Genomic DNA, 144,179 nt, shown 5'->3' on the forward strand with positions numbered 1-144,179 from the left:
ACTCCTGTCTGATCTCGTCTGTCAACCTGTCCATCACCATTGCAAATAAGAAAGGGCTCAGAGCTGATCCTTGATGTAATCCCACCTCCACCTTAAATGCATCCCACTGCAGACCTCACTGCTGTCATACTACCCTCGTACATATCCTGTATCACTCTTACATATTTCTCTGACACTCCCGACTTCCTCATATAATACCACAACTCCTCTCTAGCCACACTGTCATATGCTTTCTCTAAGTCCAAAAAGACACAGTGCAACTCCTTTTGACCTTATCTGTACTTCTCCATCAACATTCTCAGAGCAAACATCGCATCTGTAGTGCTCTTTCCTAGCATGAAACCATACTGCTGATCACTAATCATCACCTCCCTTCTTAATCTAGCTTCCACTACTATTTCCCATAACTTCATGCTGTGACTGATCAATTTAATCCCTCTGTAGTTACTACAGCTCTGCACATCACCCTTATTCTTAAAAATCGGTACCAAAACACTTTTTCTCCATTCCTCAGTCATCCTCTCACTTTACAAGATTTCATTAAACAATCTAGTTAAAAACTCCACTGCCATTTCACCTAAACACCTCCATGCTTCCACAGGTATGTCATCTGGACCAACAGCCTTTCCATTCTTCATCCTCTTCATAGCTGTCCTTACTTCCGCCTTGCTAATCCACTGCACTTCTTGATTCACTATATGCACATCATCCAACTTTCTCTCCCTCTCATTCTCTTCATTCATCAGTCCCTCATAGTACTCTTTCCATCTGCTCAACACACTCTCCTCATTTGTGAGTACATTTCCCTCATTATTCTTTATCACCCTTACCTGCTGCGCATCTTTACTAGCTCGGTCCCTCTGTCGTTCCTCTGTCTAGCCAACACAGTACAGGTACAAGGACGGTACTGGTCCTTCTCCTTAGTGTACAGCCTTTCATACAACTCTTCATATGTCTTATCCTTAGCCTTCACCACCTCTCTCTTTGCCATACAGCTCATCTCCTTATGCTCCTGTCTACTTTCTTCATCTCTCTGACAATCCCACTTCTTCGCCAATGTCTTTCTCTGTATACACTCCTGTACATCCTCTTTCCACCACCAGGTCTCCCTGTCCTCCTTCCTCTTTCCAGATGTCACACCAAGCACCTTTCTAGCCATCTTCCTTACTAGCTCTGCTGTAGTTACCAAACTATTCGGTAACTCTTCACTGCCACCCAGTGCCTGTCTTAACGCTTCCCTGAACTCCACCTCACGATTACCCTTTTTCAATTTCCACCATCTGATCCTTGGTGCTGACCTCGCACTCCTCCTCCTCTTCTTGATCACAAATGTCATCCTACACATCACCATCCTATGCTGTCTAACTATACTTTCCCCTGCCACCACTTTACAGTCTCCAATCTCCTTCGGAATGGCCCTCCTACATAAGATATAATCCACCTGTGTGCATCTTCCTCCACTCTTGTATGTCACCCTGTGCTCCTCCCTCTTGTTAAAGTACGTATTCACCACAGCCATGTCCATCCTTTTCACAAATACCACTACCATCTGACCTTCTGCATTCATCTCATTAACACCATCTCTACCCATCACTTCCTTATCCCCTGTGATCCCTTCACCAACATGCCCATTGAAATCTGCTCCAATCACCACTCTCTCACCCGTGGGTATACCCACCATCAGTTCATCCAACTCACTCCAAAATTTTTCTTTCTCATCCAGTTTTGCTATTGTTGTTAAATGATAAGATAACAATAAAAAATGCATAAATTATCCTTATATTTAGTCCCCAAAGAGTACTAAATAAGATAAATCATTGGCCAGAAACCTCCAAAGAATGGAAAAGCTGTCAGTTTATGACCCCCCCGATGACTTAGTGACTAAAGCTACTAGCTGAAACTTAGTCAAAGGGGAGGTTTTCACTTCCTTTCCTCCACAAAACCTACTGACTATGTCAGTATAATATCACAGAGTGCCCGAATCTTGGATTTTTTTTGGTCTGTGTGTGTGTGTGTGTGTGTGTGTGTGTGTGTGTGTGTGTGTGTGTGTGTGTGATTTTAAATCACTAGGTTTAAGAAACACTGTATTAGACTTCCTCATTATGAGACTGTGAACAAGTTTTTGTTTCTGCCATCATTTTCAGTCTTCTGTCTGAGCACTCTGCTGGATGACATCAGATGTTGTTTAATACTGGGCTTGTCAGGCTATCAGTTAATCCATCACCTGCTCAAAAAAATTCATTAAAAACTTTGTTGCCATTTAGATATGCTTTTCAGGTAACATATTGCTTGCAGATACAGAAGCTCAGTAAATACGTAAGGCTGTCTTAAGAGCTAAAGGCAGTACTCTGAGATTTGACCACAGTCAAAAGATACAATATATACTCAGATTTTGGCTTTCTCTTTAGTGCATACTGTGCAATGCAGTATGTAACTGTTATCTCTTTTCAGCTGGAACCTTCAGTCAAGTTTTCTGCCCAAGGAATGGAAGATGGTTACAGTTATTCCCCTTCACAAAGGAAGTCCAACCTCCAATATGGGATACTGCAGGCTGTTAAGTCTTACCAGTCTCTTATATAAGGCCAAGGCAAGAATCATTATGAACATGATAAATGAGGACATAGGTAATCTGCAAATGGTGGACCCATCATAGTTCAGCATTGTTAATAGAAGGAAGTAATACACACCCATGCAAGTACAGATAGGTGCAAGGCCCAAAAATATCTCAACAAAAAACACAAATTAGCCCACACACAAAGTCAGCTCTCCATCCTTTAATAATGCTTTTAAAAATTGGTATAAAATGTTATATAACTCCATATATCCTCATAATATTACAGCATTACAACAAATATCACAGCATCACAGCATACTGGTTTCGGCACCAAGCCTTCATCAGTACTATGAATTATCTCATTACATAGGTTCATAGGTAGGTACTAGGCTATCTGCCTGAAGACATTTATAAGTCTAGCCAGAATGTGTTGGCTTTCGCCGCCCCCCCCTTATACTAGTTCCCTGTGCCACTGTCCAGCAGAGCCACTGAAGTGATCCCCGGGGTAAACTTTCTGTTTCCCATCCACTTGTCAAGGTTTCTCTTGAAGAGTGTTAGTGAGGAGCTCTGCTTAATGTAGATTAGAATCTTGTTCCAAAGCATGGGAAGTCTCTGGGACAGGAATCTATCCCTCCAGCATACACCTTAAATAATGCTCCCTTAATTACTATTGGACATTACAAATGTTCATTAAGATCAGGTGCAAATAAAACACCCAATTTAATAATCCACAATTTTTCTTTATAATCTAACAATGAATGTCACCCCACCTTATTATTTCTATTATAATAAATTTTATCAATAATAATAAAAACAAAATTTGCAAAAGTTTGTTTTATTTTTGACAGGCATGCAACATTATTGTAAATGTGTTATCTGTGTAAAAGCCATTTGTGTTTGCATATGTATCATAACAATTAAAATTAATGTGATTAATTCTAATTAATGTGATTAGTTTCCCTGTTAACTTATAATTTAAGAATGATAGCAAAACATTTTTTTTACAAATCTACTCCCAAGAACAATATCTGACTTAATGTCAATTTTGTACATCGGAGTCTGCATGTCCTCTCTGTGGTCGCGTGGGTTTCCTCCGGGTGCTCCGGATTCCTCCCACATCCCAAAGACATGCTGCAGGTGGATGGGACACTCTAAATTGGCCCTAGGTGTGAGTGTGTGTGTATCTTCTGTGGAAGGCTGGGTGCCGGGCTGGCAACTCGACACTGTAAAACTCCACTGCCAATCATGAGCGGACAGGTGATCCGCTGTAGCGACTCCTAACCGGGAAAAAGCCGAAAGAAGAAGAAGAATTTACCCTACTATTTCATATATATAACACTACTCCCCTATGAGCTTAAAAATAGCACATTATTTATTTATTTGTTTGTTTGTTTGTTAAACAAATAACCCTTTTTAGGGACATCCAAGTAGAACTATCGGGATATGTTTCACGCTCAAAATCCCACAGTCTGTAAAAGGTAATTAAGAGAATCATCCCCAGCACTATAGAAGAAAGCATATTAATAGTTCATAGTTATAAACATATAAGCTAAACTGCTAGATTAAATGTAAATTACCTGCAAAGCCTGAATCACTAGAAAACATGTTATAATCAGTATTTGTGTACCATCAGTAAGACCACTTCCCATAACAGACATATATGAAGACAAAGAGTAGAGTAAAATCCCTCTTCTGATATGTTGCTTTCATATACAGCCATTTATTCACTGATGTACTCAGAATGTATGGACTCCTTCCATGCCTCTCAGATAAGAAAGCCAAGCTCAGTAAGTTCTGAGTCCATTAGTTTTGACCAGCACAAAGATTATGTGATCATTTATACTGTTTCTGCTTGTGTTATGCACTTCAGTCTAAATTGCTCTGCAGATGGCCATTAATGTAGCTAAATAATATGGTAAACAAGGCCAGTCTAGAGCATCATACTTTTATGTAAGCTCATATATTACCTTGATACTGATAATGTTATCAAGGTTAGATAAGGAATACCCTCTGTACTTTTTAATATAAAGATTATTTACTTGATGAGAATATTTACCTGTCATTACTGAGATCTGCCATTTGGCAGCTGTAGAATGTATACCAATCACTTTCTACAAACTTTACATCATAGGACAATTGTATTCCCCATGTGGAAATATTGATGCTGGTCTATTTTTATTTTTAATACATATACAGCTAAATCCACTGGCAGATAATCAAATAGCCGTTCAAAGAATAGACAGGTATTAATCCAATATTATTCTGACAAAGCATCCAACTGGACCCATATGAATTAGAATTCTATTGACGCCTAGGTTCGACCAATATAATTGGCTAGGGGGTACGTTTTTAACATCTTTATCAGTAGTTATATATTGTTTAATTGTTTAATTGTTTAATGAGCAATTTGTTTTTATTATAAAAGATGTACTTATTAATCCAATATTATTCTGGCACACAAACTACCCATTTTCTGTAGTGTATCTATCTTTATAATCAGTGTGTTTGGTACAATGAAGTATGCCCTCACTGGATAAAAATAATATTTCTTTAATCACAAGAAACCACCCTGCAGAAAAACTGTAGGGCATCAACACCAGTAGGTATAATAACCTGTGCTGCATGTTCTTTGTGATTTTGCCTGGTCTAGTAAAGACAGTAGTAACATGTTGTGAACCCTTAGCAAAATATATAGAGAGAAATATGTGGTAAAACAGTATTAATATGACTAGAGGGCAAGACCCAGAGATGTATCCCAGAGCTGTAGCAAAAATGTACGATATTCAGGATGACATGCACAATTTGCATACCCCAAAATGAAAGCATATCTAATTTTCACCAACTAACCCATCAGATTTCAAAGTAGTTTATAAGCAAAATAAATGTCAGAATGCCACATACTATTGTGGTACTCCATGTGTGAGATCTAAAGAAATGACCATCCTGATTCATAGATGCCCGAACTTCACAAGTACTTTCCAGGATAGGGATCCATAGTGTAAATGAGCACGGCACTTTTACCGAACACACCTATGCCTTTCAGTGGTGGGAATCTGTGCATGGTGAATTGAATCCACTTTGCAGTGCACAAATTGTAGATATATGCACATCATGCTTTTTGTGAACTGGAGTGTAAGAGTGTATGCAGGTGTATGTGCATAGAACTTTGTGTATAAGGGCATCGTGACAGTGTGTGAGTGGGTCCATAAGTGTATGTGCATGAATGGCTATTATGAGTATGAGTGTATGTGCATGTGTGTGTGTTTGTGTGCACCACTTCTCCGTTATTCAAATATGGTCAGAGCCAGTTAAAAATACTCACTTTGGTAAAGTGAAGATATCCATAAAAAACACATTTTAAGCTGTAAGTATATAAAATTGACTAAAACTAATTTTAAGATATGCGAATGGAACCACGAGTGTAAAGTCACAGTTACTGTTGGGTATTTTCATAACTGACAAGTGAGTGTGAGCCTGAGCAAGCCTGCAAATATTTATGGCAATCATTTACAGAAATCTGCACTTAGTGCAGCTATGTAAAAGTACATTTAAAAAAGATATAAGGTGTACAGGGTCAGTACCAGAAACCAGCAGTTTTACAGTATCAGAACAGAAGGCAGATGTTGACAGCAGAATGGCTATCATTGATGATGCCATAACTGTGATACTTTTGCCAAAACCTGAGGACAGTGGAACACAGTCAGAGTGTATTGGCAGGACCACGCTCCCTCAGCAGGTACATAATTCTGCAGCAGTGACATGGGCTTACACACTCCAGTGGATGAGGAAATAACTCTGCAACTGAGAGGGGAGGAATAAATGCCCCTTTCTTTCTGCTGAAGCAAGGAACACCTTCAGGAAGAAGCTATCATGTCAGAGGAAGCAGTGCCACTGTAGCACCTGTGCAAAAGGGCTGACAGCTGAAGGTATATCTCACATAAAGCTCCTAAGACAGGGACACCTTTTCTCGCAACAGCAGATGAGCTGAGACTTTGTTCAGGGTGCAGTCCACTGCCATTGATAGTTAGGTACAGATGGTATGTGTACTGCAGAGTATACATGAAGATTTTCACCAATACATGGGTATGGCAGCAGCAAGGGACAATGCCATGATCACAGTTATACACAGTATAAGGGCTCACACAGCATCCATATTTATCATCATGCACATACTAGTGACAACAAAAAATTAGGAAAAAAGAGGGGAAACTATTTGGTTATGCAGAATGCAATGTACAAAACCATTGTGAACTTTCTACACATGGTCATATAGCATTGTGATAATACAATAAACCCTGCCAGTGAAACTAGTACTGCTGTCACTTCACCCTCAGCACTGTAAAAATGTTGAGTGTCACTACTGTTGATGACACAAGGGCTGATGTTTTTTGACCAAAGGGATTAATCTGATGTGAAGTGACATTACTGAGTAATGAACTTCTTTGTTGTATATCTCAAAAACTGTCTAGAGGAGTAGAGGAAAAAAGCCCTTGACCTGGGTTTGATTAACAGTTCAGATGACTGATGGTGCAATAGAGAATGATAGGCATACCAATCCTGGATGGGAGGGCCTTTGTCACTGATGCTGTCTTGGGGACATATGGCTCAGAGACGGGAGTTGCCCTCAAATTTAAGCAGTGAGTATGGCAGATTTGTTAGGGAAGTGGGGTACAGCATTTAAAGGACCCTCCAGGACAGATGCAGAGACATCCTCCAGGATACCATTAGGATCCTTGTTCCAGTGATATCAGAGCAAGTTTGGGTGGTAGAAGACAAGCTGTTACAGCTGGCATGGATGTGTGGTACCAGTGACCAGGCCAGTAAAAAAAGGTATAGAAATTAGAAAACATACCCCAAAAATATAACACAATTTTCCATTCAGGTGGAAGTGAATGCAGCCTAATTTGGAAGTAGATATCAGGACAAGGGGGAAAAATACCATATTCTTTCCAGTTACTACCTGAAATCCTCCATGAGTAGTTGTTTAATACTGAATATTCTTACAACACCAAGGCTACTCCAAAACATGTAAGCAGAATATTTTACTGCATGCCCCTAAACTGAAAAAATAAAATAATGAAGTAAAATTTGTCATGTTCAACATTTTCCTTTATGATAACTCCATTTACTATGCAGGCATGACACTGTAAATATACTGCCACTAAACAAAACTCTTATATCAAGCCAATAATTATATGAAAAAAAAACTATTTCTTTAAAAATAAAAAAGAATGTCTGATGCATAGTGTCAGTAGGCCTTGCACCAACATAGCACAGGTCTGTGGTACTGCTGCATGTAACAGTCTTTATTTATGTGTTTTTTAAATAAAGGTAGCACTATTTGAATATCATAGCCAATAGTTATGGACTAGGCATTTAATCTTAGCCTGTGCAACCATTTACCATGCACAAGCCTGCCACAAGGATTTTGGGCCACTTGATCACCATCTAGTACATAATTCATGTTGTGCAGAATGCAATGCATGGAAAACATTCTCCATGCACTAACAAAGTCATATTGAATGGCATCTCAGACTCATAAAGAAAAGAGAAATGGGCTTTTAGCAGTCCAAACACTTCTCAATGACAGTCTATGTCTGGGACAAGATGGTGTTGGAGTGTTCCTCAGCAGTTCCTGTAGGGTTACAGAATGATGACATTAGCCAAGGTTCAAGTGGGTTCATCACCTGGAAAAGAAAACAAGTGGTAGACATAACATACAGAAAGTAACACATTTTAAAACTATGCATACAGAGATTACTAGGAATATAAATGAAAAGTTTTACAGTTACCAACAAGATGACAATGTTTTATCCTACCATGCAGGAATGGATAACAAAGTGAGCTTGAATGCCAGATGTAAGAATCATGGGCACTGCCAGGATGCTGGATTGACATGTTGGTGATGCATCCCCATTCATCACAATTTTCCAGTAATGCTCCTCCTATGGTCCAGATTGTGTCCCAACAGCAACATGGGTGCAATCTACAAAAGCAAGAACATATGCTATCCAGTAGATGGCATGCATAGTTCTGGATTTGTCCTGAGGTGATACTGGCAGATATAAATACTGACCCACACATGCTAAGAGTATGTAGAGGAACTGTTGAAGTCTCCTTGAGGCAAAAGCCTGAAAAATACCCAAGGTGTCCCCAGTTTGTCTCTGAAAGGTCCCTTTGTCAGGTATACTGAAGCCCTTCCAATATCCCTGCCCACTCTAAATCTATTAAAGATCTCTTAGTCAGCAAAGTTAAAATGAGTCAATCCTTTCCTATATATGCTCCTTCTTGGGTAGTGATTACCATTGGTTGCCTGTAATTTTGGTGCAGCTGAGGCAAACAGCTCACAACAAGATATATCTAGGCTGGCAGTTACAGCAAGACATATTCCATGATTGCAGAGTAGATAGGAAAGATTTGACTTCAACTTTTATAAGATACGTATGTTTGGCACAGAGGGGAATTATAGCAGGAAGAAAGCTAGTTGTCTAAGATCATCTCACAAATGTATGACTTTCCTCATATCTTATTACTTCATTTGCATATTTTTTTGTAAGCAGCTTAAACTGGCTACACATCAGCATAGCTAGCCTTTATGAATCACACCAAGCTATGCTTATGTGTAGCCAGCACCAATTCCCATTACACCTAAGCACAATGACTGTGAATACCACCCAAAATCATGCAGATTCCTAGGTAATAACGTTACCCTTTTGGAAATATGGATTTTTAGAAAAGATCTTTCATAAATACAATACATCTCTTAGAATAGGTTTGAAAATGTATGCATTTTAAAGTAGGCCTTATATGTTAGAGTTCATATTAGTTTTAGTTAATGCAGTTTTAGTGGAAAAATACAGCTGAGCAGTGTTTAGTGAGTAATCTTCAGTCCAAAACACTAATAAAGACAGAGATGCAGAACTCACAGAAACATTTTGTCAGAGTGACAGCTAGGAGACACTGACATGTTAGACACATGGAATAATAATGATGATGATGATGGTAACCACAATAATAGCAATAATAATAATGATAATACATCTTGTTATTGTGTTGGATGGTACAAGTCCTGAGAATCAAGGTTAAGAATGCATGTACAACTTAATGAAGGAAACTTACAGAGAAGAAAGTATAAAATGTCAGCTTCCAAGACAGAAGTGCCATCATATTTGCAACTCACAATACAGAGTACAGAGTAAAGAGTATGCAGTTTGGTTCAGCTTGTCAGTTCAGTGAGCACTATCAGTTGAGACAATCCATGATTTTATGTTGCTGTTTTGCCATTGTAATTACATTGCACTTGCTAAGATTCTTATAATGCCGTTTGTTATATTAAGAAATGTTGCTAATCGAATGTGAAAGGTTTTGCAATAATTTTTATGCAACATATAATAAAGTTTCAACAGTAAGATCTGGCACTTTTGCAAACTTTACAGATACATTTTTCATTGCTGACTATGACTAAGTAAATGGCAGGAGGTTTCTATTAAATGATTGAAGACGCATTCTTTAGACTGCATCTTGATTGAACTTGAAAGCGCGAAAAGGCAAAATAGTGAAATGGCATATAAGCGAATTCTTTCCACGGGAAAGAAATCGCTTGGTTGCTTCCATAACTTCTCCATTTTCATTACTATAGTGCGATCTTGGAGTTGATATATTTAAGTAGGGGGGGTGTGGTGGGCGAAGTGTGGAATAGTGATTTTTTTCCCTTGGAAAAAAATCACTGTTCTAAGCGTTCGAGATTGTAAGCTTTCACATAACTGGGTGAGATAAATCATCATTTGCTTTTATAAGCATTTTATGATTTAACATAGACCCAGTGGCAGCACACTGTAACTTAGCTTATTGACATATGGCGAGTTGTACTGCAGTGGCATTTTCTCTAGATACTGGCTAGAGTATTAACTTAGTTCTGATTTTTTTTATATTTTTGATAGACATATTCCTCACATGAGATTATGCAGAATTGTATGGCAAAAGAAGTCTGTTGAGAAAACTGATCCTCCTCAAGCCCCCTCCTCCCTCTAGATGATGCAAGAATAACATTCAAATGTTGCTTAATATAATGTATAACATATGATCAGAAAAAAGAGAGAAATCAATGGATTATCAATACAGAAGGAGAAAACTAATGCTAGGGATAGTGAAAAAAAAGATGAAATCAAAATACTCTCAGTACAAATCATTTTTTTTCTTTTTTGACTGATCACTTTCTAATACCATAAAATTGTAACGAAGAGGTAAAAATCTTAACTGTTAACAATGTCCATGTTTGAAGTATACTAACTTAGTAGGTAATAATAACTTAATAAGATACAGGGACAACAGTACTACAGAAAAGACAAGTTTTTATAAAGAAGTATTTTTGTGAACTTCTGAGTGCTGTTGTGCTTGAAACAATGTTTTACATTTGCAGTAAGAAGTTTATTTTCTATCAGTGATTTGATTTTTTTTAAACTGGCAGAACACAACTCTCAATAAAGCTTCTGAAAAAAGCAGTGCCATTTAAAAATAATAACACACATTTTAGTAAATAACACCTGCAGTCCTTTCTTCCATCAGTTAAAGACTAAAATCAGCTAAAATGTAAGTTGCTAGATACAGTGTATAAGGAAACATCATTATTTCAGTGTTTTCATAAACAGGGCAAACAGTGGCACATAATCCTTATGATCTCTGTTGGTGGTATACACCCTTCTCCTGACAAGACTGTGAGTTACAAAAGTTGAGTTGTACTAATGCTCAATTGTGTATTGATGAAGTATTATGAAATGTTCATTACGGAGGAATTCACAATGAACACTTTTCCAGCAACAGCTACAGGATGTTAACTGCTGGCTATACAGATTTTGGCAATGTTGAAAACAGCAGTTAGTGGGAAAACAGTAATCCCGTAACAGAGGCTACTCATGACATCCTGTAGAGGGCATGGGATACACCACTTTAACTACTAATGTAATGCTATGCACAGGTGAAGCCTGGCATAGTCTTTGTCCGCAGGTGAGTATATGTTTCCCAGCATGCGAATGTGAGTTTATTGCCTGAAGACCAGATGATGCCTGTTGCTGAACAAATTCCAGGCAGTTACTGTACTTAATTTGTGATCTGAAACAACCTCTGTTTGCCTCTGGTATTAACTGTGCAGTATTCAGATGGTGCACAGAGACATGTTACCATGCCTGGCCATTGAGCTTTTGGTCTTTAATTTTAGCAAATGTGATTATGACCCCTACAGGTCCACTGTTCTTGCATGCACACCTAAGGAATCCTGCATACTATTACTACCCTACAGTTCCACTGTTCTTGCATACAGACCTAAGGAATCCTGCATACTATTACTAGTCTATGATATACTGGCTGCTATGCTCTCATTAATATCTAATGTTTATGGTTACTGTAGTAAGAATATATTGGGTTATGTTGTATTTAAGTTTATATGTGCACGATTTGGATGAGTTTAGTAACAACATGTGAGGGATGCATTTGTCATTCTTTATGTAGTACTTACGGGACATTGTTATGTTGATGTTGTTAAGCAGCCAAGTTAAGCTGAGTAACATATTAACTCACTAAATCCAGATGCTGTTTGCAAAGTGATACCTCTAATAATAACATTTGAAAAAAAATGCATTATACAAGTTATTGAAATATTTAATCTTAAGGCTTACATACTGAGCAACACAGCTGTGTTAATAATTGATGGTTGTCTAGTGCAGTTAAATATATATTAAATGTTCATATGCAATTTATTTATATTGTCATAACTTTCATATTTCTCTAAAATCTAAATTCTGGAGCAACACAGACAGAGCATTGTAAGTTTTTATGAAAGCTCAGAGTTAGATGAACAAAATGTTGATGATAGCATTTATGTAGTTTGAGTGGCTACTGAGATAGAGTGCTTTTATGAGAAAAATGAAAAATTGTAAAAAAAAATGACTGTGTTTATTGTGGTTTACAAAATCCAGTTTAATATTTAAACTCTAAAACCTGTTGCCAAATTAAAGATTACCAAATACTGAACAGTTTGCATCTTACAGTTCTTTAGTAACACTTATGGTTCTGGAGGTATGGACATTGGCTTGAACTATAAGGGTATAATAAGATTTTGTCAAAAGGCTCAGGATGAAACTATTGAATGTTAAAGTACAAATTTTGAGAGCTCCCCTGCAGTGAATGAGTTCTGTGTGATCTGAAACTCTTTTGCCATTGTGTGGTCTGTCCACTGGTGGGCTAGAGTAGAGCACTGCCTCAGGCAGCCTCCCTCACTGGCCCAGTTTGTTGTTTGTGAATCAGAGGCTATAATCTTCCTGTCTGCTTCCATTGCATAAACACTCCGTCCTTGAATTGTTTTTTTTTAGTTGCAGTTTACCTCTTTCTTCTTTATTCAGGTGTGTTTTTGAATTAGACAGGGCTGTGGTACACAACTTCCTCTACAATGAAGCCGCATAAAATGCACTGAAAAATTACTGTCTTCAAATATTTTTTGTTTTTTTAAAGACTGTATAGGATGGACGATACATGTCTGCTTTACTTTTTGCCAATATGCCCCTTTTCTTCAAGCTTAGAAGCAAAGACTAGGTTAATACAAGACAATTATCAGTTACAAAACTTTCCCTAGGATTCATTAAGGCCTACACTAAATGCACACCATCTTGAGTGAACAGGCAATACAAGCATAACTCATTCTTCCTCCTAATTTTAGTTTTCCTACTGATTTTCTTGCAGCCTTAAATATCAAGGAGGATTCATAAAGGTTAACGTGTAGACACTTAGTATAATCTTTCTGTTTGACTGGAAAGCACAAAACATTTGGTAAGGATGTTCTTGAATACAGATTGCGTACACTTAGTGCACACTTAGTGTAGGCATTAATGAATCTGGAACACTAATAACACTACAAAGATAAAATAAGCAATCTTACCTCCTACAGACAAAAGGAATAGGCTCATAATGTACTGTTAAGTACAAACTGCAGACTAGGCTTTCATTTTTATGTCTGCGCTTCAGCAATTTGATCTAACTGCCCCTCAACTTTAAATTGGTAATTGTATTCCTAATAAGAGAATAATCAAAATTAGAGGTTGGAAAAGAAAGAAAAGAAAAATAAATGCATAAATAAATGCCATTTAATAAAAAAAAATAATAATTCAGAAAGAAAAGCTAATTTAAATCTGTCCTGTGGATACCAACTTAGATTTTTCATTTTTATTGTTTTTGGATTAAATTATTTACAACCATCATCAACACATGTGAGCTGATTACTGACCATAAGACAAACAAAGAGTGAATTTGCCTACCAAACTGTTTTCCCACAAAAGACAAATGAGTGGAAAGGCTTGACCTAGAAAGAACTCCATTAGTTTCTCTTAACCTCTAATTAATAACAATAGTGAGATTCACATACACCATATAACATGTTACAATCAGTATATTCCATGAGAAATGTATATGTAGCCATTGTACTTCATCGACTGAATGCTTGACAAGTTAAATATTTATTATTTGCTGGGCAGTCTTCCCTTTTTCTTACTGCCAAACTTGTCTTGAAATATATTAACAGCAGAGTCAATGATATTATGCAAGGCTATGGAAACAAATTGATTAGTTCCTTTATTTTGACAGTAATATAAATTGATTAGTTCCTTTATTTTGACAGTAATATAAATTGATTAGTTCCTTTATTTTGACAGTAATATAAATTGATTAGTTCCTTTATTTTGACAGTAATATAAATTGATTAGTTCCTTTATTTTGACAGTAATATAAATTGATTTGTTCCTTTATTTTTGCCATTAAGGTCATCTATGACCAGCGCATCAAAAAAAAAAAAAAAATCAAAAACAGAGAACAATCATTAAACAACCTGTTAATCAACATAGCAAGCCAATGAACATACATGGATGTACAACTAGAAATGCGCACTCATATTCACCCCACACATCTTTCAAAGACCACACAATGTAGCGCACAAAAGCATATACTAAACAAGCTTCTAACATGGGGGTAGGCAAATCTTTCTCCCCACAAAACTTAAATAGCCATCTCACTTCAATTTTGGTTGGGAGCAGAATTTAATGAATACCTGTCTTTCACAGAACCCACTTTTACATCTTTCATAAAGTCCATACTCACCACTCACACTGTTCACATAGTACTCTGCAAACACTATTAATACACAGGTTATATATTTTAATACATACATTCAAACACCCAACACACATCACATTCCCTATGTATGCACATATCAACTGCACGCATCTTACCTTCAACCATTTACTCCAAAAGACACTTCTAAATACATGCATTGTGATACTTAGTAACAAACATGCACTGCAAGCTTTTGATAACTTATTGCAATACACAAAACTCACACATACAATTATTATACACACTAACCACTTGCTTTTAATCATATGTTTTGCAACCTCTGTCTGCACTACTTTATTCACAACAACAAAACACATTTACATACCGCACATTTTCAACTACACATTTTGCAATCCCCTTCCTGATCACTCACAAATGACATGACAGAAACAAAACCACATTGTCAGCCACTTATGCTGAGCACTACCATTACACACTAGACCACACACTTTGAACAGCTTACACCAAACGCCACAACCTCAAGCAACCAAAACAACTCAAACAACAATCTGCTTTCAGCCATTCACTCCTAATATTCCTGCATAGTACTTATCTCATAAGCCCCAATCCACATACTGCAAAACTTCACTGACAAGCTACTAGAGAACTGAGTGAACACACACACACACACACACACACACACACACACACACACACACACACACACACACACACACACACACACACACACACACACACACACACACACACACACACACACACACACACACACACACACACACACACACACACACACACACACACACACACACACACACACACACGCACTCACACACTCACACACTCACACACACAAACATATACATATGTATTCCTTTGGTATTATAAAATTTCTACCATTTACTATACTGGAGTGAAACCACACTTACCACAGTGATACAAAGTGGGTGCACACAATTTCAATGGATATATATATATATATATATATATATATATATATGTGTGTGTGTGTGTGTGTGTGTATGTATGTATATATATATATATATATATATATATATATATATATATATATATATATATATATATATATATATATATATATATATACATACATATATATATATATATATATATATATATATATATATATATTCTATATATATATATATATATATATATATCAATCAACATATGTATTATATGTCCACACGCACGCACGCACGCACACACACACACACACACACACACACACACACACACACACACACTCACTATCACACACACACACACACACACACACTCATGTATGTATATATATAGTCTTTTGGGGATATAAAATGAATGAAGATAAAACAAAGTCTATAGCCTTAAACTGTATACCCACACATGAATTGGTTCAGCAATGCCCATATTTATGGATACACGATAAAATGATATATTTAGGAGCATGAATTATAAAGGGTTCTGTCATGGAAGCTAAGAATATGCAGGAAGAGACTAAATAAAAAATAAATAAGTAATGCAAAAATTGAGGAACTGGAAGCTCTTATTTATGGATATAGATAGCAAATTACAAGCAGTGAAAATATTTTAGTTCTGTAGTTTTATATACAAGTCAGGCATGTTTTTATCATGCAGAGGAGAAGTTATGGACAGTAATTAATAACAAGTTGAAGGAGTTTATATGGGAGGGTAAGTGGGAAGTGTTAAGGAGGATAAGTTGATCTTTCCAATAGAACAAGGTGGTTTAGGATTACCTGATATAAGTGGAAATTATATAGGTACACAATTAAGGCTCATGTACATAACATAAGCAGAAAGTTATAACTCAAATTGGAAAGGGATATAATGAAATGGGAGAGGAGGAATACAAGAAATAAGGATAGAGTGGTATTTTGAATGCAGACCAATAAGGAGATTAACAACAACCATTCTGACTATTATATTCATAAAGTAGAAGAATGTACTCTCAGAACTAAGCCAACAAGAGAATGGAGAAAGGAAATTTTGCTGGTAGGTATGGCTGTGAGTAGGGATACAGAGAATAAGCAAGATGAAGATAGAATTTACTGGAGACAACTGGCAAGGAACCAAGGTATTGGAAGCAAATAACTGGTGAGGGAAAGAGAATGGGATAAGGCCAATAAGACATTTGGACTGCTGGTTAGAGATTGCCTTCCTTACCAGGGATTGATGTCAGAGTATAGGCAAATAGAGGGGCAAAGGAGAATCCTAAGCAAAAGACCGGCTCTTGTAAAGTTTTTAGTTGAATGTAGAACAAAAGCTGCTGTTAAAAATGGATAATTAGTAGGGCATATGAAATGTTGTAAAATAACTATAAGAATCAATCAGGAGAGGTTAGAAAAAATTGGGAAGAGAGACTGAACAAGCAATTTACAAGGGAACAGTGGAAGAATATAAGTATGGCTGCCAAGCATACACAAAGTCTAGAAGGTTTAGTATTTTTGCTTGGAGGTGTTAGGTAAATGTATTTTTATACCCCAAGCAGACTCCAAAAAATTATTCTTCAGGTAGAAGGAAAATGTTGGATGTACAATAGAGAAGACATCCCTGACATCCACTCCTCTTTTCAAAAAACAGCTTAAAATCTTCCTAAAATCACAATGGCTATGTCCATGCTCAAATCCTGACTGGCACTGTCTGCTTTTGGCTTCTCATTTTTAAGTATATAGTACTGGATTCCTCTTGCTTTGTTTATTTACCTTTTTTAACTATTCCTAAAGAATTTTTGTTAGCCCATGCAACAACTCTCTACCTGTGTTATGTTATTCTCTATGACTGTACTTGTAAAGAATATGTATACTAAGTATTGTTTAAAGGTTAAGTTGAGTCTTAATAGTCAAAAATCCTTTATAAGTATTTTTACAAAATTTATTTATTGCATTTGGAGCTTTTCTCTCTGGGCCTCCGCTGAAAATGGACATATATCCAGTTGGACTTTCCTGGTCCACAAATGTAAAATAAAATAAATAAAGCCAGGGGGAACTAGGAACATATGTTTTGAGAATACAATGAGTTGGTAGATTTTAAAAATTCCCTAAGGAGTACTTTGTCAGAAATATTGGGTGAGCAACTAAGGAAATTATTATTTCGAACTGGCATACAGGATTGGAATTGTCTAAACATAGTTAGGCCTTGTTAAGTTTAATTATGGTGGCTGCCAAAAATGCAATTACTAGAAAAATGGATTAAACTGACTGTATCTGAAGTACTGAATATTGTAACAGAGATAAAAGAACTGGAAGTGGGATCTTTAAAAAGGAAAGAAGGAAATTATGTAGAAATAAATAGAAATTGTGGGAACAATACATGCAGAATAATGATCTGGAAGTGGAGGAGTTAAGGTTTAAGAGAAGGCAGGAATTGAGCAATTTATATAATGTTAGACTGATGATAGGTATATGAAAGAGCATATGCAATGTATAATGTAAGTAACTGGAAACATGTTACTATGGTTTGTTTTCTTCTAGATAAATGTATATTCACCTTTGTTTTAAGTGATCATTTAATAAAGGTGTTAAAAAATCAACTTACTCCCTGACTATATTCCACCCTACATTTCCTCATCCATTGTTAAATCTGACCACAAATCAGTAATTTTCTCTGCCAGGTCTAGAGATGCCCCCACCTTCAAATGTGTCTCTATATTTCATAGAATTCACCAGAGTAAAGTTAATTGTAGAAGATCTGCAAAATTCACAATAATCTCTTGCAAATACCTGAGAGCCTTCTTGCATTCACCTCCAGTTTTTACCAATATCTTAACTGCTGTATAGAAAAGTCTATGCCTGTCTGCACTAAATAGAATGGTAAATTAGGGAATACACCTATCTGGTGAAATTACAGTATTAATCATCTCTATAACAAAAGAAAATAAATAATGACAAGTTGTAAGAAATCCTTTTATTTCAACATTATACTGAAATGTACCATCAAGGAACTTTGGAACACCATTAGAAAATCTAAAGATGAGTACAAACATAATGACGTTATTAGTACCAAAGGAAGCTACATATTTTTTTCAGTTATGTGTTAAATTAAGGAATATTGTCCAACAAAGCAATGAGCTCATCAAAATGTTCTGATCCCAAGGATTTAGCCAATATATTAGCAAATTTAATGCTAACTTTACCCCACCTACTCACATTGTTGCTTCTGCTGTCCATGAGTATTTCATTCCCCTGAAATCACCTTGGAATAAGTATTCAAATCTCATTCAAAGGTGAAAAACTAGTACTCCTGTGGGACAAGATAACTCACTAGTCCACATTCTCTTCAATATCAATTATGCACCATCCCATCCTCCAATGAAACTGCTCGTCATCAGCCTGTTAACAGGGAATCTGCCTGATGCCTGGAGAATGACCGCTATGACTTCACTGCACAAGGCTATTCTCCTCTTCAGACTCAGATAATTATACACCCAACAAACTCAGCAGCCTTACATGCAAAACTATAAAATATATTATAGCAGAACTCATTTATGCAGACATAGGCAATGTAACTGAACTAGATCCTACTTAGGTTGGTTTTGCAAAGTGTGGATCTTGAATTTTGACCCTAGTAATCTTCTTTGAAAAGGTTGCAAGGGCTGCGGAGAGTGGTCAGTCTGTGCACATTGACTACCATGACTTGGCCAAGGCTTTTGGCACTCTCCCTTCTGCAACTATTACTGTAAAATTACACAAGCTTAAAGTAAACTCCTATGTTGTCCACTAGATTAGAAATTAGCCATCTAACATCCCAAGTTAAGAAAGTCGCAGGTACTCTCTCTGAACATAAGTGTATAACTATTTATAACTAGGTATAGGGATCAGTGTTGGGCCCTCTCCTGTTTGATATTTATTTTGCAGACATCCAAGTCAGTATCTCAGAAGTATGGTTGACCACATCTGCTGAGTACTTCAATCTGACTCTATTATTTGCTCATCCTCTATTACTAAACTGCTCCAATAAGGGTAAACATATGGATAATACTTGGTGTACTGAAAATGGTCTGAATCTAAATACAAACAAGTTCAGTACTGTATAGTTCAGTAAAAAAGCTGCCCCCACCTCATATGTTATGAGTGGTACTCCTTTTGACAGATATGGTCATAAGAGACCTGGGTACTTAAGTGGACATCTGTCCATCATTGAATTATAGTGTTTCCACCATAGTCATCAAATCCTTCTATCTCACCCAGTTCATTTTGAAAGAAGTCATTGTACTTCCAGTATCAAATAAATCATTAAATATAATGTCCCTTTAGTATGTACAAATCCAAGAATATCAGTCACCTGGAAAGTACCCAGCATTTAATATCCAAAAAAAAAATTAAAGGTTTAAAATCCTTCAACTATCCCACCAGATTAGTACAGCTTTACATATACTCAGTAGCCAGCCATCTTCTCTGAGGTTACTTATGTCTCAGTTTTTTTTACCCATAAAAGACTGAGTCTTGTTTGATAACCTATTTCTTCACAAAAACAGTAGTTCTATAAACATCTGTGCTAGACATATAACACCACACCATTAAATAAACAAGACCTGCTGAAGAGTAAATTTTAACTCAATATATTCTCAGCCTGTGGAGTATGTTATCACTACAAATTAAGTAAAATACTATTCTTTCTGGCTTTAAGGCTAGTCTTGATAATTTGGTTGTTTAGACACACATTTGTCATGTATGGCCCTGCTCGATTTGGGAAGTAAGTACAATTAAGTGCTTATAAAGAGTGACAAGAACTGTTAAGTGTGTCTTTTTGGTTTCTGTCACCATGTATCTAGTATTACTCCTGTGTTCCCATGATGCAATGACAGACAATGATATACATCAGTAACATCCAACACTATACTTTTCAGTGTGCAAACAGCTATCAGAACTGTCTTTAGCTAACTTCATCTATAATTTCTGCTACTAGTTGCATAAAAGAAGACTGCTCCATACTTTTACTCAAACATACTTCCATTACCAGTACATTTTAGCTAAGACAAAGGTAATATAATATATTTTGTCTAGGCTGCAGTTCATTCACATTTGTACCTACTAGACCACCCAGTAAAGGAGTCAACCCAATATAAAAACCTGGGAATAACCATGACCAGTAATCTTGCATTTAAATAGAGTTGCGAGTCAAATGGAATGCATGTTTAAAAATATTAGCACAAGAAATGAGATGTGTTTTATATTACTATATAAGACTGTAGTAGGCCATTCTTATAGTACAATAGCATGTTTTATATATACACTGCAGGTCAGTTGAATTAATTTGACAGAGTACAAAGAAAATTCATGAAAAGTATTTACGTCACAAATATTACAGCTACAATAATAAATATAAAAACCTCTGTTTATTTACTATTCATTATCATTACATCTTTAAAAAATTATTTGACTACAAAGTCTTTCATGATGCTAGTTTATAAGCTATCTTGGATGTAATAATTTACAGCTGTAGGTTAACAGCAAGACATTAGACTATGAAGTTGGAATTAGGTGCTATAAGGCCATAATTACATCACTCTTAATGAAGTCAAAGATTGGTGATATTATGAAATAAATTACTACTTTATATTAGAGACAATAAGAAATGACAATCCTTTTAGAGACATCTATATTGATGGGCTTGGGATGAATTGTAATCACACTGCTTAATTTGGAGACGTTTGTTCCAGAGAAGGGGTAGGCAAGGCATGACAAATAATCTTTTTTTGTTTATTTGTTTAAGCAGATTTAGATCTCTGATCTTAGTGTTTGTAGAATTATTGCACTTCTGAATCCATTATGTCCTGATAAGCAAGGCACACATCACCTCTAAGGAGTCTATAGGATAGTGAAAACTAGAATAGAGCTTCCATTCTCTCAGTATTTTTAGGCCATTTATCTTTTTAGTTAGGAACTTTGGTGGTCTTTCCAGTTGCATTGCGTATGTTTTAATACATTCCTTTTCTAGTTGAAATATTCTTTCTTACAAGAACTGAGACTGTTAAAAAATCTGCTTCATTGTTACAGATTGTACCAGTAGTTAAAATCTTTTACACTCCGATGTCAGAAAACGGATTAACAACATTATGAATTAGTTCACTAATGTCTATGCTTGCACCTGGTGCTGCAGCCATCTGTATCTCTTTCTTCATGATGTGGCAAACTGTTATTCATGTTCTTGCCATACAGCCTTGAAAATTAACTGTCTGTTTGCCAGTTTTCAAGTGCTCTAACAACCCACATACTTCCAACACCACAGATGTAAGTTATTGGTTTAGTAAAATCAATTCCTCCAGAACCATATCGGTAGACAGATCCAAGTTAGCATCTTATGATGATAAATCCTTGAGGAAACCTACCATTTCACAAATGAAAATGAACCAACTCCAAACTGCAACATAGAAACTTAAGAGTGATAAAACCACAAAACCAGTTCTACTGAAATAACCGCTAGCAGGAGACTGTAGTATAGATTTTTAGCACTTTCATACTTTCTTTATTAGAACTTCACCAGGCATATCTGGTAAAACACTTATAGTAAGTTCAAGACCCAAACTTAAGGTCATGTGACATTTTGAAGCACTCAATGTCAAGAATCAATGTATGAATGAATGATCACTTGAAATCATGTGATTCCCTAAACCAATAAGCATACAGAATCAATTTATGAATAAAAGATCTATTTAAGGAATTTATAAAGCCACAGATAAAATGTAATAAATAAGCAAATGAAAGAACTTTTTCATTAAAATCAAATAGATACTATTGAATTACAGCCTTTGTGCTAGCAAAAACCATTTTAAATGTATGCATTCATGTAACCCCGGTCTTTTATCAGCAGGCAGATATATTTGCCATTCATCCTCATGGCATTCTAATAGTGCATTCTGATTCCCTGTGAAGTTTTCAGATCTACTTTGTCCAACACAAAGAATTGAAACTTTCTGAAATTGTCACAGCAAACTGCATGTTTTGCTAATGCATTATTGACATCTTTATTTGTTATGGCTAAAACATGCTCATAGGTTCTACTAGCTAGCTTTCTGATAGTCTTCTCAATATAATAACAAGGGCTTGTTTCATCGAAAGCTAGGTAAACAATGCCATGGGAATTGCAATTAAATCTTTCTTTGGCAGCAATTGAGTTATCAACTGATTTTAAATATATACTAGAACTGTTGCTAATATACCTACAATACTTAACATTTCTCACACTTGAAAGTGCCGCATACACATCTGATAACTGACTTGAATTGTAACTGTGAAGAAGATTCTTTTAACAGCCCCGGTTCTTGTAAGAACGATATATTTCAACTAGAAAGGTCTATTTTTAAGCTTAAAACACTGCAATACAAAATTCATTACCTACAAGAATGTATTAAAACACAGCAAGTCCCCTTTGTTTTAAGAATTTACAAATTCTCAAATGGTGTGGAGCCAGGGCACAAGTTATTTGTGGTCTTGGTTAAATTATTTAATAGCAAGGGGGTAACTATGATGAAATGTTTGGTGGAAGACTACCAAAAAAAATCAAATTATTGGAAGAGAACATTTGTATGCTTAATTATGCTATTAAAAACTATGCTCATTTCCTGCAATTCAACAGTTTATATTATGGCATTATTGCCAAAACTAGTAGGTTGGTGTCAATAACTATTAATACAAAGCTTATTGATTAGGCACAGTGTATATTTTGAAAAAGAGAAAATCATTTCAGAATAATTTTAATCATGAACAGGTCAAGATCTCAATATATACTTTTCACATGAATAAAAACTTGACTACGCTGTCTACCAATATGAGAGAACAGCCTGAGACTTCAACACTGAACAACAGAGAACAACCCACTGTGTTGTCAACTTCCCCTTTTGTCATGAAACCCCCCCAAAACAACAAGAACTACACAGTGGCAACCCAAAGGAAAGGGTCATGGAAGAGGGGAAAGGAAGAGGGAAAAGAAGGAACGGACTGACACAAAGGTCATTGTCAATTTAAGCAAAGTAATTTAGAATGATGAGAAAGTTTTCTTTTTGTCTAAAGGTTTTTCTTTCATTCCCACACAAACAGCTAACATGACTAAGGTCCTTGTGGATTTAAAACCTTGTAGATTTAAAACTTTACATTTGTAAACTAAATTTGAAATAATACGAAAAAAAGCAGCAAACCAGGTAACAACAATCCAAGACCAGGAAGCAGAGCGAGAGCAAGTGATAAATAAAATCAACGTCCTTTATTTTAGAAAAAACAAAAACTCTTAACCACAAGCGCTTTCACTCAGACAATTCTGAGCTTTATCAAGTGATACCATTTTGTTACATAAAGTACCTTATATACCTTGTCAGTCATTTCATAAATTGAAAGAACCTGATGGCGATTAATCCCTTAAAGGGAAACTTAAACATTTTGTAAATATATTAAAACAAGTGTAATTTACCAATACTTCCTAAGCTGAGGAATGAACAATGAAAAATGTCATATGTTAGATGCACAAACTCATTAAAAACCAATAAATTAAAACATTATTTACCAGTAAGAAATGCTGATTGTTTAAAAATATATACAAAATATTACATCTTAGTTAGTGTTAACATATTAAAATATAATGAACATTAGCTTGATGTCAAAATCTGAACCATCATTAGAACCCCCCTTTTCTAAATGTTCATATCAATAAAATCTATAGATGGCAAAATTCAGCCACCTTAATTCTTGTAAATATCTATTTATTTGTTTAGAAACTCATCTTTAATAAATATATAAATAAAAAAAACAAAGGTTTATTGAATTGTTACTAATGTGCATCCCCCCAAAAAACAAAAACTGAACATATACCTATAACTTTGGTCTGGTAGAATCAGATGTTAAAAATTAAAGCCTAATAAATGAGTGTAGCTACAGTCTTGCCCTTCTTAATTTCAGCACTGGTTTAATGCTAATGGTGCCATTGAGCCCAGGAGATCTTCCTGCATCTAACCTTAACTGCCATAAGAGCTCACGATACTCAAGGGTCGATTCCCAATCGCCACCCCTAGCATCCAACTCCACTTATTCGAGCGAACAAGTTATAAGGTACTTTATGTAACAAAATGGTATCACTTGATAAAGCTCAGAATTGTCTAAATTTGAAATACTTATTAAATGATATTCCTCATTTTGATAACACTAATAAAGTGATTTCTCTAAAAATCTCTAACAACCCCACCCTTCATAGTACATTATACATAGGCTTTTCAGGATGTCTGAGAAAATGATTTAAGAGGTAGTTTAGGTTTCAAACCAACATTTTTTATAATTTATCTTACAATGAGAGGTAAGCTTTAAAACACTTGTCTATGAATAAGGATATTTGGGTTATGATAGCTGACAAGGGTTGGAGAGTATGGATACCAATGATTATGTCAAGGCTAAAATAAATCTTTTAGCAGATGACTCATGTTATGAAGAAGTTTCAGAAGAGAACAGTGGATCAATAGGTGCAGAAGAGAATAGTGTCAAACTGACTAGCAAATTTTTCAGAAAAGATACATTTTCAGTAATTATTTACACAAATGAAGTCCAACTGAAAAAAATGAGTTATTAAAGGACAATTTATTAGGCTGAGTAGGCTCACAAGTGAAGACAGTACTTTTTTCAAAGAAGCAGAACATCTTAAAACTCTTTTTCTTGGTAGGGGTTATGAAATTAGATTGTCAAACATAATACAAGAAGTAACTGCAGCTAGACAATATAAGGCAAGACCCATTTTAAATACTTTTCCCTTTAACATCACAATGAAAATAGTTCAGATGTCATTAACAATACAACAAGTGCAGAATATTGGGTGATAGGGCATTCCCACTGCCTATTGTTACTGAAATGACTATCATCAAAAACATTTTAAGTAATAACTAGAAAATAATCTTAGGAAATAAAGAAATGACTGAAGTTATAGGAAATAAGCCACAATTTACATTAAAAAATCCACAAATGTTAAGAATATGTTAGAAAGATCTATCAGTTGAAGTTCAATTATCATAAGCATATGTGGGGCTTTCAAGTGCTGGAAATGCAAGTATTGTAGGCATATTAGCAGCAGTTCTAGTATATTTTTAAAAGCAATCGATAAAATAATTGTTTGCCAATGAAAGATTTAATTGCAATTCCCATTGCATTGTTTACCTAGCTTTCGGTGAAACAAGCCCTTGTTATTATATTGGGAATGTTTTAGCCATAATGAGTAAAGATGTCAATAATGCATTAGCAAAACATACAGTTTGCTGTGAAGATTTCAGAAAGTTTCTGTTTTTTGTGTTGGACAAAGTAGATCTGACAAACTCCACAGGGAATCAGAATGTACTATTAGAATGCCATGAGGCTCGATGGCAACTACATCTGGCTGCTGATAAAAGACCGGGTTACATGAATGCATACATTTAAAATGTTTTTTGTTAGAACAAAATCAGTAGTATCTGTTTGATTTTAATGAAAAAGTTCTTTCATTTGCTTATTTGTTACATTTTAACTGATTCTTGACACTGATTTTTTTTCAAAAGGTCACATGACTTTAAGTTTGGGTTTTAAATTTACAATGAGAGTTTTAAGAGATACTTTTGATGATGGTCTAATACAGATAGGACAAAAGCGCTACAAATGTACACCACAGTCTCTTGCTAGCTGTCATTTCAGTAGAATTGGTTTTGTGGTTTTATCAATTTTAAGTTTCTACTTTGCAGTTTGGAGTTGGTTCAAAATACATTTCATTTCATGACAGGAGACTATCTGTGCTCCATCATTACCCATTTATTGCCAGTTATAGCAATAGAATCCAATATGCTTACAAAGGAAAGGCATTGACTTGGCTCCCCATGATTCATTTATCACAAGTACTGACATCATACAGGAGACTATATAACAACTACCTTATATACACTGAAAATAGCCAGTAGTAGTAGTAGTAGTAGTAGTAGTGTAAGCAGGTAATTTGTTATGCCATAAGCTTCCATAAACCCTGTAGTTGAGTATAGTATATTTAGATAGTATTCACTGTAGAGCTTTACAACATGCATTTTGTACCACAGTGATTTAATTGCACATACTAAAAATAATTGTAATTGAATGTGGAAACTAACAGAAATTAGTAGTTGTGTTAACATTGAACAAGCCTAAAACTCTAGGAGAGTGCCTATGGCCTAGTAGCAGTGTGCTTCTAGGACAATGTAATGTGTGTCAGATGGCTTGTTTCGCTGGTGCTGGCACTGCTTGTCATTCTGTAGAATGACAGAGTTTAGGACAGGTTATGGATCCAAAAGAAATCACCATGTAAGAGCAAGCGGACGGTGCCCTGTGAGACAGCCTTGTTCACCTTTAATGACATAAATCTACATCCTAGCTGACAGTTATTAAGGCTCATTTATAGTCAAAAAACAACTCTATATATATATATATATATATATATATATATATATATATATATATATACATATCCCATCAAAAAAGTTGCCTTATTGCTTCAAAAGAGCACTGCCCCAAATGTGTCTTTTATGTGTTGGCAGATTGACATGGATGTGGGATTTAAAGTACAAATGCTGATCTTGTGAATATCTCAATATTCTCTGGCAACTATATGTATCACATGCACAGATAACATTGCAAAAAATAAAGCAGAGGAGATTAGATTTATTACAGCTTCCCAATACTTTCAAGGTGCAAAACCTACTACCTCGAGAAAACAACTTATTTCAGAATGGCAGACACATAAGGATATCTCATGAATATGCATGGTGGTTTATGCACACTGGTTTACCAGTGGTGACCAGGATGTAAAGAGAGAGGGTAGAGTGCCATTTTATAAACTGATACCTACTGGACAGTTTGCATTTGAATCATAGAAGGGTGGGCTGAGATAGACCTACTGCGGGTTTACCTTTATATATGCGTACTGCACATGTGAGAATGCAAAATGTTCGAAAGGACTTTTTTAAAAGTTTTGAAATATCAAACAAAAATGCTTCAAATGTGCAATGAGTGAATGCACAGTGACATTCGCTCATTGCAGATTCTGCATTTTGGGTGCGGATTGCACTATAGTTGGGATCGAGAAATGGACCCTTTCCACACTGTAGTGCAATCTTATATTAAAGTAGGGGGGGTGCATTACATTGTGTGTTTGACATTGTAGTTTGAAACTCAGTGAATCTGCTGTTTGATTTTCTGAGTTTCGAACTTCAGTGACGTTCGACATGCAGAATTTGTCATTTCAGTTCACACAACTGGCTGATTGATAATATGATTTTCTACTATATAAAGGTAAACCCCTAGTGTGGACATTTGAAGTAGAAGTTTGCTATGACAAACTGTGTCAAAGACTTTAGACAAGTCTAGAAATAAGGAGGAGACTAGTTTGGCATTATCTCTAAAGCTTAGAAGTGCAGTGTTAGTGCAATGAGAATGACAGAAACCTTGTATGGAGGATAGGAATTCTTACTACAGGAGATGGTTTAGCAATTATTTTTGTATACATTCAGGTATTTTGGTAAAGGGGGATATGACTGCTATAGTGTTGAATTTCTTCTTTTGTGTAGATGGATGATGTATATTTTTTCCCCACAGATAAGGAATGTGAGTTGCTGGACTGACCTGTTTATAAGGATTGAGACAGGATAGGCAATGTTATCAGCTGCTATTTTAGAGTACTCATTTTCAAGGTCGTCAGCTGAAGTATGGCATGGTTTGAGTTTAAAAGTAGTTTTATACAGGATGTGGGCACAGGTTTGAAGGTGAAAGTGGGTTTTGTGATATGCGGATATGGGGTAGGCTTGAGATTGGATGCTGGGGAATCCTTGTTTAGAGATGCTATACTATCTACGAAATAAGACTCGAATTCTGTTGCAGTTTTGAGTGGTGAGTTATAAGGCCTGTACATTTGTAGAAATATCATTTTTACATTTTCTGGTTTGGCATCTGGGGATTGAAAAGCCCTTTTCATAACTGTACATAATATGAGTTGCAGAAATTCTACTGTAATAGTTCTAACACAGTGGTATCATTACAACAGATTTTGCCTTTTTGAGTTTCACAGAATAAAAGTAGTTCTTTTATTAGTAAATTAAAAAAAATTGTGTGTGTGTGTGTGTGTGTGTGTGTGTGTGTGTGTGTGCGCACGCACATAAACAACAGTCTGTCTATATTATTGACAGGAGCTCTGCTGTAATTTTTTTTCACAGCATAGCCCAGCAATTGCTATGGATCACACACATCATCATTACAAATGACAAGAGGATTATTATCAAATTTCCCATCATAGTCAGTGTGTTATATGTTTGAGAAATGTCAAGAAAAACACCTGGAGATCAGAGCAATGTAACCAGTGGATTATGCAGGGATTAATATTTGAAGAGGAGAGCTTGTCAATTATGCTATTTTGGTGGGGTATATTCAAAGGCCTTAGGTCCAGTCATGTAGTTTGTGCCATCTGGTCATTATTCAGTACTTCATTTACCTTCTCAAGGAAGACCACCAGATTTAATAGATAGAGTCTACCTTTAATAAAGCCATATATGTTTGCATTAAGAAATTGTAGGCTACCTATAACTTTATTTATTAATAACATGATGCATGTACCATTATTTTACAAACAGTACTGGTAAAGCTAATTGGTTGAGATTCCCAAGGTCAGTGGTAGGGTCACCTTTGGGTGCCTCAGTCATGTATCTAGTGGAGAGGCTAAGACTGAATACATTTGGAAATGCATTAGTGAGGTAGTATATGGTACAGACTGCCAACAGCCTGATGCATTATCAGCACCCATAGAACTAGTGTTTTGGATTTGGAGACAACATTTAAGACTGTTTTAGATGTAATTTCAGTGGGAGGCAGGACCTGAGTGGCAAGGGAAAGGAAACTCAGAGGTGGGAGTAGGGACAATTTTGAACTAAATTTAAAGGTAGGAGTATTGGTGATATTCTCAGGGTTGGAATAGGTAGTGCCATTTAAGGTCAGGTTCATGCATTTTGGGTACTATAGCTGAAATTACTTACATAGCTAAAGGATGCAGTATGTTCACGACAGTAACTATATCACCTTAGCTTTCGTGAAGTGTTCATAGGTTTCAGACAACCTAGTTTTTCACTGTTCATGAGCAGTCACAGACAACAATCTGCTGTTACACTTCAAGGCAGTCTAGCTTATGCAGCACCAAGCTAGCCAAAGCACGACGAGGAAGAAATAAAAGGCTGAGGAGTCAGCTCTTGCAAAAAACTACTAAGCAAACTGTATACATAGAGGGTGCCTGTACATGATCTAATGATACAGAATTTCAGATTTGTCATGGGTAGAACCACAACTGGATCATCTGTTCACTAAACTCAAAGTTGGTTGAGGAGCAAAAAAAAAAAGCTTCTCAAAATTAAAGACTGAAAAAAAAAACAATAGCACAGCAAGTTGCTTGATACAAATATGATAGACAAGATAGACAAACAGCTTGCAATGGTTAAATAGTTAAATCATAACACACTGTGTGAACAGCTGTGACTACAAATTCATTATTGGCATTCATTTTTGAAGTCATGACATCCTGTCAGCTTTACAAAACGTTAACATTACTGTACTTTAACATCAACAGTGTCCATGCCGTTAGGTAGAGTGTCCAATATTCTACTTCCTATGGTAGGTTAGGTGCAGAAGAATATCACAGTGGAACCTAAGCTTTGCCATGACAGTGAACATGTGGTTACATTTCACTTTTAAGTCTCGATCAGCTATTTGATTGTGACTGTTGTGCACATCAGTGCATTCCTATTGGAATGCCAGGTCCGTGTGTGTTTGTATACCTTTGATTAACTACCATGACTACTTATTTATCCTTCCTGAAGTATAACTCATATAGAACATTTCCTGCATACACTGCAGTCTCAGCTGACATGAGGGACACATTATGGAACATAATTTTACACTAAGCCTGGTAATAATCCATATATTCTAACATCCATTGTGCAGATGTAAGGTATGCATCCCTCTTCTGAATGACATGCATTTTCCCAGATACTTCCTGGATGCCACAAACCTGTCATGCAATGCTCACTGTGTAATATGTGTCATGGGTGGTACATCCACACTATCATCCTGGCTATCATTATCTTCACTGGTATAGGATGCTGGACATATAAGGTGCAACTATCACATAAACACTCATGTACTGCATCTGCAACCATTGATAATATGGTAAAAAACAAATCACCATTTCACTTTTAACATACCTTTGGGATGTAAAAGCAAACTACAGAGCCTAGCAAAAACCCACATAGATGCATGAAGGATATGCAAACTCCACACTGAAGACACATCAGCTGAGAACTGAACTGACAAACCAAAAGCCGTAAGACAGTAACAGTGAGCACTGCAGCACTGTGCACTGTTAAAACTGTGCACTGCATCACTGTGCAGCCCTATTGTTGGTAGAACATCAGTGCAGTGAACACCTAACTAGGGTGCTAGCTGTAGAAAAGACTGAGAAATATGTCAGCTTGGATAGTAGTAATATTTAAAGACCCCATTGAGACTAAGCACAGCAAATGCAGCTTTTAATTCCCCAAAACCTACACATCCCCCTACCTTCCTTTAAACCTCTGTCATTTTCTCTAGATATATTATCTATTACATTTTTTTGTTTTTTTTATTGGTGAAACATATTTTTCTCAAATAATATCACTTTGTGCATAAAGCCTCACTTAAAACATCTAGGTCATTTTACAGGCAATTGAATACTTTAATGGAATACGAAAGTCATATACAAGATCAAATAAGAAAACTGATTACTCCATTTATGCATAATAGTTTTGCAAAAATTGAGTTCACACATATTTTTAAAAATATAAATCGATTTTACTATTAAAAACAGTTACTGCCTGCCTAACAACCAATAATTGCATGGCATATTTTTATTAAGTCTACACATTTCATTTTTTTTTGGTTTTAGCAATATAATCATTTAATCATGCCCACAAATATTACTATTCCCTACCACATTTACATTAATGCAAGTAAATTAATTGCCATACCTATGTCTTTTCTGCAGTGTGTCTTATTATCCAGTAATATATCCTCACACTATCAAAGCAAGTATTATATTGACTGCTATTTAATATGTTGTGGGCATGCTATGGCTGGCTGCCAGCAGAAAAATCCTGTGAAAGATTCCCAGCAGGATTACAATACTGTTGTAATAAATTTAACTCACAATAAAGCTCATGCGTATGAGACGGTTCAGACACATTTATCTGTTCAGCGTGTAAAGTTACCTATTTATGGCCTGGATTTAGCACTGCCATTTCTCTTAAGTAAAATTCTTCATGATAATATTTCAGTATTATTCAAACAGCTGATGCTTCTATTCTGTTGTGATTGTTTATGGAGATAAATTAAATGCATTTTGTCTCGGTCAGCTGAAAAACAACGTATACAAGAATACAAGCAGTATAAATCATTCTGAGTATTATGTTGTTACTATTTTCCAAAAAATGAAAAACACATTTGAGAGTAACCTGTTTCATTTCTTATAATTTAAGTTTGTGCATCTTTTTTGTTATATTGGCTTAAACAAAAATACATATTTTTATTATTCTGAATTTTGTTGTGTCAGAAAATAAGGATACTCCAAATTAAGATGCTATAAATCAGGCAGGAGTGTTCCAAAACAGGCAGCATTGTTTTTCTAATACAAACAATGATGAAATCATTATCCTCAAACTTAACACTTAGTGGTTATTATTAAATCAGGACAGCAGCTTCTGGTGGGCAGAAGAAACTATAACTTAGATATGTTCAAAATGACAGAACATTAGTTTCATACATAGTGCTAGGTGGTATTCAATTTTCCAAAGGTAGAACTCATTTTCTTCTAATGCTGAAAGTCAGAATCCAGAGACATGTTTGTATTCCTTAATTCCTTCTAGTAAATTTTTTTTTTGTTGATATTATTAGTTTTAAAACTGTAATTATTAAATTATGCATAACTCAAGGAAAGCATTTGGTCATTAAATTATGCACTTTCTTTCTTACATTCCTCTATGGAGACATTTTTACTTGTGTTGTGCTAGATACATTATCTGTCAAATGCTTTTTTTCCTTGATGTTAATGTGGAATTGTCTATGGTTGCATAAAACTTATTGCTACTCTGCAATAGCTGTCTCTACATCATATGTGGATAACACACTCAAGGTGCAGACAACAGGCATTCAAATAATGTGCAAAAAGCTGTCTGAGGAGAGAGAGTAATGAAGACTCAGCACCTGCTCACATCTGCCAGGAAGGAAGACTGAGGGTATATGTCTTGGGTTGTTCACTTATATAGCTATAGAGCAAACTAGAGACAGGAAAAATGTTGACCTACAAGGGAGGCTATTGATAAAAACTTCACTTGTAAAAATAGATGATGAGTTTTCTAACCTCCTATCTATATGTCAAACATTGGAACCTGGCTAACATGTGCAGCAAATAGTAGGAATTTAGAATAAAATCCTAATGTAGCTGCTTGCATGATTGCCTCTCTACAACTGTGTTATTGCCATATAAAGCAGAATGAATGGGTATTTAAAACTATGGTGATGACTTGATCTGCAGGCAGAGGTGAAAAGAAAGAGATCAAAAACGAATGAACATATATTGCTGATTAAAATTAGCATATATAGGTAACAGATGTTTTGAGGGTACAGCCCCCAAGTCTTGTGCTTCAGGAGTGAAGCTTATTTGCAATTATGATTTTTTAGTGATTACGTGTTTTCAAATGAGAAATCCTTTAGGAAATGTTGCTCTTTTTATGACACTTGTGAGTGTGAATTGCAAAACAGATATATTTCTGTCGTGTAGCCTTGTTGTGATGTGTGTTCATATATTTATCGATTCATTCTAGGATGTGAATGGCAAGACTATTTCGTGCCTGTTCTGCACAGACTATTTACTCTTCCTTCAAAGAAAAATCCGCAAACTGTGTAAAACACTGCACCAGTTTATTGAAAAAGAACAAAAAATCATTGAGCGCTCTCACCCAAAAAACAATTCCAGGGCTTCTTCAGAGAGTCTTGAGCAAAAGGGCTCAGTGAATTGTTTTCTCCAATAAAATTTTATTATTTTATAGAAGAGGTAACAGATAAAACAGTGCATAAAGTTACATAAAGGTTCATTTTTTTTTTTTTTTGAGAGTCAACCTTAGACATTATATACTCCCTAAAGACATAAAACTATAAACCTATATACACATATATACAAATATATATATATATATATATATATATATATATATATATATATATATATATATATATATATATATATATACATATATACAAGACATGCTACAGCAAGCAATAAATGAGGATAACTAAGAGGTTCTACAGGGAGCCTTGATTTCTGGAGTAATATGTGGGTGCCCATCAAAACAAAATTAATGAGTTGTATCAGCCTAAATTAAAACAATTAAACATTTATTCAATCATCCTAGATAATGTCGAAAATAAGTTTCCAAAATTTCTGATAGTATGCTTGTTTGTTAAGGTTATTTGTAAATATGTTTTGTGAGGATATATATTTTATTGCTAGATTCCTGAAACTAATCCATGGTAATTTGGTGTGATCTAACCAATTTTTAGTAATGCAGAACTTAATGAGTGAACAAAGGGTAATAACCACATGTAATTTCAAATTAGATAAACTAATGTCTGTAATATGTAAAATCGATAGTTCCCAAGATAGGGTAGACTTTTGATAACCCATTTTTCCTAATCTAACTTTGAGAGAGCACCAACGTTTATAAGTGTGGTTGCATGACCATAGGATGTGTAAGAGGTCTGCTTGAGGAAAGGACCAGCATGAGCATGGGGGGGGGGGCATTTGGCTTCAATTTATTTAGTCTGCAGGGTGTAAAAAATAAGAGTTATCATTAATCATTAATTGAGTGTAGATTAGCATTTTGAAAGTGGAAAATTTAATAGTGGATTGTATTGCTCTAAGTTTTTGGTCCTTCCTGAGGTTGACATGTTGATTCTCATAATTAGGAAAAAGAATTGTATTATGAAATTTAGAGGCCACCAGCAGCTTATATGTATTTGATATCATATTTTTTTTCCTGGTTAAGATATTAATGAAGTCTCTTACACAAGTTACATCAGTTTCAATAATCAATTTATCAGCAACTGTAGTTGTTATAAGTTCTCTTACTTGACGTAAGATAATAGTGTATTTCTGACTTAAGTTCAGTTCACATCTCAGTTCTCATAGGGATTTCTCTTTAAATCTATGTATATCTCATATCATATATTCTTTGATTAGAGGATATAAAGGATAGTCTGCGAGATTACTCATTTTGTTGTTTAGTCTGATATTGGGGTTCATATGAATTGGTTGGATCTAAGGAAGGGTCTCATCTAACTCCATATATTTTAATAAACACTGAAAGGTTTTAACTCTTTGTTTTAGAATTCTACTCACTGGAAGGTTGTTTAAGCTTTCATTTGTTAAGAAAGGGAGGGCTTTGGGATTACATTTATTGCTGCTTACATGGTTGTGCCAAATCCTCATCCAGAAAGGGTGCCAAGTGTCTTCCTTTAAATCAAAGTTTGATATTAAGATAATACTATTAGCGCAAATAATCCAGTAATATAGATGGAAATCTGGCAAGTCCAATCCTCCCTTTCTTTTCAGATAACATCATTTTTGATAGTTTATTCTAACTGCTCTTGGAAACCAAATAAGTTTGGCCAGCTCTTTACTGACTTTTTGGAAAAAAGTGTTAGGGATGACCAGGTTTGAAGCATTAAATTCATACAAACGTTTAGGTAAGACATTCATTCTGACAATTGCTACTTTAGATAGCAAGGACAACTTTACTAGCTGCCATCTATGAAGGTCATGTAGAATGCCTGTCCATGTTTTCATGAGGTTGGTTTGATACATGGTTATAGGAGTATGCTCAAATTGTATCCCTAGGTACCTGAAAGAGTATTCTATTTTAAAAGGAGCTTCTGATAGTAGGTATTCTTTGTAATATAGTGGATTAATAGGAAAAATAAGTGGCTTTTTTGATTAACTTTATAGTGTGAGACCTTTGAGAATCTATAAATTGTATTAATTAGCTTCTTAATATCAGAGATTGGACACTCAAAGTATAAATTTAGATTGTCCGCATAGGCAGATAGACTTACTCTAACATTCATAATTCTTGGAATGGAGTGAAAGGTGGCTTGGAAAATATAAAGTAGTTGAAGCTCTAGGTATAAGTTAAAGAGCTGGGCTGTAAATGGGACAACCCTGTCTAGTACCATTACTAATTTTAATAGGTTTAGATAAGGTCTTATTTATATAGAGGTAAGCATGTGCTTTTTATATAGAGTTTCAATAATATTAATGAAACCTTGGGTGATGTTGAAATGAACCATAATCGTAAATAGGAAGTTCCAGCTTATTGCGTCAAATGCTTTACATGCTTCAATTACTAATGCATAGCTTGGATTCTTGACCTTTTTATTGAGATGTAACAAAGCGTCTAAAGGTAAGGTATTTTCCCAGGTCTGTCTGTTTGACATAAAACCAGTTTGTTCAGGGGTAATTATAGAGGGTATAACTTCTTTCAGTCTCTCAGCTAGGATTGAAGACAATATTTTAATGTCTACATTAATTAAGGAAATTGGACTATAATTGTGTGGGTTAGTCCATACTGTTTTTAGGTATAAAAATTGTTTTAGAATTATTTAGGTGACAATCAGATATACCGTAAGTCTTAATATAGTTATAAACTTTCAAAAGAATAGATGACAGCATCTGCTTAAATACTTTGTAACATTGTGTGGTATATCCATCCAGACCTGGTGCTTTACCCTTTTTTAATCTCCCTATAACACCGATTATGTCTTGCTGATTCAGGGGAGCATTTAAGAGTTCAACGTGATTATTTTGTAATTTAGGGAATGTAATATTATTAAGGAAGCTTATAATTTCCTCAGAAGAAAGTTGCTGCTTATTCAGGTCATATATTTCTAAATAGATCTGATGAAATAGATCTAAAATTTGTGTATCTGTTTTATAAATCTTATCTTGGTATTGACTTAGTGATATCCTAGATGTTTCTTGTTTGTTTGGAATAATTCTAGCCAAAACTTTAGATGGGAATTGTGCCCACTCTGAATATTTAGCTATGCATCTAGCTCATACATAGAGTAATTATGTTGGTGTAATTCATATAATTGTCTTTGGGTATTGTTAATTAAGCTTTCAATATCAGGGTTTGGGTTAGATTGAAGTTTCTTTTCTAAATCTATCAAGTTAGCTATTAATTTATTTTCTTTTTCATTAAATAATCTTATAAAATAAGTTGCTTTCTGAATAAGGACCCTCTCATCTGCTCTTTGCAAGCTGCCCATTGGATATCATATGGAATGTCGGTACTCTCCATATTTGTATCCAAATCTATTAAGATATCTGATACCTCTCGGACTACCTCAGATCCAAGAATTAAGTTATTATTTAAGGACCAATTACAGTTTCTGATCCTTTTAACTGGATTATTAGGAAGATTTAGTCTCAAGGTAATTTTTGAATGATCCGAAAAGTGTCTTGGTTCCGCCGAATATTTAATATCCCCTTCTGCCAGAGTCTCAGAAATAAGGAAACGTCTATTCTTGACAAGGTATTGTGGCATTTAGAGTAATATGTGTATAAACCTTTTCTTGCCTGACCTTCCCCATATGAAACAGGATCTAATAACCCAAAATCTACTATAAGTTCATCTAGGGCCATTGATGCTTGCACATTTTGGGATAAGAGATTACTGGTATGATCTATCTCTGGATTGATAACTGCATTCCAGTCCCCACCTAATATGCATTCATGATCAGGGAATTTACTTAGAATATTGCATATTTCTAAGATGAAATCTTCCTGTTTTTGGCAAGGACCATAGACGTTGAGGAAAAGAGTTGGTTTTCTGTTGAAAGAGTTTAGAGCTATAAAATAGCACCATCTGCCCCTTTCGTCAGAATAGTGATCTGTAATTATTTGCTGAAAATATATTTTAACAATAATGGCTTCACCTTTAGAATTGGAGTTCTCCCCGGCTGCAAATATTGCTTTAATCCATTTTTTATTTAAGACACCTTTCCATTCCTCTGTAAGCATATGCGTTTCTTGTAAAAAACAGATATGTGCCTCAGATTTGAAAATTAAGTGTAGTAATAGATTTTTTTATTTTTATCTTGCAGCCCCCTCACATTCCATGAATCAATAATCCAATGACCTAAGATCAATTATTTAAATACATGTTACTATAAATGTAGTATGATACTTCTACTTGGCAAGGCTCCAGGAGGTATTGACAATGTAAGAAAATATAAAGATAGAAACAAAAATAAAAAAGGGGTACACAAACGGGTATCATTTCAGCAGTAGCATCAAACACTTTCAAAAATAAACCTGTGCCTAGCCACCTACCCAACTTATTTGAAAGAGTATAAGGAAATAAGTTTGCAGATACAAAACCTAATGAAAGTTTTTTAGTTTGAGAGGTTATATAACCTATAAAGGACATTACAAATATTTCTTTAACCAATTTAACAATTTGAAAACATCTATACAATAAAAGATCAATTCCTAGAGTCATCATCCCTTACCCTTCTTACATAGTATCCATTTTACTCCTAAAAGATATATGAAAGTAGCCACAATAAAAACAAACAAAAACTACTCTTGACCCATTTCTAGGCAGGACTATACATATTAGGTATCAACAATGAGTGGGATACCTGAGTATAGAAAGGTTACGATGGGTGAAAAAGGGAGTTTTTACCACACATGCATCATCTAATTAACCTTATATTAAGAGCTATTAAGTATCTTCTTCTTCTTTCGGCTTTTCCTGGTTAAGGGTCGCCACAGCGGTTCACTTGTCCGCTCATGATTGGCAGTGAAGTTTTACGGTGTCGAGTTGCCAGCCCGGCGCCCAACCTTCCACAGAAGGCACACACATGCACACACTCACACCTAGGGCCAATTTAGAGTGTCCAATCCACCTACAGCATGTCTTTGGGATGTGGGAGGAAACCGGAGCACCCGGAGGAAACCCACATGACCACAGGGAGGACATGCAGACTCCGCACAGAAGGCACCCCAGCCGAGGATTGAACCGGAGAACCTCTTGCTGTGAGGCGGCAATGCTAACCACTGCACCACTGTGGCTGCCCTTATTAAGGGCTATTAAGTATGTACAAGGATAATTCAGGGACTTAAAATGAGCAGTACAGTAAGTCATAGCATGAAGTAACATATTATAACATCAACAATAAACTTTGCAAATGGGGTTATACTTAATTCTAGCCCCAACAAAACACAGGTGTAGTTTAAACCACAGTCAGTAAAAGACCAGCAAGAGAAAAGTGTACAGATGTAGTCTGTTTGTTATCATGAAACACAAAAGGTAACTATATTGAGAACATGATGTCAAGCACCATACATCTGCGTTTGATTAACTTAAAACAAATATATGTAAACAATACATGAGTGCTGATTGATATCATCCCTAGTATTAACAAAACTCCTGGTATCTTAATAACGACAGCCTTATTATTAACCGAAAGCTAGTTAATATTCGTGACAAAAATATAACTGTTTTGCGTAAGATAGTCCTGAACAAGCATAAAATATAGTGCTGACAATTTTCTTCCAAGTTTATGTTGAGCTATAACTGAAGCTAAAAAAAATCCTTGACAAACACTGCTTACTACAACTCCTATTATTGTGTCAGTAGACAACACACAAATCAAGAAGCATACACAACAGTTGAACAGTAAATAGATTATATCTTCTTGATTGAAGATAATTACCCACGGAAATGATGCACTTGTTAAAGACTTATTTCGGATGTTTCATTTGCAGAGCCCGAGATTCACCGAGGCATAGCTTGAGTGTCTTTCCGTAAGGGGAAGGTTAAGGTTGTATGAAGCAGGAAGAAGTAATGAGAATTTGCACCTACCTTCCAACAATTACAAGCGAGTAAGTTCCATAAAGGCAGCTTCCTTTCTAACAAGTACTTCCAGTTATATTATTTAACCTTAAGAAAATTAGGCTAAGATAAGTATTCGGACAAAATTCTAACTACTGTCATAGAAAGTGACCAAGAAAGACCACATATAAGTCTGTCTGCAGGAAATTTAAAAGTCTGGGGCTTTTCTAAAGGCTTTAACAAAGACAGCACTCGCTTCTTTAGGTGAGTCAACAGCAAATTTAGTATCATTGTATGTGAAGATCAACATATTTGGGTATCTCATTTGGAATTTAATTTTACATCTGTTGAGTTCTGAACAGTAGATCAATAACTTCTGGCACTTTTCTTTAATTGCTATTGGGAGGTCTTGTGATATAACAATTTTCTGACCCTTCCATATAAAATGATTTAGCTTTTTGGATGCTGATAGTATTCTTTGGACTTCTTGGAAATTTTGTAATTTAACATAGATCTGCCTAGGAGAGTCAGTGTTCTGTCTGGTAAATAAAGCTCTATGTGCTCTTTCGATGATGATTCCACTAGTGTTTGTTTCGACCTGAAGAACAGATTCAAAAATTTGGAGGGATATTTCAGTTAACTGGTTGTGATTATAGGATTCTGGTACACCTCTCACCAATAAATGATTGCGCCTACTCCTAGCTTCCAAATCTGTGATCTTCTGCTGGATGGCAGTTAAAGCCATACTTTTGGTGCTTAGCTCTTCTTTCAATAGGAATATCTATATCTCATTTGCTTTGGTGATTTCCCCTATATTATTCATGCACAACATGGTTTGATTTATTTTATTTCCAAAACTTGCAAGTTGTTCTGAGAAGCCTTTGACTGCTGTTTGGAGGGGTAGAAGAGATTATTTAAGTTCCTCCATAAGAAAGTTTGACTCCATTCTCTGTTTTGTGTTAAGTTTACTTAGCTCAAGCTGTTTTGTTGTTGTTTTCTGTCTTTTATGTATAGTTTCCTTTTCTGGGAAGACTATTGCAGAGAGTTTTGTCTTACTTGTTTGTGTTTCCATAGTATCTAATTCTTTCAACATTGCTGTATAGTAGTGAGCACTCAATTCCATTGTAGACAAGTATTGTGCTTGTTACAGGCCTGGAGATTACATGTGGTGAGTGGTCTTCAGAGTTATCCAAAGGCATAAAATTGGAGAAATACTTCCAAAGTTAAGTTGAAACAGTATGTTTATGCTTTATACGAACTGAAGTTGCATGTGTTTATTGAAGATCTCTTTTTTGAGGTGCAAAAAGGAGGCTAATTATCCGAAACTATAATTTTGGATAGGAGTTTCATGGAGACGGTGTTCATAAGATATCCACCATCTTGGAATTTTTTTTCAATAAACTGGTGGGTGTTTTAAACAGTTTGTGGATTTTTCCATGAAGTTCTGAGTCGTGTTATCTTATGGTACTTTTTTATTTTAAGTTTTATTTACTCTTTCTGTCTGTAAAGTGCTGTGAGGCAGACCTAGTAAGAAATTTAAGGTTATCCATCCAACTGTCTATTATAAATATAAAAAGATCCTAGGATTAATTTTGTTTGATATGGCATAGGAGCTTATTCCACAGATGAGCGATCCCTTGGGAGAGATCTGTGTCTCTCCAGCAGGTGCTATTTATATTGTTATGAAGATTTAGATTCTTGATGGATGTTTATAGTGTTGACAGTTTTAGAGTTCAGCAGCTTGGGTTCATTTGTCATTCTGCATTTCTGACAGTCATCACCATGGAGAAGACTATAAGAAACAGAATACAGCGAAAAAACGTTTAGATGTTCTGTGTAGTTCAGAGTGCTCATACCTGTTATTTCTGGTAAAGAAATGCTGTGCTTCTTTCTACTTAAGCTATGAAATTGGACAGGTACATGCCAAAGAGGATCATTATATTTTAGGATCAGTCTAATAAGAGTGGATTATAAGGAAAAGGATGATATTATATTGGTTGGTAAAAGGATTTTATAACAGTTGCTGGTACATGGTAGTCAAAAAAGAGTCTGTTGTTCATAAATGTGCCAAGGTCTCTGGTGACAGTTTATTTATGCCATAGTTGTAGGAGTGTTCTTGTAGTTATTTATTTATTTTTTTTGCATTTAGCTTTTAAAACATGGTCCAAATGCCATGAATTTGTAAACTGTTAGGCCTTCTTGCAGCACATAGGTATATATTTTTTTCTTTTTTTTTAATTACAAATCTGAGTTTACAGACATCAGCAAACATACTTAGCCAGAAACCTTCATCAACAGTCATTACATAAATGAAGCATAAACTGTAGAATAGCAGCCCCAGAATGGATCTTGGGGGATGCCATTGGTAATGACTCTTTTTAAGAAAACATGGTACCCACCCTAATATAATAAATTCTGTCTGTTATCTAGTTTGGTATGCAGTGAGTTGTATAAGGATGTAATTTTATGATTGTTAGTTTGCCAGTGAGAATGTGAGATATAGGCAATGACTTTGCCATGTCTAAGTAGATGATGTGCGCCAATTTCTCGTCCTTAGTTACCATAGTGACTTTCTCAAAGATGCCACCCAGGTTAAGTAAGTAGAATCTTCTATCTTCAATGACAAACTGAATATGGTTGAGGGAGTGCAGGCTACTGATATACTTGTTTATAAACTCCATGAGAGTATGTTCTATCACCTCACTGGTGAGGGGTGAGGGTGGTGAGGAAAATTAGTCTGTGGTTCCTAAGGTCAATGGTCATAATACCCCTGTGTAGGGAACCAGCATTAGAAACATAGACAGTTGATAGTATTATGTCAAATAGGTCTAAACATGAGTCAACAAGGCAGTGTTTCATAGTATCAAGGAAATAGATTGGCATGTTGTCTGAGCCCCACAAAATTAGTGTTGTTTGTTTTCGAGAGAGTGCCCATTACTTATTCTATAGTGATTCCCATAGGATTCATAAGAGCTTCAAGTATATTTTATTCTAATTGTTATGTAGATTTGAGAGGACCCATCTAGTTGCCCATGTTTAGTTTGAAAAAACAAAAGATATTGAATTGGATGGCTTAACTTGCAGAGAAAGACGAGGCACAGAGTTAAGAATCTGTCTCTTCATTGCATTCTGTATATCTGCTGATGAAGGTTTGAATCACTCCTTATAGAGTTAGCTGTGCTGTTTGACTTAATGATACAGAAGAGGTTATGGACCGTCAAGTCATAAGACACACAGTACAGGGACAGGACTGCCATCCTGTCCTGGCAACTAAGGTTCTTAATATCATAGATCTTGCTTTTTCTTTTTTAGGGAACTCTGGAGCTTATCAAGTTTGTTGATATGTTAAGTAAGGTACATCCCAAAGGGAGAGTTGTACTCTATAATGCGCCTGATTGGTACTAAATACAGTGGAATGATAACATCTTTTGATCTAGATGAAATACCTTTGTCTATTAGTTGTTCTAAATATTATAACAGCTGTTGCTGATTTGATGAAGTGGGAGGGAAAACAAGGGAAGGATGGGGGAATAACCAATGTCATCATCATCATCATCACACTTTTTCTCATTTTCTACATGTGGTCGATGGTGTCACACCAACATTCTGGTAGAAGTTTGATCTAAATTTCTGTGCAAGGATATTCTCAATATCTTCCAAGCTTAGGTGAGTAGTTCTATCAGATATTAACTCAGTACAATGCTGAGTATTTTTTCTGAGACTTCTGACATAGTTAAAGAATGCTTTGTGGTTATCTTTGGAGATGCTAGCAATATTCAGCCCACATTTGGCCTTGTTTACATTTTAGTTCCACTCTTTCTTATTTTGAGTTTGTTTTTGGAACAGTGGGATCTGAAGAGTTTGTTGTTCTTGTTGCGGATACAGTTTACACTGAGATTTCACCAAAGGTGTTTGCTTCTAAACTGGGAATTGTTTTCGTAGGGACCAGGAAAAGGGTGTCAAACCAGGAACTGTATAGAGTAGAAACCAATGATTTACATGATCATTTTTCCTATGGAGTCATTATGTACTGGGGAGCATATGATTTCAAAAGGTCTGCAGGTATCATTAACAAATGTTCCTTAGAGAAGTTTCTGAAGACAGTGAGATTCATGAGCACCTTTGGCAGGGAGTTTCTAGAAAAAAGCAAGGCACAATGGCCAGACTGGGTTTGATGCATAATTATGTCATATCAGACCAAGAAAGTTTGGGCTTCTATTTATGACAAGTACTAACTGGTCTATGGAGTAGAATTTGATAATTTCCCATAACTAATTTGCATATGTATTTTTTATGGTATATATTTTAATGGATTGATAATTCAAATCACTCAAAACGTGTGTGCTGACTTCTATGGTTAGGAACTCATTTATTGAGGTACTCCTCACAGAAGGGATCCTGTATACAACCATGATATGAAGGATTATCATTTCTGACATTACAAGGATATGGATGTGTTGTAAGTCATTATGCATATTGGAAAATGTAAAAAATAATGCCCAAGACACAAAAAGGTAAAATAACTAACTTTTATATATTAATATAAACATATATATTTTATTGATATATATATATATCTATATATATATATATATATATATATATATATATATATATATATGTATATATATATATATATATATGTGTGTGTGTGTGTATATATATATATATATATATATATATATATATATATATATATATATATATATATATATAAATATATACATATATATATATATATATATATATATATATATATATATTCATTTTATAATCCTGAAATCCTGAAATATCGAATTTCAGAATTTCGAGATCATAAAGCCAAAACCTGACAATCCCGAAACCCCAGAAGCACAAATTTTAAAATCGCAAACACTACACTTACCATATACCACACACACACATACACACAGCTTCCCCCAACACACAAACACTCGAACCTATACTACATACAAACAGGGGGCAAGCCCCCCTGCACGCCCCACCCCCCTACTTAAATATACTAACTCCACGGTAGCAGTACACAGACAAACACACAAAAACACCACCAAACAAGCTACATTCCCCTCGCACACACAGATCACTGTAACCAAACACACTGACACATACTAAAACCCCTAACCAAAACCCTTAAACATAAATTCTTACATGAACTTCCAGTTATCCCTTCACACAGCGCAACACCAGAAGTGCTACTTCAAAATCTCCATACTTCGGGATTTTGAAAATCGTGCTTCTGGGGTTTCAAACTTTTGAGCTTTTGGCTTTATAATCTTGGGATTCTGAAATTTGGTATTTCAGAATTTCGAGATTATAAAGTGTTCCTCTCTCTCTCTCTCTCTCTATATATATATATATATATATATATATATATATATATATGTCAACTTCCAATTTGCAGAAGGAAGAAATTTCCCAAAAGAAATAAAAAATCACACTGGCACTTATTTCCTATGGAAAAAAGAGAGTGAGGTTATTTTCTTTGGTATTTTCTCTTTGGACTACTGATTGCTTTAGGAATTTCATCTCATCCTTCTGTAAATGAACCTTGTTATTCAACAGGAGTAGGTGAGACATGATAGGGGTCTGTATTACCACATCAAAACTTTAGTTCTCCGAATAACAAAATGTCGACACAAAAACAGCAAAAATACGAAAAGTATGAATGACCACTTCCTCAAATTTTTTTACACACGGAAAAAATTAACTTGGCCATTATCGGGAATTTGCCCTTTTCTCCAATGTAGAGTGATCTTGGAGTTGGAATATTTAGTTAGGGGGTATGTGGGGGCACAGCCCCCCACATTGGGGAGTATAGGGGCAAAGCCTTCCACTTGATTAGGGTTTGAAAGTTTGTTTTGCTGTTGGTGAGCCAAGCAAAGTTTTTCCCTGTGAAACACTTTGCAGAAGTGGCCATTCATGCTTTTTGTACTTTGCTGTCTCAGTGTCGACATTTTGGTATTCGGAGAAATGAAGTTTCAATGTGGTAATATAGAGCCCATGATAGGATTATGAACAAAACCTGATACACCATCTCACGCAGTAGGGTCATTCTCATCTGATGGATTAAAGGAGTGGTATCAAGTAAAACAGATACAGAAGGAAGGTTCTTGCCTTACTGGAATAAAAGCATTTTCTGTGAATACACAGATGTCAAGGTAATTAGGGGTTAGAAAGGCAAGTTTGGGTATCACCTCGGCAAATCCATGTTGGTGTAAGCCTGCATTAGTTTACTAGTTTGTCAGATGTAGGAGACAGAGAGTGGTATTCATTGTCTGGGGCTTTACATATTTATAGTGGCGATACGCAAAGAGTGGAACTATGAGGTTATGCAAATATTGGAATGGCAAGATGACTACAGAAATATAGAGGACTTTTTTGTGAACACACCCTCCCATCAGAAATGTTTAACATGATTTATGCATAACCAATAGGGGACAGCTGCAATGCTGTTAAGGGGATTTACACATATGTGTATAAGTTCTATTCATAGACATGAATCTATAATGAACTCATTTGCATGCAATGTGTGTAAATCACCCTTAAGGTCTGCCAGAAAGCAGCCATTTTCAGTCGAATATGGAGATGTAAGAGGAGCTGAGTTGGTGCTTCTGCATACCTAGACATTTTTACTGGAGGGGGTCACTTGGGTAAATATTTTATGTTGATGCTTGTGGATACCTGGGCATTTTATTGAAGGGTTCACTTCGGTGAATGTTTTATTTCAGTGTTCGTGCATACCTGCTCATATTACTGAAGTGCTCCCTTCGGTGAAATGTTTATTTTAGTGCTTGTGCATACCTGGACATATTACTGAATTGGTCACTTGGGCAAAATGTTTAATTTCGATGCTTGTATATACCATGGCATTTTAACAAAAGGGTCACTTGAGTGAATGCTTCATTTAATGCTTGTGCATACTGGGTAATTTTACTGAAGGGGTCACTTGGGTGAAATGTTTCATTCAATGCTTGTGCATACTGGGGCATTTTACCAAAGAAGTTGCTTGGGTGAATACTTCATTTGATGCTTGTGCATACTGGGGCATGTTACTGAAGGGGTCACTTAGGTGAAATGTTTATTTTAGTGTTTATGCATACTGGGGCATGTTACTGCAGGGGTCACTTGGGTGCAATGTTTCATTCAATGCTTGTGCATACTGGGGCATTTTACCAAAGGAGTTGCTTGGGTGAATACTTCATTTGATGCTTGTGCATACTGGGGCATGTTACTGAAGGGGTCACTTAGGTGAAATGTTTATTTTAGTGTTTATGCATACTGGGGCATGTTACTGCAGGGGTCACTTGGGTGATCACTGCTTATGCATACTAGGAAATGTTACTGAAGGGTTTGCTGGAGGAGATAAGTCATTTTTGTGCCAGTGAAGTGCTTGTGCATACTTGAGCAAAAAAGTTCACAGATTGCAACTCCAATTTCAAAGGCAAAGCACCACATTTAACAATGGATATGTACCACAGGGATGTCAGAGTATGAATTGCAAAACCACTCATTAGCATACTGTGCTTCACAACATTTCTTATTTGCATTTCATATTTTTTAGGTCTTGTGTATTAGCATAAATGGCTTCTATGAATCGCACCTTTGCTATGCTCATTTGTAAGCATCAGTAATACCAATATCACATTTGCACATGCAACTATGAATGCATTGAATTTGCCTACACTGTCCTTCATGTCTCACAACTGTCTGAACTTTAGCAATGCTATACATCAATACCCAAATCTACAGTAAAGTATAACATTAGAACACACCACTGCTTAGCCCTCAGAGAATTAAACTGATTAGAACTGCCACACCATCCAGCTCTTTCTCAGTTAACTGCTCTATAAGACAGAAAATTGCTGAGCCCTTACCAACTTAATGCAACACTGCTCACCCAGTAGAATTTAATACTCTAGAGAATAATCATTAATCAGTATAACCAAACCATTTAATACTGTAAGTGACTCTCTGTATCAAATAGTGTAGCTAAACTATGGAGCCACATCCCACTTCCATTAAAACCCACTCAGAATGCAAGTTAGTTTAAAACACAGCTAAAACTTCACCTATCAAGTCAATGGATTTGCTCCATTTCTCTTCACTCAGAATCCTGTGCCCCAAAACCAGTCTTCATCAATACCTGAATAGTTTTACTAACATCTTTCAGCTATAACACTGTTTTGTGACACAGCTTACCCCATCTCTATACTTTTGTTAGAAACTTTATGATATATAATTGCCTCTGAATCTGCTTTACACCCACCTGAATTTTTAAACACTAATCACATGACCTGTTATCTGACAAACCCACTAATACACCTCTTCAAATGTTCAGCATCTATTACTATATAGGTATCTTTAAAACGCCAACAGTTGCCTCTATTTTTCATCTGAATGTTAGTAATTGTATGTGCTATTGCTAATGTATATTTTTAATGTCTGCTCATGTATATTACTGAATGTCTATTTACAAATGTTTATAATATGTTGGAATGTTTCTCTGAGTTTTTTTTTTTACTAAACCCAGTTGAACAAACCTGATAAAACAAAGAAAAATACAATAAAAAGGCACTTTAGTAAAGAAAACATTTCAACCAGTGTGCAGACTAATTCTAGCAAAAGCAGATAAGATTATAGTCCATCTCATCACAGGCTGACATATGCATTGGAACCTCTTAAAATAACACAAATCGTTTAGTTAGTTGTTTTTCTTTGTGACCAGCTCTCCTTCTCGGCTCTGCCCACTACATTCACCTTTCAGGCTCACTCTTCTTCCCTACCTTGCCCCCATTTCCCACTAGCCCCTGCTAGCTCTACATTTATAGCCACAAAGCCACTCCCACTTTTCACTGAATGCATCACACCAAGCCCCTTCCTCTCACCCTGTTTACAGTCTCCCCTCCCCCTGACCAATTATACCATCTCTTCTCCTCCTCCTCTGTGTAATCCCTATCACCTATACCTCAGCATCTTCAATACACTCCACCTTTAACTATCAACACACTAATACACCCACTCTTATTATAAACCACCCTTACTATAACATCACACTAATCACGCATGCCATACTTGCAATGTCACTACTTATAATTCTTCCACTCTCCCTCTACCTTCTACTCCACCTCACCTATCTCTCTGCTTTCATTTATTCTCCACCCTTGCATATAACCTCTGCCCACTCCAAAAAAGCATCCCACTATTCTGGCTACATGTCTCCCAACGTATACAATTCCAACAACTATCTCCTCTTTAACAGAAAGATTTGTGTGACCCCAAAAAAGTACTTCCACCCCTCATACTCACTATTCCTCCTTCTTCCTTACCCCAACCCAACTCTAGAGACCATAAAGAACTGTTATCCTTCCTACTTGGCCTAATCTCTGTTCTCCTCTCTGGTGTTATTCAGCTTAATACTGGACTTCCTGCCAATCCTAATACCAACTGCTCTCCAACTCCTTTACCCTCTCCCTACAAGTCTCTCCTCTTTGCTACTAGTAATGCCCAAAGCCTCTTCAACAAACTACCCAACTTCCAAGCTTGGCTCTCCCATAACCACCCTGACATTCTATCCACTTCTGAAACCTGGCTTAAGCCTCACCTGAAAGACTCCAAAATCACCCACCCCCAACTACAGAGTCATTAGAAATTACAGAGCTCACAAGAAAAGAGGCAGAGTAGTTCTCTCTGACAGTGACACCCTACACCAACCCTACACCTCAATTTACTGCAGTTGAAATAACCTTGGCTCTTCTAAAGATTAACAATCATAAAAACATAGTGATAGCTACCCTATACATTCCATCTGGTAACAATATTCCCATTCTTGAGAATATTCTTTTTTGGTTCTTATCCAATATTAGTAATGAAACAATTATCCTAGGAGATGTCAACATCAACTGGTCTTCCATACACTCAACCACCACCTCCCACAGTATAAACCTATATGGTTTCTCTCAATTAATTAACTATCCTACCAGGCCCACTAAATATAACTCTTCAGGCACTATCTTAGACTAGATATTAGATTCACATCCCCACAAGATCTCTAACAGTGGCACCTTTCCTGATCCACTTAGTGATCACCTACCTGCCTTTGTACTTCGCTCTCCTTCCCCTCTACATCTGCAACATAATTGTATCTCTACCCATACCCTCACAAATTTCAACCCTCAATCCATCTCTGACTGTTTAAAACAAATGAAGTAGAATCCTCTGAAAACTCTTCCTCCAGACAACGCCTTTGCTTGCTTCAGTTCTTCCTTTATTAACATACTAAACAGCTTTGCTCCTCCTAGAACTAAAAGAGTCAAATTCAAAACTGCTTGTTGGCTTTCCAAAGATGCCATAAACCTTATGCATACCCATGATAAATCATGGAGACTCCACCAAAAACATAAGATGCCAAACTCCCTTACTGAATATAAACAACTTTAAAATCTAGTTAAAAAACAGATTGCCTCTGACTGTCAATCTTATTACTCTAAGCTACAAAATAATCACAAATCCAACCCCCAAAAATGTTGGAGTTGTATCACAGCCCTCCTTAGTTCCAGCAGAAAAGACAACTCTTGCCCCAAACCTAAATCCCCAGACCATACTGTAGCCTCTAATTTTAACTACTTCATTGAGTCAATAGCCAAGCTAACTACATCTTTCCCTAAAGACTCATCTGCTCTTTCTACATCTCCCTCCTCCAACTCCTCTCCTTCTGCCACCAATACTACCCACCCCTTCCCTTCTCCCTCAAACCTATCCCTGTCAACACTATAAAAGAACTTTTCAATAAATTAAAACCATGTTCTAATGCCCCTGACAACTTTCCATCCAACTTTCTCAAGTTAGCTACTGAGGGCATATCTCTTCTCATCTGTAGTCTAATTAACCACTCTATCCAAGAATCATATGTACCCCTCCTCTGTAAAGAAGCCTTCATCATTCCCTTACATAAAGGAGGCAACAACATTGACATTTCCAAATTCCACCCCATAGCCATCCTCTCCCCTATCTCAAAAATACTTGAAAATGTATTCACCTACAACTCTTACCTTACCTTTTAGACAATCATCTCCTTATCCCAACACAACATGGTTTTAGACCCAGTCACAGTACCACCACTGCTCTCCTATCATTCCTCGACAATATCAACCATGCCCACAACTGAGGAAATATAGTATATTCCCTTTTCTTAGACTTATCCAAAGCTTTTGATACCATTTCCCATACCTTACCACTGACTAAGCTCTCTCACCTTAATATTTCATTCCCAACTATCAATTGGTTCTCTAGTTACCTCTCAAACAGGCAACAGGCCATTAAATGGAACAATTGTACCTCCTCCTTTCTAGACACCCTTGCAGGAATCCCCTTTTTTCAATACTGGGCCCTTTACTTTTCAATATCTTCATAAATGACTTCCACCTTTGCATTCCAAATGCTAAACTTGTCCAATATGCTGATGACTCTATGATCATTTGCTCTGTTGAATCTCCCCCCACACTCTTGCAAGTAACTCAGGCTGCCTTCAACAGCATTGAGGCGTGGATGCTAAGCAATCCCCTAGCTCTTAATGCAGCCAAAACTAAAATCATGATATTCACCCCATCTAAAAACACCAACATAGACAAAAACTCATTCTCTATAATAAGCCAAAATATGACTCCAACCAAAGTAGTCCCACATACCAAGCTTCTAGGAATTCTTATTGATGAACAACTAAAGTTTGACATCCACCTTCAAATTAACATTAAGAAAACTCACCAGAAATTTGGTATGCTTTACCGCCACAATCTCTATCTAACCTCTTCAGCTTACTACCTCCTCCCCTCTCTCATGTATGGGCACCCATCCTTACCAGTCTTCAAGCCATTCTTAAAACTAAACTGGCATTCTGCTGCAATAAAATCTCAATGTTGCTATAAGCACCAAATCTTCCTCTCACCACTGTGACTCCTTACACTCCTTACTGGCTAAAGCTTCCCAACTGCCGCTCCTTCATTGAACTCTCCACTGTCCATAAACTCATCTTCAAGCCTTCTCAATGCCCATATCTCTCTTCCACCCTTACCATGCACCTTCCTGACCGATCCCTCAGGAGTGCGTAATGGTTTATACACTTCCAGTAGGTTCTGTTTCATAATAAACAGAACCTACTGGAAATGTATAAACCATTACGCACTCCTACCCAATTTCTTTTATCTTTCTCCCTAGCATGGAAATAGAACTCATTTCCTCACCATATTCTAACTAAAGAACCTCTCTATGTTTAAGACCTTACTCCACTCTTATCTCTCTTCTAAATGGGAATGATCCTGCTCCCACCCCTTCTAATCTCTATGCTAAACTTCCACTGCCATCAAGTATACCTTCTCAAACCTTTACCTTCCACTCAGACATCCTATTCTTCATCCTTTTCCTGATTCTTATAACTTCCTACTTTCCCTCTTTTTTTTCTTTTTTCACTTTAAATAAATACAGGTTATCTACCTCCAAGAAATCTTAATGCATCATAAACCTATAATTTTGGCATAATTTACAGTTTTATTTTTTATGTTTGTAATAACTTTTGCTGACTTTTATTTCTGTAATATCCTGCATTAATTTTGATGTGATTCATTGATGATATTGTGACATTGCTTGTAATAACTTATGCTAACCTATTTTTGTATTACTCTGTATTAATTTTGATGTGATTGTTACTTTTATTGTTTTTGCAAGTATGTACATGGAGCTTTTCTCCCCAGGTCTCCACTGATGAAGGGCTCATACTTGCCAATGGACTTTTCTGTTTAACAAACTGCAAATAAATAAATTGCTAAAATCAAGTATCTTCTGTTTGCATTGTAGCATATTCATGGTGATGACAATATATTGATCAAGAGTAGTTTCTTGCCAGCATTGCTAACATGCTGAGAGTTCTCAACCATTTTTTATGTATACTGGAGGGGTGAAACTGAGTGTTCTAGTGATCAGTTTTGGATTGTAGCACCCAAGAGGTAACTGACCATCACCCCTCCTTGCTCAGCCTAGTGAGTGGTACAACAGTATGCTTAATTATGGGGTATCCTATGATGAGGATATTGTTATGTGAAGTCACAGTGCCTAATGGCCTAATGATGATGGGCATGTCACATAGATGACCTATAATTGTTGTGTTAATAGAAGGGGCTGTTGTCGCCCTGTAGATGAGGTGCTTATATGCCAATGTGGTTTGGGTGCTGCAGTATTGTACAGTGACGGCATTTGAGGTTCAATGAGGATCTTTTTAGAACCTTAATATATGTGACTGTACTGTTGGTGTTATGATGTATCACTGCAAACATTTGATTCTGACATCTATGAGATTAGAGAAGTCTGTCTCTAGTTTAAGTAAGTATTTGTACATCTTGCATATAGAACCATTATTTGGCAATAATAATGGGCTTTCAATGTGTAAAAGCTTGTGCAATGGTGATAGTTTGGGGAGAACAAACTTTATACTTGTGTGGATGAATGATAGACAAGTCCAATGAGTTTAGATGTTGGTGTAGCACTGTGAGTGGTTGGGAGTAAGTATGCAATGACTGGTTTTGTGGTACTGACTACAATCTAGCACATTTTATCAGAAAGAAACTGTGGAAGTATGGATCACATTTCTTGCTATTTAAAGTGTAGGCAATTAGCTTACATGACAAGATAGTAATTTTCTAGAGTGTTGTTGCTTTTGACAATGGGTATTTGCTCAGAACAGTGGTAACAGTATAGTTGGCTCACAATAGTGGTAACTAAGAAGACCCTTTTGCAAGACTCCTGCTGGAAAAAAATTAAGTAAAAAAATAGTAAAAACTGTTATGCCCCTGCACTGCCTCAGTAATCAAGGAGCCTCAATCCTCACCACTAGCAACAGTGAGGGATGTGCACAATGGGAGGATGACAAGTACACACACAGAGTAAAGTACAATTTCCCTTAAGAGCACACATAGATCACAGTCAGTCTGGGGCTGTTTTTTTCCCTTTTTCTTCAGATCCCTAATAAGACTCCCCACTGGCACAGCTTAAGGGTTAAGATCTCAGCCGAGTGGCCAAGCTAAGACCTCCAGCACCCTCTCTGTTCAACCAATGCTTTGTGTCCCTGCCCATGTAGCTAACACACACACACACTTTAAGATTTGATTGATATGCAAACACACACACACACACACACACACACACACGCACACACACTGGCATAGGTTTATTCGCTATGTCCCCTTTTGCCCAGACTCTAAGGTAGTTCAAGCTGACACCAGCAACCCTTCTCAGCTACTATCAGGCCCTTACAAAGTGTGTACAATCCTACTGTGTAATGTTACTATTAATCCAAATGGTAGTTTTGACCAAGCACCAGGGTATTAGGAGTGGCCTGTACAGTGTCACCAAATAGATATGCAAGTACTCTAAGAGCTTAAATATGTCTCACAAATATCAGCCATGAAGATAGGTTTAAATATTTTTAATAATAAATAAAGAAGAACAAGACAATACTCAGTCAACAAACACAGTTACTTCAGAGTTCCAAATCACTAGGAATAATTTAAAATAGCATTGCAGGACAGTCTCAAATAAATACAGAAAACATCTAACCTAATCTTTACTATACTCCTATCTGTATCTAAAAGAGATACTATGCCCTAAATCTTACTTACAGACAGGCAAATGCAGATGATGATGATGAGTGGATGTTCTTGCTAGGTCCAAGACAAAATACAAAATGCACAGTCTGTCTCTGGGAGAGTTCTTAAATTAATATCACATTTTACTGCTGGTTAGCCTGGATGACATCACTTTTTGTCACCTGAAACTAAAAGAATTTCACATCTCTGTGTTAAAAACACATAATATATCTCTCTGACATTTGTCAGATCAAGTACACACACAGTAAAGTGAAATTTCTCTTAAGAGTACACAGAGATAACAGTTAGTCTGGGGGTGGTTTCTCCCTATCTCCAGATCTCCAGTAAGACTCCCAAATGGCACAGATATAGAACTGAGTCCTTAGCTAGGGTTCCAAGTCAAGTTCTCCCAACACTATCTCTGTTAAGCCAGTGCTTCATGTCCCTGCCCATGTAGCTGACACACACACACACACACACACACACACACACACACACACACACACACACACACACACACACACACACACACACAATTTGAGATTTAATTTATACACAAACACACACCTGGGAAAGGCAGGCACAGATTTTCTAGCTATGCCCCCTTATGCCCAAACGATAAGGTAGGAACCTCTTATCAGCTACTTTAAGGCCCTTACCAAAGGGTGTCCAATCCTACTTTATAATGTTATTGTTAATCCAAATGGTAGTCTGACCAAGAGCAAGGCTATTTAGGAGTGGCCTGTACAGTGTCACCAAATACATATGCAAGTACTTTAAGAGCTTAGATATGTCTCACAAATATCAGCCACAAAGATAGGTTTAAATATATTTAATAATAAATAATAAAAGAACAAGACACTACTCAAACAACAGAGTAACTACAGAGTTCAGAATCACAGGAAATATTTTAAAACTTTGCAGGACAGTCTCAAATCAATACAGAAAACATCTAAACTAATCTTTACTATATTCCTAACTAAATCTAAAAGAGATACTATGCCCTGAGTCTTACTTACAGACAGGCAAGTGCAGATGCTGATGATGAATGGATGTTCTTGCTAGGTCCAAGACAAAATACAAAATGCACAGTCTGAGAGAGTTCTTAAATCAGTATCACATTTTACTGCTGGATTAGCTTGGTTCATAGGTTCATAGGTAGGTGCTAGGCTATTGGCCCCAGGGCCTATATACGCCTAGCCAAAAGGTACCCTGGTTTTCGCCAACCAAGAAAATTATTTTCCTGATCCACTGTCGAGCAGAGCCACAAAAGTGATCCCTGGGGTGAATTTCCTATCTCCTATCCAATCAATCAATCATCAAGATTTTTCTTGAAGAGTGCTAGTGAGGAGCTTTGTTTGATATAGATAGGTAGTTTGTTCCAGAGTATGGGAAGTCTCTGGTACAGGAATCTATCCCTCCAGCATGTTCTGTTTATTGTGGTGACAAGGTTTAGGTCCCTAGAGCGTGTAGCTTTTAGGGATTGGGATTACTTTAAGTGGAGCATGTCTAAAAGCTCTGGGTTTCACATATCTGTGTGTGTTAGGCAGAGATCGCATCTGAGTAGGCGATATGCGATGGAGTAAAGCTGCAGATTTGTAGGACGGTCTGCGTAGGGCATCTGTTTGAGGCCAGTAGTCCTCTTTGGAGGTATTTCTGTGGCCTTTCCAGTTGTTGTAGATGTCTTGTGAGGTACATACCAAAAGGGGCATTGTACTCTATAATGGGTCTAATGAGTGATGAGTAGAGGGGAACAATAAGCTCTTTTTCCTGGATGAGAAACCTTTTGTGATGAGGTGTGCCACATAGAAGGATTTCCTGACTACTGTGGCGATGTGATTTTCAAAGGAGAGACTACTGTCCACCTGTGTCACAAGGTCTCTTATCACACTTTCGGTGTTAAGTAGACTAACGCCTATGTGGTAGTTCATGGGTACAGAGTTTTTACCAAAAGGGATGACAATGCACTTTTTGGCATTGAACTTGAGGCCATGGCTTTGATACCAGGCATCTGTCTCAGCAAGGCCCTTTTGTAGGATGTCCACATCTTTTGGAGTTTGATTATGGCTCCTAGTTTGCAGTCATCTGTGAACTTCATTAGCCAAAGACCTTCTGTGTTAGCCTGTACTTCAGTGAATTAGATACCAAACAGGAGAGGACCCAGGACTGAACCCTGTGGTACACCACTTGTCACTGGTCTGAAGTTGGATTTGGAGTCTGCTACTTTCACAGTGTGGGTTCTGTCAGTAAGCCAGTTGGCAACCCATCATGTGACATAGGGATTTATACCTAGTCTAGTGAGTTTATCTATAATTCCAGAATGGGGGATGGTGTTGAAAGCCTTGGTGAGATCAAGATAGGCTGTGTGAACCACCTTACCCTCATCTACGGCTTTGGTGACTGCTTCAAAGAAGTCTATCAGGTTTAGGAGACATGATCTGCCTTTTACAAACCCAAACTGGGTGAGGTCCTGAGTTTGGAGATTACCAATGTCATTGTATAAAAGTTCCATGATGATAGGTTCCATAGCCTTGCAGACCATGCTCGTTAGTCTAATGGGGTGGTAGTTTCCGGGGTCTGTAGTGGCTCCCCCTATGTGGAGTGGGATAACCATCACTGTGCACCATTCAGTGGGCACATAGCCTGAGGTGAGGCTATGCTTGAACATGGTACTTAGTTGGGTGCCAGTTCATTCTGTAGTTCATGTAGAACACAGCCTGGGATGTTGTCAGGTCCCATGGATGCTGTGTTCTTGGCTGTGGATAGTGTGTTTTTTACCTGTGCAGCCGTGATTACAGGAAATTTGCATTCTTCTGGTATAGAGATGGGCCCTTTAGGGTATGACAGGGGGGTAAAGTTAGCACTGAACCTATCTGCCAGGATGTTGGCAATATCAGTTGGTTCTGTATATTTAGTGCCATTGTGCTGTAACTCAGAGCAGATCTGAGTGTTGCCATTGAGATTCTTGACATAGCTATAGAATGCTTTGTGGTTGTCTTTAGAGTCAGTGGTGATTTTTGTTTTCATAACTAGCTTTGGAAGATTTTATGAGGGATCTCAGCTTCTTACTGAGGCTGACCAGGGAGTTTCTCCAATCATGGGATTTTTCTCTTTTTTGCAACAGTTTCTTTCTTCTGTTGTAGAGTTTGTTAATGGCAGGGGACCACCAGATTGGCTTCCTTTTTTGGAGGATAGCATCCTGTTAGGGATTGCATGATCCATGCACTCATGTAAGTGCTTATAAAGTGCATTTGTGTAGGATTCAGCAGTCATACCTCTATTGTCCATCAGCATGGGTGTTGTGAAGTTTGCCAGTTCTGTCTTAAGAAGCGTGAAGTTGGGTTTGGAGAAATTTTTTACTGTGGTTTCCCTAATGGGAGGGTGGGGGAGGGATGCGGATGTCTAGGGGTGATTAGCTTGTGGTCAGATCTGACCAATGAGGAATTGACCTCTGGTGTGGAGCACTGGTTGCCCATGTTGGTAATAATCAGTCTAGGATACTGCTGCCCCTGGTGGATGACATTACTTTTTGTCACCTGATTTCAGTTCCCAGACTAAACCAGAAACTAATATAATTTTACATCTTTGTGTTAAAAATGCATAACTCTCAGATGTTTGCCAGATCTTGGAAGTCATAAAACAATAAAACTCTTTACATTTTAAACCTGGTAATTACTTTTCTTTCAAGACAATAGAAAAACTTCTAGCTCTAGACATTGTGTCTGCTATTGAACTGAAACTGAGAGATAACATCTTTTGTTTATGGCCTAGCTACAAAGTAACTTAACCTCAACTATTTTTAAGTTTTGCAAGTTAATCTTCTATATTCCAGCAGGGTATGCTGTGGTTACATTCTTGAAGTTCTGTGCATAACATACAGTTCTGTATAAATCATATCAATATTATCAGATGACATAAAATTATTTACAAAATTCCAGATAGCTGGGCTGGCAGTGTGACAAAAGCATCTTAACTAATTCAAACACTCAGTGCTAGTAAGCAACAACAAATGCATTAAAAATACACTGTGTAAATCCCTTCTGTCACATGTTTAATATGCAGACCAGTCAGTACATTTGAAAAACAAATCCGTAAAATGTTTTACTCAGCAACAAAGTTGTAAACAATCAGCACAAAAATGGTCAGTAAAAATAAATATAATTATATTTTCCCTGGTGGTCCTGGGATGTGGTAGTCCAAATCTTTAGCAATGAAAGCTCATGTATGTAGAGAAGCACAGCTCCAATGAAACAAGGGCAACTCTGTGCAGCACTCCTGAAAATAAATCAACCACAAACACAGCTAAACCAATCCAAACACTCATTTCTAGCAAGGAACAACAAATGCACGAAGAGGAGATGACAGATGCTACTTCTCATACAAGTTCATAGGTTCATAGATTCAAAAGAGATTATTAGGCTAACAACTTAAGGGACCTTACAAGCCTAGCCAATATAACCTAATTTTACACAATATATGGCCATTAAGGGCAAGAAGATGACATGGATTTGTGCCTGTGGATTGAGTATCTTACAGATTGCCCCATCCAGAAAGGATATAGGCACTACCTCAGGTGTGAATTTGTGATTCCCCATCCATTAATCCAAATGGATGACAAGAGGCCTTCCACATGTGCCTTGACTTCAAAGAAGTATATTCCAAACAGTAGTGGTCCCAGTACTGAGCTCTGTGTTACAACACTAGTAGCTCGCCTCTTGCTGGATGTGGATTCACCCACTATAACTACATATGTCCTGTCCATGAGCCAATTGGCTAGCCATCTGTTGACACAGGGATTTATGCCCAGTCTTGTGAGTGTATTTATAATACCTGAGTGGGGAATTGCATCAAATGCCCTGGCCAGGTCAAGGTAGGCGGTATGTACTGTTTTACCCTCCTCCATGTCCTTAGTGATTTCTAAAGAAATCCACCAGATTCAGTAGGCATGACCTGCCACTGACAAAGCCGAACTGGGTCAGATCCAGTGTTTGGAAGTATCATATGTCATTATTTATCAGGTCTATGATTATTCTCTCCATGGCCTTACATATAAGACTAGTCAAACTTACAGGTCTGCAATTTCCCAGGTCAGTATATGGTCCTCCTTTATGCAGAAGGATGACTGTTGCTGTCTTCCACTCTACTGGGCTGAAGCCAGTCCAGAGGCTGTGGTTAAAAAGAGATCCTAAAGAATCTGAAAAGTCCTGATTTAAGCTGTTTAAGATGGAAGCTGGTATATTGTCAGATCCCATTGAAATCATGTTTTTAGCTTTAGAGAGTGCAGTGGCAACCTGTTCTTTGGTTATAATTGGCAATGGAGCATTGGGGGTATTTTTGGTGAAGAACTGAGGTGATGGGGAGGTGAAATTGGAGCTGAATTTGTCGGCCAGCAGATATGCTATGCCTTCTGGCTAAGTATAGGTGATGACATCTACAACTAATTCTGCACATTGTTGGGTGTTGCTCTTAAGATTGTGGACATAACTGAAAAATGCCTTATGGTTAGCCTTAGATTTAGAGGCTATTTTTACCTTAAAACCTACTTTCAGAGACTTGGCTAGTACCCTGATTCATTTGTTTAGACTAATGAGGGACTTATTTTTCTGTTGTGCAAATTCCCTCTTACTTCTTAACAGGATTTTCTTTTTTTTTGTTGTTCAACCTATTAATGCTAGGAGGTCCATGAGGGTAACTTGTTTTAGCAGTTTGACCTGGGTTTATTTCAGTCTGGTACTGTTATTTTTATACAGTTATTTATATGGTCATACAGGGCTTTTGTGTATGCCTCTGCATAGGTTTATGTGTTTTCTGGATTTGGGGGAGCTTGGAAACTTGCTATGCCATCCCTTAATAGGGGGTAATTTATGGGGAGACTAGTTTTACTTTCATTTCAAGCTGAGGGCATAATACTGGGGGGTGCAGCACTCTCCTATATTTGTGAATATGAGATCTAGGATAGTTGTTCCCCTAGTGGGAGTGCAGACTAGCTGCTCAAGGGAATGTGAATTTAGAAATTCAAGAAATGTTTGGGTCTGATGATAGTGGTTGATTACACCTCACAATTAATGGAGGAGTAGTTAGAAATTACACACGAGTATCGTATTGGACTGGATGGTGAGAGATTCTAGCAACTTCAGGTATGATGTGCGGGCTATATGGTTCATAGAGGGGGACCTGTAGCTAGCAAGAGTATGGCAATGGATTTTTACCATGGGTAGTTGGGCATGGAGTAGTTCAAGCATGTCATATTGTTTGACCAACCTTGAGGTGTGCTTATCCTTTATGTAGATAGATACACCTCCACCTTTAGCTCTTTCATGTTTAGTGAGTGGCTGGACTGTGTGAAAAGCATTATAGTTTTGCACTGCCAGAGTGTTTTATGTGGCTTTGAGCCATGTTTCAGTAACTGCACAGATGTCAGCATTCTCCAGGGTGAGGAGAGCTTCCAGAGAGTGCAGTTTTTTGTTGGGGCTCCTAGCATTAAGCAGTAAAACCTTTAGATTCTTCTGAGTAGCTTTTGTTATGTTGGCAGGATTGTCTGTTTTGCAATGCCTAAAAAAAGACACTATGGCGTAGATAATGTTTTGGTCAATATTTGATAGCCTAGCTGTGACAGGTGAAGACCATCCCTGGCAAAGCAGCATGGCCTATCAACCATGTCCGCCTGGTCTGACAAGTATTGGACCCCTTTGGAATGACACCAGTAGCTAAGCCAATTGTTAAAGTTGATCATTTTCTGCTGGTATTGTGACGTCATCCTTGGAGATGGTAGAATGCTGCTCAGTGCTAGGTTCTTACCTACTGGTATTGTGGGATCATCCTTGGAGATGGTAGAATGCTGCTCAATGCTAGGCTCATACCTGCCTGTGACATGCATACTGAGAGCTCAATCATGTCTCTCTTCATATAGTCCATGGAGGTACATCTCAGGTCATTCACACCCACATGGTCTATGACTGATTCATACTGATACTTAGGAGTAAGTGACCTGAGTTATTTTGTGATCTGGAAAATCCTGCCCCCTGACAGACAACTAACTGTAACCTTCTACTTATCCAGCCTGGGAATGAGACATCAGTGTGTCTCACAATAGAGACTCCTATGACCAGAATATTGGGGTGTGGAGTGTTTTGCCTTATGGGCTTAATAACTGAGGCACAATGAGATGTCACTTTATGTGTTGTGATGGGAATTGTCTTGTTGTGTGCATGCAGAGTTTCTGAGGATTGCACCCGAGAGGCCTTTGAGGTTTGGGTAAGTTACATCTGAATATCTCTGCATATGTGGGGTCTATTTGTGTGGTCCTTTGTGGGTGTGATGAGTGATGTGTGTGAGTTACTGACAATCTGTTTTTTGCCTTTTGTGTTTGTATGTGAGACTCTAACCACCAATGTCAATGTGTAACTACATCTCTCACATACTGTTCTTGTCTGTTTGAGAATTAAGTGGTTTTCAGTGTACATAAGGCAATTGTTACATTGCCTCAGGAAACCCATGTCCACGAAGCTGGATGTAGATATGCCAGGAAACGTTTGCAACCGAATGAGGGACGCATGCTTTTGTGGTGTAATCTGCAGTTAATCTAACCAACAATGCTGCCCAGTGCCAAAACAGTTGCCCTCTGAGCAGTAATAGTCCTGGGTGTTATAATACAGTAACTATCATAGTAAACTTTCACTGTATAATGAATATAAGCAATGTTTCCAGATTGTTGCATCTGTAGAGGGCACTGGAACAGCAAACAGCTCCATGCAAATCTGCAGATTTTATACCAGCACTGGAAATACAGAAAACTGACTGAGCCCTCTAATTAATGCAACAACTACATTTAGAGTTTCCCAGCTCAGATAGACCAAGTAACCACCAACTGCCACTATATGAATAATCCAATAATCCCAGTCCTCCAAATATAAAAGCACAGTAAAAGAGTGTCAAGATTGAAATGCTACCACAAAAAACTTAAAGATACCATAAACAAACTTAAAGATATAGATACAACCGTGTACTTTAAATAGCATATAAAATCATCACTATTCAATGAAAGTACTTCGCTGTTTAGAAATGAGCCAAGAGCCACTCAGCTGTACGGAATGTATAAAGGCACTAAACACAAGAGAAGCTGATGAATAAGCCCTCCAGCCAATAAAAATACATGCAGAAAATTCAAGTGTTTTCCCAACCTAAAAAGACCAGGCTACCACCCAGTGCAATAGATGAAAAATCCACTGACCTCTTGATGTAAAAAACACAGGAAAATACTTGCTAGAATGTAAAAATACATTAATTTATTCAACAGCTAGATAATGAATTCACAGCAAGTAAATCAGTAGAACAGACGATGAGAGGCCAAATGCATGTTTTTCAAAATTAGAACAAGGAAAGCCAAACAAATAATTCAGGATATCAACAGCAGTGTAGAATGGGAGGAGCATATTAAGCTCAATTCACAGTAGGAGTGGGCAGCTTAAAATCAACAGGTTTAAAAAGCAGATAAGAAAGGAGATGTTGGGTTGCAAGTAACTAGCAGGAAATCACCAGCAGTGCTTGTAGTTTATGCAGGCTTGGAGTCTTCTCAGAAAAGACAAACACCCAGCAATTCACTGTGTATTTAAGAATCATTCAAGAACCAATTTAACCATTGGAAAAAAAATGTGAAATGTGCAGCCTAGACAATTTAAGTATCTATCTCTTGCATTCAACAAAAACACCAAGCCAAGGAGATTTCTTAAAAAAGAAAACAAAATGGATCAATTAAAATAGAAAGCAGCTCTATCAGTTTAAGCAACTCACAGACAAAAAATATAGGTTTACTTTCCTCCTCAGAAAGGAATCTCCAGCAGTGCTTGTAGTTTATGCAGGCTTGGCAGGGATGGCTCATGCTATTGGGCTGCAGCACTGTAGCCCACCCTAGCTGTAAAACAAAAAAGAAAAACAAATGCGAGTTGTGGAACATCACGCATGCGCACTCACGGCATTTCCCAATATGCGGACTGACTGGAGCATGCGCATAGAATCCAGACTGTCACATCAGCAGTCTGGATTAGGAAGACAGCATTCAGCAGCAAATATCCCAGAAGTCTATGCAGTTACAACTGCATAGACTGGAAGGGGATCGGACTACAAAGTCGGCAGGATGGATAGCACCCAGCTTGCTCTGCTCTCACAGGAAGAACATTAGGGGAAGGACTTGCTCTCACACAGAATCCAGACTGTCTCACCAGCAGTCCAGATTAGGAAGACAGCATTCAGCAGCAAATATCCCAGAAGTCTATGCAGTTACAACTACATAGACTGGAAGGGGATCGGACTGCAACATCCACAGGCTGGGTAGCACCCAGCTTGCTCTACTCTCATGGGAAGAACATTAGGGGAAGGAATTGCTCTCATTTTATGGACTGGGACTGTGGAGTTTACTTCACTAAGGAAGGCTCGCTCAGGTATGGAACTGCAGGAAGGAATACAATGGACATTACTGCACTAAGGAATATTGGTGTGTTTGTGTGTGTGTGTGTGTGTGAGAGTGGTGCCCCATTTGCTATATGGTGGTGGGTAGAGAATACCACAGGCTTGAACCCTGCCCAAGTAGCAAGAACCTGAATTCCCTACCCACCACCATTGTAAAAAATTTGCAGATTTTTGCCTCATATTTGTTCTGTTCCTCATAAAATCTGTGGTTTCTGTATTTTTGTATCTTTACAGTCAGTAGTGCAGTGGTAGCATAGTTGCCTGACAGCTACAGGTTCTCAGGTTTGATTCTTGGCAGGGGTGCCTTCTTCGTGGAGTTTGCATGTCCTCCCTTTGTTTGTGTAGGTTTTGTCTGGGTGCTTTGGTGTCCTCCCATCTTACGAAGACATTTGTCTGGAGTGTTTCTCCCTGGGCCTCTACTGACAATTGGCTTTTGTTCCAAGTCAGACTTTCGTTGTTAACAAATGTTAAATAAAAATGACAAGCATTTGAATTTCAGACTTCATATTCTTCAGAAAGTACATGATAACACAAAACCTTTTATTCTAGCAATTTTTCTAAGTTTATAAGATGGATATTTGAAATGTGTCCCTATTTTTGGGACTGTATTCCCCCATTATTGGCTTTGTATAGGTTTTTTGTGCTAAGGTAGAGAACTATGGTTAGATCTGAATTCACTGAATATGTTTGGGGGCTGTATTCCCCCATTACTGGCTTTGTCCAGGTGGTTTTTCCTAAGAGGTTGAGAGCTATGGTGAGAAATGAATTCACTGAATATGTTTGGGGGCTGTATTCCCCCATTATTGGCTTTGTTCAGGTGTTTTCTGCTAAGAGGTTGACAGCTATGGTGAGAACTGAATTCACTAAATGGTAGCCATTTAAGTTTCAGTCTTCCTCTCTTTCATAAAACAGCTGATTTGGCATAGTGGTATGTTGCTCTAACTGTTTTGTACAGGGTCCCCGGTTCAAGACTTGGCAGTGAAATATATGGTGGTAACAGCATTTTATTCTAGCAACTTTCCAACATTATACAAGCAATCCTTAAAATGTGTCCCTGTTTTTGGGCTTTTGTCCCCCTCCCCCCAGTAAATTTTGGCTTTTTCCAGATTTCTTGTGCTGCAAAGTTCAGAGATACAGCTGAGTGTTGAGTAGATTTTACAAGGAGCTGAGAGCTGCAGGGGACCAAAAGTTTAGTGGTGCTTATGCTGAGTCTGCTTGCACTGTTAATAGCACAACAGGTAGCGTACTTGCTTTTGATGCAGAAGTCTGTGGGTTATAGTCCCATAGTACATAGATGCATTGCAGATACTGTACTGTGTTGCAAAGGGGGTGGATGCTGCAGTCCTTTTTGGTGAAGATACCTAGCAACTATGAACCTGTTATCAGTTTGCCATCCATTCCCTATTGCAATATTACTAGCTAATCAGTGTTTTAGTGTAACATAGGCAATTTATTCCTCAAGGGCAACAGGAACTTTATTTGTAGCTGAAACAATGACATATAAAGTTTGTTTGCTGGCAGCAACCTCTTCATTAGTTACAGATCTCTTTAATGTGGAATTATTTAGATGGCTTTTACTTCTTTAGAGATTGTGCATATTTACTGATACTGGTTGACTGTAGAAGTTTGAGTAGACTTTTATGATAGAAATTATCTGAATTGGGCAGTTTTGTCATTATTGGTGCATGCATTCTGGTTCATTGTTTACTGGAAAATGTTCAAAACAATAAATTTAAAATGTCCTCTAAAACTGTGCTGTATTGTACAAGGAATAAATTTTAATACAATCAGGAAGGTTTATCAAAGAGCATGTGTATGTTTCGTGTGCAAGGGGCCTGTGATTTGAAAACAGCCCAAAGTTAATCTTTATCTGCCACTGGCAAAATGTATTTTCTTTGAATGTGGGTTTCAATGCTGTTTCAATGAATGTGAGTTTCAAGGGCAATGAAGTTTTAATGCTAAGTATGTTTTCATTGTGAGACTGCATTGGCTTTGTTTAGCAGATATCTATTAGTGTTTGTGCTGCAAAATGCAAAATAAAACTTTCAAATGAAGTCCAGATCATCACAGAAGTAAAGCAGTATGCACATTAGTGTTCATGGTAAATGGGGTGAAATAGCCAAGTAATGGTTCATTAGAATGACTGCAGGTGGGAGGCTCGAGGGGGGGAAGGGCGGCAAACTCAAAGACAGCCCCAGCTGAACTATACCCCTCAACTGTCCAGATTTTTGCAGAATGAATAGAATTTTGCTTCTTATTTTTGGTTTGTTCCTCATAAAATTTGTGGTTTTCTGGCAAATCATTTAGGAATTAAGTCACTAAATAATGACAGACACCGAGTTTCAGACTTCATAACCTTCAGAAAAATGCATGCTAAAGCAAGACCTGTTATTCTATCAACTGTCTCAGTTTATACAACAGCAATTTTTAGTACTACTAATATGTTCCCCCAATATATTTGGCCTTGTCCAGATTTCATGCATTAACAGGTTGAGAGGTACGTGCAAATAAATTGCTTTATAGAATTAGGCATATCCAAACCTCTCAACTGTCCCCGATTTTGGCTCAAACTGTTGCTCTTCCCCTAATAATCCCTCCACAAAATGGCAATTTCGGAAGAAAATGTGGAGGGTTTACAATTAATAAATTACTGTAATAATCAGAGTTATAGATTACTTTTATTTCAGAAATGCATGTAGATTATTTTATTTTGTCAGCTGCTCAAGTTAGCAGTACTAATATTAAAAAGTGTCCCTTCTTCCACAGGTTCCCAGCTGTATTGTATGACTAGTTTATATTTTTGCATCACATTTTTGGTCAGTTTTTCATAAAATTGTGTTTTTTTGGCAAATTAGTGGCAAATCATTAAAGACTGAAGTTACAAAATAATGATAGACATCTGAGTTTCAGATTTCATATCCTTCATAAAATTCATACTAATGCAAGACCTACTATTCTATTATCTTTCTGAGTTTATAAGAGCAATATTTAAAAATTGTCCTTATTTTTGGGCCTTTGTCCCACATCTATGTATGGCTTTGTCCAGATTTCTTCCTCTGAGTTTGAGAGGTATGACAAATGTGTCAGGGCCATCACAGTCAGCCAGAGGCATTTCAAATTGTGACATACTTGTTGCATCCCACTCCCCCATGTAGTGACTCTGGATGTGTTCAAGCAAGGCAATGAGCAGTTATGCAGTGTAAATGCGCAGAGTATCCCCCCATCCAAGTTAGACACAAGTACTACAGTGGCTTTTCATAAAACAAACTGAGAACAGCTTCGGTGACCCGAAAATAACTCTTAAACAAGCCAAATACTCAGCGACTGATGAAAAATGAAAGTGACCACACAGCCAGATAATTTTTAGCGCTTTCTTCCACTTTAATATTGTCGTGAACTTCCTCAGAAAAACCAGGAAGCCTCCCAGCATCCTGGTTTTATACTCAAAAACAGGAAATGATGTTATTCTATTGTTACAATAATGATGAACTTTTGAATATGAAAAACAATTAAACACACATCAAAAAAGTGTCAAGATGTATTTCTTGTAAAACGTTTCATTTTTTAAAAATTAAAATATTTGTCTATATAAATCTTGTATACAAACAAAACAATATGACATAGTCCCATAAGTTCAAAAATGTTAAAACGCTATCTAATGTACAAAAATACTATATGATGATAATTACTGTGCTAGAATCTCAGCATGAACATTTAAAAAGATGATGGATGATATTGGAAGACTGGTGATTAAATGAATGTATTTATTGATGTAATGAATAGAATTGATTATCATTTTAGTTATCATTTTAGTTAATATATCTCTCCACTTGCTTCATCCAAAAAATACGTGTACATACACACACTCCCACACACGCACACACACACACACATACACACGCACACTCCCTCTTGTGAACCCCACACACATACACACGTGGAGAGATATATTAACTAAAATGATAATCAATTCTATTCATTACATCATATAGTATTTTTGTACATTAGATAGCGTTTTAACATTTTTGAACTTATGGGACTATGTCATATTGTTTTGTTTGTATACAAGATTTATATAGACAAATATTTTAATTTTTAAAAAATGAAACGTTTTACAAGAAATACATCTTGACACTTTTTTGATGTGTGTTTAATTGTTTTTCATATTCAAAAGTTCATCATTATTGTAACAATAGAATAACATCATTTCCTGTTTTTGAGTATAAAACCAGGATGCTGGGAGGCTTCCTGGTTTTTCTGAGGAAGTTCACGACAATATTAAAGTGGAAGAAAGCGCTAAAAATTATCTGGCTGTGTGGTCACTTTCATTTTTCATCAGTCGCTGAGTATTTGGCTTGTTTAACAGTGGCTTTTCATCTGTCCTTGGTTTTGCAGAATGTTCTGGTTTCTGTCATATTTTTATACTGTTGATTTATGCTTATTATTCAGAAAGTGCCTGCTGCTCTGTTTTTAAGTAGCAATGCTTTAACGACCATCAGGTAAGCTTGTCTGAGATTGTAAGATGCAAGTAAGCTTTAATAAGCATACTGTTAAAGAATTGCTAACATTGAAACCCTTTCTGCTGTTGCCATGCAGAGAATACTTACATAACTAGATAACATATAAGCCTTGGGTATTGAAATGCATATGATAGTATTTGTAATAAAGGACATGATTACATTATTTTAAGAAGCTCATTACATTTGTTGGAGACTTGCAGTAATCTTTGCAGGCTTTACCTGTAAACTAAACAGAATGCCAATCTATCAAGTGGAGTCCATAACCTGTGCAGTAATCCTTTAAGCAATGTATCTTGAGCTTGTTTCTTGTTTGCTTTTCATTTTTTACTTTGATCATGTTTTCCCCATGAAACAAGTAGATAGTTGTTTTCAGGCAGCAGGTCTTTTTTGGATAAGAAACATTTTTACAACTGGGTGAATCACAGAGATTGCTACTTACAGTATGTTACTTGGTACTTTAATAAAGCTGAATATAAATTATAATTAGAACTGTAGTACAAAGAGAAGTGGTTTGAGTTGAGTGCTGCTTGTTTTTCTTATACTTGATTTTGACTGGCATTCTAGTAATGTATTTAAAAAGTAATTTATTTATTCATGCCTCAGAACCTTTTTGTTTCCATCTAGATATTAAGTAAGCTGTTATACAGTCAATGCATTGAAATATTTTTTTTCTTCTACACTTCATTTTGTCTTGATTGGACTCTCATAATGACGGTTTGGCACCCAGGGCAGTGTATTTAATTAAAGTTACAGTTTTTGTGGTTTAGAACATAGCTCCTCCCCTTTCTAGTTGGCCATACCCCTTCCCATTCACCCCACCCATTCAGCTGTCTCCTGCAGCCGCCTTTGATTTGAAGTCACCAGCCGCTACTGAGGCTTGGAGTCTTCTCAGAAAAGACAAAGACCCAAAAATTCACTGTGCATTTAAGTATTATTCAGAAATATGCAGACACCTCAGCCGGTTTTGCATACATAATTGCAGCACTGTTATATGGAAGTCAAGAATAGTAATGTAATCCAGAACCTGCTGGACATGGTAATGATTTAATAGTCAAACAATTGAAAGTCAAGTAGTACAAAATATTTTTGGTTTGCAAACTTCATTTACATTGTGCATTAACAAATTTTGAATATCACTCATAAACTTAGAAAGTTGTTATAATAACATGATTTGTGTTAACATGCATTTTCTAGAATCTAGAGGATACAAAGTCTGAAACTCAAATATATGTCGTTATTTAGTAACTTCATTTCTCAGTGATTTTTCAGATAACCACAATTTTTCTAAGGAATAGACCAAAAATATGAGGCAAAAATCTGTACAGTTGAATGTATGGTTTAAGTACAGAAAACTAAGACTATTGTGACAGTGTCCACTGTAACTAATACAGAGTGAATAAAACTATTATTTAAACTTTATTTGAAAGCATACTATAAATCAATGTTCAGTAGATGATGCATTGGAAACATACTTTTCTCAGAAAAGAATGTTGACCAGGATTAAAAATAAATAAATAAATAAAACAATCCACTCTCCATGTTGCTTTGTAATAGTATTGCTCAGTGCATTGTACCACAGTGATTTACAGATTGCAGCAGTGCACATCAATAATAAAGTCCCTTGCACTACACCAGTCTCTAGTGAAGAACACACGTAAGTGCAGCAGTCCATGGGCACAGCTAATGGTAATTAGTCATGAGAACTTCCCCAGAACTTTTTGCCAGAATCAGAATAGTGTAGAACAGCAATTCCAAGAATTGATCTACCTTTTAATTTGAGTTGTGAAACAAAACTTCATGTGGGAGAAGCTGTGTGTGTGTGTGTGTGTGTGTGTGTGTGTGTGTGTGTGTGTGTGTGTGTGTGTGTGCGTGTGTGCGTGTGTGTGTGTGTGTGTGTGTGTGTGTGTGTGTGTGTGTGTATGTACAAACACTTGTGCAACTCCATTGCGTGGTTTGCTAGGGAAAAATGAATGAGTTTAGCTGTAACTGTGAGGTGTTCAATTCAGAGGCACTATAATAACTCACCAGTGAGATGCTGATCCCTGTGTCTTCATCATGTCTCTGAATCCCATTATATCATAACCATGCTATTAGGTGCTGTGGTTTTGCCCCAAATAGCCACTGTGTCATTATTTTGTGAATTCCAGCCATTGTGTAATTATTATAATTTAGATATGAGGTATTCATTATCTAAAGTAGTAATAAGGAAGTTGTTTAACTAAATATCTGCATGTGATAGCCTAAACTAAAGCAAAGAGCCATTGGATTAAGTCAGACTGTATTCAGTTGTGTCCCACTTGCAGGTTAAAATGCAAACAATGGTATCCTTTTTTTCATTATGTGGTACATCTACATTCAGTGTCATTGAATGTTGATAGCAGTTCTGTGACATATGACAGCCAGCATTATTCTCTTTCCAATTTATTGACTTCAAGAGAGTTCATCTTTATCTCAGAAGAATCCTGAATGTTAAAGTGTCTACTTCTCAGTTACAGGGTCTGGTATTCATTTCTCACCTCTGGCCACTGTTTACATGTATACCCTGAATTTGCTTGGGCTTTTTCATCTCATCAAAAACACTATGGCTGTTTAGCTACTCTAAACTCCCCATACACATTACATTTCTTATTACCTATGGGGCTGGGTCATGGCTGAAAATGGTCCGAGATGGAGTTCACCTGCCTAGTTAACAAATAAATTATATAGTAAAAAGTATAAGACTATGTACTTCCCTTGAAAAAGCCTGAATTGTAATTCATTAGAGCACAACTGCTTTGCACTGCTCCCTCAAAACTACTCTTTGAAGTGTACATAACATCTAAACATATGTACTGGAATTTTTCTCTTGAAGACTCCAACAACCTACATAGCAAAACAAGAATTTTTTTTTACAGTGGCAATCCCTCTGGCACAAGATGTGTGTGGCTTTGTCTCCATCCATTTTAGTTCATTATTCTCACTTTTCCAATAAAGAAAATTATCTCAAAATACACAATGAAAAACTATCTTGATTATTTTTTTCTGAGCCTATGCAGCCTTAAAAATAGAACAATAAATGTTATTACAAGGACAAAGATATCACCACAACAAGTAGCAATCCCACATGAATAAGGAAGTATATGCTGGAAAATGCATAATTGACTAAAACAATAGTGCAAATGGAACTCGATCAGCTGAACTGAAAGGATTCTCAACACATGACAGTAAGAGGGGAATGTCATTAGTTGGGGCTAGTTCATAATCCAGTGAAGCAATATTCTAAATATGCTATCTGAATTACTGTTTGGTGTAGAAACAAGTTAGGGGTTAATGAAATTGTTGAAATTCAAGCATCAGGTGCGGTGGTGGTGCTGCAGTAGCATTGTCGCCTCACAGTAAGACGCTGTCCAGTTCGATTCTCAGCTAGAGCATCTTCTGCGTGGAGACATGAGTGAATGGGTGTACCTTCATTGAAGGTTGTGCGTCAGGGCTGGTAACTCGGCACGTAAAAATCAACTACCAATCATTAGCGGACCGGAGTTCCGCTGTGGTGACCACTAACTGGGAAAAGCCGAAAGACACAAACAATTACTGAATTTACGCTGACTTATCTACGGACCAATATAAAGTCACTGGGTGTAAAGTGTATGTGAAGCACATACATATGTCACTATGTGCATACAGTATTTTCCATCTACGTACCTCTACTGGAAAAGTTAATAAGCACATCATCATTTCATCTTTTAGCAGTAATCCATAACTGTATGTCAGTAATGCAAGATTTATCCACACTTGGTGTGGTTAAATCAGAAGGGTGATTTTTTTTTAAAAAACGCCAGCCATGGGTTGATCCTGCATTACCCACACACAGGAGTAGATTATTGCTATTCTATGATTACATTATTTAAAAAGGAAAATCCTCACTTTTTTTAAATAATGTCAAGTAATGTCATTGCATAAATGGACTTTAGTGTTCTTCTACCATTATTTGTTAATCTTGGGTATCGAAGACATACTGCACATATGGTAAGCCTATAATTGCAAATACATGCACAGCACATTAAAGTTTCTTCATTTTTTTCCATATAAAGTTAAGAGTGTGTCCTTTTGTCTACTGTGTAGTATCTGTTAAGGTATTCAGGAGACTGGTGAGTTAGATACTGTGCAGAGTCTGTACATCTGAATATGTTTTTAAAGGTAATGAGATGTCCCCTGTTAATGTACATTCTGTAGTTTTCATGTCTGTGAAGCTGCTTGTATGGGCACTCCCAATGTTCAGAGCTGTGAGCTTTTTTTTTGTAGCTCTATTTGAGCACATATAAAAAGTGTGACAGTAAATCATTAATCGATATTAAAGGCAATATAAAGTATACCTGTTAAGGCTCCAGATGGCTCCAGATTTCTGCCTCATATTTTTGGTCTGCTCCTCAAAACGTGGATTTTCTGCAAAAGATTGACAAGTGAAATAAGTAAAAAGTGACAGAAAGTCAAGTTTTAGACTTCATATCTTTCAGAAAATGCATAATAATGCAAAACCAGTTGAGAAGTGCAGAGCAGTTTGTCTAAGTTTATAAGCATAATATTTAAAACCTGTCCCTGATTTTGTTCTCCACTTAGTGGCATGTAGAAAATGACTTCCATTTGGAATGTTTGCTTTGTTTAAAGTGCCGTTTAAAATGGACGTGCTTACTGGTTCCTCAGCATGGTCATTTCTGAAAAATTAAGACATTCTATTACATAATTAACATTATTACATAGCAGATCATTGGAACAGAAATCAAACCAGAAAAATCAAGTAGCAACTAAATGTGCCTAAAAACAAAACAAAAGAATATAAGGTGAAGGATCAGATGAGAAGGCAAGAAATGTGGAAAATGCATAAATATATTTGCAGTACAGAAAGCTCCTGGAAGAAACTCATGTTGATCAGGATCAAATGCAGGAATGGTTAAGGAGAGGTGAATTCAAACCAAAAGGTGAAAGGTTAATAATGGCAGCCCAAGATAGTGGGCTACATACATGTTGGTTTACAAAGTCCATTGAACACGTTGCAGAAACAGACAAATGTAGGTTTTGTAAAACAGAATTTGGAAACAGTTGCACACCTCGTTGCTGATTGTGATACATTAGTGCCAGAAGGAGTGTATACTGAAAGGCATAATAATGTGGCAAGACTATTGCCGTGGGGATTATGCAAACATTATAATATTAAAGTAGCTGAAAAACACTGGAAACATAAGCCACAAAGCATCACAGAAAATGATGGTTTACATCACATGGGATCACCCATTACCAAAAGTTCAAAAGATATATGCGAGAAAACCATATATAGTGGTCCATGAAAAGAAGACAAATGTAGCATCGATCATTGAAATTACCACACCAAGTGACTACAGTGTCTTGTGCAGAGAGAGAGAGAGAGACACAAAGTCATAAAATATCAGGATTTGCAGGCAGAAATGAGAGCAATGTGGAAGAAGGATACCCAGACAGTTCCAATAGTAGTAGGAGTAATGAGTCTTATAAAAAAGAATATATCATCATATTTAGATATGTTACCAATACATGTAACTCCATATGAATAGCAGAAGGAGTCATTACTGGGCACATCGCGGGTGCTGCGAAGATCACTTCTGACTGACATCAAAGATTGAAACAATACTAATTTCATGAATTTTAATCATACTTTGACTTAGGAATAGGGTCCATTCCTGTCATGGTATTAGAAACCCAAAAGATGTGGAGAAATTAAAAGACAGATCATTTCTGAGTGGAGTAGTAGGGATGTATGTTAATGCATCCTGTATGTTCTGTTGTTTTTCCCGTTACTAGAATTCTTCATATCATCATCATCATCATCATCAACCCCCTTTTTCCCATTTTCTAGATGGGGTTGGGATGTCATGTTAACTATTGCCATCTCTCTCGATTCAGTTCCACACTCCTGCCTTCTTCGACACGCAAGCCCTACTGTTGCGGATCTTCTCTCACACAAACCATCCACCTCTTTGCTGGACATCCTCCTACCTTCTTCCTTTCTGTCCCAAATCTTCACCAGATTGTCTTCTGCTTTCTGCACAAGTGCCTGACCCACTGTAGTCAAAGTCAAAGTCAAAATAAACTTTATTGTCAATCAGATATACACAGCAGTGCAAACTGAACAAAATTACATTAATCTGGTCCCCATGCAAGGAATAACAATGAACATATAGTCTGAGTGACAGTAAAGCTAATGTACATACAATAATAATTAAAATATTAACAACACAATAAATTACCACAATTGGACTGGAAGACATTAGACAAACCCAGGCTCCAGATGCATTATCTCATTAAACTCCCCAATGCAAATCAAACTACCTACTCCACATAAAAGTTCTGAAATACTACTACTAAACCTAAATCTTAGAAGTATGCTGAATAAAATATATGAACTCCATGCGACTCTCTCCATTTACAACCAAGACATCACCATCCTTACTGAGACCTGGTTGAAACCACATATACAAAACATAGAAATAACCCCACCTGGTTACAATAGTCTAAGAGCTGATAGAATAAAAAAGAAGGGAGGTGGTGTAGAAATTCTCTTTAAGAACACGCTCAACTTACAACCTGTAAACATAAGTATTACGAACATTAATAATGCAGAGCTACTCATAACCAGATTAAAGTTTTATACAATTGAAATCATTATCCAAAATGTCACAAAAGCATATCACAGGAAACCATTACTGCAGGAAGCCTTAACACATACTGGATGACATGTAACTCTGAGAATCTACATAATTACCTAACCTCCATTGTTTCACTCAAATGATTTCTCACCCAACTAGAGTTGAAAAGAAAATATATAAACAATCTATTTTGGACTGGTTCTTAACTAATAAACCCCAGTATTACCAAATAGCAGGGTGTCTCCCAGATCACTCAAGTGACCACTTTGGAACCTACTTACTGAGAAATCACAGTAACCTACTAAACTTATCAACTTCCGCCAAATTCGTATTAAGAAAAATCTTAACTTACAGATTCTACTTAATATTCTTGAAAAAATAGACTGGACTCCTCTTAAGTAACTTCCCTTAGATGCTGCTGTGCAGCAATTCAATGACACCTTCCTTACTATTCTGAACAGACTGGACTCCTCTTAAGTAACTGCCCTTAGATGCTGCTGTGCAGCACTTCAATGACACCTTCCTTACCATTATAAACAGACTGGCCTTAGATACTGCTGCGCAACACTTCAATGACACCTTCCTTGCTATTCTAAACAGACTAGACTCCTCTTAAGTAACTGCCCTTAGATGCTGCTGTGCAGCACTTCAATGACACCTTCCTTACTATTCTAAACAGACTGGACTCCTCTTAAGTAACTGCCCTTAGATGCTGCTGTGCAGCACTTCAATGACACCTTCCTTGCTATAATATTAATAATTAATGTCAACAAGCAAAGTTTTTTTATTAATGGCAACTACAATTGTGAATCTTGTGGGGTTGTATATGTTGCCTTATGTGAGAAATGCCCCTCTTTTTATATTGGCAAAACCGAGAGGAGGTTAAGAAAGAGAATTTATGAACACCTATATGCCATAGGGAGGAAGGATTTGACTAATGCACTTGCTAGGCACATTTTGAAGCATCCAGAGCATTGTTTCCTGTTCACTGTTGTCCACCAGATTAACACTGATGTTAGAGGGGGTCCGTGGTAGCTCTATTTAGAGGAGCAGGAATTGTTTTGGCAGATTAGAACATCTGCACAGATTCCCCCAGGTTTGAATGATTATGCTTCCATTAAGTGTATTCTTAAGCTTAAAGCTTTATGTAGATTAATATTTAGGTTGTAAGTATTAATTACTTGGGTTACTAATTTTTAAAGCTTATGAAAGTTTAAGATTTAAATTAAATCATTTATAAATTAATTTATAAATTAATGTAGTATCACAAACTATGTCAAATTTGAATTGTTAATGTATGTTTGTTTTTTCATGTTTTCATGATTTTTTCACTTTTAATGTCTTGTGACAAGTCAATAATTGATATTTATTTGTGGTGGTTATTTATCTTTTATAATCATCTAAAATGATTATTGAAAAATTAACTTTTTATTGTATGGCTGCTATTTCAGCCTTTTGAAGCTTCAATATTTATGTTTTACAGGTCTTAATTAACTTTGTTCTTTGATAGGTTAATTGATTTATGAGTTTTAACCTGAGTGGGTATATGTAAGTGCTGCTGAGTGTTATGTATTTTGTCTGATGAAGGCTGACTATTATTGCAGCCGAAAGCGTTTACAGTAATAAACAGTCCGTGCCGTTTTACCAGTTGGTTTCTGCCTGGTTGTGTTTTTGCTTTAAGGTTTAGTCGTTATTTTCTTTTCGTGTTTGTTGTTCATTTTCTTTGGGATGCCTGGTGGTAACGCTGTTACAGGTACGCAGAATGGGCATAATAGGACTGCCTCGCAGCTACTGTTTTCGCAAGATGAAGAGTGAGAATCTAATTCCATCAATACTTCTAATGCCATCAATAACTCTGATGAAGCAAATGCTTTGGGCAATCTAACCACGTTAGTCAACCTTTTGTTAACTAGAGTTGACGATTTGTCACAAAAAGTGGAGCAGAATGCTAATAGGAACCCTTCTGGCATTTTGGTGATGTCTAGAGGGAACATTGAAGTGAATGCTCTTCCTGGAGTACGCCAGGGGAATCAGTCGTCGCTTCAGCCTACGAACAGTTCACCTAAACAACTAGATGCCAATAGAAACACATGTAGGGCCAGTGGGGATGCAATTCGCGAACAAGGTCATGAGTCGTCAGTGATACTAAATGGTGTCAGTAATTCGACTGTTATTCCCTCTATGGCGAACTTTTTGGGTAAAAAAGATTTCTTTGGTCCATCCAATAATTCCAATGAGAGAATCTTAAACCAAGAAGGTGCGGTGAGTAATTTTGTGGACAAATTGAATATTTTTGACCAGAAATTGTTTAGGTGTAAGAAACTGCAACTCGAGGTTGCATACCTACAGGAATGTATTTCTAAGATAGTAATTCCTAAAGGATTATGCCAATGGCGTTATCCTGCTGGTTTGGTCAACAATTCTTTATATCATAAAGAACTGCTAACCCTATTTGACACGCAGGGCTTTGACTTTTTCTTGTCATTGATTAACTTCTATGGTTCGGAAATTATAGGTCTTAAAGAAGAACTAGAAGTACTTGAGACTGGTCTGTTGCAGGACAATGATTTTGCATGATACAAATATGATTATTTAAGAACTTTTTCGAGCATAGAAGCATCTATTGCCAAATTGGTTGGTAATAAAAAACGGAAGATGGACAGAGATATTCACGACTATGAAAACAACAAAGCCTATCCCCCTCCCCCAGTAGTGGGACATAATTCATTTAAGAGAGGGGTAGTTAATGATATAGTCACTACTTTTGAAGATATTGATAATCAAGAACAGGTTCCAGTTCATAGGAATGAACGTATTCAGAACCAAACCAATAATAATAATAATAATAGTGACAGTAATGGGCATGGCCAAAATCAAATTTATACACCTGCCCAAAATGGAAATGATCAGGGTTTTCCCAGGGGCAACAACAGGTCGAGGAACAACAACACCCGAATCAACAACAGGGGTCAAGCACAGAAGAGGAAGAGATGGAATCAATGGAGGAGATGACGTTCCCTCTAATGATGGGACCCACGATTCTTACAAGTCAAAATTGTGACTTTAAAATATACAATTATACAGTGTTGACTGTCGACCAACCTGTACTTGACTTTTTTTCAAAAGGGTTGTCGTTTATCCCAGACAGAAGGGGTGAACTAGTTAAAACTATTATCGATTTAAAATTGTTTGTTAGGAAGTTGAATTTGGCTGCCTCTCTGGGAAACACACCTGCTCTCTGTAACACCTCTAGGGTTTCAAGTGTATTTAATCCACCATTGAATTGTGTTTTAAACACTTTTGAAAAAGTCTGTGAGATAGATCTAAGGGCCAGACTGAACACTAGTAATTCCTGTAGTAAAATGAGAAGTAACATCTCAAATAATGATTTAGATTTCATTTCACTTTTGTATGATTGTAAAGTCAGAGTCATGAAGCCAGATAAGGGCGGGGGTCTTGTTTTCATGGATGAATACTTATATGACAGTAAGATGTTAAAACACCTACAGTCTGATGTATATGTAACTTCCAGTGTGAACGAGATACATGTAGCTTATAAGAAAATCAGGGGGATTTTGGACGACCTGTTTTTGGAAGGGAGTATTGATTGTAACACCTTTCATTTTTTTGTCTATGCCAGCCCCCAAGATCCCCACCATATTTGGCACACCAAAAATTCATAAAAACTTAGTAGATCCCCCACTTAGGCCAATAGTTGATGGGAGAGGATCTATTACTTATTCTTGTGCCAAATATGTTGATGGGATTCTTAAACCTATGTTACATGGTGAACCCCAGATTTGCAAAGATTCCTGGGATTTTTTGGAGAACCTTAACAAAATTGAATACAGCTCGGAGTATGTCTTCCTAGTAGTTGATGTGAAAGATCTTTATACAGTGATTCCTCACCAATTGGGTATTGATTGGACTAGGAATTTCATGTTGGCTAAAAATGCTTCTAGTGTGCAGATGTATGTTGTGGAGACTCTCTTAGAGTTGGTGTTATCCAACAATTTTTTAGTGTTTAAGAACCAATTTTTTCTTCAAAACACTGGGATAGCCATGGGTTCACCATGTGGGTGTAGCTTCGCAAATAGTGTAATGGCGTTTTGGGAACATCAGTTTCTATTTAATAACTTAATGTATCAACAACATGTCACTTGGTACACCAGATACCAAGATGACATGTGTTTCATCTGGAAAGGACCCCTGAATCTAATACCTGACTTCATAGACAGCATTTCCAGCATGACTGATTTTTTAGAGTTCACGTTCTCTATAGGAATAGATGAAATGAATTTCTTAGATGTAAAAATATGTAAGGATAAAGTCAACAACAGGTTCAAATCTTTGATTTATAGAAAGCCAACCCACTCAAATAGTTATCTTCATTTTTCAAGTTGCCACCCCCTCCACCAAAAAAGAAGCGTGATAAAAGTGCCAGGATGATATCAGAAGAGGTTGATTTTACTAGCGAATGTGACAACATAGGAAAAATGTTTTTGAGTAGAGGGTATCCAGCCCATCTAATAAAACAGTTACAGGATGAAGTGCAGGTCAAAAGATCTAATGGGCATTTTCTGCCCTTGCTGAGTGGTGGTACGATGGACAGGCCATCTAAGTTAATTATAAATAAAACCACATCGACTTTACCTAGGATAAATTTTCTATTCACATATAATGTTGATTATCAAGTCATTAGGGAAATTTTAGTTAAGAATTGGAACGTCATCCTAGAGGATAGAGCATTGGTTAAAACATTACACACACACCCAAGATTTGCATATAGAAGGGGCCTCAACTTAAAAGGTCTTGTTGAAAAGAGTAGGCCTGTTAGTAAACAAAAGGTAGTAGATATGCGAAAATGTGGCTTGTGCTCTCAATGCAAGTATGTATTACCTGGTAATAAAATTAATGTCAACAAGCAAAGTTTTTTTATTAATGGCAACTACAATTGTGAATCTTGTAGGGTTGTATATGTTGCCTTATGTGAGAAATGCCCCTCTTTTTATATTGGCAAAACCGAGAGGAGGTTAAGAAAGAGAATTTATGAACACCTATATGCCATAGGGAGGAAGGATTTGACTAATGCACTTGCTAGGCACATTTTGAAGCATCCAGAGCATTGTTTCCTGTTCACTGTTGTCCACCAGATTAACACTGATGTTCGAGGGGGTCCGTGGCAGCTCTATTTAGAGGAGCAGGGATTGTTTTGGCAGATTAGAACATCTGCACAGATTCCCCCGGGTTTGAATGATTATGCTTCCATTAAGTGTATTCTTAAGCTTAAAGCTTTATGTAGATGAATATTTAGGTTGTAAGTATTAATTACTTGGGTTACTAATTTTTAAAGCTTATGAAAGTTTCAGATTTAAATTAAATCATTTATAAATTAATGTAGTATCATAAACTATGTCAAATTTGAATTGTTAATGTATGTTTGTTTTTTCCTGTTTTCATGATTTTTTCACTTTTAATGTCTTGTGACAAGTCAATAACTGATATTTATTTGTGGTGGTTATTTATCTTTTATAATCATATAAAATGATTATTGAAAAATTAATTTTTTATTGTATGGCTGCTATTTCAGCCTTTTGAAGCTTCAATATTTATGTTTTACAGGTCTTAATTAACTTTGTTCTTTGATAGGTTAATTGATTTATGAGTTTTAACCTGAGTGGGTATATATAAGTGCTCCTGAGTGTTATATATTTTGTCTGATGAAGGCTGAGTATTATTGCAGCCGAAAGCGCTTACAGTAATAAACAGTCCGTGCCGTTTTACCAGTTGGTTTCTGCCTGGTTGTATTTTTGCTTTAAGGTTTAGTCGTTATTTTCTTTTCGTGTTTATTATCCAAATTGTCACAAAAGTATATCACAGGAAACCATTATTGCAGGAGACATTAACACATACTGGATGACATGTAACTCTGACAATCTATATAATTACCTAACCTCCATGGTTTCACTCAATTGATTTCTCACCCAACTAGAGTTGAAAAGAAAATATATAAACAATCTATTTTGGACTGGTTCTTAACTAATAAACCCCAGTATTACCAAATAGCAGGGTGTCTCCCAGATCACTTAAGTGACCACTTTGGAACCTATTTACTGAGAAATCACAGTAACCTACTAAACTTATCAACTTCCGCCAAATTCGTATTAAGAAAAATCTTAACTTACAGATTTGACTTAATATTCTTGAAAAAATAGACTGGACTCCTCTTAAGTAACTGCCCTTAGATGCTGCTGTGCAACACTTCATTGACACCTTCCTTACTATTCTGAACAGACTGGACTCCTCTTAAGCAACTGCCCTTAGATGCTGCTGTGCAGCACTTCAATGGCACCTTCCTTACTATTACAAACAGACTGGACTCCTCTTAAGCAACTGCCCTTAGATGCTGCTGTGCAGCACTTCAATGACACCATCCTTACTATTCTAAACAAACTTGCACCTCCAAGAACAGTTTGTGTCAAAGCCAACTACACACCATGGTTAACCCATGAGACCCGTACGCACCTAAACCAAAGGGACAAAGCATGGCAAACTTGGGCTAAAACTAAATCCCTCCAAAACCATTTAATTTACCAGCTACTTAGAAACAGTGCCAAACACCAACTTAAACTAGACAAACAGCACTACTATTCTAATTTACAATGGAAATGCAGAATGAATCCACAAACATTCTGGAACACAATGAATAACATATGTGTAAACTACTTCTGGAAAACAAAAATATATGATGAACCACAAACTTCAGACCAGTCTCAATGCAATTTGGTAGAATATTTAATAAAACAAATCCACAAAACTTGTTTTCTCTAGCGCCTCGGCTTAATATGCCTTTATCAGAGTATACATTCAAATAATCACAACCCCCCCATTTTATATACACTTAATTGTACCATTACATTATTAAACAATTAAAAATTAATCAATTATCCATTAAAACACCCAGTACTGCATTATAGCACATTTCTCCATATGCATTCTCGATTTAAACCCACAGGGTTCATTGTTTTGAACTTTAAAATCATAACAGCTTCTTTTTTTCTTAATAAACATTTCATTTGTTATTCGCTCATATACAAGTTCATTTCTACCCTATCTAAAACTGTTGCTTGTAAGCCTAGTGGGTTACCATTATGACATTCATTAAAGTGCACTGCTATAGGGCTTGTTTGCTTATTATTGTTTATGTCTCGTACATGTTCATATATACTTACTGGTCTGAAGTTTGTGGTTCATCACAGTGAATAACATACTTCATCCTGGCAAAAACATAACCCCCCCCCCCCAACTTGCCTGATAACACAAACAGTATATTGCTGAACAACTTAACATATTCTTCACCGAAAGTGTTTTAGCACTGACTAAGAATAGCAAGTCTCCCACAATGCCAACACCCAACAATCCAAGCAATATTGTAGATGTGTTCTCATTTCAGACAGTCCCAAAACAAACTATTGCAAAAGTATTAAAGAAGTTGAAACCCACTTCACTAGCAGCAGATAACTTGCTATGAGGATATCTAAAATTAACAGCAGATGTTGTTGCTTTCCCTGTGTCAATACTTATAAACCACTCTATAACAGAAAAGTATGTCCCAGCTATTTGGAAAATTGCATATATTACACCATTACACAAAGGAGGTAATTCAACAGAACTAACAAAGTACATTGCTATACTTTCACCACTTTCTAAACAATAATTTTCTCTCATCGTCACAGCATAGATTCTGACCACATCTTAGCACTACTACAGCTCTTCTAAGTTTCACTAATACTATAAATAAATTCAGAGACGATGGCAAAATAGTGTCTTCAGTCTTTTTGGACATGACTAAAGCATTCGATACAGTTTCCCATCCTAAGTTACTGCCAACTCTGAAAAATCTTTATATCAACCCTGATGCTGTTAACTGGTTTCAAAGTTATCAATTAGCCGCCAGCAAGCTGTGAAATGGAAGTAAGATCTATCCCCCCTCCTTCCTGTTATACTTGGAGTCCCTCAAGGTTCAATCCTAGGGCCCCTCCTCTTCAGCATATTCATAAATTATCTTAATACTGCCTCCTCTGAAGCATCTATCATGCAATACACAGATGATTCAACCTTCCTAGGTGCAGCATCCACAATAACTCAACTTCTTACAGTCACAAAAAAAGCATTCTCTGATATTGAAATGTAGCTAGTAAATTCACAACTCATTCTCAACCCTAATAAAACTAAACTCATGATCGTTCCTCCATCTAAACCTACTAACCTCTGAGCTAACTTTTATATCACTGCCAGTAATAATACTAGGATTTTCCCAGATGCCCAAACAAAACTATTAGGCATCATAATTGACAACAGACTAAAATTTGACATACACATTTCTAACACAATCAAAAAGGTTCACAAGAAAATGGGAACAATGTATAGAAACAAAAAATTATTAACTGACACTGCAAGAATAGCCATAGCTAGAACACACCTTCTCTCCTCACTCTTATATGCATCCCTCATACTTACCAACCTAAGTAAATTAGAATCATGTTATAAGATTGCCAAATTTGCAGCAAATTCCACACATTCAACCCATCACTGTCAATGCCTAAAAAATATTTCTTGGTTGGTACTGCCTCATATTATGAACTATAACCAGTTAATAATGGCTCACAAAATAATGCGCCATCCTGATAATGTACCTTCCCTAAAAATTCCTGTACAACCTTACTCTAACATTCGTACTCTTCGATCATCTAACAAAGACTTAGTCCAAGTAACCAAAGTATCCAATACAGCAGGCAACTCTGTTTGCTCTAACTTTGTTGCTAAAAATTGGAATACCCTTCCCATGGTATCAGACCCATAAGCCATCTTAATCATTTCAAAATATCTCTCAAAATACACTTATTTGAATCCTGGATTTGCACACGTAACACTCCAGGTTAATTATACATATTATACAATTTGGCTGTACGTACTAACTCTGTTAACCTATCCCTTCTAACAACACTACTTCTCTATAAGTAGTTATATTCCTAGCTGCAACTCTCACCATGGAAGTATTACTAACTATGCACCACTTTGACTAAGTTATTCTTCCTACTTAATTTCCTAGCTAATGTTATGTTCCTCCACATTTAAATTCAACCATATATTTGTCTATATTCAAGTGCTTAAAGTCTTGTTCTATTTGATACTATATATATATATATATATATATATATATATATATATTTTTTTTTTTTGTTATGTTTTTACATTTTTATCCTGTAAATGTGTTAACATTCATTTTTTTGTCAATTTTGTTTATAATTGCTGTTACTTGTTGTGATAATTTGTATGTAAGCTTAGACTGGAGCTCTTCTCCCTGGGCCTCTGCTGAAAATGGGTACTGTCCCAGTCAGACGATCCTGGTAAACAAATGCAAAATAAATAAAATATTATACTAGTATGTATTGAAAATACTATGACTTCACATTGTGATTGCTTAGACATTACACTTCATCAGTTGTAGTATGATATATTCTGAAGTTAATCTTGCACATTTACAGAGTGGTGACTCACTCCTGACTAATGCACATTCAGGAAGTAATTGCATAAGAAATCAGGCTAATTGTACTAGTTTATTGAAGCAATTTGCCAAAGTGATTACTATAGATGATACTTCACAGCAAGTGGCATATTGATCTGATTATTCACTGTCATGCCTGGCATTCAGGTTGAGCAGCTTGATGGATAGAGGGAAGAAGCTCCTATTCAGTCTAGATATTTTGCAGTGTAAGATGCAATACCACCTGCCAGATGAAAGGAAGAAGTACACGCCATGGGCAGGGTGAATGGGATCACTGATTATCTTCCTAGCCCTTCCCACACAGCAAGTTTTGTGCAGATCATCCATGGATGGCAGCGAGGAATGAATGACTTTTCTGCTGTCCTCACTACCCTCAGGAGAGCCTTGCTGTCAAATGCTTTGCAGTTACCATACCAAATTATGATGTTATTTGAGAAGATGCTCTCGGTGGTCCCCCTGTAGAAGGGTTTGAGGATGGACAAAAACAAGTTTGTCTTCCTCAGTTTCCGTAGGAAGTACTGATGTTGTTGTGCCTTCTTTAGTGCATGGCTAATATGAATCGACCAGGATAGCTCATCTGAGATGCTCACCCACAGGAACTTGTTGTTTTTGACCTTTTCCATTGTCACCACCTAAACAGAGGTTGATGTATCTCCTGTGTCCTTCTGAAGTGCACTATTACTTCTTTAGTCTTGCTTACATTTAAGGGCAGATTGTTGCTGTCACACCAGCCTATCAGATGCTCTGCTTCATCGCTGTAGGCTGTTTTCTCATCATTTCTGACAAGACCTATGACAGTGGTATCGTCCGCGAACTCGATGAATTTTGCTAGATTTATGCTTGGTCATACAGTCATGCATCAATAAGGTGAACAGCAGGAGACTCAGGAAGCAAACCCATGCTCAATGTAATACTAATTGAACTGTTATTTCCCACACATACTTTCTGGGGTCTGTTGATGAGAAAGTGCAGTATCCATTTACATAGGGGTGTGTTGATGCCCAGCTGGGTCAGCTTCGAAATCAGATTTTTGTGGATGACAGTGTTAAAGGTGGAACTAAAATCGATGAATGGCATTCTTACATAGCAATTCTTGTTCTCTAGATGTGCCAAGGATTCATGAAGTGCTATAGCTATTGCATCAGTCATGCAGCAGTTAGATTTATTAGAAAACTCCAGCATTGCAGGTAGGCTTGTGGCTCTTGATCAACCACTCAAAACACTTCATTACTGTTGATGTAAGTGCAACTGGCTGATAATCATTTAAGCTTGTCAGTTGAGATTTCTTGGGTAAGGGAATGATTGTCTTATTTTTGAAGCAATGGGGTACAATGGCTATTTGCAGGGATGTGTTGAATATATCAGTTAGTACAGTGGGCAGTTGGGTAGCACAGTCTCTTAGAACCCTTCCCATAATATTATCAGGACCAGCTGCTTTTCTTGGGTTTACTCATCTCAGGGTCTTCAGAACATCAGATGTATTTAGACATAGCACCTCCTCACCCTGTTCAACAGGGAGCTTATTTGATAAAGAGTTTTGTCCATATCAGATCTGCTGAAGTAGGTGTTTAGTTTGTTCAGAAATTCTGTGTTGCTACCCCCAACTTTAATGACATTTTCAAAAATAATTTATTATGGACTTGGTCTGTTATAGAAGATGACATAAATAGATGGAAGAATATAAATATGTCTCTACTTTCCAAAGCTAGCATAGTTAAGATGAATATGCTCCCAAGAATTCTTTTCCATCTAAATGCCACCTTCTCTGTTATCCCCAATAAATTCTTTCTAGACGCAGGAAAAGCCTTATCAAAATGTATCTGGTTTCCCAAATCTACTAGAATCAAATATAAGCTTGTGCTTCCAAAACTAAAGGGGGGCTGGGATTACCTGATCTTAAACTATATCATAGCATTATCACTTCATATAAATTAATTCAGATAATAAACTTTGATTCTAGATCTCCAAATTGGTCGCCTCTATGGACTAAGATCTGGAATGAACAACTTAAAACTATTGGCTTCAATCCTAAAATGCTAATATTCTTAGAAATTAACCCAAAGTCTGTCTGCATCAAAAACTTACATCTTCTAATTAAACATACGATTTAGGAAAGTAAATAATGTGGGAAGAAATAGCCAGGGAATTGTTATGGCTAGGCTTGTATAGGCCCTAGGGCTGATAGCCTAGTACCAACCTATGAACCTATGAACCTAGTTAGTTTATTCAAGTCAATCCAACTTTGTAAAGCCCTTCCCTTCCTACAGCCCCTTCATTTAAATCTTAATTTATTAATAAATAACCAACAAATTAACCTGAAATAATTCCTCTTAATAAGGGATCTTAACATTTGGGAGATTTATAAATGGAAAGGAACTAGTATTTCACAAATAAGACAGCAGCTAAATCTCACCAAAAATTACACTACCATCCTTAATTTGATATGCCATCTCATAAATACTACATTCACATCAGATAACTTAGACATACAGGAAATTAGCCTAGCTAATTATTAATACTTAAAAACCTAGCTACCAAAGGTAAGACAATTTCTAGAACATATAAAAGTACAGTTGTGTACACTTACCATAAGTGTGGATGTTCTTGTGTATTCACTGTTGCAGTCATCACATTTGGGTTATCTGCCTGCAGGTAACCCTCAGTCAGCCTGAATACCAGAGTCCTTGGGATTTCTGCATCGGATGCTGTTGCTTCTTCCATTACGTCAGGTCATCAGGGGTATAAAACATGCAGCCGACGCCATTACATCAGTTTTTCTTGACCCAGATGTCAGGTGCCTCCAAAATAGGAGGCAATTATATGGTGTAGAACACTTTCAGCAAAAAGCAAATACACATAGTATAAGATATACCAAACCAAAAAGGATATGGTAAGTGTAGACAACTATACTGTGTTGTTCGTGTTTCACTGTTGCAGTCATCATATTTGGGTTGATTCCCAAAGCTAAGGAAGGGTGGAGGTAGATTAAGAAGCATTAGGTCTGGCAATCAGGCCCTGTAAGACTGTTGCGGCAAATCCAGCTCTGGATTTAGAAAAGATAGGCAAGTGATAATGCTTGGTGAAAGTGTGTACAGAGCTCCAGGTTGCAGCTTCCAGGATGTCCCTGGTAGGGACTCCTCTGAGAAATGCAGTAGAGGTAGATGTAGCACTAGTGGAATATGTTCTTATCACCTGTGGGGTAGGTTTTCCATGGTGCTTGTAGCAGAAATGGATGCAGTGTGCTATCCATTTAGATATGATTTGCTTTGAAATGGCTTTCCCCTCTGCCCCTGCAGCAAAGCTGACTAGCAGCTGGTCAGATTTTCTGAGAGGCTTAGCCCTGTCCAAATAGAATCTAAGCTATCTGTGCACATCTAGAGACTGCAGTGTCCTTTCCCCTTTATTTTGAGGATTAGGGAAAAAAATTGGCAAATTAATGGACTGGTTTAAAGCCACACTAGACACCACCTTGGGCATAAAAGATGGGTTAGTCCTGAGGGAAATCCTGTCCGCATGGAAGATAATGAAGGGTTCCACTGCCATAATGGCCTGCAGCATGGACACTCTTCTTGCTGAAGTGATGGCTAGACGTAAAGCTGTTTTTCATGAGAGGAAATTCAACTCTGCTGTAGCAGCCAGTTCAAAGGGGGGAAGTGTAATTTTTTTCCAATACAAAGTTAAGGTCCCAGGCAGGAGTGGGAGCTCTCCTGGTGGGGGTCTTAAATTTTTGGCCCCTCTAAGGAACTGTTTTACCAGAGGATGAGAGAAGAGGGGTGGCTCAGTATTATAATGAGCTAAGATGGCAGAGGCATGAATCTTAATTGAAGAGAAGGATAGGCCCTTGTGGAGCATTTCTGTTAAGTAATCTAGTATATGAGGTAAGCTGAGCACAGTTGTGCCCATCCCTTGAGACTGGCTCCAGGAACAATATTTTTTCCACTTTTCTGAATAGGATTTTCGAGTACTAGGCCTCCTTGCCTCAAGAATGACATCCACACCTGCTTACTGAGGGTTGCTAGAGTTGACTTCAGGGGATTAGCCAGGCTGCAAGGTTCAGGGTCTGAAGCTGAGGGTGCAGAATATGCCCCCCCCCTGCTGGGACAGCAGGGAAGGGGCCTGAGGCAGGTGCCATGGTTGTAGCACTGTCAGACTGTGCAAAAGATGATACTAGTGCTGGAGTTGCCAGTCTGGTGCAATCAGGATTGCCCTTGGCTTGTCCTGTTTGATCTTTAGTAGAACATTTGAAAGGAGAGGCAGAGAGGGAAAGGCACAGACTGAGAGGCTTTCCCAGGAACAGGACAGGGCATCCACCTTCCAAGCTTGGCTGTGGGAATTTCTGGTGCAGTATTTGTTCAATTGATAGTTCTGAGGGGAAGCAAACAGGTCCACCTCTGGTGTCCCCCATCTGTTCCCCAAGTGCTTGAATATTTTGGGTTCCAGTTTCCATTCATGTGGGTCCATGAGATTTCTGCTTAAGTTGTCTGCCAGTGAATTTAGTTTGCCTGGCTGGAATTGAGCTTGTAGGTGCACTTGGTTGCTCAAGGCTGTGTTCCACACAGCCATGGCTAGTCTGCAGAGTGGTTAGGAATGTGTTCCCCCCTGCTTGTTTATTTACCACATAACTGTGGTCTTGTCTGTCTTTACCAATAGTTGTCCTGGAAGAATAAGGCCTTTGAAGGCTGTCAGAGCATTCTGTACAGCTAACATTTCTTTTTGATTGATATGCAGGTGCATCTGCTTTGGGTTCTATTTGCCCTGAATGCACTGCCCTGCCATGTGAGCCCCCCATGCATAGTCACATGCATCTGTTGTTAGGGTTTGAGTGGCAGGGGGTAGAGTGAAAGAGAGTCCCTTGTTGTGGTTGCAGGCCTCTGCCCACCAAAGGAACTCTGCCCTTAGACACGGAATGATAGGAATTATTGTTTCCAGGTCCTGAGAATGTTGACACCATAGACATTTTAGATACCATTGACGTTTCCTCATATGCAGTCTTGCATATGGAATTAACAGAATGCAAGAGGCCATGAACCCCAGAGCTTTCAGTATTTTCCTTGCAGATAACTGGATTTTTGTGGCCAGTAGGTTGAAGTAAGTTGTCAAATAAATTTGTTCCTCAGGAGTGAGGAATGCCATCTGGGAAGTTGTGTTCAAGCTTGTTCCCAGGAATACAATCTGTTGGCAGGGTACTAGGTGTGATTTCTTTTCGTTGATGGTGTACACCAGTGAAGTTAGAAGTCTCTTTACAAATGCCAGGTGCTGTAGTAGCAAGTCCTGACTTTCCAAGTGAATCAGGCAATCATCCAAGTATGGGCAAATCTGAATACTTCTCTGCCTGCAAAAAGCAATGGCTGGAGCTAGGCACTTTGTGAATCCCTGGGTGCAGTCAATAAGCCAAGGGGAAGTGCAGAGAACTGATAGTGCATAGAGCCTGTCCTGAAGCAAAGGCATTTCCTGCAAGATTCCCTTATGGGGATGTGCAGGTAAGCTTCTTTTAAGTCTAGGGTTGCCAGCCAGACATCCTTGGCTAGCATAGGAAGCAGCTGTTGGAGAGTTAGCATTTTGAATTTTGCAACCACCAGAAAGGTGTTGAGAATAGATAAATTCAGGATAGGATGCCAGGGGTTTTCTTTTCTGGGAACCAGTAACAGTCTTGAATAAAAGGCTTGTCCCCTTTGTTCTGCTGCGACAGGTTGAACAGCCTTGATGCTGAGGAGAGAAAGTACTTACTTTTGGGCCTCTGCCCACTGGTTTGGGGGGAGGTCTGGCCATCCACTTAGGGTTGGGAGTAAGTGGAAGTGGAATCTGTATCCTAGGGAAACAATGTTTAAAACCCGTTTATCTTGGGTAATGCATCCCAGATTTTTTCATGCAGGATGAGTTCTCCTCCTAAAGGTGCAAGTACTAGAGCAAGGCTTGGTGGAAGGATGTCATTGTGCAAGTTTACCATAGGGGGGTGGCTTGCTACTCCCTGTTTTGGATGTGGGAGCACCCCACTGCTTAGATCTGTGCATAACCTGAAACTGAAGTATTGGGGGTCTGCTGCCTCTGGGTTTGGACTGAGAAGGCCTGGAAGGGACTGGAAAGGACCAGTTCTTTGAAGGCCAATGTCTACTGAATCTAGGTGGTTGTACTTGTAAGGAATCTTTAACAGTTAGCATAGATTTAGCTTTCTCCTCCATCCTTTTGAGAACTTCTTCTGCTTTATTGCCAAATAGGCGCTCTTGGTTTAAGGGTACATTCAGTAATTTTACTTTGACATGATCAGGCAAGTTCTGTTCCTTAAGCTAAGCATGCCTTCTAAGAACAGACCCAGTGACAGCAGCCCTACAAGATGCTTCTAAATTATCAAAACCACACTGCAAAGTATGTTTACCAACTTGGTCAGCAGAATGCATTAACTTTTGTAAATCATTGTGTTCTGCACAGTCAGGAATCAACATCATTTTCTGTTTAATTAGCCCCATAATTTGCTGCTGATACTTTAACATATGAAACTGGCAATTTAAAGCCCTAATGGCCAGAGTAGCAGAGGTGTATACCTTGTTACCCCATCTATCTAAAGCCCTAGAATCCCTGTCAGAAGGGGTAGGATTCTTGGCAGTAGTAGCCTTAATGCCTTTTGGTCCTTGGCAAATGGTCTCTGGATCTGCAGTAGGATTCTTGAAAAGGAATTTGTGAGAGTCAGGTACTCTATAGCATCTGTCAGGTTTCCTGGGAGCTGGAGGCAAAGCATCTGGGGTAAGGCTGGATTCCAAGAAAACATCATCTACAATCTCCAGAACAGGAGGGATAGCTAGAGGCCTGTGCTGAGGCAGGTTTAAAAATTCCCTGAGTCTCTTTTTGGACTGAGAGTAGTCCTGGCTTTACCAGTGGAAATGTTCCCTAAGGGTATGCAGGGTTTCACCAAAAGAAAAATCTTCTGTAGGGGAAGCAGAGAGAAAGGAATCCTTTGCATCAGAATCCTCATAGGTAGAAGAAGAAACAGAGATATCAGATTCCTGATCAGAAGAATCAGAAGGAAAATCAGTTCTAGGTCTCTTTGAAGGGGAAGGCTGGCTTCCCCTAATTGAGGTAATAAGGTCTTCAGCCATTCTAATCATTTGTTTTTGAGGCCTGTGGGCCTGAGAATGCACTTTGGTCATCAGTTTCCTAGGCATAATGCAAACTTTAGACATGAGAAATTCAGTATTTTTGGCTTGAAATGAAGTCGTCAGTTTAATATGAAAATCAATAGGCCTGAATACACCCTCAGAAGCCGGTGCCTGCTCAGCGGCTCCGGATCCATCCAAGGTAGAGACATCCACAGGTTCCATAGTCGAAGAAGCACCTCGCGGCATACCAGACTCCAAATGGGTCTCAGTAGAGGCCTGTGAATCTGTAGAAGCGGGTATCAGGGGCTGCGAAAGCGCCTCACTGAGTACCGGCGGACTGGCGACTAGCTTAATGGTAGCATCATCAGCAGTTTTGGACCTATGCAGTCTGTCTCTGTCTTTATCCTTACGTTTTTTCAGAAGAACAGTAGTCGGATGGCTTACTGACGCCATTTCAGCATACGGAGATTGAGAGCAAAAATATTTAGCTACAAAAATTGCCAGACGATGGATACTTCAGGCATTGAACAAGGCACAAAACTGACAGTGAGGGACGTCATGGTCTGGGCCTAAACAGGTGACGCAGTAAGAATGAAAATCTCTATGAGGCATATGCTTTCCACAGGCAAAACAATTATTAATTTTTTCTGACATCGGTTAGAGCAAGAAAAAAGGATCCCCAATGGTGGACTTATCTTTTAGAAGACTTCAGGTCTGAAGCTTGAAAACGAAAATTTCAGGAGTCGGCCGACCAGCACTTGTGAACTGCATCTGCTTCAGGCACCGCATGGCAAGAAAGACTGATGTAATGGCATCGGCTGCATGTTTTATACCCCTGACAACCTGACGTCATGGAAGAAGCGACAGCATCCGATGCAGACATCCCAAGACTCTGGTATTCGGGCCGGCTGAGGGCTACCTGCAGGCAGATAACCCAAATGTGATGACTGCAACAGTGAAACACGAAGAACATCTGTTAATGAATAGAAAACTTCAGAGCTTTATTCTATTCCCACCTTATTGGCAAAATAAATCCCCACAGATTAATGAGCAAACCAAAAAAGAAGCAGTAGAAAATATTGTGAAGTTTATTCCTTTCAAAAGGTTGTTGTACACTCAGATAATGATAAATAATAGCGCCTAGTTCACACCAATGAAACAGTAAATTTAATTGCAAATTCTCACCCATATGCCTGCATTGCCTCAATCAAACTGCAGATATTCTTCATGTCATGTGGGAATGTAAGAAGGTACACAACCTCTGGTGCTCCCTAAGGGCTAAATTAGAAAAAAATGGGATACGAAAAAAGTACACTATCATGGGAAACGGCTATATTACACATTAACATAAACAAGTTATCAAAATTCTAAAGCAGGTATTCATCACAATATGTACACTCATAATGTTCTACATTACAAAAAATTGGTTAATCACATCCCCTCTCACATGGGAAGAATTTAGCAACTTAGCAATTAAGTATATTCGTTCCCACAAATCAACATACTCAACCACTAAAAAAGATTACACAATTACTAACAATGCCTGCTTGATGTCATTCTTAAGTGATAAAAGCACCTAGTAGCTTTAGATTTCATATTTTGACTGATCCCTAATTGCATTATATCTCTCAAGTTAAGCACTATAGTTCTTATAATGGGTTACGTGGTAATGGCTCTTCATTGGTATCACCTCAATCTATTGACCAATTCCTAACCTGTCATCCTCATTTCTAAGTGATATCTGATTTCACCTGCCTTTATATATCTGTTGTAATAGTTGGCTAAAAACATGACTTCTAGTGTAAATTGTATGTATCATTTGTATATAGCTAGTTAGTTAGCTCGTGGTTGTTATGTTTTTCCTTTTCTTTGTGTTTATGTTTTTTACTACATATATGTAACATATCTGTGTCTTATGGTGTTCTTGTGTGTGTTTATTATGGAAAAATGCAATAAAGGAATTTTTGAAAAAAGAAATTCTGTGTTGCCATCACAAGGGGAGGATACAGGCCTGAAGTAAATTATGGATTGCATGCCTTGCCAGAGAAGTCTGGAGTCCCTTTGGTCTGAGAAGTGTCCCTGGATTTTACGTCTGTAGGTCCTCTTTGCCTCCTTTATACCTCTACTTAGATTTGCTCTGGCTTCTCTTAGGGAATCCTTGTCTTTAGATTTAAATAATCTGTAATCTGTTCTCTTTGATCTTTCTTTTCTGCAATTGGAGCTACTTTGGATTCTACTCTTATGTCCTCATGTCTTTGTCCCACAGTATGCATACTACCACCTGTCTCAGGCACATCATCTCCATCACCTCTGGTTTCCTCAACTGCCCTGCCTTTACTGCTCAGGTTTCTGTACCATACAGTTGTATGGGTCACACCACTGTATTGTATACCTTACTTTTCAGCTTCTTTAGCATTCTTCTGTCATTCACTACAGCTGAGACTCTATGCCAGTTGCAGCATCTCTGATTCTAGCTTTGACCTATTCAATCAGACTTTCTTTCTCCTTAACCAGCACTCCTGTTCAACTATCTTCCCTTCTATCTCAATTTTCAGTTTCTTCTGATTTCCTCACTTTGCTGCCATTGTCATTATGTCAATAGGTCAAAGCTAGAATCTGTCTTCTAAACATAAATGTTCCTGCTTTCATCCCACTTAAATGTAAATAACTACCCCATTGAACCCTCCATACTCCTCACTTCACACTACCCTAGAACTATTATTTTTCTATTGCTGCTAAAACAAACTTAAGCTACTTATCAATTTAAGTAATTCTCTCTCTCTACTCCTTGTATGTAAATACTGTAAATATCAAGTAACCTCAGATCTCGATATTACAGACAGTGGAAACTTGCTGCTCTGAAGGGAAACAACTGAAAATCTGTTTATCTACTTTCCTTAATGATGTTTATTATGTAAACTATATGCATTTGCTTCTTTTTTTACTCACTGTATGAATGCATTTACACATGTATTTTTTACCTTCAAGTTTATGTAACTTAGATTGTATTCGTATTGCTTATGGAGCTTTTCTCCCCGGGCCTCCACTGAAAATGGGCAAGTTCTGGCCCAGTGGACTTCCCCGGTAATCAAACTGGAAATAAATAAATAATATTTGTACTTAGGTTCATCCCATGTGACGTCAGTTTTGCATTCCATTCCCATATCCTTTGCTGATGTTTTTGTTCAGAGTCTGCCTGTAATGCCACATCATCTGCATACAGCAACTATGTTGATTCGTCCCCTCCGACCTGTTTGATAATGTAATTCATCACCAGTATAAACAGCAGTGAACTCAGAACTGATCCATATTACACACCCACTTTTGCTGGGAACCTTCTGTAAGACCAGACACTGTTTGTACTTGAGTCATTGGGTCTGCACTAATTCTACCAATGTTTCTGGGACTTTGAACCACCACAGTACTTCCCAAATTAGCTTTCTTGGGACCTTGTTATACACTTTCTCCAAGTCTAGGGATGCCCACTTGGACTCATTCTTCATCTCTAGTTCCTTTTCGACTATCTGTCTCACTGCAGGTCATTTGTGCTGCATCCTGATCTGAATCTGCACTCTTCATCTCCCATCTCACTTTCTACTACTCCTCTGCATATCCATTTTTCAATCACCCTCTCCAGAACTTTAATGCAATGTGACAGAAGTTTGATGTCTCTATCCTACCCACAGTTGTGGATGTCCCCTTTGTTCTTGTTCACTGGCATAAGTATGCTTATTTTCCAGTTATCTGGGATATGCCTTTCACTCCACACTGCTATGAGTGCCCTCAGGAGCTGATTCTCCTTATCTCATCCAGCATCTTTATAATATCTGCTGTGTCCTCATCTGAGCCTGCTGCTTTCCCTGACTTCGTTTTCCTTACTGCAATTCTTACTTCTTCTAGGGTGGGCTCCACTTCTCTTCTCATCTTAGGCTGTGTCTGGGGCAGTACAGCTTCTGTGGGGTTTTCTTCATTCAGAAGCTGTTGGAAGTATTCCTTCCATGTCCTGTGGACTGGTGAGCAAGTTGTTGCTGGCATCCCTTATGAAGGGTGTTTTCCTATTTTCTTTATCTTTCTGTCTTTGCCTTGCTACCTGATATAGTTTCTTTGTGTCACCTACTAAGTCACTTTCCAGAAGCTGGTAGAATGCCTTCAATGCCCTGTTCTTTGCCATTGCAACTCCATTATCAGCTTCTTTGTTAGCCATCCAGTATTCCTTCCGAGCCTGGTCAATCTTTTCTATCTCCCACTTTTTCCTGGACTCCTTCTTTCTTTTGATGACTTCTTGGACTTTTGCATTCCACCACCGGCTTTCCTTATGTACCTTATTTCCAAACCTCACTCATCCACATTTCTGTTCTGTAGTCTTCACACATGCTGTTTTGAGCATTGCCATTCTTCGTCAATTCCACCTATTTCCTTTTCTTCTTCTGGTGCTAGAGCCCAGAGTAAGTCCTTCAACTGTTGTACTTTTTCTCCAGTCAACTTCCAGGTCTTCAGCCTGGTCTCTGTTGACCTTAGAGCCTTCTCTGACCACTGCTTGCTGCTGATTGTGGCAACCAGTGGTTTATACTGTGGGCCAACTGTTTCACTGGGGATGATTTTGCAATCATTAATTCTACCCCAGTGCCTTTTCCTTACTAGGAGGAAATCTACCTGAGTTCCATGTTGGCCACTCTTGTATGTGATCTTGTGACTGCTTCTTTTTCTGAGCCGCATGTTGACTACTATCAAGCCATTTGACAGAGAGAAGTCTAAAATGGCCTCTCCTTCTTTATTCCTGTTGCCCCAACTATTTGGACCCAGGTAGTCCTCATATCCTGTTCTGTCTATCCTAATATGTGCATTCAAGTCATCCTGTATCAACATCAATTCAGGTTGTCTTGCTTTATCTAGTAAGTCCTACAACTGCTGTGTGAATGCACTGTTTTCCTTGCTATCACAACCCTGTTGTGGGCCATAAACTGAGATTATGAGCACTGTCCTATCATTACACTGGAGTCTGGTTGAGTCTGTCACTAATTCTAATGGCAACCCTCATAGCCTTCAGAAGCCTCTCTCTCATCACAGTTCCCACACCATACTAGCCTGTCCTCCTCCTGAGAAGTAGACTCTGGATCCCACGCCAAGTGGCTTTGCTGCACTGCCCTTCCATCTTGTCTCTTAGATACATAGGATGTCCAGCTTCCTCTGTACCATCATGTCATCCACTTCCAAGCTGCACCCTGTCAGTGAACCTACACTGAGTGTGACAATTCATAGTTCATGTTTGGCATGTTGATTGATTTTAAATCCAGCTTTCACTCAACAGAGCTTTATGGTGGGCACTGGCTAATAGGGGCACATGCTCACCTTCCATCATTAGCATAGGGCCCTGGCATAAGTCACAGTAGGTTGAGTGCTCAGCTCACCTATCACTGACAAATACCCATGCCCATTTGGTGACATTAGTCAAAATGACCAGATCACCTAGAGCCATAGTTTACACTTGTGAGTGGCTAGCCCCGCCACGGCACTCAGTCTGTGATCTGTGTTCTCCTATCTTGAGGATACTGTGCACCACTGTAGATGCCAAAACAGTTGGTCTGTACAACACTTCCCCCTACAGAGCACTATGTAGACTCTGTGCTGCTGCCCACAGCTCCAGTCATTAGTGAGTTTGAGATGTAAGCACTCAGCATTTTTTGGAGGTGGGAGGAACCCCAAAGTGACACACAATCAGAACATGCAAACTCCAGACAGGCTTGGCCAGAGGTCAGGATTGTGGGAGGCGAAGACCTTAACCATTGTGTCAATTGAATCCATTGCATACAATAACATTAATCCCTAGAAATATGCAACTGTACTTTGGAGATTTCTTGTTATTTTTGCTAGTACTCTCCTCTTAAAGGTGATTAGCATATTTCTTAATGTCTGTCATTGATCTGTCTTCTTGAACAACAAAAGTTGATTTAGTGTTTTGCTAATAGGTTCACACATTTGTCTGTAATACAGGCTGGCAGTAAGAGTAGTATGGGTGAATCATTTTTTAATATATTTACTTTTTAAGGTTTTGCCTCTTTCAGAGCCCAAATCCTTCATTCATGGAAGAAGAGAAAGAAAATGAAAGAAAAAGAGAAAAGAATGCCCTGTCACCTACGGCAGTAAATGCAAACCAGCAGCACCTTTAGTTCATGCCTATCCCTTCACTGACAGCTTCCTTAGTGGTGCAAATGCTTCCACAGCTCTTCTTTAGCAAGACATGGTACTAAAGAAAACATATCTGATTATTTATTTTAATATAGTGGGACTGAAGCAAATCACTATTTCAGCATTATCTTTGACTGGTCTAAGGAGCAGGCCTGTTGCTTCTTTTCCGTCACTTTTATAGACAACAAGGGTTGTTCCCAGGTTACCTCTTTCTCTAGCACTGCTAATCATTTCAGCACCTGTGTGTTATGATAATTTCCAATTCTGTTAATGTGGACCATGCTGACACAGGGTTAAGAAACTACCACTGCCTTTCTTTTTGGTTACAGCATTTTAAATGTTGTAGAACTTCAAGGAAATTTCACCTTTTTTGTAGAATATAAAATTAAAGACAAGCCTCCTTGTGAAGTTACCCTATTTGTTTAATGAGTAACAATTATTTAGTGATTTTCTTTTTCCTTTAAAATATCAATAAAGTCTTTGACCATACCATCATCAGTGCCTGCCCCTTTTATATGTATGAGATAATGTAGACTGTAGCTGGCCCTGATTGTGTCATTCAGAGTTGATTTTTTAGGCCATGGAACAATGGACTGTCTCAATGTACAAAAGAGATACTTTTGACTCAGTAGCTTTGTAAAATCTGTCTTTTACAAAGGATCTCATGTAATGACCATCTCTCTCTTCAGGCAGATAAAAAATGCACACTGGTTTGTCTGTTGTGATTTTCATATTTTCCACCTTTAGCTTGATAGACTGATTCTGCTTCATGGTCTAATTCTCCTACATCTCTAGTACTTAGTCAACCAATATCATCTGCATCTGTTGATTCAACTTTCCTAGGTTATCTTTGGGGCAGGAGCACCTTTTAAACTTTGTTTCTCTATTTTGCCCCTCACACCACTGATTATCTTCAGGACCATTATCTTGGGCCTTATGGGTTCTTTCTTTGCTTCTAAGGACAAGATATGGTCCATTCATTTCCCAACCAAGGCAAGAGATCTATAGCCTGTTTTCACCCTGTCTGGAGAAAGTAGCAATCATCCTATTGATTTCACTGGGAGAAAGTTGGGCCACCATACTTTATGGGGAAGACCTTAACTCCTTGGCTTAACCCCTCACCCTGGAACCATGAATATCAGAGTAGGTGCTGCCTGATTCCTAGGAAGATGCAGACATGCATTATAAATACATGCCAATACACTTGGCCTTGTGCATTACAGAGTCACCCTACTGCATATTGCTGCATGGTACACCCGTTACACTCCTCTAGCAAAGCAGTAAGCTGCACCTCGTGTGTCCCCAGGATGGGTGAGCTGGCACTGAATATTAATTTCCTCCCTCCTTAAAAAGTCTTTCTGGATTCCTGTGCCAAAAAATCAAACGTATTATCTTGTGTGTGGTCACAGCCTTATCCCTTTTTACCACAAACCCAGACTACCAATATTGTTGCATCATAATCTCATTAAAGTTTGGAAGTGCTAAAATTATATCCACATTTTAGGTCAATAAATCATATTGATATCCAGTGAATAACTAGCCAGTCAAACTTTTATTTAGGTACCTTACAGACTGAGGTTGGCACAGAATCTTTAGATGATGATTTTTTGAGAAACATATCCAGATTTTTTTTTATTATTATTTATAAATTTTTCCTATTTTAGCAGCCATCTGGTGCTTCAGGATAGCAGTTGGAGATGTTTTTCTTTTTTTTATCCTGATTATAACAATTTAATTTTCCAAGATGCAAGGCTGACTATTTTAGTGTCTCTCACCTTGGTGCCATCATCAGAAGTTCCTGAATTATTTTTAAATAACAACACTTCACAAGTGCAAGAAAATATAATCCTCTCATCTTTTGCCAATATACCAATAAATTAATTATTACTATCTCTGTCATGGTCTTTTTTCTGCCAAGATACATGCCTGGGAAAACAACACCTTCAGGAATTCGCAATGGCAAGATTTGCTCAAGTAGAATGGCCACTTATGCCATGACATAAATATGTATGTTTAAATATGGGAGCTTGCTTGCAGGTTTGAAGGATGCTGAGATCTTTGGTATTACTTAAATATAGTTTAAAGATCCAAAATTCATACCATAAAGTATGAGATGCATTTATTTTCATTGTTGCATATCCAATAGGATAGAGGATTGTATGACAATCTCTGTAAAGGAACACCTAAATGAGAGAAATTAGTGTAATATTCTAGAAATCTACACTAGATTGTCACTGTCCCATGTAAAACATGAACATTTCCTGAATAACTCCAAACTGCAAAAAGCAATAAAATCACAGCCCTTATAGAAGTTTAACTCCCCAAATATGGAATGGTTAAACTACTCAATGCATAATAAATGAATTCAAATGTTAATTCATTATGTAGCCACTCCAGTGGTATAAAGGGATAAAGCCCTAATGACCAAGGTTCAAGTAGTGGCTAGACTGACTGCAGGAGCAGCAGAGTGGGATAAGCATTACCATCCTGGAATGGATGGGCAGGCCCATGGACATTTATTGTGTTGGTTCCGAGTGGAGGCAGGGCACATCATGCTGGTTGGCATGCTTAAAGTGGGTATACTGAGGAGACATAGCTAACCTGCTGCTGAGGTGGGGTGATATGCCTGCCTCATGTCTTCACCACACTCACATCCCCAGGCACACCATTGGGTCTGCAAAGAAAGAGATAAAATGGGTAGGCCATAAGCTAAAAAGACCCTACCCCTTGACAGATGCTCAGAAATGCTGAGCCCCCAGATGTCTAGTTCTATGACCAGCCACAGTATACTGGATAACGTTCCAGGGCAAGGAAGGCAGCTGGGGTGATGGGCTAGTACTATAATGCATGGTGGAGGGAAAAAATAAGTCAAAAAATTTATTCATTTTGTGAATTAAAATAATTTGAAACAAATATTGTGAACTATAGCTAGGGTTGTCAGCATCTTAGATATTATGCTGGCATACCAAGGATCTTTCTGTTCCAAACTCATGGCTAAATCTTCTGTAATTAACACATATCGTGATGCATTAATGATGCAATAATGTCTAACCTAATAGCAGAAATAAAACTCAAAGAGATCTGATAAACATGGTACAAAGCTGTGTACCAAGGGGGCAGATATAAACTCCATCGGTACAGACTTCATAATGTGTGTGATACACAAACGTTGTAGTAAAATGGAAATTAAGGTCTGTGCACATTTCTCAATTGTGCACAATAGCCAATGTGTAATAATGATAGAAGAAAAAGGTATAACTGATTTACACAAACAAAAAAATCAAGTGACCCAAAACAGGGTGGTCAGAAGAATGTCACAGATTTATGGCGAGCTGGAAATTTTTCACTTTGGATCAACCAAAGTGTGGTTTTACATTAAGAAGACTGGAACTGCCATTCTAGTGGCAGTAGTAAAGTAGCCTGGGAAACACACAGGGAGGCTTAAAGTGAGATTGTTTCATCAGCCAGAGGGTTTAGAGTTAGTTGGATGTTAATTTGCACTTGAAAACTAATTTTGCTCTGCTTTTACATAAAAAATTTCCAGAATCGTCTATCTTGTGGCAGAAGGTGTCTTCCTGGTCTCTCAGAATTGGAAAGCAATCCAGGGAACTTAAAGTACAGTAATTTATTGGCCAGAGGGCAAGTGAGTTAGTTTTCAGCCTTTTCTGTCTGCTATAAATTAGATACAGTTTTGCACTGGTGGTTAACAGTACCTTGTGTAGTAAGAAACCTATAAAGCTAGTACTTAGGACTTTAACCCTTAGCAATGAAAGGCTTTGCATGGAACTAAGCTAAGGGCAGCTAGATAGTGACATACAACACTAAGATCATAGCACTATTTAACATCTAGCCTTCATCCTAGACACCAGTTAGGTGGCCCCTGTAAAACCAAAACCCTAAACCATAATAGCTCAATCCTAATACAGGTCTTGACAACATGCATTTGCAATTTCTTAATATCTCTGTGGCCAGCTTGGTAGATATTGATATCCTGAGACAATGTAACAATTCTTTCATGTACTCAGACAACCTTTTCATCCTTAAAGAATCTAACATAGTATGAGAGAGAGAAACTTACATACATAACTTCTTGGAAACAAAAATCTCACTTACAAACAAAGTTGTCAAAAGACACACACAACATCTTTCACACATACTGCTCACTAGGCGCATAGACCTTCTTATGCTGAGGTACTTGCAAGAAACCTCTCCAAACTTAAAGGTCTCCAAATCTGTCAAACTGTACCACCTACCATCAGAAATCACTAAAGTACAGACCAAAAGCAATACCTAACATTACATATACGTCTGCACCCAATGATCCCCAAAGGACAAAGTCCACAAGGCAATCAAATACATTACCTGGTCCTCTTGTCATAGGGGATTCTATTGTATGGCACACAAATACTCTTTTTACCAGGATGGACAAGGAGAAGAAAGGTGAGTTGGCTACCTGAAGCTAGGATCCCCAATATCAGCCACACTCTCAAGTCACTGTACCACAGGTACCAATATGATTCTGTCATAGCTTGTGTCGGTGTAAATGACCTGAGTCATACCTCACTGGGCTATATATGAAAAGGGACATTATGGATCTCTCTGAATATGTGTCACAGACAGGTACGTGCCTTGCCTTGAGCAGCATTCTACCTTCAACAAGGATGATGCCACAGTATGAATAGAAACTGACATATTTTTAATAATTGGCTTAGTTCCTGGTGTCACTCCAAGGGAATCCCATTTACATGGGAGGACGCAGTTAACAGATCACTTTGATTTCTGAAATATGGTATGTACCCTTCCCCCCTGGTCTTTTTGATATTGACTAAAACTTCATCCATTCTCCTTGCAGCCTGTTTTAGGCAATGTTTAAATGACAAAACTACCAACACAGCAAAAAAATAAATAAATAAAATCAAAGCAACCTAAAGTGTTACTTAATGTTAGGATCCTAAAATCTCCACATCCTACAAGCTGTCCTCACTCTGGAGAATGTAGACATCTGTGCTGTTACTGATGCTTGGTTTAAAGCTGCAGAAAGGACTCTGGCCATGGAACGCTACAGTGCATTCTACACATTTAGACCAACAGCAGTAAAGACAGGATAAAGGAGGAGGTGTCTCAATCTGTGGTAGCAGCAAATACAACTCTAGTTGGTTAAACAGGATGATGCCATGGAGTTTATCCATGTCCAAGTCTCCATAGACAACGTTCTCTACCATGTACTGGCCACAAACCTCACGACACTTAACTAGACCTACTATAGATGCTCACCATCCAACCAAATGCTCTATTCATGGGAGACTTTAACTACTCCTCTATAAACTAGGAAACATTCACTGCCTCTAACTCACAGGTACAGTGTTTTCTAGACATCATCAGCACAAACACCCTCAACCAGATAGTGCACTCTCCAGCCAGAGGATCAAACATATTTGACCTAGTATTCACCAACACAGGAGAACATTGTATACCCCCCCATATCAAATTAAAGTTGGAAATCCCAACTAAATCTATAACAGGAGCTATACTGAAGCAAACTGCATCTTATTAAGCAGCAGTTTGTCAAAATTCACAGCTCCCCCAAACCTTGAGAACATAGCTACCTGTGCAGAATTATTTACAGAAATCCCTTACAAACATGTTAATGGCTGCATTAAGGCTGCTGTACCTACCAGAAATAATCCCAAATCTAACACTGAAAATAAACAACACTGGTGAAATCCTTACCATCACAGGCCATATAAAAAGAAAAAAAAGGTCATGGCTAAAATCAGAAAGAGCAACTCTCACAGAGACAAGAGCTGTCTGACTCAAATAAACAAGAAACTAATAGGTCTTATAAAGTCCAGTAAAGCCAATTACAAGGTCAAAATATCCTCTCAGGCTAAGGAGAATCACAAGGCTTTCTTCCGCTAAGTCAGAAATCTTACAGGTAATACTCAGCAGTGTGCAGGACTGGTAACAAATTACATGACCTTCACTGACCTGGGTGGCATAGCAAAGCTTCTGTCTGATAAATCTAGCTCTAACTTCACTCCCAGCTCCCAACACTACTACCCTGTGAAAAATCTTCTAGCATACCCCCCAACTATCAACAGGAAGCAGGTCATAGAGGTCCTTGCTAAAGCCAAAAATACTGATTCAATGTGTCCTAACAATATCCCTGGTTGCCTACTAAATAGCCTAAAACATGATCTAGCAGGACCACTTCAGGCACTCTTCAACTTCAATTCTATTTGCCTTTTAATTTTTTATTTGCACTTTCTTTGACAGTCCACGTGTTCTTAGTTGCATGTCTTTTCAGACTCTGTGTAGATCATTCCATGTCAACTATATCAGTTAGTAATTTTTTTCTTGTGAATAAAGTCCAAAGCCTCTGACAAAGAGCTGAAGATCTTCTCACCTTCTGGTAAAAATATTTTTATCCTGGAGGGAAAGAGAATTTGTTTTTTGATGTTAACTTTTTAAAGAGATTTTATCAAGGGAACACATTCTTTCCTTTTAGATATGACAGACGAAGTATAGTCATTATCAAAATGAACGAGTTTGTCCTTTATCTTGATGGGAGAATTATTCCACACAGACTTCAGAACCAAATCCTTATCTTGGGAGAACAAAAATCTAACAATGATGCATCTGGGGTTAGGAGAAACTGTTGTTGAAGCAGGTTTTGCTAGAGAGCGGTGAGCCCTCTCTATACTGAAGGAAAGGGCTTCAGGAAGATTTAATGCTGTTGGAAGCTAGTTCTTAAGAGAGTGTATCATATCAGTTCCCTCTTCCTTTTCTGGTACTCCATAGATTCTAATGCTGTTTTCCGTGACCTACTTTCTAGGTCTTCCAGCTTTTCTGTTAGTTTTGTATTCTGTTTCAAAAGAAACTCATTTTGAGTTCCACATTCCATCAGTCTGCCATCCATATCTGTTACAGATTTCTCGATAGAAGCAATTTGTTCAGAATGCTTTTTAGCCATTTCACTAAGAATGTCCAGCTACTTACTACAGTCTTGTTTAATAGTATCTATTTTATTCTCTAGTTTGTCCATGTTTATAGATAGTTCTTGAATAGTAGTTATTAATGTTAGCAGCTCCTTCTTTATTACACTGTCCTGATGAGTTCTTCGAGTTACTCATACTTGGATTTCTTGAGGAAAAACTTCTTCACAGGAAAAAATAATAAAAACTTATGGTTTAGTACTAATTTTTGAAAAATAATAAAGGTCTTATATTCACAAATTGTCTCATATACTTTTGTATTAGTATTTCCAAAAATTAGATTACATTTCCTGTTAGAATAAAAATGTTATCTTCTTCTTCGGCTTTTCCCGGTAAGGGGTTGCCACAGCGGAACTCCGGTCTGCTAATGATTGGCAGTAGATTTTTATGGTGCCGAGGTGCCAGCTTGACGCCCAACCCCACGCCCATTCATGCATGTCTTTCGATCACCACTCGACTGCAGGGAGGACATGCAAACTCCACACAGAAGGCGCTTCAACCGCGAATCAAACAGGAGAACCTCTTGCTATGAGGCGACAAAGCTACCGCTGCACCACCGCAGCTTAGAATAAAAACGCTATAAGCAGAGCTAATGTTCAGTGCTGCTAGCAGTCTGGCATCTTGGCCACGCCCCCGAAAATTGGTGTTTCTGAGTGTGGCTTGGTAAAAGGGGTGTGTCAAACCTAAGTCAAGTGGGTGTGTTTTTGTTATGAAGAGGGTATGGCTAATTTGTCAGACAATGGAAGGATGCAAACGTGGCAACTCTAAAATACCTACCAGAAAAATTCCCTAAAATCATACGTGTTATCTGTGTCATCTTTTCATACCTCTCTAATCTAGCAGTTTACTACATAAAAGATACATATTTTGTAGCTATAGCAATCAATACTATGTCAAAATAATACATGCAAGTTATTCTTGCCCGCTATGGCTATATATATATATATATATATATATATATATATATATATATATATATATATATATATAGACACACACACACACACACACACACAGATATAATATATATATATATATATATATATATATATATATATATATATATATATATATATATTACATAAACACACACCCACACATAAACATAGTTATACTATTCTGAACAAGAAAAGATCACTCTTTATCAATGAAATTTTGTCTGAGTTTCCCTTATCGTGTAAAACTTGGATCAGCAAGTTTGCTAATGACATCAAAATTTGGTGCATTATGTGTCACATCAATGTTCAAGCAAGGTTGCAGGAATCTTTGGACTTACATAACATCTGCTCAGTAACAAAGGATATTAGGGGTACGAATGGAGAGATGAAAAATCAGCAAGCAAAGGAGAGTAGTTGTGCTGAAATTGAATTCATCCTCAAGTCTTGATGAGTACCTTCATGAGGTGGACCCTATTTTCACAAAATCTCACCAAGGTGACAGTGATATATAGACTGTATTTATATAGCATATATCATGGACAGAAGAAGGTCAAAAACTAAAAAATATAGCTGGGTGCACAAGACCCAGGATAAAAAAGTGACTAATCCTGGTAGGCGCACTGGTGCCAGGACTGGAAAAGATGTCAGTGTCGAACCTTCAAAATATGGAAATATTCCTACAATGGGCAAAGGCCAGGCCCAGAGGGAAGATGACCTCCCTGTTGTAGAAGGAAGTAGCAGTCCACAAAAATCGCAAAAACTGATAGGCCAAAGAAGAGCCATAAAGATGATAAAGTGGACTATTGAGGATAAGAAAGAAGTGCTGTATTGTTACTATTATGCAAAAACCAAGAATTTCCAGACATAAGATATGCAAAATGATTAAGAGAGAAATTAGAGGAAAGAAAAATATTTCCGCAAGAAAAACTATCAGAAGCTTCAAATGAAAATCTGTTTTCATTAATACAACAGATTTGTGAGAAACAGTATATAGGTCAAGAAATGTTGATCTGCTTGGAAAAAGAAGCATTTGAGGTAGTGCAAAAATATAAACAACAAAAACAAGAAATATTTGAAAAGTATAAAAAAGAAATATGGACATGGGAAAGAAAGAGAGATGTGATATGGTGCAATATTTATTGAAAGGAGAAAGCCAAATTAATCAATGTAAAGAAGGCAGCCCCAAAAATATTTGAAGAGAAATACAGACAAAGGCATCCGGGTATGGAAAATTTTACAATAAGAAAGATAATGTCACAAAGATGGAATGTAGAAAAAAAGATCAGTAAAGTAGAAGTTAAAAAAATAGAAGCTGAAGTTGTGGAGTGCCTGTGAAGTGAAGGATTTGATGTAGAAGGTCTAATACCAGTTACATCACAAAGTCCTCAAAGCAGGGAGAAACAAGAAGATCAGGAAACATCTGAAGAAGAAATATGGACAAGAGAAAGAAAAAGAGATTTAATATGGTGTAATATTTATGCAAAGGAGAAAGCAAAACTAACCAATACAAAAAGACCAGCCCCAAAGATATTTGAAAAGAAATACAGACAAAGGAATCTGGAGATGGAAAACTTTACAATAAAAAAAAAATAAGACAAAGAGGAAAAGTAATCTTTAAAGCAGGAAAACTGCAACGCCAGGAAAACATCAGTTTGGGACAGTAATGTGATATAAAAGAACTTGAGCTAGAAGGAGTTTATAAATACTTAGGAACTGATGAAGGATCAACAAGAAAACATGAACAAATGAAAATAAAACTTATTAAGGAATACTTTGGAAGGGGCGGCCACGGTGGTTCAGTGGTTAGCATTGCTGCCTCACAGCAAGAGGTTCTCCAGTTCGATCCTCGGCTGGGGTGCCTTCTGTGCGGAGTCTGCATGTCCTCCCTGTGGTCGCGTGGGTTTCCTCCGGGTGCTCCGGTTTCCTCCCACATCCCAAAGACATGCTGCAGGTGGATTGGACACTCTAAATTGGCCCTAGGTGTGCGTGTGAGTGTGCCTTCTGTGGAAGGTTGGGTGCCGGGCTGGCAACTCGACACCGTAAAACTCCACTGCCATTCAATGAGCGGACAAGGTGATCCGCTGTGGCGACCCCTAACCGGGAAAAGCTGAAAGAAGAAGAAGAAGAAGGAATACTTTGGAAGACTTAAATTAATTCTGAAAACAGCATTAGCATCTAGGAACAAAATTCAAGCTATAAACCAGTTTGCTCTTCCTGTCCTAACTTACAGATTTGGAGCGATTGACTGGCCCCAAAACATGTTGTATAGATTAGATAGGAAAACAAGAAGGATGCTTCATGCTCACCAAATGATTTATAAAAATCAGTGCATACAAAGATTATATATTCCATGTTCTGAAGGAGGGATGGGCTTCCTTGAAATTGATTACATGTATAGATCTGCAATCGTGGGACTCCACACATATCTGCTGACCTCACAAGACCCAGATGTAGTGAAAGTTTTGAAACATGAGGAGAATAAATCTAAGATGACTTCTCTGCTTAACCTAGCAGAAGCTTATCATCATCAAACAGGAATGGAAATCAAACCAGAAGTAGATAAAAATCAGGCAGCAACTGAATGTGCCAAAAAAAACAAAGAAAGAATATAAGATGAAGGATCAGATAAGAAGGTAAGAAATGTGTAAAAAGCACAAATATAGTTGCAAGTATAGAAAACTTCTGGAATAACCTCATGTTGATCAGGAACAAACACAGGAATGGTTAAGGGGAGGCAAATTCAAACCAACAGATGAAAGGTTAATATTGGTGGTCCAAGATAGTAATCTATGTACATCTTGGTTTATAAAGTCCATTGAACATGTGGGAGAAACAGACAAATGTAAGTTTTGTAAAACCAAATTGGAAACAGTTGCACACCTCGTTGCTAGTTGCAACATACTAATGGTATAAGGACTGTATATTGAAAGGCATAATAATGTGCCAAGACTGTTGCACTGGGGATTGTGCAAACATTATGGTATTGAAGTGGCCTAAAAACACTGGAAACATGAGCCACAAAACATCATAGAAAATGAAGAAGTTTACATCACATGGGATCATCCATTACCAACAGTTCAAAAGATAGATGCTGGAAAACCGGATATAGTGATCCAAGAAAAGAAGACAAAAGTAGTATTGATCACTGAAACTGCTACACCCAGTGACTACAGTGTCTTGCATACAGAGAGTCACAAAGTCATAAAATATCAGGATATGCAGGCAGAAACGAGAGCCATGTGGAAGAAAGATACCCAGGCAGTTCCAATAGTAGTAGGAGCAATGGGTCCTATAAAAAAGAATTTACAGTCATATTTAGATATGTTACCAATACATGAACTCCATACGAACAGCAGAAGGAGTCATTACTGGGCAAATTGTGGGTGCTGAGAAGAGCACTACAGGCTGACATCAAAGATTGAAACAATACTAATTTCATGAACTTTAATCATACTTTGACTTAGGAATGGGGTTCCTTGGAGAAATTAAAAAAGATATTCAGTCCTTAATGCAAAACAGTCTGAAGTCCTTTACATTAGACAACATAATTTCATCTAGTGAGGACAGGATGAAGTCTTTGGAGTAATAATTGGGAAACATTTAAGCTTTGAAAATAACGTATCACTAATGACTGCTAAATGTCATCCTGTTATCAAGGTCATATTATGTTGCATTTCAAACAGGGGTGGGGCATGTTAATACCTCTATACAAAGCAGTATTAAGACCAAATAGTGCATATTGTTCTGCTGTTTGCTCACCCAAGTCTAAACAGATAAAGAAGCTTGAAAGACTATAACACTGATAAGTAGATTAAAGACTTCAGTTACAAAAAAGACTAATGATGTTATCCTTCCTCTCTATCAACTACAGGCTGATAAGGAGTGATCTAATACTTACCTTTAAATGTTACAAGGCAGGTGCCATTGCTGCCATGACAGGCATTGAATTTCTGTATCAAAAGTTTGATAATAGGAATAATATCACACATGCTAACATCCCAGTCCCTAGAGCAGCTCTAAAAAGCAATTTTTTTCAATTGTAGTGCTGGTCAATATTGAAACTCTTTACCACAAACAATCAGAAAGGCTAATTGTATCTTGTATTTAAAAAAAATGGATGAATTGTTTGGGGTAAGGGCACATGGAGCTTCACTTATTGATTATAAAATCCTAGAAAGCTTCTAATGAGGTTTATCATTTGAGACATTCATATTAAAAACTGAGTACTGAAAGCCAGACACATAACTGAAAAATTAAACTAGTAATTACTTGGTCCATGGCATGAAACTACAGGAAAGAGAAATAAACTGTAACATTTATAAAATTTAGAAAATTTATATTAAACCAAAATAATTTTCTTCAGTCTGTCTTATAAGCACATAATAAATGGTTATGATCAAAGTCGTGTTCATAATTCTTTGAAATACATATGAAGTTTTAGCCACACCGATTCATTGCCAGTGACAGCATGAAATGTCTTACAGCTTATAAAGTTTTTGGTCAGTTCAAGATGAACTTTCCTTTCATAGCTTTGAACTTCATGTGTCCATAATCAGGACAAAGGCCAAAATAACCAATGTCAAAAACTCTAAATAGGGTCACCATTTAAGTATGTGCTGTTGATGTAGACAGCAGAAGGAAAGCTCACACAGGTGGACTAATGAGTATTTGCTGACATAAAAGGTGCATGTGTAACGACTGCTGTTATTTGTTGACTAAGTTCCAAAATCTTTCTAAAAAAAAAAATCACCAGCAGTTTTAAAGTGTAAAGAATACAGTTTTCAGCTAAAATGACGAGTGTCCCAAGAAATGCTTCTGGCTGTCATTTGTATGATAACGTGAGGTAAGTTGGTTAGTTGTAACTTTCACATCTGTTCACTGGTTTCTGATGCAGCACTCTGGTGACTGCCATGTGGTTGTGGAAGTAGAAGCTTTGCTTAGTTATAAAACATGGGTTTATGCATAAGCACCCAACTGTAACAAGTTCGCCATAGCAAAGTTCTTATAGGTTCATAGATTAGGAGTAGGCTAACTGCTCTTGCAGACTATTTTAAGCCTTGCAAATTACCCCATGTGGGAAGCAAATGCAGTACTTTATGTTTGTATGGAAAACATCTTAACCATTATGCCAACCTCCCAACATAAAGTAATTATTTCTATTTCAGATTTGTAGGGGTATCAACACAGTTCCATGTACAGCATACAGTACTAAAGATATACATTTTGCCAGGGAATGTCTTATTTGAGGTATACTGCCCGAGTCAGAAATACTCTATTTAGGAGATGCATCCATATGCATTACTAATCAAGTCATGGCTAAACCGCACCAAGGTATTAGTGTACCTGAAATAATGGGTGCTCAGACTCAGTCCATCTTTTATATTATGATCTCAAACGAAAGACTGAAATGAAGGTACCATGCTTTTATCTCCTAGCACACAAATTTGAAGTTTGTTTTCTTATGTGCATGGGGATAATTTAAAGTGTGGAGCATAGTTAATATAGTTGCAAATTACCTGACATAATGACTTGTAGTATAGTACCTAACAAATCCTACTCTGCCTTTATGAAAAAGGTGTAACTAAGATAAACTTTATTTCAAGCAAACTTGAATATTCTGCAAAAATGAACATTCTTTCCTAACCTGAATACTAGGACAGCATACGTAAAATAGCTAGCTTACAATTTGTCAGGTTACAAATGGAATGCATCTATGTCTCAACTCCTGTATCTTCAGTAAAAAGTCTTGGGGGTAATTCAATAAAGCCTACATGGAGCCATTCACCATGTAGGTATAGTGCCGTGGCTTGAACATGGAGTTTGAAGACAGACAGATCCAGGAAACAAGGCTGGGGGCATGCATGGGCCTCCCAGCACTATGCTGCCACAGATGCAATTGAGGAATGTAAATCACGTCATTTGCTGGTGAAATCCATGCAAATGTGGTGATTTACCAATCCAGGAAGCAGACAGGCATCCATGTAGGAGCTGTGTCAGCAGTAAGAATGTATGCAGGACTGCAAAAAAAAAAAAAAAAGCGAGGCGGTGACAACTAAAAGTAAAGCATGTATTATTTAAAGAATACGTGAAGTGAAGACTCAAAATCAAATGCTAATACACAAATAGTAAGTTTAGCGCTTTCATTTGCTTTAATGACATGAACTTCTTCAGAACTCTTAGCGTTCTGAAGAAGTTCATGTCATTAAAGCGAATGAAAGCGTTAAACTTACTATTTGTGTATTAGAGGTTGATTTTGAGTCTTCACTTCAAGTATGTTTTAAATAAAGCATGTATTACGTGCACTAGGCATGCCAATGGCCAAGACTATGGCCACACTGGCATGTAAAACTGATGCAAAATGTAAAAAATCAAATGTTTTTTTTTTTTTTTTTTGGCACATATGCCATGTTTAAGTGGAGCACAGCGGTGCTCAAACATGCTATTTTGCAAAGAATACAATTCAAATAGTAAAAGGGGAGTATGAAAGGTAAAACTAATTTTCCCATTATACTGGCCAGCATGCAGTCTCATACAATGGCAGGTTATAGTAATTGCTAAGGACATGGGGTCTCATGCAGTGGTGTAACTAGGGTATACACAATTAGGTGTATGCAAATGAGCTACGTTTAGTGTATAGCATAATGGGCCACCGTATCAGCAGGTACCTAATCGTGTAGGGGTTACAATGTGGTGGTGTAGGCAGAAGAGGCAGCTGACATGAAAAGGGTGTGTGCCATGCTTTGTGTAAGCACATTGGAGCTCAGTGGCTTCTGTTTGCACTCAGCTAAGCACAGCTAAGCAGAGGATGTGCCTGAGGCTGCTTAGCTGTGCTTAGCTGGTTAGAGAAATGCTGAGCATACTCGTGTACAGGAGAGGACTCTTTCTACTCAGTAGTGTTTACACTAGCTCCAAGGGAGTGCTGTGGGGTTTAAAACTGGAGGACATTGAAAAAAAATAAAAGGAAATGGCAGACAAAAGGCAATCAACTATAAATTACTAATAAGGCCTCTGCCACTCACAGTGGGCCATTCACACCCGTCAATAATGTAGCTGGCAGGTGAAATATAACATAGTTAGTCAATCACACAGGCTGCATCTGCAGCACACTAGTATAAAGTATGCAGACACCCCTCAATCTGATTTCCCCACATATTCTGCACCATTGGAGAACATACTTGGGAATTTTAACTGACAAAATGATGGGGGCTGCCACTGCTTTGCTACATCTCTAAATGCTACAGACTGAGGGTGGTGATAGAGATGATGCTGACTACTGGCCCAGACTGAGGAGGTGTAGAGTGTTCAGACCCAGGGTAACCTTAAAGGGGCTACATGAGCTGGAGATAGTAGAGCGCTACAGGGTAGGCAGGGACATACTTCAGCAACTCACTGAGCTCTGCCGGCCTCACCTCAGACCTAAAGCCAACAGAGGGGAACCCATCCAAGTGAAAACAAAGGTAGGTGTAGCTTAGGAATACTAGCTCCAGGTATTTTCCAAAGACCTACTAGGGACATCATGGGGATCTCACAGGCATCTGCATCCAGAGTACTCCACCAATTTATGGATGTCATGCTAATACATGCTAGTGAACGCATTTATTTCTCCAACACCACTGAGAAGAGGATCGCCAATATGCATCTCTTCTACCATGTAGCACACTACCCAGAGGTACTTGGTGCCATAGACTGCACTCATGTATACATCAAAGCACCACCCGGTGAGGAGGGCAGAGTCTATGTCAACAACAAGGGCTATCACTCCATCAGCTGCCAGGTTGTGTGCAATGCCCATGGCATTACCATCAGTGTGTGTGCTGGCAGCCCTGGCAGGTATCACAACTCCCACATCTGGCACGCCTCACAGCTGTACCAGGCATCTGCCAGGGGGGGACATACCGTACGGCCATTTACTGGGGGATGCTGGTAATGCACTGGAATCGTGGATGACGAGACCCATCAGAAATGCACACACACACACACACACACACACACACACACACACACACACACAGAAGAATGCCATAATGAGGCACACGCACAAACTAAGAACATCATAGAGTGTGTGTTTGGAATGCTCAAGTCATGGTTCTGCTGCCTTGACATATTTGTTGGAGCCCTGCAGTACTCTCCAGCCACATATGCACACATGTTCATACTATCTGCCATGCTACACAATATGAATCTGTGGAAACAGCTGTGGCAGGAGCATCACAGGGAAGGGGGACACAGGCCCCACCATTCTTAAGGTCACCACAGGCACAGGGGACTCAGAGGACGAACCCCCTCAGCCTGTCCCTGTAGGCACACATAGGTGTGCCCAGTACAACCTGGCCTTAGCAAAGATGCAACGCATACCACATACACCTGAACCCTGGGGCCCAGGGACTGACACCTCACTCTGACTCACACAGGCAGTTAACGGGTTACCACACATATCACACTATCTGTGCCTTACTATGTATAGGCTGTGTACTGCATGCATCCGACAGAGTCAGCCCTAAAGCACTGTCCTCCTAACTGCTGCAGGCACAAGATAAGTTACTCTTCTTAACAACAAATGTAGTAGACCATAGTAGCATATTCATGGTATTGTTGCATGTATGCAAGGGAATGGGGTGGGCTACCAGGATAACAGCAGACACCTGAGAGATATGTGGAACAACAGGAAATGCCCAGTAAATACTGGCCACCCCAGAATATGCAGTAGTCCCCAAGGTGCCAAAACTCACTGCAGTATATGTAGGGGACTAAGAAACTGTGGGTCATAGGTCACATGCATGGATGCCAATGTTGGAGTCCCATACAAACCTTTAGCCTCTCCCAGCAAGTCAGCTGTACAAAGAGATCTGAGGCAAAGGGCCATAAATAGGGACAGATATGAAATATTGCTCTGACAAACCTAGACAGTGATATTACAACAGGTCTTGCTGTTGCATTACATATCTGAAGGGTAAAAAGTCTGAAACTCAAATGTCTGTCATCACTTTCTAACTACGATCTGTAATGATATGCCAGTATTTTCCTAGTCAACTACAACACTGTGCTAAATGGACCCAAAATATAAAGCAAACATCTGGGCAGTCTGTGGTAATTTGTACAATTGAGAGGTATGCCCCCTCCCCCAACACACCCGTGTTCCTATGGAGATGCAGCAACATTTATGTTTGTAGGAAAATAGCAGCAGACCACACATTCCCACGGCTGCCCCACTCAACTTGCTAACTTGTTCCATGTCCACAATATGCAGGGGTCAATGCGCAATGTCTCTGCATGGTTAATAATTTCAAGAAGTAGATAGCACTTATTGTTGGCTGCTGTGGCTTAGTGGTCTAAGTACAGTACAGTGGTTGACAGAGTCTGTGTTTCCAGACTAGCTGTACCAACAATTTTGCATGTCAGCTACACCTACGGTAGGAGTTGTACACACTGTCCAGAAGTCAATATTTGTAACTGCAAGAAAGCTGGACAATGCAGGGACAGGGGGCCACACATACAACAGGGACAAGTTGTAAATATTGCACTTACAAACACAGAAAGTTGCTAGAATAACAGCTGTTGCAGTAGCATGAATTATCTGAAGGTCACAAAGTCTGAAACTCACATGTCTGTCATTACTTTCTAATGTCAGTCACCATTATTTGCCACACACCCACAATATCATGAAAATAGGCCCAAATTATGAGCTAAATATCTGTGCAATCTGAGAAGATGTGTACATTTGAGTGGTATGCCCCTTCCCCTCAACACACCTGTGTTCACATAGAACTGCAGTAACATCTATGTCTGTAAGGTGATAGCAGCAGGACACGCATTGCCAGGGCTGTCACAGTCAGCTTGATAACTTGTTGCATTTCTGCAATATGCAGGGGTCAATGTGCTATGTATGTTTGTGGTTAATAGTGTCAGCAAGTAGACACCACTTGCTGATGGCTATTGTGTCTTAGTGGTCTAAACGCAGTACTGTAGCTGTTAAGGTTCATGGTTTGGGATTGGCTGTGACAACTATTTTGCATGTCAGCTGCACCTACGATAGGAGTTCTACACACTGGCCAGAGCTCAATATTTGTTACTGCAGAAAACTGGACAATGGAGGGACAGGGGCCACACATATGGACAGTACACAGGTCTGAGTAACCTACACAGTGCCTACTACAAAAGCAGGTTTTGACAAGTCATTTGAGTGTCAGGATATAAAGGCTGCCATGTCACTCTGTCAATACTGACAACAAGTACGTGGGCACCATCCATACCTATGGAATGACAGGGCATCACAGAATGTCCACATGTATGCCTCGTATATCTATTCTGTGTGTCATAACATTGCATTTGCCTGACAAGCTATTGGCAAACCAATAAATGTTGATGTGAAAACAGCAATGACAGACAGCAGAGATGCAGATGTCACCCCCAAAAGTAATTGCAACCCAATACAAAACCATTCCATCAACTGTGTATGTTTGGAAGAGCAATATTATGAACCTGCTGGGCCTGCCCCCATGTCTGGGCCTGTGTCTGACTGTTATATATAGGCCTGCCCAGATCTCCATCTGTAAGTGTCTGACAGCTATGGCCAACCTGTAGCCTTACAGTAACAGTGTAACACAAACTGTCTGAGGACCACAGCAGATCTATGGGGCACAATGATGGAAAACCCGCTAAACAGGTACAGTTAGAGGTGTGAGGTCTGTAACCCTGTGTGTGATGTTACGACTTCTACCTCAATCACACCATAACTACAAATACATAACAGTAGGAACTATGGACAAAGGTTGTGACTGCACTATAGGAGGACAAAGAGACACATATAAGGGGGAGTGGAACCACTAGCTAGACAAACATAGAATGTGCACACTAAAACAATTTCTGCTGTAACATAGTTCTCTGCAGTGTATGGGGCCAGTAAACAAATGTCTGTCAGTGCTCCCTCACATTACTCTATACTGATGTGCTACTCACATACCAGGAATTCACAGTGCTATGTAGAATATACCACACATATTATGGAAAACTCTCTTCAGTCCAATGCACACTGTACCCACATCAGGATATGACTCACTTAATAAGGATAGCACACAGCCAGGAGATTCCTCACACAGTATATCACTGAGGTGATGGACTGTTTAGACAGCTTCATCAGACATTCAGCTTTAGCACATAAAATCTTGGAACGGACTACAGCTACCTCTAGAATGGAGTCCAACTCTTACTATTGAAGTTCTTACTAGGCATGCTCCTACACTTAGAGAATTACATCCAATGTATAAACCCACATCTGACTATACAACAATGTTGTCCAGATATGTCTTCACATACAAACAGCTATATACACATTAACTGTGTCTCCCCACCCCCATCAGACAGGATTACCCGCAGCTATCTGGAGGTGGCACATATGTGTTATATCTGTGTCTGTTGAGTGTGATAGGCATACATATATATATAGGTAACATATACAAATATATCAATTATAGACAGGCAGAGACAGGGGAGGGAGAGACAGACAGAGATGGATAGAGAGACAGAGACAGAATGACAGACAGACAGAGGGAAAGGCATAGAGAGAGAGAGACCCCCTAAAAAGCATAGAGTGATGTCCTCATGCAGACAGTTGCACACTGATAGGAACCACTGTCATGTGCCAGTAAGAAGGTGACCTCCATTGTGTAATAGTAGTCAGGTAGGGGTTCTAATCTCACCATCGGCAACTGTATGTGTGTTTGTAGGTTAAGGTACTTTTCCTCTAAGTAAACTTCAAAAGTGGCCTTCTTTTCTGATGTCATGTACCTTAAAAGTACCTTTGGACACTCTTCAGCCCTATAAGCACTGTGGTGCACACGAGAAATATGGAGTTCTATAGTACATATCACTAGATAGGTAGGGGTTCTAATCTCAGCACTGGCAACTGTGTTTGTAGGTTAATGTATTTTGAGGCCTTTTCCACCCAGTAAACTTCAAAACTGGCCTACTTTACAAGGCTTGATGATGTCATTCACCTTAGAAGTACCTTTGGACACTCTTCACCTCTATAAGCTCCATGACACATGTGATAAATATATAGCACTATCATACATATAACTAGATAAGTAGGGGGTTCAAATCTCAGTACTGGCAACTGTGAGTGTGTGTGTGTGTGTGTGTGTGTGTGTGTGTGTGTGTGTGTGTGTGTGTGTGTGTGTGTGCGCGTGCGTGCGTGTGTGTGTGTGTGTGTGTGTGTGTGTGTGTGTGTGTGTGCATGTTTTTAGATTAATGTATTTTGAGGCTTTTTCTACCCAATACACTTTCCATTGTCCTACTTTACAAGGCTTGCTGATGTCATTCCCCTTAGAAGTACATCTGGACACTTTTAAGCCCTAAAAGCTCCGTGGCATGTGCGATAACTATGTAGCACTATAGTACAAATAACTAGATAGGTAGGGGTTCTAATCTAAGCACTGGTGACTGTGTGTGTGAGATCCATATACTCTGTATGTGTTGGTTATACCATTTTGAGGCCTGTTCCACCCTGTCCCTCCTCCATTGCATTACTTTACAGGACCTGATCATATCATCAACCTTAGATCTACTGTTGGACACTTGCTAAGCATATAAGCTCTGTGGCACATGCAATAAGTAGGCAACACTATAGTACATGTAAGTAGGGGTTTGAATCTCAGTACAGCCAACTATAGTACTGTATATCTTTGTGTGTGAAGTATATCCCCTGTGCATGTTGGTTATACCATTTAAGGTGGGTTGATCACCTTCCCATGGTATTACCTTAAAGAGCCTGTTGATGTCATCCACCTTATATGCACCATGTTAAACTCTACGTGCATTACCACTCATCTGTACAAATGTATGCAGAATGTCCAGATGTTTGCAACATATATGTGGTTTGTGTCTCCTAACAATGGGGTTTTATGACAAATCACTGGCAAATATGTGACACTTGCTTTAGTTATAGAAATGTCAGCTTCAGATGTCATACCTGTCTGAAATGCCGTGCTGATGCAAAGTTGTTACCTATCACTTGTCCAGGTTTGCAAGAGCAAAATGTTAGAAAGGTCACTATTTTGGGTGGTTTATCCCACCATCCATGAAGGCATTCCCAATTTTAATGGATGTAGGAGGTTGTGAATTATGTCCCTGGTGTATACTCTGTGGCACATGCAATATGCACATTGCACTATAATACATACAAGTAGATAGGTAGGGGTTCTCATCTGACAATTGCCAACTGTGTGAGTGTATGTGTTTCTGTATGCATATCCTCTGTGGCTGTCTTGCCTGTGTGTAGGCAATGATTATAAAATTTTGTGTGGCTGCTCAACCCTGTTAACTCCCCCATTGCCAACCTAGTCACCACCCCTACAGATGCCATCCACCTTACAAGCACAGTTACACATTTTGAACACAAAGACACTGTGGTGCATGCAATAGTCATGTCAGTCTGTATTGTACATAACTAGATAGGTAGGTCTTCTAATCAGAAAAGTGTCAACTCTGTGTGCACATGTGTCTCAATGCATGCCCCCATGCAGCAGTGTGTGTGTGTGTGTGTGTGTGTGTGTGTGTGTGTGTGTGTGTGTGTGTGTGTGTGTGTGTGTGTGTGTGTGTGTTTCACATGGCTCCACCATGTTAAGGGCCTGTGAACCCCCTATTGGCAATCCAAACAGCCCCTACAATTGTCACCCACTTGAACAGTAGTGGCAGCCACTGCAACACTATAGTAGGCCTGTGGTGTTTGTGTTATGCATATAACAGTATCATTTGTAAAACTAGGCAGGTAGAGGTTCTACTATCAGCAAGGGCAGGTCATGAGTGAGTGTGTGTGTGTGTGTGTGTGTGTGTGTGTGTGTGTGTGTGTGTGTGTGTGTGTATATATATATATATATATATATATATATATATATATATATATATATATATATATAGATATAGATATGTACATCCCAGTGCAGCAGTTTAACTGTGTTATGGACACCAGCATACCTCTCAACCCCTCACAGAAAGACATCTGGTGAAAGCTGTATGGAAAAGTGGGTCAAAGATCAAACATTGAGCACAACCTTCACAGATTGCTGTGACACCCATGGAAAGTAGATACCAGAACAGGTTGTGCATTTGAATGCACTTTCCAGATGGTATGCGTTGATGCATGACAATATCTGTCATTAATCTGTAATGTTAGTCTGTCATGATTTTCAAACAGTTTGCCAGAGAACCACAATGATATGACAAATGGAGGTAAAATTTATGTCAAACATCTGAAAAATCTGCAGACATATGTAGAGGTCACAGGTATGGCCACCATCTGTACCACCCTGCAGGTTGCAGTCCATGTTTGCCAAGGTGTGACCTATGGTAACTGAAACAATAAAGAGGTCCCAAGAATGTAGGGCGACAAACATTTCATACAGTTGTCTACTAATTGTATAGGGCAGTTATTGCACATCAGAAGCACTGTAATGTTATGCCAAATAGCGTAAGCTCAGGTAATGTCACACCAATAAGGTGTCATAGTAGCAAACCAAAGGAAGTCCTGTGTGTTGCACTTGCCATGGATATGGCATGTCCTGTCAACTGTCACTTTACTACAAGACATGTCCCACAGTCCACATTTGATAAGGTGACAATCACAATCTGTGTCACCTATATGTGTACACCATGTAGACATGTGAAGGTCCTGTGACTACCTGCTGCCCCCAATTACTCACATTTATATAGGCATGAATGCTAACTGCCACCACCCACATACATAGATACAGCCTAAGGCAATGCCAATTGTAAGTATTGTGCAGTCTGCCCTTGAGCCACAAATTGCTGTAAACACACTGCAATGGGCCATTCAGTAGGTATGGAACGGTGTTAAAGTCCTGGCCTCAAGCTGAATGCAGACAACAGTCTCAGCATACCATATGGCAAGGACATGTCCCCAGTATTTCCCACATAAACACCAACCCCATAAACACACAGATTGTGATGACAGACCTGGGTATTCAGGATGGCAGCAATGTTGCATTCAGACATTAAGTAGTGGCAGTGGGCAGGAATTGCTTGTATGTGGTTCACCACATAGGTAAAGGGACCCCATCCATACAAAAGATGGACATTACCTCTGAATAGTTCTCAGTCAGTACAACACATTAGCAGCATGGCCGGTCTGCTATGCACCTATGCAGACATCTGCAGAAACTTTAAACTCTATGTTAACACCCATACGGGTCAGCCATGCCCTCAACACCTGTTCCACGCAGACAGCCTGTAATTAGAACTGCCCCACTGGTCACCAGTCAGGTTTTCCACAGGTGTATGTGACATGCCTAGATGGCAATGTTATGCTCAGCCATTCAACAGCTGCCCCATGTACGAGAGTATACCTCTGTGTGCATTCCCAGCACAAGAGGCCTGACTTGCATATGAGATTGCAAAAACACATACTGGAGAGTCAGATGTGGCTCCCAGAGGCTGCCATGTGTCAAGACTACACTCCCCAAACATGTCAAACACAGAACCATGCATACCCTATTCAACTGCATCAGGGTTGAATGAATGGGAAAATAATCTGTTCCTGGGGTTCAACCTGTGTCCAGCAATGTCAGGGGCATCAGGTGCTGCCTGATGATACTGTGGAGGATAAAGGAATGTCTAGGCTGGTGAGGGACCCAGGGCCAGTACTCTAGTAATCTCTTCTGTATCTATGAACCTATGGTCCTACAGAACACCCAGGTGACATGTATGAAGGCTAGATGGCTGTGTCCAGGGGTATGCATGCAAGGTTACACTGTCTACACCCTTTTGTCCCTCACACATTGTTGCATGCATATGCTCCTAGGTAAACACATACATATACAGATGTACCTTGGTGATGAAAAGGTCACTGTGTTTCCACTCCGCCATACTCAGCTTTGGTAATGTCAGTAGCTCCCCAGGCTGTACACACACAGACTCCTGGACCAGAAACAGAATAAGGCATGTGAGACAACAGACAGTCAGCAGTGCTAACAGCAATAATACATAATTTCAAAAAGGTACATACACTTCGATGTGTATCCATGACAATTGCCAGCAGACAGCACCTTACACGACATAACATTGCTACACTACACACTGGCATATATTCACCCTGTGCATCAGACACATATTAGCATCTCCCTGCATCGATGGTATGGATAACAGGGATGTGGCACAGGTATCATCACATGCACAGTGTGTGGTGTGGGGTTACCAAAGGCCTAGGCTGGACCATACAGTTGACATCATGTGTGTGTGTCTGGAGGGGTGGTGTTCAACTGGGCCATGGAGAGGAGCTGTCTGTGTGTCTGGTGGTGACCTGCACATGATAGTGATGTGTGAGTGTGTGTATGTACATAGTCAAGCCATGTGCTAGTCCTACACAATGATATGTTGGACAGCCGTGGACCGTACATGGCAGGATGTACAGTTCGCTATCTCTGGCCACGGACATGGGAACTGGTTCTGCCAAGAGTGTTATTGGCACCACCAGGTCCAAGGCCAGATGCGGTACTACATCCTGATGGTGACTGCTGTCTGCTAGATCTGTGTCCCATATGGGAATGGCCAGGACCACGTGCCCGTAGTCTGCTACATTGTAGTGTGGGCAGCACCCTCATTCGGTAGTGCTGGTGGTACTGCCACTATGGGAGTGTGAATGTGCATGGCCACATGGGCTCTCAGCTGATGTTGCTGCTGACCTACATCCATGTGTCCGACACCCTACTCCCACCACATGTTCAAGCACAGAAATTGCATGGTTGAGCACTGACAATGTCTCACCCCACCATCAACCATGACATCAGCAAAATGACGTATGGCATTACCAATGCCGTGGAGGTCATCACACATGGCAGGAAGTGCTACTTCCATTACACTGAGCATCCATCTGGTGTACCATTCACAGCATGTGTGTGCCACCATGATGGACCGAAACATGTGTTGGGTGATACCTGTTGTGACACCTCTGACAGTGGCTGGATGGACAGCAGTCCTCTTTTGAGCATCCCTGTCAATCTGCCTGTGTGGGACCTCATCAGTTCTCTGGATATGGCTAGTGTCTACACTCACAGATTCCATAGTCACCACACTAGCCTGTTCAATGCCACCAACCTCTGACTGTCCAATATCTGTGGCTGCTGGGACTGGGTATGTGTGGGCATACTGACTGTGTGCAGGGACATTTTGGGTGGAAGTGGGATGTCAACCAATGGAACAGATTCAGCCCCCAACAACCCCAACTGTGCCTCACTATGACCACCATCATCATTGGAGTCCAATAAAACACTGACATCAGGTTGTGAGGGGGAGAGACCCCAACCCCCATGTTCACCTGGGAGGGGACTACCTTCACTATAATGTTTGCTCTCACACACACACACACACACACACACACACACACACACACACACACACACACACACACACACACACACACACACACACACACACACACACACATACAGGTGAGGTGGCACAAAGGCATTATATAGCCACACTTTCTGAATGATGACATGCATTACACAGAATCAGAGCACAACAGACACACTCTGGACAGGGCCTCGACAACATGCAGTGCAGCTACATCCAGTTAATGTTGCTACTTGTATACATGTGAGATATGTGAAGAGTGGGAGTATGTGATGGACCTTCATCTAACACATGGTGCACCCGTGTATACAATAATACTATACCCCTGTATAACACAATGGCAGCATCTATACAACAGTATGTGCCAATATGTTACAGCTCCTGCGAATAGGCTCCCATGATGATTAATGTGATGCACTGCAGTTAACCTCACCACAAGTGAACATGCACATATTGCAATATGGCTAAGCGTAACAGTTGTGTGCATGGAAAACTTGCTGCCCTCAACATGCCTAGGGTATTGGTGAGCCACAACAAGACAGTTCCACACTGACTGGTTTCAGGTTGCTGTTCCCCAGCCACACCAGAGGGACCTATGTAGTCGTGGGGGAGAGGTATTGTCAGCATACACACACACACACACACACACACACACACACACACACACACACACACACACACACACACACGGCACTGGTAGAGGATAATATATGCAATTATTAACATGTACAGTATAAGCTGTGATACTACTCAAATTGCTGACATTCACAATAGGTGTGCACTTGTGTGCATTACAAAACCCAGCCCACAAATGGAGTTTAACCTGACATATGCATCCAGGTATGCAAAGATTGCCACTATGAATGCTACAGTATTGACATGATGCCCACTAGGGCCTTACTTGGACACTCCTTGGCTGTTGATCCTGTGCCACCCACCATGACATATGTAGTGATGGTTTCCTGGAGGGTGGTGGCTGCACCAAGGTTTGCGAGGAACTCCTCAGTGGCTGTGAGTGGTGCTTGAGTGGCAGGCCCTCCACCTGTGCCAGCATGGTCCATAGCCCCAACTGCAGCCCTTTGCCATGCATTGTATACCAGGTCTTTGGTAAGGTGTCGGTCCTGTTCATAGGTCCTATCCCAGTGTCCCACATTGTTGACTGTCGCTACCAGTTCTGTCCACAGGGCAGTAGATTCCTGCAAGTTTTGCCAGCTCCTTCCCAACAGTACCCTGTGATGGAGTCTGAGGGTATCTATGATTGCCAGAGTCTTGGTATCTGAGAAGGGCAGGTTCCATCTGTGGTATATCCCATCTGAAAGACATGAACAGGGAAACACATCACAGGAGTGCATCCATTGGCCACCATTATGTACAGACCATGCGCATCCACTTTTGCAAGCACTATCCACCACTAACACCCACATCATACCCCTGCCATCTATCAGTACAGTATGTGTGTGGGTATTGTCAACATACTGGCATTACAGCATGGGTTGCCCCTAATCCTGATGTTTCATGTTCTCCCCAATGAGGGTCATTAACATGCATAATCCTCCATTCATCATTCACATCACACAGTACATGCAGCAGCTGAGGACATCACAGAGGTTCCTCACCAGGGAATACCAGGCCATCAAACATCTACACTACACGTATAGGCTATAAGGCCAACCCGCTACCTTGCATCATACATACTCTTCAGGAGTGACCTTACTGTTGCATGCAAGGCAATCACGGACTCCACATTTTTGTAACTGCTCCCTGAGTGCAAGTCATGCTCCCTGTATTAACACACACACACACACACACACACACACACACACACACACACACACACCCTCAGCCTAGTGACTGACCTGGACTGGCATTGTTGTCAGCTCACGTGTGTTGCACACAATCACGCTGCAGTGGAATCAGGCAGGATAGCTACCTAAACCTTTGCAGGCTTAACTTGGTCAAATGGATGGTTATCAGCACATACACCCTTGGGATACCACCTGTGTCCCAGTTGGATGGGGACATCAGCTGCTGCCTTGTATACACATGGGCTAACATGTAACCTAGGCATATAGCTGCTCAGGGCACATAACCTAGTAACCCGGGATGGTATTAGGACTACCAGAAATGCCCTGACTGCTGTGACAGACTGTGTTGTTATGTATCCACACACATCACTGTCATTGACTGCTGGGTGTCCCCTATTGTCAACATTACTGTGCCATGTCATGCAGCCTACATCCTACAAATAGGTAAGTGCTACTACAGGTGCATGTGGTCATTTCAGGAACATCTGAGGTACACAATAACTGACAGCAGTGCATATGTGGTGTGGAGTGACCTCCTTATAGGTGTCTGACATCTGTGGTACCCAAATGTTTGCAGAATGGGTACATGTCCCTGATAGATGTAGACCCCCCTGCCAGACAAATGTGTATTTCTGCACACCAGATGGACAATATGTGATAGTTGTCCACAGAGCTTGGGGGAATGTGTCTGTGACATGCCAGACCCCTGGGGACACAGTAATGGTACATTAATATTCGGTACTATATCCATTCCCTTACTTAGGATGCTCAGTATGTATGCACTGCTGCTGACCTAGAGCCAGCATCCCCCACTACTACTACCTATAATCTGTTGTCCTGCTGCAGGGGGTCACCAGGTATGGTAGCCATAGGTGTCAGGCAATCAGATACCGGTGTGGAGTATACACTGACCTAGCCAGAGTATGGCAGGAATGGTCAGAGAGATCTAGACAATCTGTGAAATAATCCTGTATGACATTGGCAGACTGAGAGGGCCTCAATGATGGTACATGATGTGATATGCCAGGTGTATCGACCAGTATGTACTGTCAGTGTGATGCCCCTGCACTGGCCCAATAATCACGGAGCCTCAGTCCACACCACTACCACCAGTGAGGGGCATACACAATGGGAGGATGACAAGTACACACACAGTAAAGTACAATTGCCCTTCAGAGCCCACAGAGATCAGTTTGTCTGGGACTGTTTTTTCCCTCTCTCTCCAGATCCCCAATAAGACTCCCCACTGGCACAGCTATACGGTTAACATCTCAGCAGAGTGGCTAAGCCAAAACATCCTTCACCCTCTCTGCCTGACCAGTGCTTTGTGTCCATGACCAAGTAGCTGACACACACACTTTGAGATTTGATTTATGAATCACACATACATACACTCCTGGGAAAGACTGGCACAGGTTTACTAGCTATGTCCCCCTTTCCCGCACTTAAAGGTAGTTCCGACTGCCAGAATCCAGCTCTTTATCAGCTACTGTAAGGCCCTTACCAATGAATGATGAATCCTGCTGTATGATGTGCCTATTAGCCAAATGGTAAGTGTGACCAAGACCAAGGCTATTGGAGTGGGCTATACAGTGTCACCAAATACATATGCAAGTATGCTAAGAGCTTACTTAGTTTATACAGACCAAACACAATTACAAGGTTTACCTATATTTAATAATAACTAATAAAGGAACAAGACAATACTCAATCAATACAGTAACTACAGAGTGCAGACTCACAGGGAATAATTTAAGATAGCATTGCAAGAAAGCCTGAAATAAATACAGTAAAAATCTAAGGTAATAAGTTCATAGGTTATAGGATGATACTAGGCTATTGGCCCAGAGGCCCTTATAAGCCTAGCCAAGAACTTTGCCCATGTTCCTTCAAAGTCAGCACCTGTTTCCCCTATCCAGCAGGGACACAGGTGGGATCCCAGGGGTGTATGTACTGCTTCCCATCCAGTCATCCAGGTTTGTCTTAAAGAGGGCTAGAGAGGTATTCTGCTTGACATAGAGAGGGAGTCTGTTTCACAGACGGGCAAGTCTTTGGGACACAAATCTATCCCAACAAGTTCTGTTCATGTCACAGACCAGGTTAAGGCCTTGCGTGTGGGTTGTATGACCTGAGTTTGTCTTACCAATATGCAGCAACTCCATCAAAGCTGGGTCAGAAATGGACTTGTATGCCAGACACAGGTCACTTCTGAGCAGTCTGTATGAGACTGAGTAGAGGGACAGGGCTTTTAACCTATCTGTATAGGATAGGTGTTTGAGACACTGAATTTAACAGTCAGGATCCTCTGTCTGTGGTCTCTCCAACTGCTCCATGTGCATGACAAGATACATGCCAAAGGGGGCATTGTACTCAATAATGGGTCTGATAAGGGAGGCATACAGGGATATTATGACCTCCTTGTTCCTGGATGACATACCCTTATTTATGAGAGGGGCTACATAGACAGCCTTCTGCACAATGGAGGCAACATGGTGGTCAAAAGTCAGGTCACTATCAACCTAGGTGCCCAAGTCCCTAATGACTGATTGCATGCTTAGTACATTGTTATTAATGTCATAAGTAGTGGGGATGACAATTTCCCCAAAGGAGATAATGATGCATTTCTTGGCATTCAGTTTGAGACTATGCTTCTGGCACCAGTCATTAGATTGGGCAAGAACCTCTTGAAGGACGTTCACATCACTAGGGGAATTTAAGACAGAACCCAGCTTGCACTCATCTGCAAACTTCGTCAGCCACAGCCCACTGGTTGCGGCTTGCACCTCAGAGAAGTATATACCAAACAGTAGAAGCCCCAAGACTAATCCTTGGGGTACACCATTTGTTACAGGTCTACTACTAGAGGTGGCTTCCCATACTTTGACTGAGTGGGTTCTATCAGTGAGCCAGTTAGCTACCCATCTGGTAACATACAAGCTGATACCTAGCTGGGAGGGTTTATGTATTATGCCCAAGTGTGGAATAGTGTCAAAGGCTTTGGCTAGGTCAAGGTAGGGACTGTGCACCAGCTTCCTCTCGTCCATGGCTTTGGTGACTGTTTTGAAAAAGTCAACCAAGTTTAACAAGCATAATCTCCCTTTGACAAAACCAAACTGTGTAGGGTCAAGAGTTTGGAGGTTGCCAATGTACTTTTTTATATGGTCCATGATAATGCATTCCATGGCCTTGCAAATCAGGCTAGTTAGGCTGATGGGGCTATAATTGCCTGGGTCAGTGGACGTTCCACCTTTCTGTAGAGGGATGACAGTGACTGTCCACCATTCAGCTGGGATGAAGCCGGTGCTCAGGTTGTGGTTGAATAGGATGTCTAATAAAGCTGAAAGCTCATGCCTGAGTTCATGTAGGATACAGGCAGGAATATTATCAGGTCCCATGGAGACTTTATTGTTTGCCTTTGAGAGAGCATTAAGGACCTGCTCCATGGTGATGAGGGGAGGGAGCAGGTGCTGGAGATGTCCTGGTGTACAGGCAGGTGAAGTTTTCACTGAACCTGTCTGTCAGCAGGTTGGCTATATCTATGGCGTTTGTGTATGTGGTGTTATTCACCACCAGTTCAGAGCAGATTTGGATGTTGCCTTTGAGATTGCTGACATATGGGAATAAGGACTTGTGATTGTCCTTCATGAATGTGGCCAATTTGGACTCGAAGTTAGCCTTAAAGGATTTCACAAATGACCTTATTTGCTTGTTTAGACAAAGGAAAGATTGCTTCAAACTTGGCACCTGCTCCTTCTTGGCCATGGACAGCAATTTTCTCCTTCTGTTTTAGAGTTTGCTTATTGCTGGGTTGAGGAAGATGATTTGGTCCTGTTAGGTATTGCTGAGTCCATACAGCTATGTAGGTGCTAATATATTTTCCTGGTGTAGGCTTGGACATTAGTGCTAGTTCCAACTGAAGGGATGATGACTGTGAAGCTGATTATGCCTGCTCTGAGGAGACTGTAGTCAGCTTCAGAAATGTTTTTTCGTTCCACCCTAACAAGGGGGGGGGGGAGTCAGGGGAGATGGTGACTTTAAAAGTGATCTTTCCAAGGAGGATGACACTGTAGGAGTGCTACAGTGGCTACTCATGTTGGTTAGGACCAGGTACAGGATATTTTCACCTGTTATAGGGGTGTCGACCAGCTGATACAATGCATTGCCATTGACAAAGTCGTGGAATCACTGGGCATTCATGTTTGGGCTAGATAGGTCTTGTACTCTATGATTGGGTAGTTAAAGTCACCCAGGATCAGGGTAGAGGGTTGAATCTTGATGGATTGAAGTATGCCCAGATAGGTGGAGTGGGTGTTCTGAGTCATGGTTGGGGGTCTGTACCTAGCTATGATTTGAATATGCGTTTTGTCAACAATTATTTGCAATTGCAGTGTCTTCTCTGTGTCATACCATTTGACCAGCCTTGAGGTGTGTATGTCTTTGATAAATATTGAAACTGCACCACCTTTGGCTTTGTAGCCCCCTGTATGGGGTCTGAAAGTATGGTAGGATGAGTAACCTGATAAGGTTCGGGTGGTCTCCACAGCTTTGAACCATGTTTCAGTGACTGCAGAAATGTCAGCATCCTCCAGGGCAAGGAATGCTTGCAATGAGTGCAGTTTCATGCTAAGACTCCTAGCATTTAGCAGCATGACCTATAAATTTTGTTTATATAAATTTTTCATGTTGGTAATATTGGGATCATGACTTTGCCTAAAAAAGGCACTATGGGGGAGCAAGAGCCTTTGCCAGAAGCCTAAAGCCCAAGGGAAAAAAACACACACACCACTCCAAGAACCAAAAAATATTCTTTTACTGGTGTCTCCAGTACCTTGGCTTACGCGTTCAAGGAATAATTTTTACACCAAGCAGCCTTTTCTTATATATTGTTAAAACATCAAACAATTAATTACCTCCATCCAATTATTCAATTGAACTTACTAATATGCAATTTCATCTTAAATACATTTTCATGGGTAATTTCATGTGCAATTTCATGTGCATGGTATTTTCGTGTAGTAAAATGTTTTGAAATCAACCCAGGGACATGTAAATTTATGAATAAAAACTCTGTTGAATATATTGTGAGTTGACAAAATGTACATTCAATATATGATGGGGGTCTTCGTTATAAGAAGAAATAAGGTCATGGTTGAATTTCTACAGTGCTCTATGCAGAATTAAAGGATGGTTTAGATCCGACATATGTATTTATTTGTTTGATTTTTCATAACATTAAATGAATTGTTCATATATTTGCACAAAAATACCATGCACATGAAATTGCACATGAAATTGCACATGAAAATGTATTTAAGATGAAATTGCATATTAGTAAGTTCAATTGAATAAATGGATGGAGGTAATTAATTGATTGATGTTTTAACAATATATAAGAAAAGGCTGCTTGGTCTAAAAATTATTCCTTGGAAGCATAAGCTGAGGTACTAGAGACACCAGTAAAATAATATGTTTCTATTCTTGGAGTGGTGTGTGTGTTTTTTTCGTTTCATGACAGCTCACAGTCTGTGTTGGAGATTTAAAGCCCAAGGGAGACAGATGAAGATCATCTGCCGCAAAGCATTGTGGTCTGTTAATCATGTACTGGCTTTTGACTGAGACAGCAAGGATCCTAGGTGCTTAATGTGATTGCATCTCTCACATATTGTGTTCTTAGGTGGTAATAGTAGAGGGTTGTCTGTGTACATAAGGCAGTTGTTAGACTGTCTCTTATTGTCCTTCCATGTTTATCAGAATCTGTGGAACAGAGGTCAGGGATAGTAGAGTGGGTACTATCTGAGGAGAGTACTTATAGGTGTGAGTATGGCTAGATAAAAACAATACAGTAGCTGCAGGTAAGGGCCTCACTCACACAGGAGTGCTGGTAAGGGAAAATAATGCAACTGAGATACAGTGCAAAGGGTTAAAACAGCACAGCGACAGTACACAACCAGCAAACAAACAGATGCTGGGTTTAAATACAACAAAAACAAAGGTAAAATAGAAACACTGGAACTGACCAACCAACCCTTGCCCTAAGTTCTTAGCTCAACACCCTATGCCAGACCAGTTCAGTTCACTTACTCCCAGTAAGTGCAGGCAGGCCCTGGCCAACACAAGATGGCATAGCAGGAAACACAGAAATCACACAAACAGATCTGAATACAGCAAAACCTTTAACCAAACTATGCTAAAGATATTTAAACTCTGTTTAGATCAATTTAATACAGGAGAACAGATACACACTTAAATATAACAGTAGCAAACAAGAGCAAAGTGATTTAAACAAATTAACCAATTAACTAATATACAAGCTCGAAACTGAGCCCTGTTCCAGCATTCTTCAATAAGACAAGTTTTAACTGCACACTCCTGCTGTTAGGGTGCAGGGAAACCCTCTCCAAAAAAGATGGCCAGGATTAGTGCTCAAGTTACACAAACAAAGCCAGATTCAGCAGGTCTGAATCTAGTCTATGCTACAGCAAACAAGGTGCACCAATTTCAGAAATAAATAGTTCAAATAAGCAGGCACAATTAGCCTTTAAGCAGCAATTCCCAGCTCAGATGGGCATAATCTACCCTCTCCAACCATAAGAGTGCAGACCACAAACTTTCTTACTGTAAAACAACTGAAACTGCCCAAGTGCTTAAACCAAAAGGCTTAGAATAACAGTTACAATTTACTCAGGCTACTAACAAGCAGTAATAAATGCAGCAGAATAAGTGCAATTGAGTACTTTTAAGAACAGGCAGCAAAAGCAAAATAAAGTAATAAAGTAGGAAGAAACACAAATACAGTAAAATTATATTGTTTTAGGTTAAGTGGGAAGGGATAAAACATGATAATTTAAGTTTGGGAAACTGGAGGGGGGGGGGCTTCCCAAATGATCTCTCTGTACTCAGTAGAATAAGCTGATGGAATAGGACTGGAAGGAGTGTCCAAAATGAGATTTATAGTAAGGGCGGGCAACTCAAAAGCCAACAAATTTAAAAACACAACAAGAACTGGGCAAGTGGAAGTGGGGAACTCTTAAAACTCCAACAGAACAGATCACTTAAGACAAATCAAATATACTACTAGAATAGGATACAAAGTAGAGGTGATCAAACCTTAACTAAAGGGCTTCAAATCAACATTAAATGCAGAGATGACTGAAACTCTGAGCAATGCAGATCACACAAACACTTCAGCTAGCTACAGATATTTCTAACTAAAATAGCAATGCTTTCTCTCAGCTCCTCCCACTAATTAACTGATGCTGTTCAGTTTGCAAAGGAATTTTTTGGTGACTTTTTTAACTCACCCTAGCCAAAAACTCTTAAAACTCCAACAGAACATAAAATTTAAAACTAAACAATGTAACACTAGAATAAGATACAAAATTGAAGTGGTCAAACCTTAAATAAAGAACTTCAAATCAAAATTAAATGCAGAGATGACTGATACTCAGGTTCATAGATTAGTAGTAGGCTAGCTGCCTTTGTGGGCAATTTTAAGCCTAGCCAATTATCAACTGGGAGAATCAAACCCTGCACCTTTTAGCTGGAAGGTAAACAGTGCAACCACTAAGCCAAATAACAATGTATACCACACAAACATCAGACAGATGTATTTTCATCTATATGTAAACAATTTGACATTTTCCTAGTTCCTCACTATTAGCAAGGCAAATGCAGATGAGTGGATGTTGTCAGATACAAAGAAACAACATGCAAAGGTCTTTCTCTGAGACAGGTCTGAAAGTAATAATCAACATTAATGCTGGCTTAGCTCAGATTACATCAGTGTTTGTCATCTGCCTTCACTTCCCAGGCTAACACCAACTAAGACATATTTTAACATCTCTGCTTCAGAAGTACATATCTGTCTGATGTTTGTGTAGAACTGGAGGTCATAACACAGTTAAACACTTTTACATTTTCAGCCTAGTAATTATTTATGTTTCAAGACAATACAAAAATCTCTATAGATATTTATATCTGCTTGCTGCACTAAAACTGAGATAACACATTCGTAAAGCAAGTTCAGCTTATTTACTTGAAGTTTTGCAACTTATGTCTGTATGTTCGAGGCTTCCAGATTCTACTGTTAATACATACATTTGCACAGGTAATACTTTATATACATTTCTGTTCTTTGCCAGTACAGTACACTGTGGTTACAATCCTGAAGCTCAGTCATACCTCTCAACCTCTTAGAGCAAGACATCTGGACAAAGGCACAAATAAAGGAGAGGCAAAGGCCAAAAAATAGTGACACTTTATAAATATTGCTGTTACACACTTAGTTGATAGAATACCAGGTTTTGCATTCACATGAATTTTTTGAAGGATATGACATCTGACATTCAAATGTGTGCTATTATTTTATGACTTCAGTCTTTAATGATTTGCCATGGATTTGCCAGACAAAACACAAATGTATGAGTAAATGACTAAATATATGAAGCAAACATGTGGTCAGTCTGCAAAACTCTGGACAGTTGAGAGGTATGAGCTCAGTACACAACATACAGTTAAGCACAGACTTCTGCACCAGTTGTTTAATATCTACATAACATATACAGGTCTCTTACATTTGTAAGACAAGCATATGTATCATATTAATATTCACAAATGACATGATTATTTATAACATCCCAGTTAGCTGGGCAGGCAGTGTCATAGTCAGTATTGTACAAAAGACAATCCAACAGTATGTGAGCTGACCCTTGCTGGGATGACTCAGGGGCCAGAGCTGTTACAGCAACATGTCAGTCCAGGACGTGTTGTTGAGACCTACTGTTTAAAATCCTGTTCTCCATGAATGCATCCCCCCATCTGCATGCTTAATTGTATGACATACCTGGTATAGTGCTGTACTCCTCTGTCAGAAGAAATCCACAAGTAGTGTTTTAAAGAATCACAGTCTGTTTTCATGAAAAAAGTGTCAGACCTATTAAGCATAGTCAGCAGATTGTCTTTTGTAGGCAATGCTCATGAACAGGTGATGGCCTGTGCACCAGTCTGTGTTTCCCACTTGGTAATTGCATCCAGAACAGCTGTGTTGCCTTTCCATTAGCTAATGGCATGACAACACAGTGCTATAATTAAGGACTTCATGTGGACCTTGCCCCTTTTCCTGGCCTGTGAGGAGGACATTATCGAGGTATGGGAGCTATAGCATCACAGAGGGTAGGTGGAAATACTGTCCACTCTTTGGATTGATGTGTTATAACCAAAGTTTTGCATGCTATGTCTGCGTACCTCTCAACCTCTTAGCACAAGAAATCTGGACAAAGCATGACAAAATGAGGGGACAAAGGGCCATAAATAGGGACAGATTTTAAATATTGCTCTTATAAACTTCTAAATTTGCTAGAGTAACAGGATTTGTTTTGACATACATTTTCTGAGGGATTTGAAGTCTGAAACTCAAATGTATATCATCATTTAGTGACTTCATTCCTCATCATCCCAGTGATTTGGCAGAAAACAACAAATGCTATGAGGAACAGTCCAAAATATGAGGCAGAAAAGTGGACATTCTGTGGAAATCTGTACAGTTGAGAGGTATGTATGTCTGGCCATTGTTAACAGACTTTCAGATTCTGTAGCAGTGTACTGTGTAAATGTGTGTTGGGGTGAGTAAGGAGACAGGCAGATGTGAGTGTCATAGATCCTTTTCTATCTGACTGTGCATGCTGTTACAACTGATGCTGGTCTATCAGCTATGTATGTTTGTAGGGGCAGACTGAGACATGTCCCTTAAAACCTCAATATCCCCCCCAACCCTTTATGTTTGGCTGTTGTGTGGGTGCCCTGGTCTAGGTGTTTGGGAGCAATGTTAGGTCTGTAGCAGGTAGTTGGACATACTGTTACATGTGTAGCAGGCCACAGCTGCTGCATTCTGGCCAGGAGTCAGACTAGGGATTGTAAAGACATTGGGGAGAGCACACTGTTACTGTCAGTGAAAGTGCAGTGTCAGCTGTTGTGTAACAACATGCCCTGGTTGAGGGTACCCACAACAGTCCAGGTGAGATATGTGCCTGTGGTGCATATGTTATGTAATAGTGCAATAGTGCCACCCAGAGAGTGTTAGGCAACATTTAATGCACATATTCATAACTGTGAAATGGGTCCCACACTGCAGGACTTTAACGCGCTACTCTGGGTGGCAGTGACTGCAGTAGGAGCAACCAGTTTTGCTGGACATTGCAAGGCTCCATTATTCCTATGTTGTATTGACATGCATGTAGCTGTTGTTCCACACATGGGGCTGAAGGCCAGGACTGTGGGTTTCTAGATGTGAAAAATGCTAGAATTGTAACAGATGGAGCTATCAAGTCATTCATATAGCAGGTGTATTTGTAAGACATATGTGCATGCATACAATGCGTAAGACAGGATTAGCATGGGCATGTGTGTTCTAATGGATATGAAGTATGACACTGAGCTGTCTGTCAGGTAATGTAACCCCAATCTGCACTGCCTTGCCAGTATGTGTGCACACAGAGTAGTTTTTATGCAGACCCTGCCATGAATAGGGGGCACAACTGTGGATATTCAGCAACAGTCTGTGCAGTTGTCAGCACTACCAGATATTGTAGGTGTCCTGTACATTCAGGTGCATTTATGTGTCTGTGTAGTGGTTGTGTGTCTGTGTCAGAGGCCCAAATACACTGGGATTTGGGGCAGTATATACAGGAGTAGTGTGTGACTGGCAATCAGGATATGTTTGTAAAACAGTCTTTATACTCTACAAGTCACTTGACTTACTGGTATGTTGCTCTGACTGTAGTTCAAATGGGTCTGGACTCAAAATTTGTCACTGATGTTTTTTTTCCCTAAAGTTACATTCCTGTAGTGCATTATATATTTACAAATGCATCAGTAATTCCTGAACTCTGATTTGTTATAGTGTTGTGATGCTATGGCTCTGGTTCAGAAGGTCCTGTGTTCAAAACAAGTCAGTTTTGTCTGTGTTCCTTAATGTTACATGACTGTAATGCATGCTATGTTCACAAAAGCATTGCTAATGCCCACAGCTGATTTGGCTTAGTGGTGCATTGCTCTGATGCTCATCCACAGGGTCCTGGGGCCAAGACTTGGCAGTGATGACTTTTTCCCCCTAATGCTAAATGACTGTGAAGCATGATATATTTACAAAAGCATTAATAATTCTCATAGCTAATTTGATTTAGTGGTATGTTGATGTGACTCTAGTGCACAGGGTCCTGGGTTTGAGACCTGGCAGCGCTGGTTATTTTGTTGATGGGCAGAACAGTGGCTTAATGAGATAGAGTGATGAAAGCAGTTTTAAGTGGGTTTGCATGTTTTTGCGCAATGCTAAGCATTGCCAAGAGAAGCTTAACTTCCCTTAGGTTTGCTTAACGGTGCTTACTCCAACTTAAACCCACTGTAATTCCAAAAAAAAGAAAAAAAGGGGTGATAAGAAAGTGGTGAAATGGGGGTAAGCAGTGGGAAAAACACTATGAAAGGCAGCTAAGGATTTGCAGGATGGGTGTAGGAAAGGACCATAGCTCTCCATTTCTTGGGCAGTAACATCTGTGAATAATGTGGATAATTTGGAATTTATAGATTCACACCCCACAAGGAGGTGTGTGGGTGACATACATTTGTTATTTTTTGAGTAATTCAAGGGTAAATTAATTAATGTCAGTGCACATGGGGCCGTAATGGAGAGCTAGGTATGGGACGAGATTTTTTTTGTGGGGACAGATGCCCCTTTTTTTAAGGTGAGATTGGGATGTTGGGGAAGGGTTGTAGGTACAATTGGGGAGGTAAGTTGGGTAGGAGAGGTTGATTTTGCAGACAGACAAAACAGACAAGCCAGCAGACAGGGACAGTGTATGACATATGAGGGGGGTAAACACCTTGGATGGGAAAGGTGGTTGGGAATTGGAGGGCCATGTGCCCCCAGATGGAAACAGTGGGACTGAGGTCCTCTCCCATGGACAGTCACCACTGCCCCTTCACAGCCCCAAGGGTGGCTGTGCTGGGGGCTGGACGATGGGGCCAGCCTGCCCCTCAAGGTGTGCCAGTTGGCCTTCGATCTGGTTCAGGCGTACATCCAAGTCTGTCTGGATAACCCTGCACACCATACCTTGGAACTGGTGTCAGGTGACAGAGTCCTCTCCACACCTATGCCTGGGGGGACAGACCCAATCCACTGATGGGATTCCACCTGAGGATGGTGCAGGACCATCAGTGGAGGCAGTTCAAAGTTGGGTCACAGATGTGCCGGGACCAGGTGCTGTGGTCAGGTGAGCTGGGACAGGTGTGCTCTGCCTACCTAAACATGCTATGGTGTTCAGGTTTTTTAAAGTGTATTGGTTAGTCATGAACAAAACATTTCAGCATTAGCTGTAACAGCATGCTTGGGTGTTCCATTTAATCCAGAACAGTAGAATTGGGAAAAATGCATGGCAAAGAGAAAGCATGCATAAATGGAATAAGAGTCATTATTGTAACAGAATGCCAGTAACATTTATGACAATTCTTTATTTTCAGTAAGTATTGCTTGATTTCTTGCTAACTTTAGAATATCTGCCTAAATACTTTATCCTTAAATTTTCAGGGTCTATGTATTAGTTTCCCCTCAAGTGTTTGGCAGTGCTCTGTACAGACTCAGACACTTTGAGTGGCAATTTTCCTGTAAAAGGCTTCAGCACTTAATATATTGAGCTCATATCGAGGCATGTCTAAAGGTCAGTTCCCTGTGCTTTCTCCTGTCAACCTGGTAAACTTGGACATCCTGAGGCAATGTAGCAACTGCATCATGTATACAGACAACCCTCTCCTCTTACCTCCCAACACTATGGTTTGTGAGAGATGCACATATATAACCAAATTAGAAGCCAAGCACTCTGCAGCAAAGACTGGATTAGCCAGTCAAGAGGAGAAGGTTAACACCTGCACCACACCACATTCAACACATAGCCCTACAGAACTTGCACCACCACAACCCTCAAATAGTAACACAAAATACACATCTACTTTTGTGGAGGCTCTAAATAAAAATCTGCCCAAACGACAGAGACCTCCGAGGCAGAAATGCAAACAACCACCACATCCCAGCACAAACCATGAGACACATAGCTCACATAAATATTGTGCCACTCAACCAGAGCCCATAAGGAAAAACAACTTACCCAATACACTAGTCATAGGTGACTCAATAGTAAGGCACACTGATGTCCCACTCACTAGATTGAATAAGGAGAAAGTGTGGATGTTTGCGTTTCTGCCTCGGAGGTTTGCGTTTCTGCCTCTGAGGTTTGCATTTCTTATCACACTGAGTTACTGGGGTACTGCTGTCTACTGCTTGACTGATTTCTGCCTACAAGTCACTTGGTCTCACATCCTGACCTTGTAATATAAGTGGAGTGTCACAGTATTATTTGTGATAGATAGTGAACTGTGTATTAATACTTTGCATGCAGGTGTACACATTTAACCCTCAGTAGATGTGATTATGAGTGATCTGTACAGATCACAGCTGGCTGCTGGGTTGCATACCCAACCCATACACATTTGCACATCATATATTTGCAGTGTCCATCTATTAGAGTCTCATACTTGCCTGCATCAGCATACCTATATTCAGGAATACATGTAGCTGAAATGCAAAGGTTAACACAAGTCACTGCTGCAGGGAACACACTATAATACTTTACACATTACTATTCAAAGTTCAGATCTTAGTGCAGAACATATATTACTTTTCATTTTGTCTTGTTTTAAAGCTCCACATCTATAGTTTGGCATGACAGCTGCCTAGCAGACAAACTGCAGTGACTTCATGCTCTCATAGCCATATTTGCTGTGTAGCACATGTATACTTGTATTTCTTCAACAACAGAACAGATTAAACACAACAGTTTGTGGTAATAACTTTATTTAGGGTGACAAGACACAGTGGTTTATTACATTCTAACTTCTAAATTCAGTTGTACTGCATATCACATAGATGATGAATGTATGTTATTACTTTCACAGTAGCAAGCACATTATACTTTATAAACATATTCATTCCTACACAGTATTACTACAGCATTGGCTTCCTTTCATCGATAGTAACTTGTTTTCTGCCTTCATCTGTATTACACAGTACCTGGCATTAATTACTTATATCAATGTTGGTCTAACAACACATTTATTCAGTACACTCAGAACACACTATATCTAATGGCAGTAGACAATTACACTTTCTTATTTATTGGAATATATATATATATATATATATATATATATATATATATATATATATATATATATATATAAATACATAGATATTGAAAGTTATATCTATACTCAACACACAGCCTCGTTAGTCATCCTGTGTGGGCCTCCATGTTACAAGCCCTATCCTCTGCAGCTGTGGGGAGAAAATGTACCATTAAGCAAACCTATCAGATATTCATACTATAATTTGATAAATCACCAGTAGATATACTTACAAACTTCTAAAGCATCCTGGGCCCAAGCATCTTGGATCCATTGGACCAAGAGCACCCCCTTCCTCTTGTATCAGGTCATCATAATGATGACAGACCTGCTTATCAGTTTGGGGAATGTCATTGGCACTGGTGAGCTCACGTGCCAGATGGTCCCAGGCCTCAAACTTGTATTCTGAGCATTGGTACTAGCCCTGCAGCAGTCTGTTGTCATGGTTCTTCATGAGGAGTCCAGCCATGACCCTGGACTCAAGGATGCCCCAGAGCTGCACCCAAAAGCATGCTCTCTCTCCTACACCTGCCATAGTTCCTACAGGGATCAAACTCTAGCAGGTTCTGCCTGTATTCCCACCTTTCCTTTCTCTCTTTCCACTAAAAAAAAAAAAAAAAAAAAAAAAAAAAAAGTATCTGCTTTTACTGTATTTATGTTTCTTTCTACTTTATTTTGCTTTTGCGTCATCTTAAAAGTACTCAATTGTATTTATTACTGCTTGGTGTAACTCATTCTAAGCCTTTTAGTTTAAACACTTGGGCTTCAGACCAGTTGTTTTACATTAGGAAGGTTTGTGGCCTGCACTGTGGTGGCAGGACAGGTAGCTTACATCCTTCTAAGTTGGGAACTGCTGATTGAGGGCTCAGTGTCTGTTATTCTAAAACTGTATTAGTTCTGGTTTAAGTACTTGGGCTTCAGGTCAGTCATTTTACATTAAGCAGGTTCGTGGTCTGCAGTCTTGAGGGAGGAGAGGCTGGACTCTGCCCTTCTGAGCTGGGAATTTCTGGTTAAAGGCTTATAGTGCCTGCATATTTGAACTGTTTCTTACTGAAACTGGTACACCTTGTTTGCTGTAGCATAGACTAGATCCAGGCCTGCTGAATCTAGCTTTGTTTGTATGCTTGTTGTTTGTTTGCTTGTTATTTACCTGAAATGCTGATTCCACCTAAAACGCGGCTTTTCAGCACTTCTGTGGATCCCTAGTGATATCTGCATTGCTTACTGTACTTATTTCCTTGTTTGACTTGAAAGAAAGTTACTGTTTGTCATTTTTGCATTTAAGTTACCTGTAACACATTGCATTTAAGTTACCTGGCACTTGCTCACTAAAGCAATTATATAAGTCAGCACTAAAAAATTAAAAGCACTACACCCTCACAAACTCCCCTTGAGTACCTTGTTCCACAATGGCCTTTTTTTTCAATTATAAAGGAATTCCCAATACTATTCTAGCATGTCCAAAGGTCAGTTGTCAATCTCCTCTCCGGTCCAGCTGATGAATCTGGGAATCTTGAGGCAATGTTACAACTGCCTCATGTACACAGATAACCCTCTCCTCCTCCCAACAAATTCCAACACATGTGAGAGATGCAACCATATAGCCAAACTGGAGGCTAAGCTCTCTCAACTCAGTACTGGAGTAACCAGTCAGGAGGAGAAGGAAACCACACTCACTACAATTCCAGTCTCACATAGACCTACCATGACAGCAAACCAAACACATAAACACACAAAAACATACTCGGAGGCTCTAAATAAAAATCTGCCTAAGCAGCAGAGACCTCTAAAGCAGACACCCAAGCAATCGCTACCCCAAAACAAAACACGTGCAACACATAGCTCACAAAGCCAGTGTGCTGAACAGTCACAGCTCTTAAGGCTAAACAACACACCTGATACACTTGTAATAGGTGACTATCGTCAGGCACACTGACGTCCCGCTCACCAGGCTGAACAAGGAGAAGGTCATGGTGAGCTGCCTGTTGGGCGCTAGGATCCACCACATAACACAAGCACTCAGGTCACTCAAAGCTAAGTACAAATATGACTCAGTCATTGTCCATGCTGGTGTGAATGACCTGAGACGTACATCCCTGGACTACATGAAAAGCGACATAGAGGAGTTCTCTGAGCATGTAGCCCAGGCCGGTATGACCCTGACCTTGAGTAGCATCTTACCCTCACCAAGAATGATGCCACAATATGAAGACAAGATGATCAATTTCAACAACTGGCTTAAGTATTGGTGTCATTCAAAAGGGATCCAATGCCTGTCAGCCTGGGATGACATGCTCAACAAGCCACGATGCTTCGCTAGGGACGGCTTGCACCTGTCTCCCCTGGGCTTTTGGATATTGGCAAAGGCTCTTGCTACTCCCATAGTGCCTTTTTTAGGCAAGGCTCAAAAGACAAACCCACCTCCATAGGTATTACAAGGAATAAGAAACTAAGAGTAATGCTACTCAAAGCCAGAAGTCTAAACCTCAAGATGCATGGACTCAAAACTCTCGTTAGCATGGAGAACATCGATAGGAGTGCAGTAACAGAAACCTGGTTCAAGGATCCTGAGAGCACCCCAGCACTACAAGGTTATACCTCATACCATGATTTTCGGCCCCAAAACTTGGAACGAACCACAAAAGGAGGGGGGAGTATCAATATTCGACAAAGATACCCACACCTCCAGGTTGGTGGCACAGCACAAAGCATCAGGGACTATCCATGTGCAACTAACAGTGGGTAAAACTGCCTTCCAGTTTATAGCCTGCTACAGACCACCCTCCCAAACCCAGGAACCCCACTCAGCCTTCCTGAGAACACTGGAAAATATGAAGGTCTCTCCAAACACCATTATATTGGGCGACTTCAACTACCCAAACATAGACTGGGAGCATTACTCTAGCTCCAACACCCTAGCCCAAAGGTTCCTAGAATTTATAAACGCAAATGCTATGGAACAAATTGTTACCACTCCCACAAAAGGGGAAAACATACTGAACCTGATCATCACCAACATGGGGACTCTATGCTCCAGACCAGAAGTGTATCCCTCACTGGTAAGATCAGACCATAAACTAATCTCACTGGATATTCACATCCTGACCCCACCCCCTGCCCAGAAAACCACAGTGAAAAACTTCTCTAAAGCAAATTTCACACTCCTCAAAACCGAGGTGGAATCCTTCAAAGCCCCGGGCCTGTGGAAAATACGGCCCAGACCGCAGAATCCTTTATAAACGCATTCTATGAACACCTTCAGGAATGCATGGATCATGCAATCCCAAATAAAACCAAGACCCAATCCTCCAAAGGCAGACGTCCTGTCTGGTGGACCCCAGCCATAAACAAACTATACAATAGAAGGAGGAAGCTACTACATGATCGAGCAAAATCCCAAAAAGGGAAGGCATCTCTGATCAGTATTAGCAAAAAACTATGGGCCCTCATAAAGTCATCTAAGGCCAGCTTCGAGAGAAAAATTGCAAAGAACACTAAGGATAATCACAAGGCTTTCGTTAGTTATGTCAGGAACCTTGGTGTGAATTCCCAGATATGCTCAGAATTAGTCCAAAATTACAAAAAATACACTGAACCCACAGACCTTGCCAACATCCTAGCTGACAGGTTCAGTGCAAACATCTCCCCCCCTCCCCATCAAAAGGGCAAATATCTATCCCAGCAGAGTGCTGCCCCCCTGACATCTCAGATGCTCAGGTAAGAGCCGCCCTCTCCAAAGCCAAAAACACAGCATCATTGGGACCAGATGGTGTCCCAGGTTGCCTCCTATATGAACTCCAAGAAGAGCTAAACCCAAACATAAAACTACTGTTCAATCTCAGCCTTACTACAGGATATGTACCGAAAGAGTGGCATACAGCAACAGTGGTCCCACTGCACAAAGGTGGTATCTCAACGGATCCTGGAAGCTATTGCCCCATAAGCCTGACTAGCTTGGTCTGCAAAGCTATGGAAAGGATCGTCATAAACCTCATAAATAAAGATATTGGGGACCTACAGACACTGGATCCTACCCAGTTCGGCTTTGTTAAGGGCAGATCCTGCCTCTTAAACCTGGTTGATTTCTTTGAATCAGTGACCAAGGCCATTGACGAGGGGAAGGTGGTCCATACAGCCTACCTGGACCTCGCAAAAGCCTTCGATACAATATCCCACTCGGGCATTATAGATAAGCTCACCAGCTTAAATATAACCCCCTATGTCATTAGATGGGTTGCAAACTGGCTCAAGGACAGAACCCACATGGTTAGAATTGCTGGAGCCAAGTCAGACTCCAAACCAGTTACAAGTGGTGTCCCAAAATGCTCAGTCCTGGGACCTCTCTTGTTTGGTATATATTTCTCGGAGGTACAGGCCAACACAGAAAGACTCTGGCTGAGCAAGTTCACAGATGACTGCAAACTGGGCGCCATAATCGACTCTCCAGCTGACACAAGCATCCTCCAAAAGGACCTCATATAAACAGACAACTGGTGCCAGAGCCATGGCCTCTAGCTAAATGCCAAAAAGTGCATAGTCATCCCCTTTGGCAAAAACAAAGTGCCCACAAATTACCACATAGGTGGTAATCCATTAAGTACAGAATAAGTAATTAGGGAGCTGGGGACCCAAGTTGATAGCAATCTCTCATTTGACAACCACGTGGCCAAAGTGGTTAGAAAAACATTTTATATAGCCCACCTAATCATGAAGGGATTCACATCTAGATCAGGGGAGGTCATCTTGCCTCTTTACTCATCCCTCATCAGGCCCATAATTGAGTACAATGCCCCTTTTGGGATGTACCTTATCAGACACCTACAGCAACTGGAAAGACCCCAAAAGTACCTCACAAAGGGGATCAAAGGGCTCAAACAGATGCCATATGCTGCCCGGTTAAAGAAACTCCAGCTCTACTCGGTGGCATACTGCCTGCTCAGAGGCGATCTGTGCCTGACGTATAAAGCCATGTCCAACCCAGAATTAATGGACATGCTGCACCTCAGAAAATCCAAATCCCATCTAGCTACCTGCTCAAGAGACTTGAACCTCAGCACTGAAATAAATAGGACATGCTGGAGGGACAGATTCATAACCTGGAGGCTCCCTTCACTCTGG

This window comes from Protopterus annectens, chromosome 2.part2 (genome assembly GCF_019279795.1).
Source record: "Protopterus annectens isolate FY-2018-M chromosome 2.part2, PAN1.0, whole genome shotgun sequence".
Classification (NCBI taxonomy): Eukaryota; Metazoa; Chordata; order Ceratodontiformes; family Protopteridae; genus Protopterus; species Protopterus annectens.